A 144179-nucleotide genomic window follows, 5' to 3' on the forward strand; every position below is an offset into this window, starting at 1 on the left:
CAGACTGGATTCGCGTCGACGACCAATAACACCGCGCGCGAAAACCGATTTAACGTCCAATCTACGCGAGCTCTCACTATTGACTAACTCTGATTGGAAGGACCGGTCGAAAGGAACTTGCAAAGTTGCAAACGAAAACAGAACAATCAAGACCGAACCAACTGAGGGAGGACTGACTGAGCTGAGCTGAGCTGAGCTGGCTGAGGGTGAACCCACGGAATCCACACACTTTTTTGTGTGGTCCTCTCAGTTCAACTCACTCATCCAGCCAGCAAAACCAGAGAAACTTTGCAGAAAAAAATAAAAGCGCAAAAAACTCGTGCGGTACAAAGTGTAGTGGAGTGAATGTTATTCGTTCAGAGCGAGAGTAGCGTTGACTGAGGTAAAGAAGAAAAAACCACAAAATTATGCTCCTCGTGGCATGAATTCTGCGACATTTGTGATGAAAAACTTGTCAACAGATTTTCCCGCATCTTGTCAGCTCTCCTAGCTTGCCGAGTTGGTGTTCATTCTCAAAACATAACAGCAGCCAAGCACGTGTTTTTGGGAAGCCTCTCGAATGCAGATCCGAACATAAACAGCAAACAGTGGGTTGGCTTATTTTGTATAGAAGCCTCAGTGAATCACGCAGAAAATCTTTTGAATTTATTTAGGCGCTTCGACTTGGCTGGAAGTAGCTATCAAGGAAAGAATTTATTAATATGAAAAATAAAACATTCTGAGCGGACTCCATTAGAGGCGAAAGAACGCCGCGACAACGACGGCGGTTCAACGTCAATGAACTCGGGGAGCTTGAGACTGTGGTAGGGAAGCGTATAAATCAAAGTTGGAAAACAAATAAATATTAAAGAAAAAATATACAATTTTTAGTTGTGAGACGCTGTATGTTTTTGAAAGTAACACGTGCGTTTACTACAGCAGTTGAGTTACGATTACATTTAATTGAAAATGTAACAATTGGTCATGCCAACTTTTGGTGAAAATTTATAAAAGTCAAATGGAACCAGGACAGCGGGATTTTTTAAAACGTATCTTTACCAAACCGTATTGACTTTTATTTTTAAAAAATCGTAAAAGACCTATCAACATTTAAAAGCCCAAGATAAAATAAATCGGTTTTTCAAACTCAAACAGCTGCAAACTATCATTCCCTGGGCCGAATTTCACCAAATAACCTTTGTCGAATTACTTAGAGTTTGTTAAGTTAGAATTCGTCGACCATTTATCTACTGTAAATTCCAGAAATATAATGAAATGTTGAGTCTAGTTTATTTCTTAAAAAATCTCAACTTTGTCCTTATATGCTCAAAATAATCATGAGCCAATTTTTAACCAATTTTGAATTCGCTCCATCTTCTGAGCTCAAAATTCTCTATTCTCCCTTGGAATTTGAATAGGCTGAAAAAATTAAATAACTGAGTGAGGTTCTATGATAGAATACAATGCATTGCCTTCACCAAGCAGTATCTTTTTTATTCGTTTTGAGTTTTGATAGAAAAAATCATAATCATAATAAAAAATGCCAATTAAGTTAGCTTTTTCCTATTTTCTTTTTTTTTACTTCTAATTAAATATTTTCTAGCAAATAAAAAAAATCTCTAATACTAATATTACGTTTTATTAACGATCCAAACACCTTAATTTCTATTATGATTATTTGTTTTTCCCCGTTAGCACATTTCTCAGCAGGTAATAGTTAGAAGGTTATTTGTGTTCACTTCTAGCTTATCTACCAAAATTTGACAAAAATGTTCCTAAAATGATTTGGTATCACTCCCTCCTTCCAATGGGGAAATAGGAAGCGGGGAGGGGGGGCTCCCATATAATTTTTCGCACAATACGAAAACTAATCAAGCAATCGGAACCAAATTTGACATGGGTGGTTATTTGGGTACGAGAAATGTTCTAAGTGGGGGGAGGGGGTTTCCCATACAATTTAATGCATTATTCAATAAATAGTCATGTAAATAAAAGAAGAGTTAGAATTACGATTCGCAGTAACGTTTTTAATGACTTGAGTTATCATTTTTAATGCAATTTTTTGTTTGCTGGGAGGTGAAAAGGGTTTTTTTTAATAACCATAGAACCATTTCAAGTTCATCAGTGAAAGGGAGAAGAAGCCTTAAACAATCATAAAAAAAATTCTATTCATGTACCCTCTGCAATCAAATTTGAATAATAAGTTCTCAAGTGACGGAAAAATATTGTATGTAAACCTTCTTCCTCCTTCCCCTCTTCCCGTTGGAGAGAGGGAGAGGTTTCGAAACATAAAAAATAACATTTCTCGTACTCAAATATACTTCCATGATAAATTTGGTTTTTTACTGTTTCTCGAGTGATGCATGAAAGGGAGACCCCTTCCCTTTATTATCCCTCCATGAAAGGACAGATGATTCTCAAAACATCGTGCTTCGTAGAAACTTGACTCGTAGCATTATACCTTCCTATGTGAAATTTCACATAGGAAGGTATAATGCTACGAGTCAAGTTTCTACGAAGCACGATGTTTTGAGAATCATCTGTCCTTTCATGGAGGGATAATAAAGGGAAGGGGTCTCCCTTTCATGCATCACTCGAGAAACAGTAAAAAACCAAATTTATCATGGAAGTATATTTGAGTACGAGAAATGTTATTTTTTATGTTTCGAAACCTCTCCCTCTCTCCAACGGGAAGAGGGGAAGGAGGAAGAAGGTTTACATACAATATTTTTCCGTCACTTGAGAACTTATTATTCAAATTTGATTGCAGAGGGTACATGAATAGAATTTTTTTTATGATTGTTTAAGGCTTCTTCTCCCTTTCACTGATGAACTTGAAATGGTTCTATGGTTATTAAAAAAAACCCTTTTCACCTCCCAGCAAACAAAAAATTGCATTAAAAATGATAACTCAAGTCATTAAAAACGTTACTGCGAATCGTAATTCTAACTAACGCAAGTAAAAGGTCGTAAAAATCGTTACTCGAAGTCGGATTAAATGGTATAAATCACGGGTGGCCAACATTTAAAACGGGCGGGCCAAATTTAAGAAATGAGATTGACTAGCGTGCCAAAAAAAATCAAATGGCCAGCTTGCCAGTTGGCCCGTTTGCCTGGATATTAAACATAAAATTTGGGAAAAAAACCGGTCCGGCTTGGTTGCCCGGATTCATTGAAAAATTCTCAGATTTATTTATCTTTTTTTACAAAATTGTACAAAAAAAATCAAATTATATTGTAAAATTTTTTTATCTATGCATCCAAACGTTTTATAAAAATAATTGTGAATAGTTTTGTTGATGCCTTAAATACGATTTCAAATAAAAAAAAATTTCAAGTCTTTTATTGTTATTGATTTGCTTTCAATATTGCCAGGAGTTTTGATCAACAACTTAAAAACCAAATGCCCGGATTCTTCCAGGTTTTAAGATGAAAATAGTCAACTTCAGTATTGATTCATCTAAATCAGTCTATATAGTTACTTGCATATTTTTACAAATTTAGCCCCATTTGAAAAATAGTATAAATATTACAGAATGAGAAATTAATTATACCTCCCAACTAAAGTATGTACGTAAATTTTTTCAAGGCATTTAAAATCTCATCGGTTTGTTCATCCCAGAAATGTCGAATGACGTGACTAGAATAGGTTTACCATACGTACTCTTTTAAGAGTACATGTACTCTTTTTCGATCGAGAATTGGGCGTACTCTTCTTTTTGTGAAATTATACCAAATGTACTCTTTTTTTGTTGAAAGACATTTGATCAGATAAACCAACGAATTTCTTCCATTTTATGAAGTTGTTTTACATCTTATGCATAAACTACGAAAGAAATATAGCTTACAACAAATTACTTTAACATTTTGTTCTAATAATGATGCATTTTTTAATTGTTTTAAACAATGAGCGCTATAAGCGCCTTTGAGTATGCAGCAGTTATCAATATGCACAAAATTTAGTAATAGTACAAGAATATTTAAAAAGAAAATTTATAATTGTCATGTAAGTTACATATCTTCCCAGCCATTAACAGCTCTATTATCTCGGGTTACCGGGGTTCTACTGTACATCCTTTTGCATACCATTCGGGAGCAAAGCTCGATAAATATTAGGATCTTAGGTCAACCTGATGGCTGGGATAACGCGGGAGCTCAGAAAACTGGAGTTCGGCTGAACGGGGTTCTACTGCTCAACGTTTCTCCCGACTTTTGGTTAAATGATTTAAATGTACTCTTTTTGGTGTCGCGGGATATGGTAACCCTAGACTAGAATAGACATTGAGTCAATTTTATGTTCTCCAATTATAAAGAAATGAACGTTCATTTTTCAAAGTTTTGAAGTTCACCGTTTTTTCTTAGAAAAAAAAATTGAAAGACAAAGTTTTTGACGTTTAAAAGAATAATTTTTACAACGAACTCTACATAGGTATATCATAAATAATATTTATTTTTCAAAGTACGGACCACAACCTCAACTCAATCTAACTTTTTTTTCCAAATTTTTCAATATCTCGATTTGACAATTGAATTTGGAAACCCTTCTACTGGATGATTACGAATGTGAGTCTTTTTAATTAACTGCACCAAATGAAGTCAAATTTTGCAAAAAAAAAAGTTGTTCTTCTGAGAGATTTGTCATTGCCAAACCGGTTCTAGTTGAATTTTACTACCAAACTGTAAATGCTGTCTAGTTTTTCGTTATTGATGTTCATAGATACAGAGCAAGATGCCAATTATAATTATTAGTATTTGTTTTAATTTTCATAAATATTCTCTTTTCTGTTAAAGGTCAGCAAGCAATATAAAATTGTAAAACTTTACATAGCAAACTTTCGATATTTGCATAATTTGCAAAACTTATTATTTGATGGATGAACGACGTTGTTGAAATTGAATTCATTTTATAAATGGTTGAAGTTGTTGTAAATGTATAATTTTAATTATGATGTTGATGTGCTTCGGTGATTTTTTACGATTTTTAAACGATTTTTATACGATTTTTATACGAACTTACTATTTTTCAGAGGCGATTCAAACTCCTCAATATTAAAACTAGAGTTCGCTTGAATGCTCTTCATACCAATGATATGTAGTCACCAAAACACAATCTGGAAATATTGAGAATTGTGTGGTGGAATTTACAGATCGTGTGTCAAATACTGTACTATTTTGATAATTTGAAAATTGTAATTGATTTTTTATACACTGACTGTAACCTTTTTTGTAAAATTATATCAGGTCCGTAGAGCCAAAGGAGTAAAAATGATCGATTTTGAGTAAATAGTGCTGAACGATTCTCCATGTTGATTTTTTTAGATTTTAAAAATTATATTCGCATACTTTTGTTCAAAAGAAAATTACAAATGTACGAAAAATGTATGAAAAATGGCCAAACACAACAATTTCTCGAAATTTGTATTTATACACTTTTACCCCTTTGGCTTATATCACTTCAAAGAGATGTTCAGATCTTTATTTTGAATGTAGTTAGGATAGATTCAGATATATTTTTCCAAATGATGTACGCAGACCAAGAAAACCGATCAATTCTTAGAACATCTCTTTTCCAAAATGAGCTTCGCGGGCCACAAAAAGTTGGTCGCGGGCCATGGTTTGGCCACCCATGGTTTAAATCGTATATGAAAAAAGTCCGCCATGTTTGCAGATTTTGAAGACGATTTCGTTCCATTTTTTTCTCGGTCAAGTGAGAGAACAGCTTTGTTGTTGAGAAATATACCTACAAAAATGTTTGCTGGGCTTCCAGTGGGGGATAAGAGAGGGAAAATGAGTTCCGCACAGTTTTTTGCATAGCTCGAGTTCGATAAATGTTTCTATTTTTTAAAGGAGAGATTCCATACAGTATAAAGTCGGAAATGGGGGTGGTTTTATCGCATAGTTTTTCAAACTGTTTAAGCTAAAGAAACCATATTTTACATGAGAGGTTTTTTTTAAGATTCGAGACGAGCTTTAAAATCAAATTTAAATTTGATATAGAGCTCTCATTGTAAAGATATCGATAAAAAAATTATAATGAAATTATTTTCACACAATTTTTTGATTTATAGAAGGTGTAGCAAACCACACCGGGTCAGCAAGTATTTAATAATGTAACATACATATTATTAATTAAGCCAATGTTTTAGTGTTTCCATAAAGTCTGGCACACCTTTTAATGATGTTAAAATTTGCCTGTATCAATACTCCTCCCGCTTCGAAAAGAAACGGTTTTTTTAATTTAAAGGGTTTATTTATTGTATTGAATATCCCTTTTTTCCTAAAGGGTGGCTCCTTCAACCTTGAAATCTTCAAGTTATGTTGAGACTCAAGACAATTTAGAAGCTCAGATACCATTAAAAATAGATCGCTTTTGAATAATGTTGAAATTTTATTGAAAAGAAGTTTAACTTTAACTTTTTTTTTCATGGAAGCACACCGGGTCAGCTAGTTGATTATAAATGTGTGTTTATTCTCTCAATGAAAGAATCCTAATCTGGAATGAGATCGTGGGATAATTAGCTGAAGTGTGTTTTTTTTATTCAAATTTGATTCCTAACACAGTTTGTAATATATCAACTAAGACTTTGATTCGTTGCAACGCCATTTTTGAGGATAGAAATGTTGAATTCTAAATTTCATTAATTAATCAAAACTTCATTCTTAATAGGTAAACCTTTTTAATGCCGCATTCGCAGAGGTTTACAAGAATCTAATGAAAACGAAAGTAGAAGTGATATTTGCAAATTTCGAAAAGCTATTTGTTATACACAGAACGATGAATAGAACATTATTCATTACAAATTTTTGACTTTTGAAACATACATCTGATAAGCAAAATAACTCATGAAAATCACACTTTCTATCGTCGTTCGGTATTAAAAAGGTGAACTAAAAGCATGGTATACCATTTTAATTAAATTTTTGTCTTACTTAATCTGAATTCCAAATTTCTAATTAAATTGAAAAAAAAATTACAATCCAACGCAATGGATAGATATACATAGGTCATTTTGTTTGTCATAATTGGGCTTACAAGAACCCATACATATTAATAAATTGTGGAGCAAATTCTCGTTTTTCGCTTACCGCGAGTATGCAACTCTTAATTAAATTTTTGTCTTATGTTATGATGTGAAATGTTAAATAATAATTATTAATTATATTTAATATAAATATTAAAATTGTGTTGTGCAGAATTGAACACACTACTTTGGGTAGTTCAGAGATACCATTCTTTTAGATTTTGGTGCAGTAGAAGTATAGAATGCCGAATTTAAGGACTTTTCCGGCAAAGATTTTTCGCAAGTTCATAATGTGTTAAAAAGAAATCGGCGTCTTCTTACATCTGACAACAGAACTTTTGTCGTCAGCTTTTGAGGCTGACGGATTCCGAAAGCTAGGACCAAAACTTAATTAGAATGTCAAATCAATAACGATAATTATAGGTATGGGATAGTGGGGAATCATGGGCCACATTTTTCTGTTGTTCCATAACTTTTTCATTGTAAAAGATAAAATGAAAATAAAAAATGGTATGGTTTTCTACATTTTCAAGGTATTATAAGGTTTTTTTTTAATTTTTAATAACGTTTTGGCAAAATTTCTTATATAGGATGGACAAAATATTTTTCATTACTCTTCATTTGGCATAAGAAAACTTTACAGATAGGAAAAACGTATTTTAAGTACTAAATGTGCATAAAAACATAAAAATATAGGTGATTCAAGATGTGTGGCCCACGATTCCCCACAAGCTATGATTTGCAAATTGGTTGCGTTTGTGTGACTTATTCATGTTTCATCAAAAATTCCTTTTCCACGTGAAAGATCATGACAAAACTAAGATCATAAGCGTATAAGCATATTTTTGTTATGTACTTTAGGTTCCCCATCGATGAAATTAGCGTGTGTTTTTTTAATTATGTAAGTAAATTTTTCTAACTTTTTTTAGCTTGATAAATAAAAGGAGTATATGATGCGTATTTAAGTCAACAACATATAGGAATATATGCTCACGCAAAGCGACGACGATGACAGTTGGTTTGAGATTTTTATCTGAACCCACATCTGAGATATTAAAAGTGGCCCACGTTTCCCCATGGCCCACGATACCCCACTCTCCCCTATTGTTCATAAATCAGATTCAGCTCGTAAATAACTTACACAATCAAAATAAAATTATCAAGATGACTATTTTAGTAAGAAATTCAAATTGCAAGAGATCGAAGGCTTATAATTCTGATTGTTAGTTCGATTTTAAAATTTAACCAAAGTCTCTCCGTTTGCACAATCCAGCTAAACATGACAAAAATTAAGTAGAATTGGAGTTCATTTTGCAACTTCTGTCTTTTGAAAAACTTATTTTAAAAAAACATCCATAGGAATTGATTTTTAATGAAAAGTAATAACATTTATCGCCTAATAAATAAATTGCAGGATGTTCCATACGTTTTCGCGTACTGTTCAACATTATGAAAATTGCAGTTTTTTTAGAACCAAATTTCAAACTAAAATCTTTAATTAGAATCGAAGAAGGCTTTCTCAAAATAAAAAAAAACTCACTGTAAGTTCTAAACAAATAAGCAAAATTAAGCAGGCAAGATTACCGGGTTTTACACCGATATTTAATTTTAAAAAATTGGGAAAGGTTTGGTCCTGCCCGGTTTCCCAAATTTTGTTGAAAAAATCCTGATTTTGTCCAGATTTATCCACATTTTATAGAAAATCAAATAATTATAATTATCATTTTAAAATTTTGTCGCCCAAAAATGAAATTTTTCGTGATAGATATCTTAAAATAAACATAACGATGAAAAAGGAATGATTCTAATAATTTCTTCTTTATTTTTGTTCAATAGTTCCTGAATTTTTGTCATATTTTCCCTTATATTGCCTGGATTTTGGTTTAAAAAAATTGGAAATGGAATGCTTGAATTTTGCCAGTTTATGAGTAAAATAGCCCGGATTTGCCGGGTTTGAATTCAGCGAAATTTGATGCAAATTCTAAGATTTCAACCATCGATGAAATTAAGTTTCCTATTTCGTTATTAAAGGATTCTTTATTCAAATCCTAATCATCATTTGGAAGAATTTAAAATGTATTTTCAAAAGTTTTCATTTAACACCAAAAACTATTTATGTCAAAAAACTTTGAAATGAATAATCAAATAGATTTAAAAAATAATATTTTATATTCATGCATTGTCTTAGCAAAAAAGTCATAGAAAAAATAGGTCATGAAACCCCCCCCCCCCCTCCCCCCCTCCCCTTCCCCATGAGTCAGTTCTTCCTACGGCCCTGCTCTGATATTAATTTGAGGCCTCAAATAAAAACAGTTAAATGACTGAAAAACTGTGAATACTTTATATCTAGAATAAAAACGAACTTCAAACTTTGCTACCTCTAACGACCTAACGACACGTGAGGTATGCTTTTTTATTCTGACAAAGAAGCTATATATCAGAAGTAATTTTCATATGCATGATTAAAAATGGGTGCATCCCACCGGACGACCCGTCCAGTTTATGGACGAGTTTTGTCTTTTTTTATTTCAACTTTTACTTTTTGCTCATTTAGTTTGGAGTGTTAACCGCAAGTGTAAGCCGTCTTTTAAATCTTATAGTCCCCCCTCATTCTGTTGAATTAATTAACTCTTCACGTAGTACTTTACATGTCCTTGGCGGCAGAGAATACAGATGAGAATGACGAAAAAAAGATAACAAAATGAATTTTATTTCCAAGCCTTGAAAATTTATTTAAATGTACTCATTTTGTCGAAGAAACATTCCAAAATTTCGTACAAATTCATAGACGAAGGCAGAACCCCTAGAACGACACATAACATGAAAGAGGGGTCTAAAATCATAATAGAAAACTTCCCCGATCTAAAAAACAACCACTTGCCCAGTTTCAAGAAAATCATTAGTTCATTAGTTTCCGAGTCTAGACATTGAGATTAAGATAGAGATTGACAAGTAGACATAAATCCATTTTTTAATTTTATAGAAGAAGAGGAAAATTATAAGAGTTGAAAAGGAAAAGATGCTAACGTACACCATACTTTACCTCGCAACAGTTGGCTATTTTACCATAAGTAAAGCCGGATTATGGGTAACATTACATTAAGCTAAACAGTCAACTTAGGTTGGTTCGTAGCATGCATGTGTTGAACATGTATTTTCCGATCGAGCTTGTTCGAAAAAAAAAACTTGAGTGAAATATATGTCACAATTCAAATCTTTATAATTTAATTCTATCGATTTTCACTCTCTGGAGCCACTTTTACATCGTTGATAAAACTCTTTAGAGTTTTGCAGAGTTGATAAACAACGGCTAAGATTTTAACAAGTATTTGAGCGAAATTTTGATGCTTGGATTTGTCCTGCCAAAAAGCTGGTAGTGTCACTGGTGTCTCTCTGGAGCCACTAAAATGCCACAAAACATTAGTTTTGTTGGATTGAAGAAATGATCACCCCGGTCCGGTTTATTTGAAGTTTGACGGAAAAACCAAACTTCCTGTTGAACTTATACCTTTTTTTGACACTCAATATTTTTTATTTTATTTACATAGTATTCCGTCTTACGACATAACTTGACGAACATAATTCCTAAAATTCACTCGGTTCATAGCAACCGTTCTCCAATTTCTCGGGCACCCCACGTTCGCCACACTCAATATTAGCAGCCTCATCGATTTCTGAGATTTTTAATGATTATAGATCATTGTCGTGATTTTACGATTCATACGAAATTTCAAATCAGACATTCACTCAGGCACATAAAAATAGATTATTGACCGACCTAATTATGTTTGTTTTGCTTAACGTTGCCAGAATATTAAACGTTGCTATTAAAATTTATTATATTTCATTTATTTTCAATGTTGCCAAATACAGCTATTATTTAAATTAATTTTTATAAAATTCTAATTGAGGCCCTTGGAGCCAAAGGGGTATAAGTGCATGAAAGTTGATTTCGAGAAAACACGCTTTAAAGCTGTTGTGTTTTGCCATTTTCCATATATTTTTCGAAAATTTGTATTTTTCTCTCGAACGTAAAAGTATGTAAATAAAATTCAAAAATTTTGAAAAAAATCATCAAATATAGTTTGAAATATGAAGAATCGTTTGGCACCATTAACTCAAAATCGACCGTTTTGTCACTTATACCCCTTTGGCTCTGAGCGCCTCAATTATTTTCTGAAAATTCTTTATCTTATTTCTACAATTGATACCAAATATGCTAAATTGGTTTGAAAATTGGCTTGGAATCAGAAAAATCAAGATATTGTCGAAGATCTTAGAAAAAAATATGCAAATAATTTTTCAACGAACATAAATATGATAATCAATTATCAAACAAGTTGTCAAACATTTTGTTTATTCACAATAAACAGATACTAAGTATTTCATTCATTTATATTGAAACACATGAATTTTAAAGTGTTAGATGTATTCTCAAATTATGACACCACCGCATAACAAATTCTACATTCATACATACAAGTACATTTTTTTTTCATTTATGTTACATATCGGCACCGAGTGCTATCATCTCTTGGACGACAAAATCCATTCTCTCGGTTGTGGGAGCCGGAACACATTTAATGACCATTCGGAAGAAATACCCCAATCTCTTGTGATGGTTCGATGTATAACTGACCATCAAATTGCCCTTCTTCACCATTTTTGCCTTCAAAGCAAGTGTCACCTTGTAAAAGAAAAATAAAATTAAGAAATTTGTTTTGTTTTCCAAAAAAAAGTTCGGTTCTTTTGAACTACCTTATGGATTTCCTTCCACCATTCGTCGGATTCTTGTCCTCCATTTGGATCCAGTTGAAGCCGTTTGGGAATGAACCAGAAACAAATATTTGTGAACTCATACTCCGGTAAGACCAACTTAAAGTAGGGATTTCCACTGATGGCCTTCTTGAAGTATTGGGCGCAATCCAAAGCGGAGTCAACGGATTTTTCAAACCAATCTGTACCACGAGCCTTCAGCATAAACCAAAACTTGAACGAATCGATCTGAATATATTCGATGAAAGAAAAATCTAGTTTTATTTTAGGTCAAGTTTAGAAATCATCTCACTCACTTTTCTACCGCACTGCACCGACAAATCTCCGGTGTCGTAGGCCACATCGTAGTACTTATCAGTCGGGAAAAGATATTCGGCACAGGCAGCGTTACAATCTTTCAACAAACCACGGTGTCGCATGAGAAACATCGAACATTGCAACGGCACTCCAACGATTTTCTGTGGACATAAACTAACCGAATCGGCTCGTTCCAATCCGGCCAACAGGGATCGATATTTCCGGGAATGAAGCGCGGCACCTGCCCAAGCTCCCTGAAAGATAATTTCAATAAATGTAAAAAATTGGTTCGAACAAACTTTAAATTTTGTAGAATGTCCTTACATCAACATGCATCCAAACTTTATACCGCTGACAGACATCAGCCACCCGGTCCAGTTTATCGATAGCACCGAAAACGGTGGTGCCAGCTGTAACCGAAACTATCAAAGGTTTGCAACCCTCGTCGATAGACTCAGCGATGGCTCGGTCCAGTGCGTCAACGTTGATCCGGCAACGATCGTCCGTTGCAATCCTGAGCACATTTTCCTCACCTAGTCCGAGCCAGTTTGCACTTTTCGTGATGCTGTAATGAGCCTGAAAAATAAGTGAGAAAATAAACATATTAATAATTAAGTATCATAAAATTCTACGAGCAACCGAAAAAATATTCCATAAAATTTAATATTTTTTTCAATACATTAGGATTTATAAAAATGGTTTTAAAAAAGTATTTTAAAATACAATGCTTCTGGTAAAAATGCTCTCACGCTGCAGTTTCTGAAAAAAACTTACAAGCACAACAATGAGCCCCAAAAACTTGTTTGCAAATTGCCTTCTATAAACTTAAAAATTTACTTGAATAAAAAAGTAAAAGTAGTCTAACAAAGCTTATCTGCGTCCAACAGCAAAATAAATATAACTTTCTTAAATAAATTGGTAAAAATCTAATAAAGTGTTATTTTCTCAAACAAAACATTCATGAAATTCCAACACAGCCTCTCAACAGAAGGTTCTGAAAAAAAGAACTTTATAATTATGTATGTACATAACACTAGGGAACATCATTGTTGGTGCCTATGTTTTAATAACTAACTGTCGTAGATACAAACATTTCTTTCAAAACTAAATGCAAATTTGCACCCGATAAATAAACGCGCGTTTCGTCACCAAAGTTTGTTAATAGATTCGTAAATCTTTTGCTAACATATTCCTGGAATATGGTTTCCGACGTACAGGTATCCTGAATAGCACATAAATTAGAAAATTAAATGAGCCCAACCTGATTTTTGTTCGTGTATATGAGTTAAACACTCAAATACTTTTCAACTCGAAAGTTGTCTATAATTTTCTTAATTAATACGTCTCTCTCTAATTTTTCATTTCAATTCGATCATAATTTTTTTACTCTCTTTTTTTACACTCCTCGTAGCTAGTATCGCAATTTATATTTATATAATAAATTTGAATTTCTCCATTTCTATCTCATTCGCTTTTCCGTCTTATTTCACACTTCTCTAAAAGATTACTTATACTTATACTTATATCTTTCTCTGATAATTATTTTTAATAACTTTCTTCTATAAGTTGTTTTGAATTGTTTAACGGATAAATCAAGCATAAGTTTACATTTTTTGGACGTTGCAATTGGCGTTGAGGACCAAAACTATGAAAAAAGGGTGCGAAATAAGAATAGCACCACCTGTGATTTTCAACAAAAACAAGAATACTTCTAAAAAATTTCTGTGTAAAAGTGAATAATAATGCTTGTTTGCTTTGTTTGAATAGATAACTGTATTTTAAGAAGTTTTCTAGAATTTCAAAGATTTTCAAAGATTTTAAAAGGGGGTTTTAAGAGATGCTCCTCAAGCGTTTAGGAATTTGATAATTGAGCAATAATACTTTATCAAACTGCTTTATTTCTTCATTATTATTCATTAGTATGATGCAAATTGGCGAAACATAGATTTGAGGCTGAATTTGAGTAAAAAAACAGGCTTCAAATTCAAAAATACTAATATTTTTAAATAGTCAAACGCTATTTCTCTAGTTTCAAGTCATAGATGGCAGCACTATCTTGCAATTAAACCGAATTGATGCCCATTTTCGAATATCTGGGATTAATTCAGGTGTGCTGGATGATTTTGGTAAAGAAATAAATACTTGGTACCGTGTGACCGCCTTGGAAATTCTAAGCTCACAATATCAAAAAATAAGAATTTCATCAAGGACTGATAAAAGTGAATTTTTTGGACCGACAATCAGAATAATTTTGTACTTTTCGATGGAGCTTGATGAACCAGATAACTAGCAGTATTATTGGTATGATTTGAAATTAAATCGGAAGTTGAGATGAGCAGGAATTTTGGCGGTGGTATATTCTTGTACTGGTGATTTTTTTTGCAAATCCGGAAAAGATTTCTGCAGCGTGAACTCCTACAAAACTGTGCTGGAAAACTACCTCGAAATGATGAATATGGGCCTAATTAAACCTGAAAAATCAATGTTGAGACTTAATTTGGTTTTAACGGCAAGGTAGTGCTGCCATCTATGATTTGAAACTGAAAAAAGTGATGTTAACCGAAAAAAATCGAAGTTTATGAATTCCAACTTGTTTTTTCTGATTTAAAATAAACCCAAAATGTTTGATTCATCATTTCACGTCATTCTAATGAAGAGAGTAAGTAGTTTGGTAAATAATTACAGCATAAATTAATCAAATTCCTTAGTTCTAGAAGAGCATCTCTTAAAACACCATTTTAAAACCTTTGAAAATCTTTGGAGTTCTAGAAAACTCCTTAAAATGCAGTTATCTATTTAAATAATTCGTAGAAGCATTACTATTCACATTTACACAGAAAATTTTTAGAAATATTCTTGTTTTTGTTGAAAAACACAAGTGGTTCTATTCTTATTTCGCACCCTTTTTTCTTAGTTTTGGTCCTCAACGCCAATTGCAACGTCCAAAAAAAGTAAACTTATGCTTGATTCATCCGTTAAACAATTCAAAACAACTTATAGAAGAAAATTTGGGTGATATTCAAACATTCATATTTTAACAAGCAAAACACATAGTGGTGCTATTCTTATTTCGCTCACTGTATAAGAGTATACGATTTGGACGATATTCGACTCCATATTCATACAAACTGAAAGAATGCAAAAGAGCACAAGTTTTTTCTCTCAACGCATGCGAACCGTTGCCATTGACAATATTCGCTGCCTCTGCCATTTGCAATTCTTGCAAATACACCATCTGATTTTTAGCAATCTGGTTTCCTGTTGGTCGCAGAGAGAACAACAAAGCTGTTCCCTTGACCCACGCGGTAGAAAGCAAATGAACGAAATCATCTTTCAATTCTGCAAACATGGCGGATTTTTTATCATATACGATTTAAACCATTTAATCCGACTTCAAGTAACGATTTTTACGACCTTTTACTTGCGTTAGTTGGAATTACGATTCGCAGTAACATTTTTAATGACTTGAGTTATCATTTTAATGCGATTTTATGTTTGCTACGTATTGATTACCTATCTTACTTCTTCCTCTGAATTTCTCACTCAAAATTTTGTACTTTCTCCTCACTCTGTTTTTGCTGCTAATAGCTAATTTTCAATCAGCTAAATTTAAATTTTATCTTTTTTTTCTACATTTCATTTTCAATTTTTCGTTTCTTACTCCTTTTCTCATTTCACTGTATCTTGTATATTTCTTATGTCTGACTTACCTATCTTTTCTCTTATCACTTATTGTGATTTTGATAAATTGATTTTTTTCTTTTTTTTTTTAATTGCATATCTATTTTACCAAATTTTCGTTATTCCAATTTCTCACTTTTTACTTACATTTTTTTTATGATACTTCTCTTCTAGATAAATGCTTTTTGTTTAGCTCCTTTTAGTAATTTTTTTTATTTCCAATTCCCATGTTTTGTTTTGAATTCGTTGCTTTCTTTTCTAGTATCCATTTTGTTATGTCTTTCTTCAATTTATTTTTAACAAGTGTTTTCAACCTTTGTTTTTTATTTATTCGTGTACTGGCACACTTTTTTGAAATTTTTCACGCTACACTATCACGCAAATTATAATAAGATAGTCGTAATAAATGTTTTTTCGTTACACGCGAATTTGATTCAACTGTGTTTTCCAAACAAATTAAGTTAATGTTTTTTTATGTGTGTCCTGCCACACGAATTGTTTTTTTTTAATTGTGTCCTGTCACATGAATTTGATATTTTTGATTTTTGTGTCCTGCACACATTTTTTTTTAATTTGTGTCCTGCCATACAAATTGTTTTTTTTTTTTTTATTTGTGACCTGCCATACAAATACAATGCATCGCATATTTAAAATCTATTCGAAGAATCCAATTCTCAAAATCACATTAACATTCACGTGAAAACAAAAAAAAACTATATGTATTTACTGCAGTGCAGTGATGCGAATGTCATCCAAAAGACAGTCGCATAACATTTTCCGATGACATTCGAAAATGTCTCAATGACATTGACGGTCATCCAGAAAAATGTTAAACGGCTGGAGAAAATGTTATTGAGTTTTGCAATGACAGTCGCTCAGAAAAATGTCATCGATTTATTCATTTCGATAACATTTTTGACTTGTGACAGTCGAAGATTCTGTTGGTCCTCTGACTGTCGGAATAACATTTTTGAATTTTCGATTCCGTGCGTGACTGTCATGGAAAAATTTCAAAAAAATGACAGTCATGAAGTTCATTGGCCAACCCCAATCTGGCTGGTTCCGGAATCCGAAAAATCAAAATGATCAGATTTTAACTTGCGAGCGACACATAATAGAAAGCTCTTGAGCTGTACTTTAATTCTTGGAAAAAGAAGGTTTAATGGAATCTGCGTGAAACTTGTTATTTTGCATGGTTAATATATATATGGTTATATATGGTAAACCTGCCTGCAAAGTCTGATGAAACTACAGCATAGCGTTTTTACACTCGTATGCAGTTTCGGAAGACTATAAATGTTTTAATGTATTTTACTAACTGAAACTAGGCCTTCGACTAGCTCAGGACTCCAGCCAATCTCAGGGTCGGCTCGTCGTAGCTAGGAAATACTTACTCACCTGTTCGATGTCGATTACCTCCCACCCAGTTATAACCCGTATTTAAGATGCTATTTCGGTGCACGCAATAAAGTACAAGAAGTTTTTATAGGGCAGCAAAAGGGATATATTGAGAAATATTTAAGAGTCGAACTAACTTTAAATTTAAGGATTTTAAATGGAAAGATTTTATTTAAAAAAAAACACTTTATGACTCACTGCTTGCTGCTTCTGGACCCGTCGGTGCTGCCGGACACCTGCTGGAACTCGCTGCCGTGGTACCACGTGTCTGAAACTTGGAGTTTCGCCGGGGATACCAATACCCGGGCGTGCTGTCAGGGCTTCTTTCTCGGCCTCGGATTCCCTCAGAAGGGCCAGTCAGACGCTCTTGACTTGCGCTGACCCAGGCCTATTTCCGAGAGGGAGATGGTGGGTGAAAACCGCAGTTTTCACGGTTGGTCCTTAGCCGTATGTTGACGGACGGCCGGTGTCTTCAGCCGTATGTTGACGGACGGCTTTTCGACCCTCTTGGGACGCACTAGGCACTTATTTGGCTACGGTGCCTTTATCAAATTGCACTTGATAAATAAACAGCCACCAAGGTCTCAACTGTCACGACTCTTGGATGGCGGATCGTTAGTTGGCGGATAATATAAAGCGCGCACAACGGTCGAAAGACACTTAGCGGACTCGCGTTCCCAAGGGATAAGAGGCCAGCCCATTGGTGCGTCGGCCTTTTATAAACTCCCCCGGTACGACCAATCGGTGACGTCGACGATCCTGATTGGGCCACGTCATCCCCTTGGTGTTTCCGCATGTGGCGCGGATTTCGTATGCCGCGGATGGTGTCTCGGCTAAATTGGTTGGCATAACAGTAGAGTCGCCCTAATCTGCTACACTGAGAAAAATGACTGCTATCCTCCTATTTTCTACTACAAATTGCCCAAATTATTCTATTATATTTAAAAGTATATAATGCAAAACTTTATCACGTGAATATTTACATTTACATACATTTTATCATATTTCAGGGCAAAACTGCCACCGAAATGCATAAAATGCAGGTTGTAACCGAGTAGGAGGTTACAATATCCACCTCTCCGGGAGAAAAAGGGGCATAAATTATTATGAACCCTTTTTCTGTTCATCAGTGATTACACAAGAACTCAAAAATAAATCGTTTGTTTCCAAAGCCATAGATATCTGGAATTGCGAAACGTAGTTTTTCATTTACCCTGATTTTAAAGTTTGAAGCTCATGATGTGGCTACATCTTTGCCCTCTTTTATTTACTTTTCAAATACGCTCATTTTATTTCATTGGTGTAGTTTTTTTGTTTTCTTTTTTTTTTTTTTTTTTGTTGCTCTAGAACAAACAAGAGTTAGGCAAGACTTCAGTAATTCGGGGTCATATATGTTCATCGTCATTTCTGACTCCATATCTATTTAGAGGGTCAAAACTATGTTTGATACCTTTACTGACCATCAGCGGCACTGGGCCTCCAGTCTCCAGCGAACACGTCCGTCAAGTCAACTTCATTTGTCTAGAGCTAAAATACTCAATGTGTGAATAAGAACTAGCGGCAAATTTAAAAGAGGAAAAACAGTTATAACCAGGATATGTGTGATGTGGAAGGCGGATAGTTTACTCCCTAATAATTACTCAAGTTACCCTTAAATCTACAAAGTGATCCTTATCCTATCCTACGACTATTTGTTTTTCTTATCCTATCAGTATTTACAAAAGAAGTTGCAGTATCGAATGAATTCAGCAACAAAATTCTAAATTATTATAAAAAAATACTAAAAAAAATCATAAAGTAAAGTAATATGTACAAATTAAAATAAAATAATAGAAAATAATGAAAAATAAATGGTAGAAAAAATAAATAAATGGAAATAATATTAAAGCTTCAAATTCAATCCGGCTTTAAATAAAATAAAACTAAAAAAAGAAAATGGATTTATTTACAAAGATATGTACAAAAATATTTCAACTCAATTTAATTCTCTAGGCTCAACCTGGCTTGAGGTGAGCTGCTGGCCACACCCCTAAGGACTTTCCCTGAGGGTCCTCAATTTCGTACGAAGAGGATCCGACTTTGGATAGGATTTTCGCGGGAAGATACATTGCTCCGTATTTCGCGTTGTAATTCTGAGCTGCATTTGACTGTCTCATATTCCGATAATAGACCTCTTGTCCTACCTGAAACGCATTTGCGTGTACGCGATGACGAAGGTTATATTGATTTTTTCGAATTTCATGTGCTGCCTTAAGGTTTTTCTGAACGAGTTCGAAGACACGATCGAACATTTCTTTTTGCTCTTGTGAACGACTCTCCTGTGTTTGTTCAGATTCTTCTGATCCTACCTTGTGATCTGATCCCGTAACGAACATTTCGTGACCGTGCGTGACGAAAAAGGGAGTGAATTTGGTAACTGTGTGAACGGAGGTATTAATGATGGTTTCTATCTCTGCTAATTTGGTGTCCCAGAGTTTCTGGTCGTCTTTGACATAAGTCCTAATAGCCGCATTCACCGTGCGGTTAACTCGCTCGACAGGATTTGCCTGCGAGTGGTACTTGGCATTTAACCAGTGTCGTATTTTGAAGCGATCTAATAACGATTTGAATTCTTTCGATAAAAAGCATGAGCCGTTATCTGTGATGATAACCTCGGGAGTGGAATTGCGAAAGAACCATTGATTTCGAATGATCTCACAAAGTGAGCTACTGTCGGTTCTACGCATGGGGCTTAACATAATCCACTTGCTAAAAAGATCCAACACTACCAATATGTATTGGTAACCCTTTTTACTACAGGGGAGGGGTCCTATAAAATCGATTGCTATAATCTGCCACGGATGCGTAGTGATCCTTTGCTCACCCATCAGCGGAACTACCGGTACACATGCTGCCTTAACCTCTTTACACGTGGTGCAGCGACTGACATAGTCTTTGACTTCGATTGCTAATCGTGGCCAGAAGTAACGTTGTTTGATGCGTTCCGTAGTTTTATCTACGCCTAAGTGCATCGCTTCGTCATGATTCTGACGAATAATTTGCTCACGATCATCAGGGGAGGGAACAAGTTTCCACTCGAATCGGTGGTCGAAGGGTAAGTTAGGGGTGGATACGAATTTGAGTAGCTGACCGTTTTCTACGCGAAAGTCTACGTAGTCATCTGGTGACTCCGAAACCTTCTGCAACATTTCCGTGTACCACTGAGAAGTTTTTCGAGTAGACACTACTGCGACGCTTCTCGACAAAGCGTCGGCCACAACGTTCTCCTTTCCCTTTCGATGGCGTATAGTAACGTCGTATTGTTGTAGCGTCAAACACCAACGACTACAACGCGACGCAGTTTTCCACTTAGTGGTCATTATGTGTGAAAGAGCTGACGAGTCAGTTATTAAGGTGAAATGACTTCCCTCGACATAGCATCTAAATGCTTCTATAGCGAGAAGAGCAGCTAACGTCTCTTTCTCGCACGCGTGGTAGTTACGTTGAGGCGTAGTCAACTTATGGGAAAAGTAAGCCACGACGCGTTCTGTACCGTCGTGCTCTTGGGTGAGTATCCCTGCAACAGCGACGTCGCTAGCGTCGGTCTGTATGCAAAATTCTCGAGAGAAGTCAGGGCTGACAAGGATTGGGGCGGAAATGAGTTTCTCTTTGATTGAGCTGAAAGCTTCTTCTGCGCTTTCGTTCCACGCTAGTGTTTTACTTTTTGTTTTTAGCAAATCTGTGAGGGATGAAGTAATACCACTAAAATCGTCAATAAAACGACGATAATAATTACACATGCCAAGAAAACGGCGCAATTTGGTAAGTGTGGTCGGTCGTTCATATTCTACGATCGCTCTAACCTTTTCGGGGTTGGGACGTAGACCATGAGTCGACAATAAATATCCAAGAAAAGGCAATTCTTGCACTCCGAACTTGGATTTTTGAATGTTGATGGCTAAATTTGCTGTTGATAATCTGCGCGCTACTTCCTTGAGTAGCCTCACGTGCTCGTCGAATGTCGCACTTACGATGACTATGTCATCTAAGTAGACGAACACGTGAGGTTCTAACTCGCCGTGTCCTAGAATGGTGTCCATGAGATATGATAAAACCATGGGTGAATTTACTAAACCGTAAATTAGGCGTGTAAATCTGAACATTCCAAGACCCTGAACGCAAAACGCGGTATATCGTCGAGACTCGGGGTGTAGTGGTATTTGGAGGAAAGCTTCTGAGAGGTCGATGGTACTCAGAAATTGAGCTCGCGGCAACTGCCCTAATATTCGACCGGGATGCGGTAACGGATACGCGTCGCGAACTATGCGCTCGTTCAATTTTCGCGCGTCGAGACATAGGCGGACCTTACCGCTCGGCTTGATGACGGGGACAATATTAAGAGACCAATCTGAGTGACATCTCTCAATTATTCCGATTTGAAGTAACCGATTAACTTCGTCGTGCACTTTTTGCTGAACTTTCGGCGATAGGGGGTACGGATATTGACGGATCGCGGGTTTATCCTTCCAAATTTCCTGAATCTCGATTTTATGCTCGAGTACGTGTGTATGCGTAATTTCGTCCGGGACTGCAATTTTGAAATAAGTTTTTACCGATTCTAATTCGTTTAATTCGGTTTCCGATAATGTACACGGTATTTCATTCAACGACGCGAAGTTGGATTCGAGAGCAGCGCATTGATTCACGGTAGGGATAATATTGAACTTTTTCCAAAAGTCCATTCCTAAAATACAATCTAAAAATAAATCTTCTACAACGAGCGTGGCTAAAATTTTCATATTCCCGTCGAACGAATACGGTATATGAATTTTTCCTAAAATAGTTAATGGGGTTCCACCGGCGGTCTTTAATTGAATGGGAGTATTCAAAGGTTGGAGTTTAGGGTGGTTCAATTTCTCGTAGATTTTCCGATTGATCAGGGACAAATTACTCCCTGAATCAAGTAAACCTTTGACCGGAAGGTCATATAGTTTCACGTAACCGTAGGGACGATTATCTTCGGGTTCGGATAACGAGATTTCTGAAACGTTTTCATTTTTATACATTTGATCGCGAGTGGGTTCCCAAAATTCGAATGGGGTGGTAAATATTTCGGATGAATTTACGCGCGTGTCGACGATCTGCGGTTTTAAATCGTCTGCAACCCGTTTTTTCGGCAGAAGGGACAGTTTTGTGTGTCGAATCCTTTAAATCCGCAAACGCGACAAATTAAACCGCGACTCGACCGAAATTCTTCTAGAGAATGATTTTTGCTTCGACAATAAAGACATTCATCAGAATCTGGGGGTTTGTGTGCGGAAATAAGGTCGGCGAAGGATCGTGGTTTCTTAGAGGTACCTTCGCGCGGGTTTTCCGAACCAGGGACGGTCTTGGGTTGTTTAAGATTACCGGAAATTTCTGTTCTTGGCTTAAAAGGATTAGTTCGATTTGGGTTGTTATTTACAGGTCTATTCACAAAATTGTTGTCCTTTTGTTGCCGTGAATTCTGATTGCTGTTAACAGGGATATTAAATTTGGGGTTCGATATGGATGAAGTTTCCGAAATCGCATTGGTGAATTTCTCGGAACCAAACATTTTATTGTAAAGAGAGAAATTTGAAGCATCCATTTTTCTACCTGCTTCAACTAAATCTTCAATTGTATCGATAACTTGCCATAAAATTTGCTTTTTATAATCCCCTCGCATATTATGTTTAATTACGTTTAATTTTTCTGGTTCACTCATTTGAAAAGTCATAGACCTAAAAAGTTTTTCCATATCAAAGAAATAATCTTGAAACGTTTCGTTTCGCTGTTGACGTCTTAGATACACCCTAGAACGGACAAGAGAATCCAGTTCGGGGTGGACAAATGCTCTTCGCAATTCATTCACTAAATGTGACCAATCTCTGAGCTGACCTTTTGAGCTTAATGACATGAACCAATTTAATGCTGGGCCTGTAAAGAGGTGAAAAGCAGAGTCGAATAATTCCTGCTCGGAGATCCTCTCCGCAAGCGAAAGTTGTTGAACTAGCACCAAGAACTCATTCAAGTTACTACCCTGATCGTTCCCTGAGTACTTGTTGATCTTCCATTTAGATACTGGGAGAGATTTGTGGCTATAAACTGGCCTCTGTGCCTGCGATTGCTCCTGAAAATTATTCGGGTTCAGAACAGCGGATGGGAAAACTGATGGATACCCGGTGGGATAAACGGTCGAGGTTGGCGGGGCAAAAGATGGGATTTGCTGGTAGACTGAGTGAGCAGGTGCAAACGGATCATTAGGGTGTAAAATGTTCTGAACAGAACTGCTGGGATAGATTTGACCATACTGTAGACTATGTGCTGGTAGAGCACCTGGATTACTAAAATGAGGTATTGGATATGTCGGGTTCGAATACGTTGATGAGGGCCATGCTCCAGTTGAATTGCGAGTACACGCACTACAACTTGCTGGATAGTTATCTGGGAGAGTGGTTTGTCGTGTGGGCAAATACGCACTAGATGTGGGGATAGACAAAATAGAACTAACAGTGGTCACCACTCGGGGAACTGATACTGAGTTCGTAACCGAGGTAGGTGGATGAAAACTTTCGCTTGAGATACCAAAACACGGCATGCTTGCTGGTGTTGATTGCACGCTGGGCCACGTTAAACCATAAATGTATGAAAAATAACCATAATGGCAGTTTTGTGGGTTAAGTCATTTTATGAGTTTTCTACGAAAACTCATAAAATGAGATTTCAAGGAGAACTTGCATTATGGTTATTTTTCAACCGCGTTCTAAAATATGGATAATGCTTGAAAATTAACCGTTTTTCATGAAATCTAGCTTCTTTTTTAAATAGATATTGTTTTTCGTAGAAATAAAAACTGGATTGTGAGAGCATGCTGCAATAAATGTTACCCGTTATGAAAAAGTGAAACACAAATTAAATTTATTAGATCAATTCAGCTTATTAAGTATTTCACTTAGAATAATCGTTTCTTTACTGAAATCCATCAGCAAATGGAAGAGCATCTACAAACAATGAACTGTTTACTCTTTGTCATCACATCTGGACTGGGCATAGATCTGATTCATATCCGGCTCACTGAGGAACCTCAAATGTTTCTTGAACTCTTATCACGGTCCGATGGCAAACAGTTAATTTTGATTCTATGATCGTTGGATGTTTTCCGGATCTATGCTAACTGCAAGTTCGTTTCACAGAACGAGGGCCTTTGTTGAAATTCGCATCCCTCCTAAAATTAGAAGAAAAAAAAACTTTTGTTGGATCCGGAATAATCTCTCTATTGTTCGCCGATCGTAGCTCGCGTAATCAAATTCGTGCGAACTATCCCAACTGAACCATTAGACAAAACAACCATTAATTTTGATCGTTTTTAGAGAAGGGCTTTTTCGTGACTACAGGGAACAGGAAGACCATTCCTATAACTCTTCTGAACGAGCCCAACGAGATCAATTTTCTAGTTTAATAACTTACCTTGTACACTTCGGAAACATCTTGAAATTGTTATCCCACATTCGGATCCTCAATGTGAGTATCCGGGTGTTACTTTTCAGGTAGCTGTACCCTTTTGCTTTCTTTTTCAACTTTCCATTCCGCGGAAGAAGATCCGACATCATATTTTCTTCCATGACGAGCGCTTGGAACCGGATCGTTTGACCTAAACGTTCAATTGCAGAAAATAGAGCGTTATTAATTTTAACCTTTACCACATTGATACTCACGTTTGTTCCGTTGGAGCCGGTAACTTATATTTTCCTTTATTTTTTGATTGGAACCAGTATACAGAAGGAAAAACTGGGACAACTAGCTCAAAAAAAACTGACGCGCTGCAAATCTATCGAAGAAAACAAAAACAAAGTTATTTTTTTCAGTCATTTAATTGCTGAAATTTAACCATTTTTTCTAATTTCCTGAAGAACTTTCTAAATGGTTGAAATATAACGATTGGCCATGGTTGAAAAACAACAATTTTTGAAGTTCTTACAGAATAACCAGAAAACGGCTGAAAAAAACTCGAAAATGGTTATAAAAAAACGAGCGTGTGGGGTATGGGAACTCTGGGAACCAATTTCTGAGGATTATTCTCGACAGAACTCTTAAATTGCCTGAGAGCGTAAAGTTCATGTTCAAGAGTTAACATGGTTTCGCGAAGTTCCTGTTTGGGATTTTCGAAATAAGCACTAGTGTCGCAACCTAATCTAGACAAACACTGGGTAATATCATTCTCGATCTCATCGTCTTCTTCTACTTTAGCTTGTTCTTGTTCGGTGTTTATTTTTGATGTGATATTATCAAGTGAAGTTGTAGGGGTAGCGAAAAGTAAATTTAACGTAGTTTGGCCAGGCTGAAGTTTTTCATCGTTATTCCTATAAAAATAAGTATTCAGTAAATCAATTACATTCGTGAAAAGTTTCTTTGACTCTATTTGGATTCGTTCTTCAGGTACATCAAGTAATCGCGATAATCTGACGGCAAGATGAAGCAAAGTTGTCTGGCTTCGAACTAGTTGTGCCGGTTGTGAATTTTTCTCTAAGCTGTTTTTCAAAAAGGTAAGTTTATCTAAGCATATTTGATAATCAATCGCTGGATCATAATTATATTTGATCGAACTAAGTGCATTTTGTAATTTTTCTCTTTTTAGGGTTTCTCGTAAGATCGATTTCTTCCGAGAGGTTTGGGCGCCTTCTTCGATCTGAATTTCCCTGACGTCAAGCTCGTAGTCGAGCTCTTCTTCGTTGAGAAAGTCAACACGAAGATCGAAAAATCGTTGGTGGAGTGTGTCCATCCTGGTTATAGCCTGTGTGCTATTATTATTGCTCATTTCGTGAGCGTGCCGTGAGTGGATTATGAATGATTATGATTATACGCAATATATGAATGAAGGATACCACTATGAAAATAAATGAGCGTTTTATTTTATTATATTTTGAAAGAAAATCAATCACTTCAATCGATAGCCTCAAAATAAATGAAATTTACTTCGAATTAAGAAAGCGAATCGAGATGAAAATCACATTCGTTTCTATTCTCGCTAATTCACAGAACAAACTATTAGCAGTGAAAGTTAGCGAAATTTTCTCAAATTCAAGAGTAATCACTGTAACGGAAGGAGATCAGTGAGTCTCCCCTAGCTACGAAGAAAATGTGAAACTAGTTCGCATTTTCTTTTTACGAGTGGGCGCCAATTGAAACTAGGCCTTCGACTAGCTCAGGACTCCAGCCAATCTCAGGGTCGGCTCGTCGTAGCTAGGAAATACTTACTCACCTGTTCGATGTCGATTACCTCCCACCCAGTTATAACCCGTATTTAAGATGCTATTTCGGTGCACGCAATAAAGTACAAGAAGTTTTTATAGGGCAGCAAAAGGGATATATTGAGAAATATTTAAGAGTCGAACTAACTTTAAATTTAAGGATTTTAAATGGAAAGATTTTATTTAAAAAAAAACACTTTATGACTCACTGCTTGCTGCTTCTGGACCCGTCGGTGCTGCCGGACACCTGCTGGAACTCGCTGCCGTGGTACCACGTGTCTGAAACTTGGAGTTTCGCCGGGGATACCAATACCCGGGCGTGCTGTCAGGGCTTCTTTCTCGGCCTCGGATTCCCTCAGAAGGGCCAGTCAGACGCTCTTGACTTGCGCTGACCCAGGCCTATTTCCGAGAGGGAGATGGTGGGTGAAAACCGCAGTTTTCACGGTTGGTCCTTAGCCGTATGTTGACGGACGGCCGGTGTCTTCAGCCGTATGTTGACGGACGGCTTTTCGACCCTCTTGGGACGCACTAGGCACTTATTTGGCTACGGTGCCTTTATCAAATTGCACTTGATAAATAAACAGCCACCAAGGTCTCAACTGTCACGACTCTTGGATGGCGGATCGTTAGTTGGCGGATAATATAAAGCGCGCACAACGGTCGAAAGACACTTAGCGGACTCGCGTTCCCAAGGGATAAGAGGCCAGCCCATTGGTGCGTCGGCCTTTTATAAACTCCCCCGGTACGACCAATCGGTGACGTCGACGATCCTGATTGGGCCACGTCATCCCCTTGGTGTTTCCGCATGTGGCGCGGATTTCGTATGCCGCGGATGGTGTCTCGGCTAAATTGGTTGGCATAACAGTAGAGTCGCCCTAATCTGCTACACTGAGAAAAATGACTGCTATCCTCCTATTTTCTACTACAAATTGCCCAAATTATTCTATTATATTTAAAAGTATATAATGCAAAACTTTATCACGTGAATATTTACATTTACATACATTTTATCATATTTCAGGGCAAAACTGCCACCGAAATGCATAAAATGCAGGTTGTAACCGAGTAGGAGGTTACATAACTTCCCACAAATTTTAACTACAATCAATCAAAATTGGGGCAGAATATCTGCCAGAACACGTGTTTTTCACTCAAATTTAGAATGCTATTAACCTTTGAGAAAAACCGAACATCAAAGCGAAATGTCATTCTTTTAATTTGCTGGCTCCCAAATAACAACCAGAATGCATATTTATATTAAACTAGCTGACCCGGTGTGCTTTGCTAAAAATAATAAAATTTATTGAAATTTGTGGTTCTTAGTTATTCAACTTTTCATTCTTTGCACAAAATTTTAAATTCAATTTAAAAATTATTTTAATGTTTCGTCAAAATAAAATTGCTGCTTTTTTATTTTAAAAACTTTATAATTTCTTTTGTGTTCGAATACCTTCTCATGCCAAATTTGGTTTCGTTTGCTTTATTAGTTGTCAAGTTATGCAATAAAATTTGGATCGGAGTCCCTCTTCCAACCTACCTTCTACCTGGAAAGTGGAGACCAAGATCAAACATTCCGTGTATTTAAATACACTCTCATGCTAGATTCTGTTCCATTTTCTCGATTGTCTGATTGTTCCCAAGTCATATTTGGTTCTATTTTTTAGATAAGTTCTTGATTAATACAAAACAATCGTCTTTCCTAACTGTATCCCCAATTGAAGGAGAAAGAAGTCTCAAAAAAGCAAATAACCATTTTACGTATCCATATGCTTTCCCATGCCAAAGTTGTTTCCATTTGCTCGATTAGTTCTCGAGTTATGCGAAAAAATATAAAAGACCCCCCTCCTTCTCTCTCTCCTTCCAATCACCCCACTGGAAGGAGGCAGTAGTACCAAATATTCATAGAAACATTCCTTGTGATCAAATTCTCTCCAGAGCCGAATTTCGTTCCATTTGCTGAGTAAGTTCCCGTGTGATGAAACAAATTATATGGGAGCACCCTCCACTCTTGAGATTTTTCGACTGTAAGAACGAAGGGTTCTCAAACTACCATAGATCCATTTCTCATAATCACATACCTTCCCATGCCAATTTTGGTTCCATTTGCTTGATTAGTTTTCCAGTGATACTGAAAATTGTAAAGGAACTCCCTCTCACTTTCTATTTCCTCACTGGAAAGAGGGAGGGGTACCAAATATTCATAGGACTATTTATCGTACCCAAACACCCTTCCAAGCCAAATTTGGCACCCATGCCATGTTTGGTTTGATTTGCTTGATCAGTTCTCGAGTTATGAAGACTTATTACTTTTAAAAGAAAGACCCCCTCCCATCTTCCAGGAATAGGGAGGGGTCCCAAACTATTATAGAAACCTTCCCCTGCCTCCAATACCCTTATATGCCAAGTTTCACGCAAATCGGTTCAGTAGTTTTCGAGTCTATAGGGAACAGACAGACAGACAGACAGACAGACAGACAGACAGAAATCCATTTTTATATATATAGATAGATAGATTTCATATTTTTTCAAGTTTAAAAGGTGCACCAATATTTGATTCGAAAAATTCCAGAAATTCAACTTAGTTGCCTACCTGAAGGCGTTTTAGCTATAGACTATAAAAAAGTGTATTTTGAAAAGCGAAAAGTTTTGCAATAGTAAATATTTTTTTTTCCAAAATATAGTCATTTTATAAAAACACAATGAACATGTAATTAAACAGATGATGTTTCTATTTTAACTTTCCATATAATCATTGTTCCATTCCTTACCACCCTTTCGGTATGGTGCGTTCTGCCCACTAGTTTAGGCCTGGCGGAGGAAGACTGAAATTCGCTGTATCGTTTTCTGTATCGTTTTTTTACTGTTCGGCAAAAACCAACAATTGTTGAAAAGATTTGTAATCGTAAACTTTAAACTATATAAAAAATTTGTTCGATCAATGGGAACTACCCTAAATCTAAATCTGTTATTTAAGCTATTTTTAGAACAATCATTTATCAAACAATTTTTTATTTATCAGCTTCAAAAACTTCTACGAAATTTGAGCAACTCAATACGCCTGATCTGCAGAATTCGCCTGAGCAAAACAAAACCTAATTAAATCATTGATTCATGCAAAACAAGTGCTTTTCAGCATCCAAACAGTTTTATTGAAATTCACTAAATATGAAAGTAAGATTTTGAAGCTTCGCACTGGTCGGTAGATTGATGAGAGAAATTTGACATTTGAAAGATTTTTTTCTTTTTTTATTTAGTCTTCCTGCCCCAGGTTTAGGCATTCTACCCCGCGGTTTGTTTTCTGGCTGTTTTAGTTTTTTACAAAAATATAATCAAAATCTTGTTTGAACATATTGTTTTGTTTTTATAATAAGACGTAAATAAGATCACTGAATCATAGTATAATTTTCCTATTATTTCTAATCATGTCGAGAGCTTTCTATTCATGTGTCGCAAGTTAAAATCTGATCATTTTCATTTTTCGGATTTCGGAACCGGCCAGATTGATATCATCCTGAATTTACTTTTACTTTTGTAAAATTATTTGCTGAAAGTGAAGTTAATTTAATTTTTATTGAATAAATAAGTAAAGGAAAGTTATAATCGAAACTAATCAAAATCTAAGAACATCGGGAGTGATTTCAGTTCTAAAAGTCCGAGGTCGTCATTAAGGTTTGGAGAAAAATTGACCTTAATGGGTTAAATTCTTCTGAAAAAATTATCAAGATTTAAAATAAAATCATAATTCAATCATAAAATCAGTCTCATAATTTAGGTTTGGATAATACAGTTTAATTCAAAAATAAGAATTCAGGAAGGGACATTGAATAAGAATAGATTAAGAGAAAATAGTTGAAAATCCAAATTAAATATTTAAAAAATTGTCATTGTAATTCCGTTTTCAGAATCAAATTTATCAAATCAAAATAATGTTTTGGTCATCCGAACAAAAATTCCTGAACCCAATCATATTTAAATTCAAACATTCATAAGAAGACTTCTAAACTCTAAAGTACACAAAATTTTATCTATTTTTTTATGTAATATTTGAATTAGCTTAAATAACGATAATTTTATCTGGAATTCAGGTTTGGGAAATATTATTTTCTACTAGTAGGATCATCAAACAATACAATTTTATACGAAAAAAATCAAAATATTTACAATTCAGAATTCAAAATTTTGACTTGAGATGGATTCACAATAAAGAGTTCCAAACAAAGTTTGGAATGTAGGGTTCAGAATTGGCAGTTCAAATTACCTCTTCTAATTTAGAATATCATAGTTTCAAATAAGGATATGAATTTTAAATTTCAATAATGTAAGGGGTCCATTTATAAGAATATCAACACAACACGCAAGTCGACATCAACTCTTGAGCACCCCTCGACAAGTCGACATACAATACCCGTCTCACTCTTCGACTCCCTCTTCCTCCTCCATTCGGTCAACGCATCAGTCAAGAGGAACGTCGAATCGCAGGCGGAGGTCCGTGCGAGCAGAAAGCATCGGTAATTATTCAGACAGTTGGAAAACCTCAGGATGGAGATTTCCTTTAGATTGCAAAACCCGTATTTTACAAATAACACTTCAAAATTCATAATATAACAGTTTAGGATATCAATACTTACATCTTGAGAAGTGAAAATTTTAAATTTTTGCACGTTGTACATTCCGTTTTTCTTAAGTTCGGGCATCAATTTGTGGCGAGCCATTGCGATCGCGTACCTAAAATTCCAAATAATTCTTATAAGTTAAAAAAATCCTATTGTTCTAAAAAGTTTAAAATCTGTTTGGTATCATAACTGATTATATGAAAATAAAAACATTAAAAATTACTCACATATTAGCGACGGATCCACCAGGAGTAGAAACTCCTTCACCATCCGGAAAGCCGCACAATCCCAAAAGGTACTGCAAAACCGCAGTGTCGATCAGGGAGAAAACCGGCGCCGCTTCAAATGTAAACCTAAAAAATCGTTACAAAACTGTCAATGTAGATAATCGGAGTCAACACCTGTTATTTTGTTTTTACTCACTGCATCGCGTTCAAAGCGTCAGTGATCCATGAAGCAGCAAGGCCACAAAGATCTGGCCCGGCAAACATCTCGTGATGGTAGTTGGGATGGTTGGACTTTATCGAGTACTGAATGACCTTACGCAGAGTTGCTTCTCGGTTTTCGGCACTTGTCGGTTGAACATTTTCGAGGTTCAAGTCGAAGAGGTCCTGAAATTGATTAGAATTCAGAGGTTGATCCTGATTTAATATCTGTGATGATCTTATGAACAGCTCACTTTAAGTTCCGTAGGTGGTACAAAAGGAAATATTTTGTCTTCCTTGTGGGGCTTGAAAACTCGTTCCGATTCCAACAAATGGAAAATTTTTGACAGCAGTTCCAGATCTTGGTCTTCAGCTTTCGCGGGCTGCATCTTTAAACTTGATCAATCGAGCGATGAGGTTGAACTGAAATTTGTCGAGGATCATACCGATCCGAAATGTTTGGAATACCGGTTTAGTTTACCGAAAAAATGCACACCCGAAAGTGTTAAGTACACGAACAAGATTGTCTCGTTCAATTATCGCGGGTGAATACATAGGATCAGTAGAATTTGAAAGGAGGGATGTTTACAGTTATCGAATGATGTTGCTTCTCTGCTGCTGCATTATAAGAACTGCAATTTCTTAACTCAAAACAATGCCGAAGTTTTCTGTGAGCACTCAGTCAGAGAGTATCTCAGCAGTGGTTACTTAACTTCCTAAACGAACTTAAGGGATAAGAAATCCAGACAATGTTTATAACGATGTTTTTCAACAACGACATTTTTGATTGTAGGTGAACTCTTATATTGAGATCTTAACGGTACTACAAAACTGTTCAAAAACTATCTATAGAACACTTCTCGAAGTTTTCTCCTTTATTCCCCTGAAGAAAATCTTCTGCAGTACTTCAAGTACTGTTAAATAAGGTTAACATTACAAACAATTACAAAAATAACAAAAACTTCAGATATAAATATTAAAAATATCCAAAAATTTCAAATATAACAAAAATTACAAAAAAGAACTCCAAAAAATGCAAGAACTGCTAAAATTTCAAAATTTACAAAATTTACAAAAACTACAAAAAAATTACAAAAATTGCAAAAATTACAAAAATTACAAAAATTACAAAAATTACAAAAATTACAAAAATTACAAAAATTACAAAAATTACAAAAATTACAAAAATTACAAAAATTACAAAAATTACAAAAATTACAAAAATTACAAAAATTACAAAAATTACAAAAATTACAAAAATTACAAAAATTACAAAAATTACAAAAATTACAAAAATTACAAAAATTACAAAAATTACAAAAATTACAAAAATTACAAAAATTACAAAAATTACAAAAATTACAAAAATTACAAAAATTACAAAAATTACAAAAAATACAAAAATTACAAAAATTACAAAAATTACAAAAATTACAAAAATTACAAAAATTACAAAAGTCACAAAAATTACAAAAATTACAAAAATTACAAAAATTACAAAAATTACAAAAATTACAAAAAATACAAAAATTACAAAAATTACAAAAATTACAAAAATAACAAAAATTACAAGAATTACAAAAATTACAACAATTACAAAAATTACAAATTATTACAAAAATTACAAAAATTACAAAAATTACAAAAATTACAAAAATTACAAAAATTACAAAAATTACAAAAATTACAAAAATTACAAAAATTACAAAAATTACAAAAATTACAAAAATTACAAAAATTACAAAAATTACAAAAATTACAAAAATTACAAAAATTACAAAAATTACAAAAATTACAAAAATTACAAAAATTACAAAAATTACAAAAATTACAAAAATTACAAAAATTACAAAAATTACAAAAATTACAAAAATTACAAAAATTACAAAAATTACAAAAATTACAAAAATTACAAAAATTACAAAAATTACAAAAATTACAAAAATTACAAAAATTACAAAAATTACAAAAATTACAAAAATTACAAAAATTACAAAAATTACAAAAATTACAAAAATTACAAAAATTACAAAAATTACAAAAATTACAAAAATTACAAAAATTACAAAAATTACAAAAATTACAAAAATACAAAATTTCAAAAATTACAAAAATTACAAAAATTACAAAAATTACAAAAATTACAAAAATTACAAAAATTACAAAAATTTCAAAAATTACAAAAATTACAAAAATTTCAAAAATTACAAAAATTACAAAAATTACAAAAGTTACAAAAATTACAAAAATTACAAAAATTACAAAAATTACAAAAATTACAAAAATTACAAAAATTACAAAAATTACAAAAATTACAAAAATTACAAAAATTACAAAAATTACAAAAATTACAAAAATTACAAAAATTACAAAAATTACAAAAATTACAAAAATTACAAAAATTACAAAAATTACAAAAATTACAAAAATTACAAAAATTACAAAAATTACAAAAATTACAAAAATTACAAAAATTACAAAAATTACAAAAATTACAAAAATTACAAAAATTACAAAAATTACAAAAATTACAAAAATTACAAAAATTACAAAAATTACAAAATTACAAAAATTACAAAAATTACAAAAATTACAAAAATTACAAAAATTACAAAAATTACAAAAATTACAAAAATTACAAAAATTACAAAAATTACAAAAATTACAAAAATTACAAAAATTACAAAAATTACAAAAATTACAAAAATTACAAAAATTACAAAAATTACAAAAATTACAAAAATTACAAAAATTACAAAAATTACAAAAATTACAAAAATTACAAAAATTACAAAAATTACAAAAATTACAAAAATTACAAAAATTACAAAAATTACAAAAATTACAAAAATTACAAAAATTACAAAAATTACAAAAATTACAAAAATTACAAAAATTACAAAAATTACAAAAATTACAAAAAATACAAAAAATACAAAAATTACAAAAATTACAAAAATTACAAAAATTACAAAAATTACAAAAATTACAAAAATTACAAAAATTACAAAAATTACAAAAATTACAAAAATTACAAAAATTACAAAAATTACAAAAATTACAAAAATTACAAAAATTACAAAAATTACAAAAATTACAAAAATTACAAAAATTACAAAAATTACAAAAATTACAAAAATTACAAAAATTACAAAAATTACAAAAATTACAAAAATTACAAAAATTACAAAAATTACAAAAATTACAAAAATTACAAAAATTACAAAAATTACAAAAATTACAAAAATTACAAAAATTACAAAAATTACAAAAATTACAAAAATTACAAAAATTACAAAAATTACAAAAATTACAAAAATTACAAAAATTACAAAAATTACAAAAATTACAAAAATTACAAAAATTACAAAAATTACAAAAATTACAAAAATTACAAAAATTACAAAAATTACAAAAATTACAAAAATTACAAAAATTACAAAAATTACAAAAATTACAAAAATTACAAAAATTACAAAAATTACAAAAATTACAAAAATTACAAAAATTACAAAAATTACAAAAATTACAAAAATTACAAAAATTACAAAAATTACAAAAATTACAAAAATTACAAAAATTACAAAAATTACAAAAATTACAAAAATTACAAAAATTACAAAAATTACAAAAATTACAAAAATTACAAAAATTACAAAAATTACAAAAATTACAAAAATTACAAAAATTACAAAAATTACAAAAATTACAAAAATTACAAAAATTACAAAAATTACAAAAATTACAAAAATTACAAAAATTACAAAAATTACAAAAATTACAAAAATTACAAAAATTACAAAAATTACAAAAATTACAAAAATTACAAAAATTACAAAAATTTCAAAAATTACAAAAATTACAAAAATTACAAAAATTACAAAAATTACAAAAATTACAAAAATTACAAAAATTACAAAAATTACAAAAATTACAAAAATTACAAAAATTACAAAAATTACAAAAATTACAAAAATTACAAAAATTACAAAAATTACAAAAATTACAAAAATTACAAAAATTACAAAAATTACAAAAATTTAAAAAAATTACAAAAATTACAAAAATTACAAAAATTACAAAAATTACAAAAACTACAAAAATTACAAAAATTACAAAAATTACAAAAATTACAAAAATTACAAAAATTAAAAAAATTACAAAAATAACAAAAATTACAAAAACTACAAAAATTACAAAAATTACAAAAACTACCGAAATTGCAAAAATTATAGAAGTGATAAAAATGACATAATCGCAAAAATGACAAAAAAAAATAACTCAAATGACAATCATAAGTAAAATGTCGAAAATAAAATTATAATTTCAAAAAAAAAATATAAAAATTTCAAAATAAAATCAACGGCTTGTTTGAAAATTGAGAATTTTTTAAAAATCTTTTATATACGACGCTCAAAACTGAAGCCAATATAAGTGCATTTAAGTATGATCTTTTTACCTTCCAGTACATATTATGCTCAACTGCATAAAATAGATCTCTTACTTTTTGGAGATTTTTTCCAAAAAAAAATTGTTCGTTCATGAAATTGTAAGAAAATTGGCTCAACAGAAAATTAGCGTTAACAAACATGTTGGAAAATTGGCTCAAATCTTGACAAAAAAAACCCTACCTCGTCTTTTAAACAGGTTGTTATTAGGAAGGTTATCTAAACAAGTTCATCCATAAATTTATTTTTGAAAACTTGTATAATAAACAAAATCTTCACATCATTACCAATTTCTATGCAGTACGAAATATTCTTCAAGGCACCAATTAAAGCTTCAATTTTATTTTGAGTTTCTTGTTCTCCAACTTCACATTTGATAAACTACACAAGGCCAACAAATTTTGCATTTTTCTGAGGTGCAAAGAATTTGAGAGCTAATTTTGATCAATTTTGTTGCCCTGAAACTTTAGAAAATAGTTTGCTTTTTTCTGACAAAACTTTAAAACATTACAAAAAAAATTAACCTAAAACTTTTTATTTACTTTCTCCAATATCTCAAGTATTTTTAACATCTGCGAAAAAAGGGGTTTCTATTTGTTTATTTACATCTCCCAATTCTAAGAATTTTTAAAGTAGTATTACCTAGCTAAATTGAATTTAAGATATTTTAAAAGCTAAAATCAAATCGTTTTTCAGACGTCAACAAATTTGTTATTTGAAATAAAATAATTCTTTTTTTCACTTTCTTCAGTAATGTCGTTTGAAAGTTCGAACAATGAATAGGTATTAACAACGAAATTTCATTCAAATAATCTTGAAACGTTCTAGCAAAACAGCATAAGTTTACCGATATTATTAAATTGAATACCTATACATTTTTTGTAAACTTTCAAATAAAGTTATAGAATTTTAAAGTCAAACTTAAGACATTTTCCAAAAGTTTGCTTTCATTTTTCAACTTTTAATTTTTGTGTTCTGCAAACATATTTTGGAAGCTTATAAATCTAGATTTGTAATAAGAATAACCTAGTTTCTACCTTTTTTCCTTTCCAGTTCAGAACCCAATATATCAATTGACGGCGACAAAATACTCAGAGCTTGAAAATTGAAAACTACACAGCAATTTTTTTTTTGCTGGTTTTTGTCCCGCTGACGTTCCAGTAATACGAATTGCTGGAAAAATCAGCAAACATTAATGCTTGATTCCAGCTTTTCAATTTGCTGGAAATCAGCAATCCAGATAGCTGGAAACCAGCTATTTCTTTCAAAACATTCGGATGTGTTTGGTATCAAATTATATTTCATTTCTAGATTGAATATTGAATAGGAGAGAGTGGGGATACTTGATCCCCTTTTCTTATTTTCACAATATCTTTTTGCAAAAATTTAGCAAATCGGCGTCTTTTACATTATCTGACAGCTTGTAACTTCAAGTTTCTATGCTCCAAAAATTAGAACGATACTTGAACCCGTTGATGAACTAGAAGCATTTTCGTGGGAGTAAAAAAATTGCAATTTTTCTGAAGTTAGGGGAGACTTGATCGCCTATTGAAGGAGACTTGATCTTTTTTTCAGGAAGTCCTAATCCTTGTATAAAAATCAAACAAAACCCCAGGATAGAATGTTAATTGACTATTTTGGTCATGTTTGTTCTCATTTCACAATTTATAGCTGACAGAAGAAGGAAATTCTATAACTTTGTCTCAACGCTTATAACATTGCATACTTAAAGGCGCTATTTTTTATAATTAAGATAAAATTTATTATTTGAGCCCTTTTCTTCAGACAATTGTTTGATAAATATTAGTTTTTGGATAAATATTAGTAATCTCGTAATCAACAATCATAACGATCAATTCAGAAGAAGAATATGCCGTTTTTAATTCTAGGGATCAATTTTACCCATAATCAACATTTTAGAAAACCTTTTCTGAAAAAAAGTTGAGAGTTTTCAAATGCTTTGAAAATATGGCATTATGAAGTTCATATAACGCTCGAACGATTGATACATTGGAACAAATATTTTTTTCATAATTTTTACAGGTAAAGAACATTTTAAAGTGACGAAAAAAGATCTTTTAGTTACATTTTGTAAAATTTGTCAAACAAAGTTCAATTTCTCAAACAATTATTTTGTTAAAAAAGTTTAAACTACAAGCATTGTTATTTTGCTCATTTTGTCACATTTTTCTAGAACATTTGATCTTTGTAAGACATTCCAGTTTCGAAATATAGCTAAGGAATCAAGTATCCCCAGGGATCAAGTATCCTCATTCTCCCCTACTGGTTGTGCCCATGATAAGCAATAAATAACAATTATTTTCTTCTATTTTTCAATTATGTATTTATTTCCAGAACTATATGTTTTTTTTTCAATGTACCAACACCGGCTCTAAGGTGGCAGCTTTGTGCCAAGGTGTTAATCATCCGCCTGAAATAGAGTTTTGATAAGAATCTTTCATGAAATATGTATATACCTATTCAATAAAAACTCACCCTTGACTTGACATCTGGTTGCTAGAATATAGAGAAAATAAGAATAATTGTATTAATCTAATCAAAGTTCGTGAAATAAAGTCTCACCTTGATTCAGCTTACGAAATGAAACAGACTCCAATTTGACAACTTGATTGCTGATTTTCCAGAAAACAAGATCAATTGCTGGAAAATCCAGCAAGTTGAAAACCAGTTGCTGATTTTTCAGCAAAAATGACAAGAAAACAACTGAGTGCTGAAAAATCCAGCAATTAGAAAACCGATTGCTGGTTTCCGGCAAAAACTTGGATTGCTGAACGTTTCCAGCATTTTTTTTTGCTAAAAATCGAAGCGAAAATTTACTGTGCACACAAAACTTTCGAGGCCGGAAATTAGCAAAATTTTGCTCAAATTTGACCAGCTAAAATCTTAGCAATCAATTTAGCAATTTTTTCGAACTAAAACTTTAGCAAACGAGAGACAAATTTAGCCGCCGCAATTTTTGCTCACTTTTCTAGCAAAAACCGGAGGAAAAGATCGCCCCGGACCTGAAATTTCAATATTTATTGTTTTTCTTTGCAATTTCTTAGGGAATGTTAGATTATTGAAAAGAATACAAAAATAAGTTTACTTTCAATTGATTTTTCTCTTTATTTCGACACTTCATGGAACTTATTTAGTTCCGATCCTGGGAACGCGAAATGCCAAGCGATCGACACCGGGGTTGTTCCGGACGCACCGCATTGAAATTCCAGCTTTGTCCCTTTCGATTTTCGGACTGTTGCAATTAAAACCCGGAACCCCACCGGCAGCAGCAACCTAATAGTAAAAAACATAAATTAAAATTACGGAAAACATTTTACACTTCTTGATCGACTCTTACCTGTTTGCATCCACTATCGATTTGGCTACCAATTTGTCGTGAACTTAGCCACCAAAAGAACCGCCAGCATCGAATTTCCGGAACGGCACTGAATCCCGTCAGTTTTTTTTTTGTCTCTACCGGCAGCGGCTGCTATCTAGAAATAAGGCGGCTAGAAAACTTTCGTTTTACTAAAATCGAGCAAGATAAACTTTCTGATTACTAAAATCAAGTAAATTGTGCTTTTTGCTAACTCAAAAGTAAAAAAACATTTTTGCTAACGGAAAGTAACAGCGAATTTTTGCTAAGTAGAGCCTCGAAAGTTTTGTGTGTGTATCAGGCCCGTGCGAAGGGCCCGTCCATGGGGGGGGGTTTTCAAAATTCAAATTGAGCTAGAAACAATAACAACACCAAAGATGCGCATTAAATTCGGTAAGTCAACAAAAAAAATCAAAATTATGTAATTCCATGTTTTGTTGTAGGTAAATATTTAAAAAATAAAGCATTTCAAAAACATTGAAATTTTGCTTCAAATTTGCTACTTGTAATCATTTTTGAAATTTTTCATAGATTTACTAAAAAATCATGATCGATTCAAAAATGATAATTGAAAATAACAAAAAATACGTGAAACGTTTGTAAATTTTTAAATGCATATAAAATAGCTTGTCAACCAAAATACTGAGTCCTGACAAGGACAAAACGTCGAAATTGTGTTTTACTTAATAAAGATTAATGAATAATTTGTTTTCAGAAAATAAAAATTCAGAATCACAAAACAAAGAGAAACTAATAATTAAATATCTCCAAAAATTTATATTCTTCTGTCACAATTTATTTGACAATTTAAAAAAACTGTACAGTAAAATTCGGTGAAGTTATTTTAAAATAGAAACAAAATATAAAAATCAAAAAGATAAGCTTTTAAGAAGAAATTTTTTTCAATACAAACTTCTTACGAATTCGAAAATTAATTCATAGAATTCAATCGATAGCTAAAGAAAACAACACTTTAGACTTTAGGCCTTTGATAATTTGGTAGATTTCGAATTTTCTGGAAATTTACTGAATTTCCTGAATCACATAGATTTTGTTAATCGCCTCTAGTTTTGATAATATAGAGTTTATAAGTTTAAAAATGAATCAGTGTTGATTGAAATCAATCATTGATAACTGATTAACTAACAAATCTACATGAAAGAACAAAAAATGACTCTGGATTTGTTTACTTCATTTGACTAAGAAGGAAAAATATTTTGATCATGATGATGATGAATGATTTCAAAATAATAAATTTAACACTTTTTTTAAATTGGAGAAATACCATAACAATGCAAAGGTTTCATATAATTAAACCTTTTTGTTGAAGCCTTATTTTATTTTTACTTTAAAAATATTAAAATTTAATTTTTGTTGAAACTTTTTCAAAAATTTGTTAAAATTCCCTTATTAAACAGAAAATTTTTTTCACTCAAGCCAAAATAACTTGTAGTTTTAGAAAAAGTTGATGGTTAAATTTAAACCTTTATTGGTTTTTTTTTTGTAAAACTTTAAAGTTTTGTCTTAAAAAATTCCGATTATTCTTACATTATTTTTACGCATAAAAAAGTTATATAAAAAAAGCTGATAGAAGAAAAAACTGCATATTTCGATTTAATTTATTTAATGAAAATTAGCAATAAAGTTCTTTGCACTTCGGAAAGATGTGAATTTTGTGGCCTTGGGTAATTAAAAAAAACCCTTTGCAGTTGAGTATTAGAAGAACAAAAAACACAAAATAAAATTGAAGCTAAAGTTTGTTTCTTGAAGAATATTTATAATTCGCAGGAAAAGACCTTTTTTTATAATCAAAGTGATTAATAATAAAATTGAAGTGAAAGTTTTTTTTTGGAAAATTCTGATGATTATCGTAAGTATTAAACGCCTGTCACATTTATACCAATTTGTTGATATGTAAAATAAGTATTCGATGAATGAATTTTGTTACCTTCAATTCCTGAATTTCGTTGGTTACACTTCTTAATTAAAACCCATTCTAAATACAACCCAATTTTTGTGTCAAGATTTGAGCTTCAATACAGATGATATATTGAATTACAAACTGAAATTATACAATTAAAAATTAGTATCAATTTGGAAACGTCTTAAAATGAAATGTTTGAGGCCTCGAGTGATAGAGAATTAAATGAAAATTTTCTAACATGTATGGTAAAGTCCTTTCTTGAACTGAAAAATTTTACTTTGAAAAAATCTCCATGGGGGGGGAGGGGGTTAAACCCCTAAACCAACCCCTAGCCCCCCCCGTTCGCACGGCCTTGCTGTGTATGATTGCATTTGAACATTTATAAACATTTCACTTACTTTCATTGTTTTAATTCATCTTTGTGGAATCTATTTTAACTTGATGAAAAACAAAAACAAAATTTTGTAGCCTTTTATTTTTATAACTGGAAATATATGAATATAAAAAAGAATTTTATCTCTGACTCTGACTTTGACCACTGGCGTTCTTGAAATAATTTTTTTTTCTATCTAATTCAATTCAATCATCTATTTGTTTTTTATAAATTCTCTTAAGTTCAAAATGGTTTTTTTGACTTAAAGCTAATTTATATTTCAAATCGTGATTGAAAATTATTTCAAAACTAAGATAATACAGAGACATTTTGCATTCAACCCTATAATTGATAATAATGAAAAGAAATGTAAATTGATATGATCAATAATGAATGATAATAATATCATTTCGCTTTACAATTGTAAACCATGGTTAATTTCGGATCTGATCTGATTTAATTATTTTTTAAACCTGGTGTTATGTTTTATGTATTCTATTTCTTTGCACTGATTCTTTGGTCCAAACTTCAAATTCTGAAATTTTAATTCGCATTCGTTTTCTGGAGTGTCGAAAATATTGACTCAAAATATCTGGTTCAGAATAAGAATCATCATTTTGAATTATTTATTTATAACTTACCGAGAATAACATTGATTTGAAACTTTGATTATAATTAATTTTGGATATCAGTCAAGTTTATTGTATTTTCGAGTTTGTGTGATGGTCATGAAATAAATTAAGAACGGCGTGAAAAAATTTCATTTTCACCTGGGTCACTTTTGCGTCGAACCGCAGTGGCACTGATGAGGATTGAAATTCGGAATAAAAAAAATTAAAGGTTTCTTCACTCGTTGAATTAACAGTGTCTGCATACAAAATAACAATAACAATAACAATAACAATAACAATAACAATACAAAATAACAATAATTGTTAAATTATTTAACGGGTATACAATTACGAAGTGCAATATCAAACAGCTAATTTGTCACGGTGTGCTCGGGAAAGCTGTACAAATGTTCTGAGCACGTGCTCCATTGATAGCAACGCATACACTCTAACCAAATTTATTATCATCCTACCTCATAGTGGAAGTTTGCATCCTGGTTCATTCCACATGCTTTCTTTCTAGGTTCATCCGCGAGCTTTTTGATGTTCATCCTCAATAAAGGCACTTTCAACAGAGATGGTTAAGTTTATTTCAAAACAAATAAAACAGTGTATAAATGATGTCGTTTTTATTAAACCTAGTCTACAAGGCTGCTTGAATTGCGATTTTTATTTTGAGACGAACTTTGTGGTTTTATGTTTATTGGTAGGAGTATGTGTGTATGTCAGTTTTAAACTATACTTCAGGATATGTTGTCTGTTGTTGTTGGAAACAAATCTCAGTCTCAGTGTTTCCCGAATAAAATGGTAGACATTGAGATGAGATCGTATCGAGATTAACTGTCTCCTTCAGTGTCCTTTAGAATCGAAATTGGTTGTTTGAACATGATGCAATTTTAATTCAATTCAGGTGAAATGAAAATGAAAAGAACGTGTCCGTTCTCTGGTAAATGGCCTTCGTATGGATGTTGTTGTTGACGCGAATTCATGAAATTCATGACTACACTGAAGTTTTCGATCATATGGAAAACACGAAATTGAACATACGTTATTACAAGCACGTGTGGATGGGGTTCTTTAAGTGTTAATAAAAATTATTGAAAAGATTTGTTTAAGTTAATTATAATAGTAGCTCTTCGATACAGCAACACAGGAAGCAAAGAATAAGACTCAATTCTTAGCAATGAAGTACGAAGAGTTTGAGTAAAATACGAGGCAATTCGTACGAGTTTTTTGTATTTGGTAGGTTATTTTTTTCAGATATTTTGTTAAATAGGATTTCTTGGTTCCCCAATGCTGATTTATAAGCTTCAATTTTGAAATTTTAGTAAAAACTTTTTAAATGGCTTGAATCTTCAATGTTTTGGTCAAAAAGCTTAAAATAACGTCCAAGGCAAAAACCTATAAGTGGTTATAACTTTTCCTACATAAGTTGAACTTTATTTTCGCGCAACAAAAAAGAACGTTCAATAATAATAACTTTATAAAATAAATTATTAAATGAATATGTGTTGGAATTGTAAATAATTGATTGAGTAATTTTCGTATTTAATTTTTTTAAAGTACGATGAAATGCGGAGGGAACAGTGCTTTTATAACATTATTTTATAATATTTAACGTGTATAAAACGTTCAGTGTAGTGCAAAAGTTAATCTGGGAACGCGGGAACGAAATGAATATAATCTGAGAATTTAATAGAGCACGTGTTCGCCGATTACGTCAAACCATCAGCCATCAATAGTGAACAAAGTTTCATGCGAATGACTTGACTTGCAAATAGTTATTATTATTAAGACTGTGCTTCACAGGATCATTTCTGTAGGCAAGTTTTCATCACAAGTTTTTTCCTAACGGAAAAGATTTCCCACCCACGATGATGACCAGCAGTGTCTAGTCTGGAGCGTGAAACTGTGGCGGAATCGGACAGATCGAATCGAACTGGCCATCCGTCGTCTGAAGATCGGCTCTCTTGCAAAGACTTAGACGCATTCTGAGTGGTGATTTTTGTTTAATAAAATTAAATTAAGTTTTCTATCTCATTAACTCTAATAATGAGTAGAAAAACGAATAAGATACGTGTGATTAATAGTTACCCGGATATTGTAATTATCATATGAAAAATATGGATAAATGGATATGATCATTTTTATTTATAATGAGGTGCCAAATAATAACAAACTCATTTTTTACATAATATTTTATCCGGAGTGAGGCTTTCATCCTACACCCAAATTAATTTCGAAATTATTTTTAAGAGATTTTTCACATAAACTAACATTTGGTTACATCTGCGTAATGTCGATTCTTCGTGAATCTTGTAGTAAGTTAGTAACCACACTGTTTCAAGTGCGCCCTCGTAGTAAATACTTTACTTCAACATAATTGCTTCTCATGAAATACGTAAAATCTAAGTGGATGATTTAAATCAGTTTCGAGTATTTTGTTCCCTGAAATTCCTATAAAGAAAGGTCCTGCTGCTGACTTTGTTCGTTCTGGAAAAAGCAGGTGGGAAAGTTTTGTTTTGTTTTCGCTAGTATTACACCGAAAACCGCTACTTCTGTCAGTTAACTCAAGATTATTTATAAGGTGAGTTAACACAATTTTCGGGACTCGTGGCCGAATAGATTTTCCGTTGATTTGGACATAGTGAAATTAAAATTTCTAACCAACTAAATTATTTTATTTTTTCAGACCCCGAAACATCCGTTTGCAGAAGGTTGGCATTGTTTGGCATCCAAGTGCCTTCCAGAAATTACAAGATCCAGTGAAGAAAACTTGTTAACTATTCCGAATATTCATTTTATTTATTCAACTTTTTATTTTATTTCTACAGGATCAGGGAAGCAAATCCAACTGATCTGATACTGATAACTGATTTATCCCTAGTGTTACACTTAGCGATAAATATGAGAAAGCGATTGCTTCTCATCTGTTTCCATTGACGATAAAGATAACTCGCTACACGTTATTTTGTCTCCGACGGTCCACCAACAAATGAAAAAATTTCGAAATGCTCACACTGAAGCAAACCGGCTGAATCGATTATAACATCAGCAGAAAAGGCTAACTGAAATAGTTAAATAGATATGTGGTAAATTTTGAAATTCTCGGGCGTAACGTCTAAAGAAGGCGCTCGTCGCGATGATCAATCAATGTTTGAAGGTTCTGGTAACTAGTAATAGTTAAAACAAATTAGTGATGATTAACGGCACGAGTACCGCGAGAAATGAGTTTCGCTCCGATTAAGACTTGCGACCCCTCTAGTGAAAGGGTTTGACTTGTAGGTGACGAAAAAAAGTGTCGCGAGATCGCTAGTACAAGCTACTAGTGTTAGTACCGCGAGAAATTAGTTTAGCTCCGATTTCAACTTGCGACCGCTCTAGTGAAAGGGTTTGACTTGTAGATGACGAAAAAAAGTGTCGCGAGATCGCTAGTACAAGCTACTAGTGTTAGTACCGCGAGAAATCAGTTTAGCTCCGATTTCAACTTTCGACCAGTCCAGTGAAAGGGTTTGACTTGTAGATGACGAAAAAAACTGTCGCGAGATCGCTAATACAAGCTACTAGTGTTAGTACCGCGAGAAATCAGTTTAGCTCCGATTTCAACTTTCGACCAGTCCAGTGAAAGGGTTTGACTTGTAGATGACGAAAAAAAGTGTCGCGAGATCGCTAGTACAAGCTACTAGTGTTAGTACCGCGAGAAATTAGTTTAGCTCCGATTTCAACTTTCGACCGGTCAAGTGAAAGGGTTTGACTTGTTGATGACAAAAAAGTGTCGCGAGATCGCTAGTACAAGCTACTAGTGTTAGTACCGCGAGAAATTAGTTTAGCTCCGATTTCAACTTGCGACCCCTCTAGTGAAAGGGTTTGACTTGTTGATGACGAAAAATAGTGTCGCGAGATCGCTAGTACAAGCTACTAGTGTTAGTACCGCGAGAAATCAGTTTAACTCCGATTTCAATTTTCGACCGGTCAAGTGGAAGAGTTTGACTTGTAAATGGCGAGAAATAGTTATGCGAGTTCGCTAGTACAAGCTACTAGTGTTAGTACCGCGAGAAGTTTCTCGTTGTAATCGGAGTTAGTTTAAACTAATTAGTTTAGCTCCGATTTCAACTTTCAACCGGTCAAGTGAAAGGCTTTGACTTCTAGGTGACGAAAATTTCAAACGTGAGTTCGATTGAACAAGATACTAGTGTCATTACTTATATGAATAATCTTCTAGTACTAAGTTGTACAAGCTTGTATCAAGAAACTGCTTAAATAAATTCTCATCAATTTTTTCCTTTTAATAATCGGGTCGCAAGTTGAAATCGAGCTAACCTATTTTCTGTCGATTTTAACTCTAGTAGCTTGTACTAGCGGATTCACGACACTAGATGTCGTCCCTACAAGTCAAATCCTTTCACGAGAGGGGTTGAAAGTTGAGATCGGAGCTAAACTAATTTCTCGCGGTACTAACACTAGTAGCTTGTACTAGCGATCTCGCGACACTTTTTTTCGTCATCTTCAAGTCAAACCCTTTCACTTGACCGGTCGAAAGTTGAAATCGGAGCTAAACTGATTTCTCGCGGTACTAACACTAGTAGCTTGTACTAGCGATCTCGCGACACTATTTTTCGTCACCTACAAGTCAAACCCTTTTACTAGAGGGGTCGCAAGTTGAAATCGGAGCTAAACTAATTTCTCGCGGTACTAACACTAGTAGCTTGTACTAGCGATCTCGCGACACTTTTTTTCGTCATCTACAAGTCAAACCCTTTCACTTGACTGGTCGAAAGTTGAAATCGGAGCTAAACTGATTTCTCGCGGTACTAACACTAGTAGCTTGTACTAGCGATCTCGCGACACTATTTTTCGTCACCTACAAGTCAAACCCTTTCACCAGAGGGGTCGCAAGTTGAAATCGGGGCTAATCTAATTTCTCGCGGTACTAGCACTAGAAACTTGTTCTAGCGATCTGCTAACACTAATTTTGTCACCTCCAAGTCAAACCCTTTTACTAGACGGGTCGCAAATTACAATCGGAGGTTTAATAAACGAAACCATCTATTGAATTGAACAAATAAATCTGAATGCAAAAAATGACCAATCTTTTCTTGTTACTACTTGCGAGGAAGGGAGAACTTATCCTTAACGTTACACTTACCGATAAGTTTGAATCGGAATGCAAAACTAATCGAGAGCAAATTTGTTAATGATGAGTATGAGTACAGTACACTGGTGGATGAAAATCTCCTTCACGGGTGTTTTCATCGGCAAGTTCTATCGAAAGATAACGATTTTTTTATTCCCTGTACAGGATAACACAATCAAACCTGGCACGGAATGGGGATTGTTGCTGCTTTTTTTGTGATTAAGTGTTGGTATAAAATTCGGTTTGTGTTGTGCAAAATGAAATTTTGGATAGTCTTCTTTATAGAAACTTTATGTTGTTTCACGAATTCTTTCATTATCATCACATCATGTCGTACTCACTTAAACTTCGCGTAAATTTTATTTGATGTTTATTATGCACCGATGCACGCGTTTACATGTTTCTACAGTAGCATCTACGTGAAAATCACTTGGATGAAAACTATGTAGTTTTTTCACGTAACCTCTACGTGCAGATTATTCAGGATGTACACTATACAGCTCTCAAGCAATGTTAGCACGTCGAAATCTGTACTTTTGAACAAAAAAATCTTTTTCATCTGTATTTTTCTCACAAAAATTGTACAACGAGTTATGAAAACTCAGTGAAATTTACACATTTTTTTCAGTTTTACAACTCCATTGTTTGTAATACATACAATTTCGAATATTTTTACCATTTATAGTCTCTGAAACCAATCTTTCTAATAAACCTTAAATATTTAATTAAGTCAGTATCATTTACATGGTTTATTAAAATGCCAAATATTTGTACAAATCTGTACCAAATTTTAAAAATATGTCATCTGTTAGAAGTCAGAAGCTATGATGTTGCACATATGAATTTTTTTTTTAATTTCTTAAGATAGTGGTCACAACAAATGTAAAAAAGTGGTGTAAAAAAACCTTACTTTTTTATAAATCAACCGTCAAAGCTGTTCCAATAACAATAGGAAATTTTAGAAATGTCTGAAAATCATATTTAAGTCTCGTTAAAGGCTTTGCAACACTATACATTTAAAAAATAAAATGATTGAGATACAAGAGAGTTTTAGCGAAAAAAGTGTTAGGGGTCATTTGACCCCCAGCGATATAAATACGTATAAGTTTTTCGAAATCTACAACCTTCAAAAACACTGTTATAATGAAAAAATATGTGCATTTTGAAAATAAAAATAGTCATGGAGACAAATTTGCGGATAAACAATTAGGGGCCATTCAGATACCACGTGGACAGAAAAATGAGATTTTTGACCCCCTCCTCCCCCTCCGTGGACAAGCGTGGACATTTGGCAAACCCCTACCCCCCTCCCCGGTTGTCCACGTGGACAGATTTGAATTTTTTTTTTTCTAAATTACAAATAATTTGAAAGTTAGAAAACACCACTTTTTGCCTCTTTGTTATTGAAATGGATGATTTAAAAAAAAAACGAATAAGAATTTCCTGATATAAATATATGATTTCTAAATTATCATATTTATCACTTGCTTTCTAGCAGCAACTAATTGTTAAAACTTAAACTGGAAAGCTTTGCAATTTTAAGGCTTTGATTTAAACATCTTAATATTTATTCACATTTAGAAAATATTTTGAAAGTAAGTATGTCCACGTGGACATGACCCAAACCCCTACCCCCCTCTCCGTGGACAAGCGTGGACATTTCCATACCCCCCTCCCCCCCCCCCCTAAGTTGTCCACGTGGTATGTGAACGGCCCCTTATAATAATAGGAGTTTTAGTAATTTGAAGATAAAAAAATGTCATTTGACCTTCTCCGGTACGTTCAGTTTTAATCTTTTCTCCTGTGCTCGGGACAGATTTCTTTCTGTATTTTCAACAGCTGAAATTACAGGAAAAATCTCGAGGCACAAAAAGTGCCCAGGAAAACAACTGTCTTATTGACCTGTAGCTTCGAATCCTTGTTTGCCTACAATTTACAGGACTACATATTTGAGGTGTCCTGTGAGTTCAAAATAGCTTACTACCGAGATTTTTAGTAATTTTATGTATGCTTTTCCCCGCTTATTTATGTTTATTATTCAAATTAATCCTATAAGGCACAATTAGAATAAACAAACACAATTGTTGGACAAAATGATTGTAATTTATTATTAAATGTTTATCAACACCTTTTTTACTATTTTAAATATTATTGCACACATATTCAGCAGCGATCTGGAGGATGCAGTCACCATCCCTTGAAACACAAAACCGCAAAAGGATTACCATTTGGGGATAAAGATGAACAATTTTCCAGCTACTTTTAGGATTTCTTTCGATATTATCTGTTGTGTTTGACAAATGTTTAATAATGTTTAGTAAAAAACCGTATATTTACTTAAGAGAAAGTCCATTAGATCTATTTACACAGCTGATAGAGTAAATATTGGTAATAATTATGAAACTAAGCTAAAATATCTTAAACTTATCGTAATTATAAAACAACAAATTAAGCTTCAGCAGTAATAATATTTGTACCTTCAAGGCAATTGCGTAGCTTTCAGACTTAATCGAGAAAACAGTACCGCAAAAAATGCTAACGACTGGCATCGATGCCAATCTCAATATTTACATAGAGAAAAGAATGTTTCTGCTGAACCGAAAAATTGGCCGCGATATGTCTTATGTACTAAAGCAACAATTATCCTCGCTTTGGTAAGTGATAGGAGGAATTCATTCCATACACTATTCAATAAATATCACTAGGCTCAGCCGTGTCACTGTACAAATACATTTTTTTATCCCTACCACTTGCGACCACGATGATTATTGTTCCGATTTCCTTGTAGCCATGGCGGCCTGTAGTTACTATTGTTATTTCCACCTCCACCACGCGGACCTCCTCGATCGTTGTCACGGTTATTGTTCCAATTGCCTCGGCCGCCTCCGCCGAAACCACCACCACGGTTGTTGTTGTTGAAATTGCCATGAGGCGGTGGTCCACGATTATTGCCACCGTTGTACCATGCTGGTGGTGGTGGAGGACCATTGCGGAAGTTATCGTCATCGCAATCGTTCATGTGGCGCTGAGGTGGTGGCCCTCGGTTAAAGTTATTTTGGAACATGTTGGGGTGTGGGGGCATATTCGGTGGCATATTGGGTGGCATCATGTTGGGGGGCATGTTCATAGGTCGCATCATGTTCATACCACCGGGTCCACCGGGCGGTCCATTGTTACCCATCATGGGTGGTAGTCCTGGTGGCATGCGACCTGGCGGGAACATGTCCGGTACATTGTTGCCACCTTGATTCTGTCCAGGCATATTATTCCAGTTACTGTTGTTACCGAATTGAGGGAAATCTTGCCCACCGGGTCCAGGGAAGAATGGTGAATTGAACCCAGCAGATTCATGCGGTGGTGTACTTTTTGGTTCCGGCCAAGGCATAGTTGTAAAATCGTTTACGGAATCTGGATTTCCAGTGACATCGTCCATGGGAATGTGGGTTGGTTCAGCAATAGAATAGACTTCGACATCGGGTTCAGCCGGTGAATCTGGAATCATATGCCTATTGAAATATAACGCTTGTAGCACCGTCCTTTCACGGGCCCCTTGTATCCGCTTTTCTTGACTGTTTACGCCCTCGGGATGAGCAGGAACATTATCTACCATAACCAAAGGCATCCAAGGTATTCGTTCAACCATCAGATCTTCAGAGTCGACTTTACGAGCAAGTAGATACTTTTGCCTCTCATCAACACGTTCCATGTGGCGCAAATCAGTAAACGTTTTAGTCACATTGCAGCGTTCAGTAACGTCTAGTTCGAAATAACGAATTTCTTCTAGTTCCTCGGCAACTTTCCATTTCAACTGTTTCTTTGGCCCTTTACGGCGATGAATAACCAAAACTCCGGGAGGACCGTCTGGACCACAACCAGGACCAGGAGGCTTTTTGACGGGAATCAACGGTAGGTCATCGTTCTCTTGAGCGATCTTTTTAGACAGTTCATCGTCAATCGTGTCGAGTAAGTTTTTACCCTTCTCGTCCATTGACACGTCGTCATCATCGATCAGCTCAGATTTTAGCCGTTTAGGTTTCTTGATGATTTCATCCTCCTCATCCTCATCCGGTTCTGCTGGGGTGTCTGGAACCGCGTCCTTAGCTTCCATCTTGACGTCATCGCTTGCCGATTGTTGTTCTGGCTTTTGTTCTGTGTCCAATTCCTTTTTACCTTCTTCGGTTACGGATTCATCCTGGTCTGCGAGTGTGTCCCGATAGAACGACATTGGCGCCACAACCACCTTAGCAGCCGGCGATGATGGTTCATCTGCAGATGCAACGGCATTGGTGGTAGGTGAAGATGGTGGCGGTTGTTCAGTGGTAGCTGCTCCTGTGAACGGTTTTTCGCCAGTTGGACTAGCAGGGGGTGTAGGCACTGATGACGCTTTCTCGGGAGATGACGGTGCCTTCTCCGCCGTCGGAAGGGCGATGGTTTTCTCCGTCGTCGGGGTGGTAGGTTTGGCAGCATCCGCTGAACCACTGATCCTCCTTTTCCGTTTCTTAGTGTCCTTTTTGAGCGTCGCTGACAGGGCATCCATAAACATGTCGGACTCGACGAGAGATGCTGTGGATAGAAAGGTAAAAAAAAAAAAGATTAATGAACAGTTGAAACAATTAATTTTCACTGAGAAATTTAAGATTGTTTAGAAGCAGTAAGTTGGCATTGAAGTTGTGCATACGACGTGAGCAGCATTGGCTGTGGTCTGAAAAAAAAATTGCATTAAAGAAAAACTTGAGAACGTCTGCATAGTCCACGTGTTCAAAAAACGTTACAGGAAGCTAACGACATTGAGTGATATATTAATAAAGCTAGGAGCTGTGTTCTACTAATTAATTTTTTAAACTCGAGCGGATGATTTATAGTAAAACTGGTCATATTTTCATATTTTCGAACAGATTAAAACAATTAAGCTAACAACCACCCACAGACTGAAGGTCATATGACATCAAAAGGTGTGGCATATGCTTTGACAAGCAATAATCTCAAAACGTAATTTAGATAAATTTGGCTCAATTCCTTCAAGGTTCCCTAATCAATTTCAGTTCGCGCCTCTATTATTGTTTGCGTTGTTTTCGAATTTAAAAAATTCAATAAACGGGATTGCTGGCTAGCCGAAACAGTTATGTTAAAGTAAATTTTCATTTTCCAGGGACGTTAATCATACTAGGGACTGTTATCTTTCCTCAGAATCAAACACGGAAGCATGGTTTCTGGACTATCTTTATTGATACGATCGTTTTGCATTACAGTATTGCGGTAAACTCTGATAACCAAAGTTTCGAAAAGACAGAACTCTTATATTATTCTATCTTCAACATAATAATTCAACATAATAGGTGCTAAAATGATAAATCATGAAATAAAAAGGGAATTTGAATGAAGAGTTTCTTTCAAAGTAAGGATTGTCATACGATTTAATACAAAAGTTGGTTAACAAATCACATCCGCGGATGTGGTTACATTGACATTTACAGCGAGATGACCCCAAGACGAATTTCAATTAGACCGGTAGAAATATTAAATTCTTACTTAGTCAACACCCCCCTCCTTTCCGATTATTCCGAAAAGCCCGAAGAGGAAAAAGATTTAAGTTATAATAATTTAAACATTTTCTAGAGCAAAAACAAACATAGCAAGATGGGATTTTGTCAACTTTCGCATTCATGATGTTGATGTTTTTCGATGTTTTGAACCAAAATAACTCGATTTTTCGATTCCGTTCAGAAAGATTTGCAATTTTGTTGCATTGAAGGTTCTGTCGAATTTGTTCCAATTCCAGCTGGCAAAAGAAGGATTTGAAAATTTTTCCGGCCATACAGATAAGCCTACATTAAAATGCAGAGCAGATGAAAGTAACAGTAGATTGAAACCTAAAACAGTTCGTCACGAATAGTTCTTGAACCTAGCTTCCTAGCATTTTTTCAACATTATTGTTGATGAAATCGTAAATTTTCTACCATTGTATTGTATTAAAAAAAATGGAGCAATAATTTTAAATGTAGCTCCTTTCTTGGTTTAGATAAGCCAAAAATCTAATGAAATGTGTGTCTTTTGTAATGATACGTGATGTTCAAAAAAAAATTGTAAAAAAAATCGTTGAGTTTTACTGACGCGCTAGGTTCGTTCATTCGATTGAAAAAACTTAAAACTTTTTACGAACCTTTTGTTCTAACTAGATAGCAGATATTTAAAAAGTTAAGTGGAAGTTAATTAATCTGTCAAAAAAAAAATTACATAGAAACAAATTTATCTAACTCAATTACTCGTCAATTCGCCACCTGCCCACCTGCGCCCAGTTGAATGTCTTTCTACTTTAAAAATCATGTTTTTCTTATCATCGCTCATGCGCAATATCGCCATATTATCAAAAGCTTTGTTTGATCTATTTTAAGCTATAAATAACTTCATTTTATGATAATTCAACCGAAAACCTCGGTGAATACAATACTTTGAATGATTTTTTTTAATCCAAGTTATGATTTTTTTTTTGTAAAACTGTCAAGTTGTAACACCAGCTCCGAATAGAAAGCGTGTTTTGAAATGGAAATTCATTAATGCTTCTAGAATGTAAGGTGAAGTTGTTTTGGCGAAAAATTTCAAATAAACATGAATCAATGAATGGATCGACGTATTTGTACACGCACGGCCTTGATTGTACGATCTCGTGTTTCTGATCACAGAATTTTTATTTTTGTTTCGATTATAGTCGTTTTACCATCTTTATGGAATTCGCAACTTTATATCAACGTTGCAGTTGACGGAAAGTTATTAAAAAACATATCCGATACAACTGTGTTCGATGTTTACTCTCGAGCTCGAACTCGCTAACATCGGCTCAGGAGGCAACTGACTTGTCAGCTGAACCATATCACAAGCCCATAATCACAGAAGTTTCCACAGAAGTCGGCTCTCTTCAGTAATATAGCTTTCCTCTGGGTTTAGAATATTTTTCATCGTCTTCTTCCAACGACATTCCATGCTTTCAGTGCTGATTCCGTTATTGCAAAGTAACGGCAAATGCTTTCAGATTTCGGCTCAACTGATCTTTGATAGCTTAGCTGATTTGTTACTCTCCAGCTAGGGGATCCAAATATTTATGACCCGGCTGTGATATGATCTCCCCGCCCCGAGAAAGCTTAATTATCGCTTAGGTTGTTTAGTCGAAGGGCCTTTCAGATACCACTTGGATAGAAAAGTGAGATTTGGCAAACCCCTACTCCCTCCCCTAATTGCCACGTGGACAGATATATTACAGTTACAAAACACTTCTGTTTGACTTTTTGAAATTGAATTTGCGTTTCCCGATGAAATATATTTTTCAATTATTGAAATCTACAAATTGTCAATTTCATCATTTGCTTGTAAGTGGTTACAAATTGTATTAACCCTCATTCGTCCCTGAAATCTTTACCCGTTACAGTCTCTGGAGCAAGGTTGCCGAAATCACAGAAAAATCTGCAATTTTACAGAATTCTGAGCAAATTTTTATCTCAGAATCTGTATCACAGAACACAGAATTTTGAAATGTTCGCAGATTTCACAGAATTTTTTAATATAGAATGGATTTTTTTTGGTCAGTATAAATATAAGATTTCTTGCTTTGAATTAGAAAAGTATGATAAGATTGGTAATGATAACTGATTTTTCTCAACTAAAATGTAAGAAATACCCAATTTATCATGAGTTTTCAATGAAATTAAAGGAAATAGCATCACAGAAAAATATCACAGAATTTTTGGGTAAAAACACAGAAAGTCTGAATTTTTATTCTCAAAACACAGATTTTTTTCGGCAACTTTGCTCTGGAGTGTCAATTTGACACTCCAACCGATTTTTTATAAAATTTATAGGTAGTTTCAAAAACCTCGTAATGTAACTTAAATATGTTTCTCAGACATTATTCACCTACATCACTTCAGTTTTCCGTTATTCAAGGTCTAAGAAAAAAAAACGGAAAAAACATGCTTCGGAGAAGACTTTATAAGATCAGCTACAGAATGTTAAAAAAAATTCACTTAGTGTCCAAGAAAGCTGAAGTATAAGAAGCTTTACGTTGCAGATAAGGATTTTTTTTAATTTTTTAAGATCATGTCCACAAAAAAAGTAAAAAAGTGGTGTAAAAACCGTACTTTCCAATCAATGAACTGTCAAAATTGTTTTAATGAAAATAAAAATGTGGGAATGTTAAATGTGGATTGGAAAGTTGACGTGATTTGGCACATTTTTGCATTTTTAGTTTGTTTAAATACAAAACTAAAATACGAAACTTTTGACGAATTTTCAAAGGTAGCTATTTTTCAAACTTTTTGCCAATTTGCAATTTTTCAGATTTTCTTGCACTTAAAATCAACTTTGCACTGGATTTTGAGAGTATTAACGCAAGATTTCCGCAATAAATTTATGTTCGCCCGAAAGCCAATTTCATACCAAATCTATTCGCGCAATTTTACATAAGCGCTGCGATACTTTACAAAAATATGAAAAATAAAAATGTGAAATACTTTCTAAATATTCATAAGTTAGCGAAAACCACTGATAGCAGCTGCTTTGTCGTTTTGAAATTGGGTGGGACTGGGCGGCAAAAACGACCAAATCATAAGGTGGTTCGTACCCGTTGAGTATTTTGACGTCGAACATTGCCTATACACTTATTGTGCAAAACAGGCTGAACTTATCTAACTTTTCTTAATTTCGCTACCGACGGATATGCAAAAACAGACAAAAATGCAAGCGTCCTCGTAAACCTTCTGGATTTACTTTTAGTTTTATATTTATCATATTTTTGTAAAGTATCGCAGCGCTTATGTAATTACACCACTAGAATCCGTATGAAATTGTCTTTCTGGTGAATATAAATTTATTGCGAAAATCTTGCGTGATTATACTCAAAATCCAGTGGAAAGTTTAATTTAAGCGCAAGAAATAACGTCAACTTTTCAATCCTCTCATCAACATTTATCTGATGTGATTTTAAAAAAAATTACAATTCATTGATTGAAAAGTACGGTTTTAACATCATATTTTTACATTTTTGTGATCATGAATTTAATAAATCCAAAAAAATATATCCTTATGTGCAACGTGCAGCTTCTAACTTCAGCTTTTTTGGACACAAATTGAATTTTTTTAAGCATTCCGTAGCTGATTTACAGTCTTTTTCGGAAGCATGTTTTTTCGGATTTTTTTTCTAAGACTTCGAATAACGGAAAACTGAGTGTTGTATATGAATGTGTCTGAGAAACATATTTGAGTTACATTACGAGGTTTCCAAAACTATAAATTATGTAAAACTCGGTTGAAAAACAAGCGGTTTTAAGCGAGGAGTGTCAAATTGACACTCAAGGTCTGATTGAGGAGTTTTTTTCCTGGGCTTTCAGGGTGCGTCCATAAAAAAGTAATGACGCTAAGTTAAAGATTCCAAGAATTCATTAATGGTCCCCGAAAATTTTTTTGTTTGGATGCACCCGAATAAAGTTACAAGCCACCAAACTTCCAATAGTGTCATCATATTGACACTCAAGAGCGGATTAGAGTTAATAAACACTACAAATTTAACTCAAATAAGAGATCTCGTTTCAATGTTGTTTCTGCAAAAGATCTTTTCTGAAAATTTCTAAAATTAGGCCAGAACAATTTTGAAATTGTTTTTTTTGCCACTCGGAGTTGGAACATCACGAGGGGGGAGTATAAAAAAAATAATACTAAAAATTATTAATCGGAATATATTTCACAAAAAATTGTATGCCACAAAATTGCATACCATCTATAATATTGCACAAAATCGATCGAGCAAGTTTTATCGAAAATTAAAAAAAAAATCAAAAATTCAAAAGGCGATATAACTCCCATCTTCCTCACTTTGTTTTCTGCTTTAGTTATTCGGATGTTCAATTAATCTATCGAAGTTTCCATGAAAAACTTCACTTATTTCCCCCTTTGGGTTTTTCGGAAGCATTTGCTTTTTGTCCCGGCCTCATTGTATTGAGAAAATTTGAATTACTTGATAAACATGTGAAAAAAAGAAATCAATCCAACAAAGCATTCCTCAAGTAAAGCATTATCAGAATCAAAGTTTTTTTTTCAATTTATATTTAAAAAAAAGGATCAAGAAACGAAAGGTTAAGAGATTTTGCATAAACATGATAAATTGGTATTTTTTTTATGAATTTGAGGTTCCACCTACACTGAACGGCGCAAATTATTCGCTTTGCATCCAAACGTTTGAAAAATAATGAACGAATTTTTTCCTCCAAAGGTCACATTCCTTCTTACACCGGAGTATTTAAAGATCATATTTGACTGAATTTGGCAAAAAGAAACTGATCCGGAATTGAAAAACTTCAAAAGAAAAAAAATACTGCTGTGCATGTACATTTCGTGAACTTAGCCGCCGACCGTGGCCTAGAGGATAGCGTTCAAGTCTTCTAAACCAGAGGTCATGAGATCGAGTCTCGGTCACGGCTTATATAGTACTCTTTCTGTGGGCTGGTGGTGTAAGCATCAGTAAGATGCTAGCCAATTATATCTTTGAAAGATGTACGCTTTAGTCTTAAGTAGAATTCAGATCTCTTCAAAGAAACATGAAGTTTCACTGAGATCCTATATGTGTGTGTTCGTTTATTTGGTATAAAACGTGCATGATTTTCGGATAACCTTAAGTGAAATTTTTGTTTGCAAAGCTATCACGAAACTCATTTTAAGGTTTTCAATGTATGTTTGGAGGTTGATCCTAAGGCGGGTCTGTTACTTTAAAAAGTGGCAACTGAAATTAGATCTCATTTACTCAAAATACTTTATAGATAGTCAGATAATTATTAATGCCAAATTAATCAATTTTGACTTTAGAATGCCAAGAGTTTTTATTCCATTTCTTAATTGGTACAAATTTCAGGTTTTTCTTTGATTGAAATAGAACTTTAACTGTTCGAAACATATACCATCCATATCACACCTCACGGAAACTTAAAACGTGCTTTATCGACAGTCGCTTTCATGCACTAATACCCCTCTGGCTCTGGTTTCAGTTGTATTTTGCCAGTTCATCACATCAACGCCAAGTGAACATTCGCTGCTTCTAACCTACTTGAATGGAATTATGGGTAGTATATCATAGAAGAAACACGGCTTGATCTAGCTCGACTTCTAAGCTCTCTTTAGTTTCCAAATTTGGGGCCGTTCAGATACCACGTGGACTGACAGAAAAATGAGATTTTGGACCCCCTCAAGCAAGGATTGCAGTGGAAAGAGAATTCTTTGTATTTGGGATGGTAATGATTCCACAACGGCTTAACAAATCGCAACAATTTGCAACAATTAGCACATTTTCACTCTCTCTGAGCACAGGTTTCTCTCATTTTAACTTAAACCTTCTTATTTTCTCTAACAAATTGTAACAAATTACCACAAATTCAATCATTGGCTGCAAAATTTGTTTGATCATTGACGATGATTCTCCGTTTATCTCAGTCCCCTTCCTCAAGCGTGGACGTTTGACAAACCCCTACCCCTCTCCACGGATGTTCACGTGGACAGATTTGAAATTGATTTTCGTTATTGAAATGGCTGATTTTTGTTTTTGTTTTTTGGGATTTTAAACCCATTGGTTTATTCATCCCCTTGAAATGGCTGATTTTGAAAAAAAAAAAAACGAATAAGCATTTCCTGATATGAAATAATTTTAAAAATTTCTAAATTATCATCAGAACGGGTATCAGAATGGGGGTAGGCTTATAAGTGGCACTTTATCCAAACATACTGGAAAATTGCGCCTAATTGTAATTAATCTGGAAAGCTTTGCAATTTGCATCCTTACATTTATTCACCTTAAGAAAATATTCTGGAAGTAAGTATGTCCACGTGGACATGACCCAAATCCCTACCCCCCTCTCCGTGGACATTTTCATACAACCCCCATCCAACCTTAGTTGTTCACGTGGTATGTAAACGGCCCATTTAAACCTCGTTTTTTTTATATATTCCAGTGATTTCGCTGGAACAAGCCCGTTATAGCCTATCAAACTTTTAGACGATGCTAAGCTTTTCTATAAAACCTTCACTCTCGTCGACTTGGGTCCCATATTCGGGTGACTGGTGTATTTCCTGGGAGGCCCCGTCACATCAGAAACGTGTGACGCTCTCTTACTCAAGTAAGCCGCTCAGTTTAGCCACACGTTGGAAACAGAGATGCCAATGTGCCTGATTTTCCAGGATTTGCCTGATTTTTCGAGGCTCAGCCTGACAACCTCAAAAGCCATTGAATTTCCCTGATTTTTGAAAATATACCCGATTTTTGCGAATGTGATGAAACATGGGTAGTAAGAAACTGAATTAGGTACCATTGCTGAAGTGAAAAAGTGGCTGAAGCAAAGCAATCGAGATTCCCTTTAATTCTTATTTAAAAAGAGAATTAAAGAGAATCTTCCGATAACTTTGATTCAGTAGAATTATTCAACCAAGTAGGCTCACAACACATATTAGAGCAAAAATGTGGAGCAATGACCAAAAAAAAAGGTCATCACATTCGCCAGAACGACTTTTATAGATTCCCTTCGGGCCCGAGGAAAACCACCTAACGTTCCAGTGAGAGACGTGCTAGCTGTGCTAGATTTGGACTACATGTTCGAAATCTACTTCTATCTAAAAGCTATCGATCTCCGTCTATAACCCTATTTTATTTTCATATTTCCCTTTCTATCTTCTTTTTTCTTCAAAAAAAAAAGTGCTAGACTAAGAAAATGTTTGTGAAAAACAAAAGCGAGTGTGGCTCCTTAAAACTTAAACGTATGAGCCGTTTCAAATAAAGAATTATATAAAAAAAGGTCATCACATTGAGCGAAATTTCCGTTACTTTAACGTGGCCTGTTTTAGCCTGATTTGAATTTCACCAGTTTCCTGATTTTTGAAAAAAAATATTGGCAACAAATGTTGGTTGCAAATGTTGAGGTTCTCCCTCCCAACTTTTTCGCTCCGAGAAGTTGTTTGGCCCCGGCTAGTAAAACTACAGAAATGAGCGTGGTGACGAACGTGTTAAATTGATGGAAATGAAGCTGGTGTTCTCAAAACAACGCAGCACTGAATTATATTTTTTTCTAGGTCATGTGCATGTCCCATTTTCAGTGTCTGAGAAAAAAGTAAAACTGAACTTAGCTCTCTTCAGACGGAAGCATTTTCATTTCCGCTATATCGATGTTATTGAAGTTGTCTCCCTTAACCAATGTTATGACCTCTGGTAATCGACATGCTTTCTAAGGCATCAAAAATGAACCTCCTAGTGCCGAGTGACATGCAATTAGAGTTTCTATGCCCCTCGCGTGACTTTTTTTATTTTGTCGAACCTTTTTGCCAGCGGCCTTGGCTTAGAGATTATAGCGTAAGTCTTCTAAGCCAAAGGTCATAAGATCGAATCTCGGTCATGGCTTACAAAGTACTTCTTCTGGAGGTTGGCGGTTTAAGCATTTAAAGCATGCTAGCTGCCACTTCTGGAAGTTTGTACGCTTGAGCACATAGATATGAATGGATCTTTCAAGGGAACATAACGTTGTACTTAAGATCTCTTGTGTGAACTAAGGTAACCTAAGGTTGCACTTAGAATCTAACACATGTGTGTGCTCATTAAATGCTCAATCAGTGTTCACCTTATTAATAGTGGCAGTGTTCGTGGAAGCATATAGTAAAATAAACGCGCTACACAAGATCTTACAACTGGTCTCAGTGGTCTTAAAAAAGCCTTTTTTTAAATCCTTCCCTTAATTTATCGGGATGAATAAGCCATTTTTGCTTAAAATCCCTTGAGAAAAAAGAAAAAAAACATCCCTTGAAACTGGAGAAAAGGTCAGAGATTTCAGTTTACATGCTGGCTGAGTTTAAAAAAATCTGCTGGCTAAGAAACATATCGAACGATTTATTAGAGGATTTTCAAATCAGATAGGTTTTATTTATCCCGAGAATCCCATTATCATTTGACTTGATTTCCTGATGTCGCAATTGGCGTTTTCGGAAAGAAAGTGCCCCAATCGGACTTATTCTGCGAGTCACGTGACGTGACTTGCTATATTTTACATCGTTATGCTGACTCTAATACTAATCCAGGGTATAAGTATTAGCTCAGATGAGCTACGATCGGTTTGCGGTGCTCATCCGAGTAACAGTAACTTTACACTCCATTTGTACAAATGCGATGAAATTCTGTCGTTGCGAATACGATTTGTAACGTGTATGACACTGCTTGAATGAGCCCGGTCGGTTTGAGTAAAATCGGTCGGGTTCAAATTTTTTTTGTGCAAACAACCCTCTGTGGCATGGTGTATTGTGCTACTAAATTTCAGACCATTTCAGCCCCAGCCGGGGTGGGTTTTAGTTGCTATTTTCGCCTGCAATCATTTGTGTTTGCGCAAAATATGTTTGTATCGTGTGTGATTGAGCATAGAATATAACAGTTGTCGTAGAATCATCAAATTTGCACACGCAATTTGTTTAATGTATGGCGGCTTTAAAACGTATTATTTTTGAGTCAGGACGATGAAGTGAGATTTCGCGTCTCACGTCACTCGACTCGCAGGATAAGCCCCTGTGTTGGAGGTAAATTGTTGGTGCTCGAAACGTTTGAAAGCCTTCTTTTCAGCTCAATCATGAGACTTAGAAGAATCTAATATCACCTAAGTATCCAATAGGGTGGAATGGTATAAGAATCTTGAAAAGGCAGTTTAAGATTTCAAAAAGCCTGATCTTTAAAAAAAGGTAACTTGAGGACCCATTCAGATCTTCTTCTTCTTCTTCTAACGCCAACATGGCCAAAACTTATATGCATCCTGGAAAATAAAAAACTTGCGTTCCTCATTTTTCTTTTCAACATAGTATCTGATACAAAGAACATGCATTGCAGATACAACTACGGCCAGGCCAACCATGTGATGACAACGCAAAAGATAAATGAACAGGGGAGAGATGAAGCGTGGAGTTCTCTGCCAAACGCTTCTTATGATTATGTTCGGTTAGGTTTTAAAGTGATAATAATTTTTTTAAGGACCTTTTTTGACATTCAGTTCCATGATAAGTAACTTGAGGACCCATCCAGATCTATAACAAAGTTAACTCAATTTGATTTGAACTCTCTGGCTGATTGCCTGATTTTTGGTAAATGATTTAAAAAAGATCCTGAATACTTTATATTTAACCGATCAAAACAAGTTATGAATGATGGCAAAGTTCCATGCAATTTAAATTAATTAAATTATCGTGTATAAAATGCAGCAAAATACGATGAAGCCGTCGATGGGTGTTTTTTGAATTTACAGAGTATTAAACTTTAATAATTGACCTAATGGCTTGAATTTCGCAGTGCCATTCAAAAACGTCATTATCAATCTTGAGTCAATCAAGTGATCGAACTATCCCAAACGAGATATCTAAAGCAAACCACGCGTTACAAGCATGTTTATAGTCATTTGAAAAGCCAAGCACATAATGGGGCCGTTAATTAATATTGCATGCCTACCGTTTTTGTGGCTCCAGAGAGTAGCTTATATATCATGAACACACGAATGAAGCTGATAAACAAGCACTCAACGTATTGATCAAAATAAAATATGCGTTATAGGGAAGAAAGAGGCATGATCATGGTGATGATAAATCATGGCTACATACGTCGTCCTGATGAAAATAAAATTAGAAAAAAAACAAATTGGTAAACTAATAGAGGTCGGACTCGATTTTCCGAGAATCTCAATTTTTTTAACACGGATGATTGAGTGAAGAATTTTCATGTTAAAAACCTATATTTTTTCAGCTTATGGTTGTAACATTCATCACTACATATTGATGAAAAATTTAAAAAATGTAAAAAAATTCCAAATATTCTTTGCATAACAAGTTCATCATTTTAAGCTCATTAGCCTTCATTTTAAATCTTCTAAAAAACTCAAAACGTTTAGGTTAAGATTGCCAGATTGCCCGGTATTATCCTGGTTTGCTCGGATATTTAAAACAAAATTTGACACACGTCCGGTTCGGCCTGGATTTTGCTCGGATTTGTTCATTTTATTTTCCAAAACAAACTAACAAAAATGTGTTCAAAAATTTGCCTATAATTCGATTTAGAAACTGCTGATGAGAACAATTTTTTCAAGTTTTTTTTCTTGATTTGTGTTAAGTAATTCCTGGGTTTTTACCAAATTTGCCCGGATTTTAGGTCGACATTTTCGAATGAAATGCCCGGATTTTACTAGGTTTTTAGATAAAAAAAAAAGCCTGGATTTGTCCGACCTGGGTACGTTCTGAAAAAATTCTGGCAATCTTAGTTTAGGTTAGTGTTAATGAAATCGTTCTCATTTTCTCTTCTAACCCTAATATTTTTTTTTTTGTCATAACTGGTATCACGGTCTACGGTCTTGAAAAAATGTGACGAATTATGTCTAGTTTATAAAAAAAAACAAATTTGCGAAAAGAATCAATGCATGTGTCTAAAACTTAGAGCCAAAAAAGGTTAAATGAGCTTTGCTAGAACAAATGGTGTAAAATTCGTACAAAAAATTCCTTACACAAATCGTCCAGCGACCGCTGCAAGTTAATCATATGAGCGGAAATTTGACAGTTGTTTAAGAGTTATCATCCGATTTAACTTTTTCTGATTGATAACTTTAAACAGACTTGATGGACATAATGAACAAGGTAAGCGAGAATCCTTACGTTTATTCTCTCATTTTATCTTAGAAATGCATACAAACTTTCTTCTTATCAGCACCGTATTAGTACTCGCGATTCCAGGAAAATCTTTCAACGTTTTGTAGTTAGGAGAAAATGTATGCCTGGTTTCCAAAAGCTTCTTCACTACTCTAACCTTTACTATGGAGGACATGGTGTCGCTACTGTTTACCTAATAATTTCAATTCTTCAGTAAGCTGTGTTGAACACTGTGTTCTGAACATGATAAGCCCGTGAAATCATAGAGATATCCAATGGTCTCACAGGTTCTAGTATTAGGCATTTTCGGGTGAATAACATTACCAAATGAAACAAATTTGACTTACAAAGTTTCATTCAAATTTATCCTCGATCTCTAGCAGAAATATTTGTTGATGATCCACGGTTCAAAAATGAAAGAATAGTGCTCATCCTTCAACCATTGTAGAGATAAGCTCAAACCCAGTTTGTTGACAAGTCACAAACAGAAACAGCGAATGCAACCATTGACAAGTAGAAAAAAAACTTCTCATTGAGAGCACGAATCGCTTGTCCATGAATTGCTGCCAGCTGGCTCTCGCTCAGCCAATATGCGAGTACGAGTTCGAACAGCTGTTAGCCTTAAATAAATTACTCACCATGAAATCACGTGCTAGCGCAAATGGTATTTACTGTATGTCTACTCAGCCCATTTTTAACAAACCCGTATTATGACGTTTATGAGTCATTCTGCTCAACTACTAACGAAAAAAAATGAGCATGAGTTTAAATTTTAGAACTGAACGCCTACATTTAACATTTGAACGCTCAGTTAAAACTGGAAGCTCGATTCAACCTGACTACTTTCTCGTTTTCTTCGTAGTGACGTAGCAAAACGCTAACGTATTTTTTTTTATAGGCGTCAATATTAAAGTAGCTTTTCGACTTGTTCTTTGATTAGAGTAAAACCGCCGTAGTTCCATATTCGTTTTGTATTGTGCTGGTCCAATACTGACTTATTTTCACGATATCAGGACAATTGAATTGGACAGTAAATTTCCAAAATTTTGTTTTACATATCAGATGAAGTCCGGTTAAAACCAGGCAACCGGGAATGTTTACTTTAGGGATAATTTCTAGATCATGATGTTTATTTGGCATCTTTTCTACAACTCGTCATCAATGACCCAGCATTTAACCAGTGCTTGATTTGATGTTATCGATTCAAAAACTACGCCTTCAATCGAATCTACACATGCACTTGGACCGGCCCTAGGTATTGGTCAACAATCTTCAAACGCCTTGAAGAAGCGACCATTGTAAATCTTGGAAAATAATTGTCACAGTACTGTAAATTCGTCCAAAGTAAAACATAGCGTTACGATGGTTTGGAAAAACGTACTGCATATAAAAAATACGTATGTAAACATCTCTTTCCCACCATATTTTATTGGGGTTGGATGATACGTTCTACAGCGCATGGGCAACCGTGATTATGATTGAGCCTGTCTATATCCATCAGATCTGTGCTCTGTTATGGCCTGATTGAAATTTAATCGTATTTAAAAGGTTGCTGAATTCTTGTTGAACACAATGAAATTCTAATTTGTCATATTTAATGTGTCAAGAGTAGATTCAAAAAAGAGATACACTCTATTGAAACAAATTGTTATCACTTTAATGCCTTTCTTATTAGTTGTCATATTACTTTCAAACGTTCAGGGGCCATAGAATACGACTTTCGGATACCTTATTGAATTTCCATCCTCAATTATTAGGACTTGTGATATAGCTCAGTTGGCAAGTCAGCTGTCTCCTGAGCCGAGGTCCGCAAGTTCTAGCTCAAGAATAAATATCGAACACTGTTGTACCGGATAACTTTTTCAATAATAGTCCGCCAACTGCAGCGTTGATAAAAAGTCGCGAATGCCATATAAATGGTAAAACGACTATAATCGAAACAAAAACAAATCCTCGATTATAAAACCTTCTCTCTGTATTACATTGAGATAAAATGTTAAAATAATTCGACAGCAAAGAATGAAGATGTAATAAATTTAATTTTCATCAAATAAGAAATTTCAGAAAATAAATAAAAATTAAAAAAACTAAAGGAGGAATGAAAATAATGCAGTTCAGGGTGAAGATATATTTTATACTATAAATATTCAGCCGTTATAACGCTTAAAATGATTCCAGTTAAAATGAGGGATATATTTCCAACTTAAAGCTATTGTCATCGAGTGAACCCTTTTCAATGTGTGCTTGAACCTTCGGATACAGCAGATCTTTTTCTAATCGATGCGTCGTCTTCACCACAGCTTCGAGGAAGTTTAACGGTAGATTCAATATTCACTGACGAGGGTTTGTCATTTAAATGCAGCGAAACAATGAAGTAAAACAAACGCCTCCGTCACGAAAGCCGAACCAGCAACAGGAGGATACAGCGGGGCACCTGCGCGTTTTTTTTACAATTATTAACCTGCCATGCTATTTGGATATGGTGGGTATTCGTCAAGGATTAGTACGATAAATGTTATCGTCAGAAACTTTGTCAGTACTATTGATAAAAAAAATAACTACGTCGAGTTATCGTAAAATAGGTTTAAGTCATTTAAATCTAGAATATCACAACCTCTTATCGTCACTAATGAATGAATTATCAATTGATGTGACAGAAAAAAAGTAGCACCGTCACACACAAAATAATTACACACGAAATAGGTACACCGTTTGACCTTATAATTAAACAAACTTATATACGTAATGCGCTTTTTGCATTCGAAAAAATTAGGTTCATAGTTCTTTAAATCGATTCTTTTCCAAAAACTAGGTCGTCCCCTAAATATTATTCTAAGTACTTGTTGAAGGTAGAATAGTCTCCATTTCAACCATATTAGGGATGAATCATCCTACAGGATGAAAATCCCAGAAAAAAAAAAATTTCAACCATATATTCGACTTATTCTGGAACTCCTTACTAGTTTTAAAAGGTTTATTACTTCAGTAGGTGTTTAGTTGCAATGACGGTCTTGGATTTCTGGTACATTCAAATTTACCAGTTAGTTAATTGATTTAGTATCATAATACTTTCTAATCTATCTATGTAACTATACCCTGACATAATACCTGCTAACAGGTCATTCGTGAGCTTAACACGGCTATTGAAAAACCAAGATTAGGCTTCAAATTTGTAGCCATCGTTTGAATAGGATTTCTCATATTGTTCAATCTTGTCCGGTCGTTATTTGTGTCTTTTCAGTTCTGTGAAACGGAAGATACAAACCAACATATCCTTCAATACGCATCGGGCTATAAAGACGACTTGCGCTAGGATACCCCGTTTACCCCGCGGCTTATCGAAACAGAGGAAGATCAAATCAAGAAATTGAGAGCGTATCCACGGTTACCCTCGTATGCTCGTTCGGCCTCCGACGAGCAGGACACTGGAAGTGTTTAGGGTTTGATTTCTCGTTTCTTTTTATTCTTCTTGAAAAGGTGGCACGGGTGGTTACAATATTGGTTTATTACTGAGATGGCCCGCAACATCCTCGCATCCTGTGGCATTTAGTGGTAACAGAACAATTAGTTCGACTTTTCTTACAAATTTCCCATTTGTGTAGGTCCTTATCCATTTGTCTGTCTCACCAAAGTTACAATCGGTACAGGTGCAAGGATGGGCTTTTATATGAGCTGAAAATAAGGCTTTATTCGGCTACAATATTACCGATTCAAAAGAGTTTTTCCAAACTCAGTAGTGGTAAATCAGTCTTACAAACTATTAAACGAAGTCTTCCTGTCGGTATGGTTAAATTACCTTCCTCCCCGTTTTGAAGAGCAGCAAACCGATGATGACACTAGATGACATATCGTGTTGAAGCAGGAAGATCGCTCAATAGTTTTCGCCACATTTAATTATTTGATAGAGTTAAGGTTAAAGTTGTCTTACTTTTCGTTGCCAACCGGTTAACAGGATACAACTCGGCGGTTTCCCACGTTGTCCTCTCAGGTCAGTGATGATAAATGGTACAATTAACTTTGTGAAACTGCTAAATGCAGTATATGATCGTTTAACATAAAAATACTCTATTCAATGGTACTTTTCATCATAGATTACTAATAACTGCTTAAATTTACTAACGATTCTTGGAAGTTACTCTGCGATTAAAAGCTTCCCATCGAATATCACAGTTGTAATATCACAATTTAGTCACAGATCAATAAAATATTCAATTCACAATTAGGCCGCAGCCGCTGCCACAGTAAATGCACAACTCCAATGCCAATTTCTGCCTGAAATGAGACTCCATAATCTTGGATGAGTAGCGGTGTGCCACGTTTCCATATACTTACGCTGTCTTTTCGCCGGAATGAGCTTAATCGCACCGGGTCGCTCAGCTGGATCTTCCCTAGGTCTTTTCTCTGGAGGACCTTCCTTCACGGATCCGGGGGTAGGAGAAGAACGCTTCGATGAAACGGTTCCCGTTGCCGTTGACCCAATGCTTGTACTGCTACCAGCAACGGATGGCGTAGGCTTCTTCAATCCCTTACGGGATGGTGGTGGAGGAGCTTCTTCACCGAGACCATGCGAACGGAACTGCGAATTGTAGGTTTTCACCGTTTTCGGGCGGTGCTCAGGATCACGAACTTCGATCGAAATTGAAGCCTTCTTGTTGACAACAGGGGATGCTTTGCTACTGGTGTTCGCCTTGTCCTCTTCTCCTTCTCGGGGCTTCTTGGGAATCTTACCCAGTTTGCTGCTTGAAGAGGGCGATGATAGTTTGTCTTTCTCCTTATCTTTGTCTTTGCTAGAGTGGCTTGATTTATCTTTATCCCGATGTTCCCGATGTTTTTCACTGGAGCTGGATCCACTTTTAGAACTACTACTGCTAGAAGATGACTTAGAAGAAGAAGAAGAGCTCTTGTGTTTGCTGCTGCTGCTGCTACTGGTGCTACTGTTGTGGCGATCCTTGTCTTTGTCCTTATCCCGCGAACTGGAACTCTTGCTGCTGGAGCTAGATGATGACTTGTGCTTGCTACTACTACTACTGCTACTACTGCTGTTATGTTTAGATGATGATGACGATGAAGATGAGGACGATTTTGATGACGATTTATGGCTACTACTGCTACTGCTAGATTTCCTGTCCTTGTCTTTGTCCCTATGGCGTTCTTTTTCTTTGGACAAACTTTTGTCTTTGTCTTTATTGCGATCTTTATCGTCACTCTTTCGGCGTTCTTTGTCATTACTCTTCTCAGACTCCGGCTTCTCAGTGATATCACCAATAGAATCACCGTCACCCGCTGTAGTTGCCTTCTTAGATGCATCAACTTTATCTGAATCTGAATTTTCTCCACCTTCCTTAGACTCATCATTTGTTTTCTCTTCAGCCACCTCAGTTCCAGGAGATTCTTCCTCTTCAGTAGCTGATGAGGTTCTCTTCTTCGGCGATTCAATCTTGGCCAAAACTTGCTTACCGTTTTTCACGGTTATTTTAAATAACAACGGTGACTTTTTTGCGTTGCTTTCAGCCACAGCGGAATTGAATGCTTTCTTGGTTTCCTCGATGTTTTCCTCAGAAGATTGTTGAAGCGGTTCTTGATCCTGGTTATTGGTGTCTTCATCCATGGCAGATTCCGAGTTGACGTTAATAGCATCGGGGACAACCTCTTCTTCAACGACGGTTTCCTCCTCTTCCTCGACGGTAGTGGATTCCTGGCTTTCATCTTCCTGTTCTTCGTCTGGAACACACTGCTCTTCAACCGTCTGTTCAGTTGATGCGGGGGCACCGTCAGTGTCCGTACTTGACGATTGAGACAGAATCGAAGTGTTACTACTAGTTCCGGCAACAGAGTTTGCACGGATATCGTTGCGAGCAATTTTCAGCCACTGTTCAACCAGCTTGGTTGCCAACAGACGAACTCCTGAAACGTAAGCGAAAACAATTCCATTTTTAGTATGTTTATGAAGATTGCTATCTAATTAATTTATATGGTATAAAATAACCTTTATACAAGTCTTCTCATATAATTTAGCCAATATTGATAAGAACATTTCTAGCAACTGAATTGTAACATGTCAACTTTCGATAGAGCTAGTTGTATGATTAAATGCATAGATAGTTCAACATTAATAATTCAACTCACCTTCGTGACTGCTTTCCTTGGACAGGGTTTTCACCAATTTCGGGGCGGTGTTGCTCTTCAATCGCTCAACATCGACCGGGCAGCACAGAAGCAGTTCCAGCAGTTCCTGGATCAGCGGCCAGTTTTTGCTGGTGATGCCGTCCGAAAGCCACATGTGAACCAGGGACCACCCACCGGCCGACATAAACTGACCGAGCAGTTCCGTTTCCGTGCACTTAAGTATTTGAATGTAGATGCATTTGGACACGAGTTTTTTGCTGAATTTCGCCATCAGGCTGCAATAAAAAAACAGAATGCTCGTTAGCGGGTATAAGTAGCTATGGGAAAATATTTAAAAAGAGATCTTGAACCACCGGCAATTTTTGTTAATTCGATCTCGTGTATGCAATTTTGAGTTTACATATTTTACACAGTTTTTTCGGTTAAAATGTACAATCGATAGTTCTGTTTTATTTTGTATAATCACTGTGTTTGAAATTTTGAATAACGATGATTCAAATAAAAAGTCGCTTATAGATTTTTCTTTAAAAAAAAGTGTAATGTCTACAAACTTCTGTAAAATTAAAAGCCTAGACTCGAATGCCACTAAGTGATAATATGAAACTTTAAAAAAAGATAGGTAGTTCAAAAGAATAAATAAAATGTATTCTGTAATATTTATTCCTATCAGAAATTGTGACCACGTTACTTTACAAAGGATTCTTTGTTTTTTAAAAAATTAAATTAGAAAAAAAACGTCAAAGGGGCCAGCAGTTTAATAGTGTTTTCGTTTATTGGCAGTGGCAACCTAGTTACCCACGAGTTTTGCCCTAACTGTTGTTATTATGTTCGTTTATTGATTCAGAAGTCCACTAGTTTTGCCCGAGATTTGAACCTCAAGCAGGCGGTTGCACACCGTAAAAGTTGTCAGTGTTGGGGGTAAACATAAGAGTGAGTATAGCAACCATATATTTGCATCGTCCCGGGTAACGATTCTGTTTGTTTATTCAGAAAAAGTTTTGCCCCGCGCTAGTGGAGAAAAACGAAAACGGCATAAAAAAATCAACTTAAGCCGATTTGGCTTTTAAGAATTTACGATAGTCTGTGTAAAATAAAATTAATTCTCCGGAATATGATGAATTTGTTCGCTCTTCAATGTAATAAAATCTTCAGTACTCACTTTGCAAGCCGTTTAACTTCATTGGAGCTTCGAATGCCACCGTTCGGGGCTAACAGAACGCTGAGGCATACCAGTAGTTTGAGCGGGTCTATCCGGGGCTGTAGAAAAAAAGAAACAAAAAGAAACATGTCAGTAAGTATATACGTTTTATGTAACTTTGAACTTGTATTTAGTAAAAGAAGCATGTTTGTTGTAAAAGTGAAATTAACTCTAAACTTTGTCGTGAAGTTTTATCATATCGGAACTAAAATCAAAACAGTTTACAAATGTTCCAAAGCTGAAATCGTATCTTTTTTTATCTTTTAACTATTCCGCAACGTGACAGAACTAAAATATTTCGCGTTGTTGACGGAATAAAATTTCCATTTTCTTTATCATCGGAGATTAAACGAAAATAGTTTTTTAACTGAAACTCTTAAAATATTAAGTTTTTAATCTATTCAACAAAATAGGTAAACTTTTCCTATATTCTTATCAAATTTGCAATGGCATTTAAATAAAATTATTTTACTCCAATAATCACGTTATGAACATCAGCACAACTGACAAGTTGTAAATAAGAAGAACTAAGAAAGAATTTTTGGAAATGAAAATGATGAATAACGCGAATACGTACAAATCCTTGAAATCCTTGTAAAATCTACTGATTTTTAAGGCACATTAATGTAATATTTTGATTTAGTATTGAAATGATGTAGATATTCTATAATTCTGTAATTAAAGTTTTACTTATTCAAGCAATTTAATGTTCGGAACAGAGCATATTTGAATGCTGTTATTCGACACAGAATCCAGGCCAGCCAATCGATTGCATAAATTGAGGCGTATACAATACATAATCACGCCTGAATATATGCAATCTTAGCAGGGCTGCATACTATTTTTAACGATCAAGAGGTGTTCTGAAAAATCCTGGTTTTTCTTTTTCTGGTCTACTGATTTTTGACAAAAAAAACTCCAGACCTTGCTGACGGAGATTCTTATTTTTAACTAGCAGCGTATGATTTTCGAAAGTGTATTTTTCACGTGGTGGCAGAGGTGCCAGGTGTCCTGATTTATCAGAATTTGTCCTGATTTTCGAGAGACCGTCCTGATTTTTTAAAAACTCTCGAATTGTCCTGATTATTGAAAATTTGTCTTTCAATTATCTTGAATTTTAATCGATTTTGATATTAAACTATGAGAACTTCAAAAAAATCTGAAAAGCTGCTCACGTCTGTTGCATAAATTAAGGCGTTTACAACACATGTATTTCGCCTTTGTTTAAGCAATTCGAGCAGAGCTGTATATTATTTCCATAAGACCAAACCCACCAGGCGTTGCTATTTCGGTCGGTATTTTAGATTGTTTGATTGGTTGCATTTTTATCTACTCACTGATTTTCGCACCCATTGTTACCATCCAGGTTGGTATTTGTTTTTTTTTTTTGGCGTTTAAATAGCTCGGGGAGCTGACGCTGGAAATGAAAAATAGAGATAGTTTTTGGAGAAGAAAATTTTAAAGTTTAGAGTAGGCAGCGTAGAATAGTAAGCGATCAGGAGACGTTGGTTAGACCATCTGCACTTCATTATATCCATTCCGGCTGGATATGGACAGAATTCAGTTCCAGATAATAAACCAACCCCTCCTGATACCAGTTGGAGGAAGGACAAGGGTGGGTTCGAGACTGGCCTCTACTTACTCCCCAAGCATCTCACCTGTCGGCAACTTATGGGATTCGAACCCAAAAGTTTTTCTTGCCGATACCGGGAATCGAACCCAGTACGCCTGGGTTACCAGACTCGCGCCAGCCTATCCACTAGACCACATCAGCGCTTAACCATCTAGGTTGGTATTTGTGTTTGTTTATTTTCTGATAGTGACGACCGGCTGCGTTGCTACCGGGTTGCTACATGAACGCATCCTGTAACAACCTACTGCTCGAATGCTATTTCTCGAATCAAGTTAGCGACTGTTGGTGCGATGATGGGTTGATAGATATGTTGCTGAATGTGCTCGATTCGTGGTTTAGCAACCATTGGGTGGGCTTGGTCTAAATTCAGAGGTGTCCTAATTTTTTACTTCGCGGCTGGGTTGCCAGGTGCCCAGATTTGTCTGTAAAACCAAGACTTTTGGCCCTTCGTCCAGATATTGGTCAGACACAGATTTTGCCCAGATTTTTGCTGAGAGTGCCCAGATTTTACAGACTTTCAAAATTGACAGATAAAATCAATATTAATGTATCAGATTTGATATGTAAGTGGCAGACTAGACTAAAATCTGACTTGTATTCTTTGATATGACCAATCAATCGTTTTTTAAATAAGATCGGCATGGTAGGTGGTAGGAAAAAGTGTTTGTTATGTAGTTATCAACACGAAAATAACCCGTACACCATAGCATAAACACACCTCAAACCCCCCCCCCCCCCCCCCCCCCCGCTCACACACGATTCGCCAAATTTAATTTCTTGTTTAGTACCAAATTTGTGATTTTCCTTATGCACAGACACACACAGACTTTTTTTCAAAATTGCCCAGATTTTTCATCCTCAACACCTGGCATCCCTGCTTCGCGGTGTCTTGATCAGAGGTGCCAGGTCGTTTTGTCAAAAATCAGGACACCGCGAAGAAAAAATCAGGATTTTTCAGGACACCACCAAATTGATGAAAACAAAATGCAGTTCTGCTTAGATTGTATAACTAAAGGCAAAATATAGGTGCTGAAGACGCCTCGTACTATGCAACTGAAGCGAGAATAACCTTGGCTGGCCTACAGTTAATATCGAAAAACCTCATTTAAATGTCATTTGAATCAAAGAATCTCATAGGTTCAACTGGTTAAACTATTTTATTTACGATTTGTTGGATGTTCTCATCATTTAACAATAAATTTAGATATGATTTGGATATTTTTAAAAAATCAGGACAAATCAGGACATTTTAAGGACCATTTTTCAAAAATCAGGACAATTCAAGCGTTTCTGAAAAATCAAGACGGTCTCTCGAAAATCAGGACAAATCCTGATAAATCAGGACACCTGACACCCCTGGTCTTGATTCAGGTGAAACCACCTGGCATTCTTGCCTGATGGCAAGCCAGTTCAGGGGTACCAGGTGGTTTTGTAAAAAATCAGGACACCGCGAAGAAAAAATTCAGAAGTTTTCAGGACACCTCTGAATTTATGAAAATAATGTGCATAAACAAAGGCGAGATACATGTGCTTTAAACGCCTTAATTTATGCAACAGGCGTGAGCAGCTTCTTCGCTGGCCTGCATTTCATATAGCAAAAACAGCATTCAAATATCATCTGAACAGACGGTTACCATCGGTTAGACGAGTTACTATTTTTTCAGATTTGCTTGAAGTTCTCATAGTTTAGGTACAAATTCGAGTAGAATTGAGATGTATTTTTTAGAAAATCAGGACATTTTAAGGACAAATTTCCAAAAATCAGGACAATTCGAGAGTTTTTGAAAAATCAGGACGGTCTCTCGAAAATTAGGACAAATCCTAATAAATCAGGATACTTGGCACATCTAACCCAGTTGTGCACTAACTGCTGGCATCTTCATATATATGGCTTTGACAGCACTTGGTGCACACATGGTGGCGCACTTTTTTTTATTTATTTGATCATAAGGATTTTAACACCAGGATGTCATTCATCCCTCAAAGTGGTGGCGCACAAACTGTGATTTTTGCTTTTAATTCGAACTTCGTTGTGTGTTGTTCTTCTTCTTGGAAACATGAGAGTCTCATACAGAGGTGCCAGGTGTCCTGAATTATCAGGATTTGTCCTGATTTTTGAAAATTTGTCCCTAAAATGTCCTGATTTCCAAAAAACCTCTTAAATATGATCGAATTTGTAGTTAAAGTATGAAAAAATCGAATAAACAGCCAAACCCATTTAACAGATGGTAATCCTCGGTTCAGATGATATTTAAATGGTGTTTTTTATATGACCTACCGGCCAGCCAACAAGCTGCGTACTGTTGTTGCATAAATCAAGGTATTTACAGCACTGTATTGCGCCTTTATTTATGCAATCCAAGCAGAAATTCTTATTATTTTCATGAACCAAGAGATGTCCTGAAAAATCCTGATTTTTAACTTCGCGTTGTTCTGATTTTTAACGAAACCACCTGGCACCCCTGGTCTCATATCGTTTTCGTTTCAACCTGTGAAATTTGTTTACATTTGGAAGCAAGACCTGTCAAAATTCACGATAGATTTCTTTTTGAAAAATCATTTAACAAATCTAATCTTTACAGTTCAAATTAAAGTCTCGCCCACACTCGGCAACTTGAAGTGCGATTTCGGTTGATAAGACTTGTTATGTTTACATTTTGGTTGCTGAAAGTCTCTCATACATGTCGGGAGACTTGAGACGTGCATCTCTTCGTCTAGTTCAAAGTGTAAACATGAACATTATACCGTATTCGTTTTCACCACCCGAAAGTGTTGCACCATCCACGCTGAAAACGAGCATAAAGCGAGTTTTGCACCCACCTTTGTTGGTGTGCGTGAAATCGGCAGTGTCAACAGAAAACATCAAGCTGTCAAAAATCCATTACAGCTGGTATTTGTTTTCGTTTGACTTCGAAAATTGAAATGAAATTTACTTTAGTTGATCATTGTCTTTTAAATAATATTAAAATTTTAGCATGAATTTATATATTATGTTGAATTGTGCAGATTTCAGATTTATTTTGCTTGGGAGATTCGCCTCTGGCTCTGATGATAACTGCAATACCGGCTGATTCTGGGCGGTCTATGCTTGCTGCTGCTGCAAGACTGCAGTTACCCCAGCTTGAAGGTTCCGGTATTTTGAACGTTTATTCCTCGCAAATCTCATCTTCGTTCGAGTACCTATTTCCGTTTTCAGATTACAAAAAAAATTCTTGGAAGTCAAAATGGCGAACTCGGATCGCGGAAGTCGGGGGAGAAAGTTTTGCTAACAGACCGAAACGAACGAAATTCAAGCTCCCAATGCGGGTGTAGTCTCGAACTACCGTTTTTGAAGGGCAACGGGTGGGAATCCGGGACTTGGCGCAACCGAGCATCGTCGCCCTAAGGCACAGCTCGAAGCTGGCTTGAAGCAGAGTAGCTTCGATGCAGCTGAACGCTTCTTGCCGTGGAGACCAACTTATAGGACCCTCCCGAACAAGAAAACTTTTCGGTTTGGGCGATTCCATCAAATCTTTGAGTTGGCCTTTTTGCACTCGGATTTGTTCCTCTTTTTCGGCATCGCCTGGAACCGATTGCAGCAAGCCTTCTGGGCACATTTCTTCTTGGGAGCGTTGTTTGCTTTGGAACGTGCCATCCAGGTGAAATTCTCCGCCCATGTTGGAAACGGCACTGGTATTGAATCCGGAACAAGTTTTCGTTCTTCGGAATAATAAAGAGAAAAAACAACAGCTCGAACGCAATTTTGCGGTATAGAAATAAAGCTGATATTTGTTTACATCGGGAAGCACGTGCTTTCAAAATTCATGATAGTATTGGTGAGAGCGCAAGCAACACCGAATATTTTCAGAGTGTTTCACCGTCCACTTTATGGTGCACCACTCTTCGTGAAAACGAGCATGAAAACAGCAAAAAGTGCACTACCGGTAGTGTCCCGGTGCACCACCACTTGAAAACGAATTCTCTATTAGACTGAGTCGATTTAGGATCATTATTGAATTTCTCAAACCCTGGGGTCTTAAAAGCCTAATTTTGGTTTAAAACTTATCCATGATTTTTTGCAGAATTTTTAATTAAAGTTTACATGAATAAATTTGGACTTTTATGTTTGTATGGGAAAATTGAATATTTTGTCCTGAAAAATCATCATCAGTTTTGTTTCTTATGTGGAGCCGAGCCTGCTAATAGTTCTTGTGCCAATTTATAAAATCTTGAAAGGACATTTTTCGCTGAACAACTTTGTCGAAAATCGTAACTTTGTATCTAATTAGTCAAAAAAGTTATTACCTATTTAATAGAGGTATCTCTTTTGGCATTGATAAACAATAAATTCAATTGATATCACTGCTGGGGCCTAGCGAAGTATTGAATGTTAATGTTCAATTGATGTTAATTGAATTTATTGTTATTCAATGTCGAAAGACATACTTCTGTTAAACAGCTAATAACTTTTTTGCCTAATTACATACAAAGTTACGGTCTTCGACAAAGTTGTTCAGCGGGAAATTTCCTTTAGAGAATTTTAAATTAGCACAAAAACCCTTAGCAGGCTCGGTTTCACAGAAGAAACAAAAATGATGTCGATTTTTCAGTACAAAATATTCAATTTTACCATACAAACATAAAAGTCCAAATTTACTCATGTAAACATTACTTAAAAATTTTGCAAAAAAACATGGATGAGTTTTGAACCAAAACCAAGCTTTTAAGACCCCAGGATTTGATAAATTAAAAAATGATCCAAAATCGACTCAGTCTAATGAACATGTCTCAGCAACCGTAATGCACAAAGACAGCCAAAAGTGCACCAGTGCAAAACTAAACGAATACGGTATAAACAGCACTATGCACTCGGAGGTTCAAATGCAAAAGTTCTGCATTTTATTTTTACTGAATACACATTGATGAGTTTTTCTTTCCAAATTGAGTATTCATTAATTGGTTCTCTCAAGCAATTTCGTTAACAAAAATGATACACGTTTAGCCATCAGTACACATAAGCTGTGGAAAAAGCTCTGAAATAATTAAAATAATAAAAAATGAGTTTTTTTCAAGTCATGTAAGTTTCATTTTCCCATATTTTTTATCTCTTTTTTGAAAAATGCAATCGATTATAAATATTAAATAATAACATTGCTAAGAAGCACCATATTAAGCTCAGACATTTTTTTTTAATAAAGATCAGAGGTATTATTATTTGTTGCATTGAAAAATGGAATCATGCAATGTTTTGCCCTCCCAGTTATTCATACCAAAAATTGAAAATAGCTAAATAAAAGCCTTATGTTTTATTGACTGGAATAGACTACCTTGATAAACAAATGAATGTTTGTAATTGATTTGGTGATGATTTTACTAATGAAACTATAGTAATCTGATCCTTTTTGAAATAATGAGCTTGCAACCCTGCTGTAGGGCTGCCTTTAAGACTGCTTGGTTTTGCTCGATTGGAATGACACTGACTGAAAATCAAAAATTCCAATCGTGACATTTCGTCTCTTTGTTTACCATAGGCTCGTTATATTTTACCAATTCAAGGTTCAACCACTGATCACAGTTCAACCATTGACCATACTGACTGGACACTCGATTTCGTTTTCTGGATAATTTTTCCAACAGTACGCAATATCGATTCCAGAGTGCGCATCGATCGATTTGAAGAAATGCTATCCCAGTTAGGAAATGCCACCCAACTTTAAAAAGGAAACAGGCAATTTCTACGATAAAATCGGGCAAAACAGATACATTTTTCCTACAGGGCATTTTTTGTCACATTTTTCAGGTTCGCCACCTGCCGTCAGTATTGCGAACCTACAAAATCTGACAAAATAAATTAGACAAAGAATGGTTGAATTTTTGTTCTCAGTGTCATGTCAGTGTGATCAGTGGTTCACAGCAAAAAATTTCTAAAAGTACACGGAATCTAAAACACGAGTGATCTATTTTTTCTTGAGTGTAATTACAAAAAGATGTAATTTTAAACTTCTTTCGATGTAATATTAGTCTATTTTCCAAAATAGAATAGAAATAAACTTTTTTGATTTAATTTTACACTGCATCATGCAAAAATCAACCGGTCAATGAAATTTGTATCACAAACAGTGTAAAATTATATCTGTTTGATTTAAAATTGAATGCAAATATTTAAACTGTGCCTTTTTATATTTCAAGTTAGTTTGCGCGTCGGGCACAAAGTAAACAAGTCGGAAAATTATTCGGAAACGAATCATTCAAAGGCGTAGCTACAGGAGCACTTTAAAAGTCTTTAAAGTAGTAAGTTTATGAGACGTGAAATGAAGAATATGGTTGCAACTGATTATGTTTTTCTCTCCATTACAGCAAGGTCAGACTTTTCGCAGCGGCTGATATCCGGCCAGTGCTTATCCGGAGAAACTTTTGTCAGAACAATTCAAGTGTGCAGGACTCTGACCGAATAATTATGATTTCCGGAACCATTCGAGGATGCTGATCATGCTGATTCGAAAAACATTCCCGTGCTGGGAATCATCAGATGCAACAACAATTTCAGCCTGACGCTTTCCGAATGGTTTTTTATGTTCAGTTTTGAAAATAAATGTAAATTAAAAATGATACAAGCTGCGTATTTATTCAAGACAAAAGCAAAAACCTTAATATTTAGAAAAAATATCAATATTAACGATAATTAATTTTAAAATTTACATCCTTGTGTATTTTTACACGACGGCTTTTGTGATCCAATCTCGTGCATTGATTTCGATCTAAATTTACACGCCTCAAAAATTACATCCTCGAAAAAAATACACCGTGATAGAATTTTACATCAAAATCGATGTTCCGTTTTCGTGCATCGTTTTCGATCTAAATTTACACGATTTTTTCTTGCTGTGTTCAACCCAATTTTGGATGAAATTTTTCAAAGTTTGAATATCATTTATTAAGAGTGTACGATACACACAAAAATCAAAACAACTTTCACTTACCATTTTGTTTGCTGTCAAAAGTTCCGGAGCACTACAACAGCAATCTGCTGATGAGCTTTAGCGATATTCACGCACACTTTTACACTTCCAAAAGCTCAACTTAACACGCCAGCCAGTAAGCTTTGGCTTTCACTGTCAGTTTTTCGTTTCGCTGAGGTGTCAAAACTAAGCTTTTCACATAACTTCCGCCATACCAAAGAATCGCTGACTTTTTCACGATGTCTTCAACTTTTTTTTTCTAGATACGCAGATTCGTCACGGTTCTTCGCTGGCAATTTTCTAAACAAAAACAAATTCTAAATAAATATTCAAGAAAATCACAAATTGATGCACTACACTAATTTATATAACAAATTGCGACGCTTCATTTGCTCGAAACCACACATCCACCGTTCGTTTTTCATTTAATTTGGCCCGGGGAGCGAAGCTACGGTTTTCTGATTTGATTTATTCTTCCACTGTTTTTTTTTCAATTTCCCTCAGCTGATTGCAATTAGTTTTTACATGCGGCGTGATATACAAACTATGCTATTGCCTACGGTGGTAATGATCTAATTTCATTTCGATTCGTAAATTTTTCTGCCTATCTTATCGAATATCCTCACTATACTATACTATTCGCTTCAAATCAACGATCTCACTTAACGCTAACAATAAACTAAAATTTTAAGTGCCAAGCTGAAAGGACTTCTGGATAAAAAAAACGCTCTACCAAATCTTTGCAAGAATCCGGAAGAGTTGGCAAAGCTGTCGAGTGTGGGATTACAGCGAAAAATGGAAGTTTCATCTGTCAGACTGAAATCCGCCACCAGGGTTCGACTTGGAAAAGGCTTTTCTCCCAACAAGTGATGCTAGTTTTATTTTTTTTAGTTTCTCAATCTAGTGCTACGCTTTGGGGCCCAACCTGTTTTCAAGGTCATTTCCTGTCCAGCTCAATCGTATCAGGTTACCTAAATTAAATTTTAATTTCTACTAACCTTAAAATCTAATTTAATATAAATTAACTCACTCGAAAATCCGTTTAATGTACTTTTTCAGTTCGGTATGCCTTTCACCAAAATAATGCTATTCGTACGATAAATATCGTTTCAAATGGATGCGGAACTGCTTACTTTAGGGCCTGCCGACATTCGATAACACGAAACCATGAGGCAATTTCGCTCTTCTCTTGCGTTTCCTCAATCCGTCGATGTAACTACACGCGAAGAGCTCTTCTCATAATCCCAAGCGAATTCAAGATGGCGGCTGCCTGGGCTCGCTGTGCCTGATATAAGTGCTCAATCGATTTTTCCTGAGCGTTTAAAATAATCTGCAGAAAATCACACGGGATAAATACGCGTACTAGGTGTTATTTACTAAAATGTCTACGTTTCGGCAAGAAAATAGACGTCACTTCCAGGTGTAAAAATCGAACAATTCTAATCGAATGGAAAATCTAAGATGGACGCTCTGCTACGCAATTACAATTTGAATTGCTGCTGGCAGAGAAAAATCTATGTACTGGCAGGGACGAAATAGAGAGCCGTAAGAAAACACGACATAACTCACCAAGCGCTAAATTCTTTCTGAATGATCGTCGAGGAGGCGACAGCAAATTCGGCTACCTCCGCGCGAACGGCATGTTCGAAAAAGCTTTTATTTGACATTTGAGAGTGTACACACACAGTTGTGTTTCCTGAAGTTTACCTAAATTTAAACCAGTGTTGATCAGATCTAGCAAAAGGTGCCAGCTGTACTGATTTTACGGGATTTGTACTGTTTCTTTTGGCGAGCGTATCATACTTTATTTTTTTATTGCTTGAATTGTACTCATTTTTGAAAAATGTTGTGTTAAATATATTGAATTGTATTGATTTTTCAAAATCATCATACTTATCTTATGGTTTTGTAGTTAAATCTAGAGTTCATTCAAAAATGCATCAAAACAGTTTATAATTTCCTGTTAAACAGAGAAATTGCTCTTAATAGTCTCCACCCCAATTTCACTAATATAAGCTATCATTCTTATGAAAAAAAAACATGTGCAAAATTTCAAGCATACTTTATTCTTTTTAGCAGGCTTAAGCCCAAACGATAATTATTGCTGATCCACTCTTTTTTTCTATTTCTGCGCAGGGATGCCAGGTGTTGAGGATAAAAAATCTGGGCATTTTTGAAAAAAAGTCTGGGCATGTCTGTGCAAAAGGAAGATCACAAATTTGGTACTAATAAAACAAGAAATTTGACGATGCGTTGAGCGGGGGGGGGGGGGGGGATGGTTGTGTTCGTTTGGATTATTTTCGAGTGGAGAACTATATAACAAACAGTGTTTCCTACCTCGTACCATGCCCATCTTATTTAAAAAAAAAAAAGTTTTATGAATGATTTGTCAAATACCAATGAAAACAAGCGAGATTTCAGTCTTATCAGGCACTTACTTACTCAAATCCGCTACATGAATATTCATTTCATCACTCAATTTTGAAAGTCTGTAAAATCTGGGCACTCTCAGCAAAAATCTGGGCAAAATCTGTGTCTGACCAATATCTGGACAAAGGGTAAAAAGTCTTGGTTTTACAGACAAATCTGGGCACCTGGCAACCCAGTTTCTGTGATAGCTGATTTGGGCTCCCGTAGGGTACCACTGTAAAAAAAAATTACAGTATTCAAGAAAAAAATGAGCATTGTTCTACATAAGGATTATTTACGATCGACTGAAATTAAATCGGATGAACAAGCGGAAAACATTGAAAGATGATTTAATAAAAAGTTGTCAAACAAACATGTATACCAAATATTATTATCGGATTATCTATTGTTTACAAAACAAAAAATTGTGTTTGCCTTGAACTTGGTCAATCAGCGGTCAAAATCACGGAAAAATGAATAATAAAAAAACCTGTTTGCGATGGGGTCAACCAGCGGACAAATTCACGAAAAAAAAAATGAAAACCTGTAGTTGTTTAAATAAGTTTAGAGTTCGACGACACGGTAGCGATCATTCATTGAATGTTGGATTTCGTGCTATGTTTTGCAGTCGGAGTTATCCGTATAAAGTTTAACTGAAAAGCGCGGTTAGCGTGTAGAAAACCGTCAGATTTTATACTGATTTGACAGATCGCACAAATTTCGCAGTTATGAGTGCGCAGTCCAATTTTTTGCGATGCGAATGGTATTATTTCCTATAATAGACTATTCACCGTACACAACTCCTTTTTTTAACTTCTCATATACGATTTGTTACATTTTAACGACAACATAATTGAATTCGACCAGCATATAAAGTATCAAAGACTCATTTATGGCATCAAAAATCTTCGTCATGCCAAATTAGTTAATTCTCAGGCTATGGAAAAATGTGTTTTCAATAATGTAGATTGTTTTTTGTTTTGTCTGGGATTTTAACGCTCGTAATTAATTCAATCTCAATGAATACTAAGAATAATAATATTTCATTCCGATGACTTCATGTTTTGTCCTCTCTTGCAAAATAATGATTTGAAGATTGATTCAAGAATTTACTTCTTAACTTTTCAATGAAATTAGTGAGTAAGAGTGAATTTTTTAACTGTGTTTACTGCTCCGGCTAGCCTACCGCACGGAAGGCTACCGTCGCGCGATTAGAAATTTTCCCAGTAACCGCAATATCTTCAGTACAGTGCAAAACAGATTTGTAATTTTTTTTTATGTCTTACCACTTGGCTATGTGTCAAAAGTTAAGCCAAAATTGTATAGTTTTAATATTTACTTCACGGGAACACAAACGATTTCTGGCGAAAACAACAAAAGCAACAAAAAAAAATACCATCTCCACCCGCAGCTGGGGCTGAGTAAATGATTTTGTACAAGCAGCACCATACACCATGCCACAGAGGGAAGTTTGTACAAAATATTTCGATCCCGACCGATTTTATTCAAACCGTTAATAACGAACGCTCCCGAAAACCAAAATTACCGACTACCGAGTATAACACGAATCGGAGCGTGCTCTCTCATGAACAAGTGTTGCCAATCTTGTTAATTTATCGTTCATTCAGAGATATTTATTCTTACTTTGTTCCCTATACCCCCTTCAAAGATTTTTATAAACTTTCGTGGATTTCTCGGTGGAAACTTTACTTTTTCTTTAAACTTTACTTTTGTTCACAGATATTAAAATAATTGTTGTAAAGTATCGTCCATTGTTTTTTTTTCTTTGGAATTTGCTGATACACAGGTGAAAATACTGATGGAACAGCCTTGCGAGTATATTTCGCCAAGATATTAATGTACCCGCCAGGCTGTCCATTTGGTGATTCTTTTGTAAGTTGATTTTTTTTGATTTCCTCTATCTGCGCTACATTATTGACTTTACTGGCTCCGTATATATACGAACAGAGAAGTTCATCATGAAAGCAACAAAAAATTGGTATTTTGATTAAATTTCATCATTCAAATGCGAACTCACAAATCCATTAGAATATCGGAACACAGTCATTGAACAGAGCTAATCAAAAGGTTGAAGAAACTTTTTCGAACTCCCATCCGCGAAATGTTTTGTTTATTTTCACGGTCGCAGAAAAAAACACAGTAAAAAAAGTTCTACAGCAGGCCGATCCAGAAGATTCAGACAGAATTTTGGCATTGGTTTTAAAGCGCCGTGTTGTGTCGAAGCGATTGAGGTTGGTTTTTTTTTTGCAGGGGAGAAAAATATTAATTTGAATCGATAAGTTCCTAGCAGTGCGATTCTGGTAATTGGCGTACAGTGGTTTGCCTTTAGAACCGGAAGTGGAAGCAGCGCCAAAGAGAAACAAAACGAATCTTCCATTAGAAAGAAAATGACTTCTAGTGCCCCTGAGCAAGTGATTGATTTGGTGGGCGAAGAAAATCAGGACGACGATGTTATCGTCATAGAGGACAGCCCCAAGAACAGTTTTTCCGAGGACAGCGCCTCGATGGAAGTGATCAATCCGGAGGACGGTTCTTCGCCCGAAGTCCAGGAGATGGACCAAAAACCATTCCCTGGGGACGATATAATTCCGGTCGATATGGACATCGAGGCCACCAATCCCATCAGCAACCAAACGTAAGTCATGTTTATTTTCAAGTTTAAGAAACTAGAAACTTCTTTGGCAAGTTTCAAGTCGTTAGAATCATCCTTGAGAAGTGGATCAATGGAAAGTCTATTTCTAAATTTCCATTACTTAATTATGCCTATGCTTATAAGGCATGTATGTTTGAACATAACCACTCATATTGGAGCAGGAAGTAAAATGCTGGTCGAAATTCCTCAATACAATACAATATTGGGGAACAGCGTAAATTCCAATCCCAACTGGGCTATCAGATTGCTTCCGATCGCTTCGTCTATTCTGCCTTCATAGGCGCACCTTTAATCGTTTTATTTATAGTTCATGCTCGTTCACGTGCTAACAACATCTCAATCGTTGACGTGATATCAGCCAGCCCGAACAGTTGTATCAATAGTTTTATTGATTGCAGATTCGCTTGCAAGTTAGCGGATGGGTAGCTCCAGAAATAAGCATTGTTTAGAGATCGTTTTATGTTTATGGCAAAAAAAATGCGGCCCTCGGAACAGAATGTGCGTTTGCTGCCGATAGTTGAATCGGGAATGTCACGATTTTAATTATGCTAAAATTTGATAGGAGTTAATAATGTTTTCTCTTGATAACAAAGCATAACTCAAATGTAAGGAATGTTATAGTTAAACATTACTAAACAAGGTTTTTAAAGTTATAATGCAAATAACATTCAGAATGAAGTTTACAGCAACAGTTAAACAACATGCTAAAATACGGTATTTACCTTGTCCCTTACCTTAAAAGATGTTGCTCTGCCTCATCTGAAAATAAAATTCCGGAAGACATAAGGATGATGGAACAATGAGAAATTGTCGACTTATGTTGAACATTTAGAGCAATTTTCGCTTTAGGGAACTTCGAAAATTACAAAGAGATGATCTGGTTTTCAGTCGATGAAGTTGTTACGTAATAACGATCGAATTTATGCGAGGCTCAACATATTTATTTGAATTTTTACCTCCTGAAGGTATTTTTCCAAGTTATGCCGAACGGCTTTATGCCAAATGACATTATGCTAAACGGCATGCAATTGTCAGATGTATGACAAATTAAAATCTAGCTATAGGCAAATGTACTCAAACAAATGTGACCAGGTTTTCTCTGTCAAAGGACAACAACAAATTTCTCAATTTTACGTTAGAGTTTAAGTTGAGTTTCTGCAATAACAACAAGGATTGTTTCGACGAAATGAGTGAAACGATTATTTTTTACAATTCACTTTATTTTTAGTTTTCAATTCAAAGTTCATGAATTTCCTGCTTCCAATGCTATCATTTATCTTCAAATGATAGATTACATTTTCCCTTTCTGATTATACCAATGTCAATGGCTACATTTGAATATGTGTAATTTTGTTAAAGAGTAGAGTAGGTTATAATAAAAAAAACTGATTTCAATTGAAACAACAAAACGGGTCACAACGAGGGCATAAATGGCATTGGTATTATTGAACGTTCGTTGTGTGCACTATTCATTGACAAAATCGTCTAAATGTGAATAGGAACATGTAACAACAGCTGGGATCGGTCGTCGAACACAGCCGAACACATCTCACATTGATAAAGGATAGATTCCGACTCGTGCTCCGGTTGCGGCGATGACGATGCCAAGGGGTCCTGGCCGACTGGGACAGGATCCAAACTGACAGGTTCCATTTTTGGTGCCGCATTACTGCTATTAGCATCAGATGAGAAATCGTTCAGCAACATAGCCGAAATCTTTTCCGGGCTATCTTTTTCTTGTTTGATAATAATCGGTGCAGAAGTTGGTTCCACTGTGTAAGCCTCCCGTAGGAAATTGATCTCCCGTTCCAGTTGCCCACGAGTGAGACGTTGATTTCGTAATGCGCTAGTTAGCGATAGTTGAGCGTCTTCTTTTTTGATCGTCTTAAGTTGTTGTTTTCTGGGTTGCTTATGAGTTTTTCTAATGCTTTCTCCATCAAGGGGTGCTGCTGTAAACCTATCGATTTCGGTGCCGTCCGGATCAAGGTGGTGACTAACTTTTGGGGTGGCCATAATGACAGCCGGAGGCACCGTCTGGTGAGAACTTTTAATTGGAGAGCGTAAAATTTCCTCCAAGTCATTTACAATGTCCTTATTATATTTGTCCATGTATTTATCTTTACGTGAAATTTCCATCAGTAAGTTTTGGTTGACTAAATCTTCGTAGCCGGGAACCTGCTGTTGATTCCGTCGATTAACACTGCTCGAAAGGGCATCCAAGGCTTCTTGATCGCTGGATTCCGAATGGTCGTCTACGAAATCCTCTTCTTGCCCGTCGGCGAGCAGAGGAAAACTTTCAGACGAAATCTTGTCCGAAGGAATTTCCCGATAGGTTGCAATAGCTTTGGATTGCTTGAATTGCAGTGGTACATAACTAGTTGAAGGCTCCGAAAGACGTTTCGTGTCTTTGGTTATAACCGTTTTTGTTTTGCGTTTACCATCCGTGGTAGCGATTTTGGTTTTCTGAGTATGAATCATTCTAGGACGCGAGCCAGACGATTGATAACTTTGTTCAGTTTTGATCGCGTTTCCTGAATGACCTTGTAGAGATTCAGTTTTGATGGTTTTATATTTTTTCTCGCCGCTCGTACTTGGGCTATTTATCAGAACGACATTGCTCAACAGATTGATTCCATTATCGTCGATTGTAGCTGTTTTGGACCGTTCCGAAGACGTGGATGCTAACAGATCGTACGAGTTTATATAATGCGGTGACGCGATCAATTTTTTGTTCGAACTACCTGAACTATATTCTAGAAGAATTTCGGCAGGGTTCTTTAACAAATCTTCATCCTGTTCCACTTTCAGAGCAGCCGCCGAAAATCCAGTCGATTTTTTCTTATTCCCTCGTTTGCCGTTTTCCATTTTGTCTATTTCTTCCGGGCTCAGTTTTCGCCGCCTCTTGTATTTTCTTGGATAGGTGGGTGGTTGCCGCTTCATTGCCGTGTTGTTGTCGCTGTGCTGTATCAAATGCTGAATAAGCTCCGAAGATGTTTCGAACATTTGTGAACACACGGTACAAAAGTATGGCTGCATAGCCGAACCCTTTCTGGGATCGGGAGCAGAATGGTGCGACCGGATGTGCTCTCGTAACACCACTCGCTGATTGAAAGCCCGCGGACACACGGAACATCCGTAAGGTTTCTCCCCGGTGTGAACTCGTTCGTGCTTGCGCAGGGTACCCCCATCAGCAAATGCTTTCCAGCAGAATCTAGCGGACGGAAGAAAATCAGAATAAAAAAAATGCTGTTAACAGTACAAAATGTACTCACCTGCATCCGTAGGGCCGTTCCCCGGAATGGATTCTGAGGTGAATCTGTTGGGACGAGCGGGATCCGAAAGTTTTTCCGCACTCGTGGCAAGGGAACTGCCGCGTTTTGGTGTGCGAATGTCGATGGTTCATCAAGCTGCGCCCATCTGGAAACTCTTCGGCGCACACCTCGCAGCGAACCGATTTGTTCCGATGGGAAACCATATGCCGCTTGAGGCGGGCTTTGTTGGTGAAACCTTTGCCACATTTGGAGCAACAGTGCGATCCATAGCTACTGCCACGATCTCTTGAGTGATCCCAGGTGTGTTTGAGCAGAGCAGTGTGCGTTTTACATAGTTTACCACAAATTACACATGAATTTTCTGTCAATTCGTCGCTGTGATCCTTTTGAATATGTTGCTTTATGGATTTCTCTTCACCAAATGATTCATCACACAGTTGACACTGGAACGCGTCACCCCTAGCATGTATCTCAGCATGTGCTAGCAGATCTAGAGGCTCTGCAAACTGTTCACCACATACGTTACAAGACAACGGTTTCGATGGTGTTAACGATTTGTCTGGATCTTGTTCATCGTCCTCATTTTCATCTTCTTCATCTTCCTCACAAACTTCTTCGTTTTCATCGTTCAACTGTTGCTGATGCTGTTGGCGTTGCCTCACAATTTGACTAATAGGTTCATCCCCAATACCATGAACCTGTTTGATGTGACGTTTGAGTAGATCCTGTCGGGCGCAAAGCAACCCGCAACTGTCGCAATAGAAAGCTGGCTCACTTTCTTCTCTATGTTGATCAGTGTTCATTTCTGCGAAACTACCCTCGTCGTTTTCGTGCGACGGTGGAGCAGCTGCAAGCAAATTGGCAGCATGTCTTTGACGAATGTGATCCTGCAACAGAGACCTATCCCAGAAACGTTCACCACATGTTTCGCATTCAAACGAACAATCACCGCCATGGATTCGGTAGTGCGAAGCGAGAGCCTTTTCGCGGGCAAACGAAATGCCACACTTTTGGCATACAAATGGCTTTCGTTCGTCTGTAACTGGAAATCGTGGCGGCAAATTGACAAACGGTTCCACCGAAGGGTTAAATTTGCTTTCCGCTGGTTTCTGGATGGCTGTTTGCCGAGATCGATTAGTCGTATTCGAGGAAGACTTTTTAGTGTACCTTGTATTAGTGTTGACAACTTTTGCAACTTTAGGTTTTTTAATAGGTTTTTGCATCGAAGGTTTATGAGCTACCGGAATGAACAAATCCGGTTCCTCTTCTTCGTCGGATAGGGGGTGCGAATTGTTTGATGTCGTTATATGGCTAGGCAATTCGTAATCATCTGGATAGAGAAAAAATTACAATAAAAAAATTGATTTACCTATCTCAAATTGAGAATAAAACTTACACTCGTCTTCAGGTCCGCTTCGTAACAAATCGTCCTGATCATCAGCATAGGCATGTAGCTTCAAGTGGTTCAATAGATCACACCTTCGTAAATATCGAGCACCGCACAGATTACAGGTATGTTGCCGATCATTTGAATGTGCTATCAAATGGTTCATCAAATTTGCTTTCTTTCGAAATCTTCTGCTGCAAAAGTCACATGGATAAGGCCGCGAAGTGGTATACTCATCCTGGTCTGTGGGCAAAGGAACTAGAAGCTCATCTTCGCCACCCCCAATCACAGTAGTTGCTCCTAGCTGATCGACAGTAACTTGTACACACTCTTGGCCATCCGTTTGTACCCAATCGTCGGTTATAATTTCTTCGGTCACCTCACACTCCATGAAATCTTGGTTTTGGTCTTGAGGTTGTAGCAGTTCTCCCTGAAGCACCGGTTGTTGATGATGGTCGATGATATCCCCTGTTGTTTGAACATGAACTACTTCTCCCTGGATGAGTGACCCATCTTCGGCGGCCATATAAATTAGATTTTCCGGTGGAATCGTATCGATTGGACCTATTTGATTTTCGTTCACTAGATACTCTTGACCATCGTGTGTTTGGAGTATTATATGATCTGCTGATGCGTTTGGTGGCGGGGAGGAAGCCATTCCTGCAGCAGTTGGGTTTTCCAAATCGCTAGTCAAAGGTTGCACAATTTGTGTTGCACCTTGATTCGAAATGTTGATAATTTTCATTTTCGTGTTTGGCTGTGATGGGTCCCATATTGTGTACGTAGTTTGATTCATTGTTGCTGTATCTGTAATATAACTAAAGTCAAATTTAAACGAAAATAAAGAAAAAGAAAGTTAGTGATGGCACTTTTCGCCAGTAATGGTACACTGAAAGAAAAATCATGGTATTCCAAAATGAATAAAAATGTTTAATTTTACCATACGTTAATATTGTCGAGATAAATAAAGTTTTAGTTATTTTGACGACTTTTTGGTTGATTTTACCATGCGGGGCAGAAAAAAATATGGTAAACCTTAATGAAAAAAGAGGTTTAACTTTACCATGCGCAAAATTTGTTGATAAATATGAAGTTTCGGTTATTTTGACGATCTTTTGGTTAATGTTACCATGCGGGTCAAAAGAAAATATGGTAAACCTACATAAAAAGAGGCTTAATTTTACCATGCGGAACGTTTTGTGCATTCGAATATAAAATTTTGGTTATCGTCACAATACTGTGGTACATTTTACCATGGTTGCCGTTAGCCAAAGTACTTTCAATTAGTTGTGTCATCTTGCACTTTGTTGACTCCTTGCCATTGAAATGGCTTTGGATTTTAATTTTTTGTTGAAACATTGGAAACAATATTGATTTAGTGCTATGTGCCGCGATCTTAAAGGTAAAGTGTTTTGGTGTGAGATATGTCACAAAAGATACATTGTTTTATTTATCCGCAGAAGGCCATTACAATCTGGAGTGCAAGCAGAGTCATCAACGGCCGAAAATTTCAACAGTTTATAAAATGTTCAAGAGTAAGTAAATTTTATTAGTATTTCTGCACAATATTTTTTTTTTTTTACATTTTTAGATGATGATTCGAGAAGACCAAAATAAAATCTTAGGAAAACCGCGGAACACCGGAAACAAAATGTAGAAGGAACCTTCATCACGTTTGGTTTTGGCATATAGTTCCTGATACAGTGTTAATGACAAAAATGATGACAAAAATATTTTATGTGAAAAAAATAACAGTGTGATGAATAAATAAACCAGCATTTTAAAAATTTAAATTATTTCATTGAATGCATGGATAAATTACCATAGTTTTGTCTTAAATACCATGGCATAGTAAAATTGACCGTCATTCCACCATAACGCACCATAACACGTTCACATAGTAATTTTAACTAATCTGTTGTTCAAGATAACCAAAAACGTACTCGAAAAAAAACCATCTGTTTTTATTTTTAAATTTACCCTCGGATATGGTAACGGTTACCATGATTTTTTTTTCGGTGTAGAGTTCTATTCCGATAACTTGTATGCTTTGATAGCCAAAAATCTATATCATTTGGAACACCCAGAAAAACCAGGATTTGGGATTTATGCTTGATTTTTTTTTAATTTTGATCTAAACTGAGGTTAGCTATTTCAAAACAAAGCCTATCAGCTAAGTTGTTAGTAAACAAATTCAACCACCCAAGAGTGGGTGGTTTTATGCGAATTCAGCATACCTTATTCGAATGTGCAAATCACGATCACGGTCCCATTTACCGTACCCAAGGATTATAATCTGTCGACCAAGTAACAAAAATCGGCTTTATCGTCGGAGGGCTGCAAATAAAAATTTATTTTGGTTTTCAGATCGATTCTACGGAAGCTTCTTTTTCTTTACCTTTAACAAATTTTGCTCAACAGCCGAAGGATTGATGATTTTTTTTTCTCTCGCGCACACACATCCACATTACATCACCACGTTTTTTCGGGGCGGAATTCGAGGGCCTTAATCGGGGTCCTTTTGCACAGCTCCAGTCGGAACTTTATTGCTAATCACTCACAACTGGGGTTAACTTTTCTTGGCAACAAATTCTAGGTTGGGAACTTATTGTATTTAACGTGAACATAACCATGAAAAATTTTCTGCTGCGCAAGTGACAATCCTACCAAGATAACCTTCGAATGAGACGAAGCAACATAATCATCATCATCATCAGCCGTCGTCAGTTTTGCGAGAGAGAGCGATTGGAATGCACGCACACACTCTCAGGCAAAGGTGAATATGGGGATAGGGTGACCGTCATTACGTAAATTTTTTCTTTCATTTAATAATTCTGTAAAAAGGGTCGCTTTTTCGTTTGAAGAAAAAAAAAAACAACAACAGTGGATTTAGAGTCCATCAGAATCAAATAATTTTATTTCTTAGTTTTTCATTAGAGAGAAACTAGGTATGTGAGCGCGGCCCATTAGAGCTACATATTGAAATTGCATTTTAAGCCATATATGGAATAGTGTTAGAATATTTTACTCCACGGATAAGCAAACTGCGGACCACTGCACTATGGGAGATCAGGCGGACAAAAATAGGATTAGCTGATTGTAATCAATGCTCGCGTGAGCTTTCATTATGTCGTATGAACAAAATGTAAACAAATTAACAGTTTTATGACGAAAAAAAAATTCAAAAACTGACATAAACTTCTTTCCATTTAGAATATTTGTAGCCTGGACAACATATTCTATATGTGAAATACAAATTTTAAAGTTGTTTTGATAACGTTTGCAACAGTTTTCTGTGAATTCTTAAGATGTTTCATACGACGTAATGAAAGCTCACGCGAGAATGTTTTAACTTATACTGCTTTTCTACTGAAGAAAAAAGTTTGCAACTGAGCCAGTGCAAAATAAACAAATACGGCAAAGAGAAGTAAAAAATTTTGGAACTGAAGAGTATTTCTAGAGTTTGTCTTGATTAGGTCGTATGAGCCACATGACTTGTTTCGAGAAAATCGCTGTTGAAGTTTTGTTACACATTTTTAATTCCAATATTTTGAACATTGTTCAGAATTATCTGAAAATTTTGTTTTCGATACTAAAACAGATGATAATTATGCTCGTGTATTGAATAGAGGCATACATTTAGTTGTTCAAGCAAACATGCACATACAACCTTTTGCATTGCACAATTGCAAATTAAAAAATGTCATCTCTAAACCTGTTTTCACTAGTCCTAAACTACACTATTTCAAGCTAACTTGTTTAGGGTGCCAAAGTGCTACAGCTGTGAAGGCTGCTTGCATCAGGAATATGCATTACTATCCGACTGGCCAACTAGTTTCTACCTGTGACTCCGATAACTGCGGTCCTATCTACTGCCACTGTAATGAGAAATTATAAAGTTGAAAAATTATCCAGCCATATAAATTACGCTTCTAGAACTCACCTAGCACCAGCAACAAAGAAACTTGTTTAACTAAGATAGAATAAACCACTTTAATAAACCATTTTCGTTTAAATTTATTAACTTTGTAACACTTGGGGACGCGATTTCAGCGAAAATGCAAAACGACGCAAAAACCTACTAGCCGAACAGTGTTATTTTGCGTCCTTTGGTTGCACGGCAATTCAGTGTAGCGCAAAACGTCGTTAAAACCAAAATGCACTCGAAAATTAGAGTCATTATACGTCTCAATTTCAAATCAAGTTATTCAAGTTATTTATTGATCAAATGAAACCGAATTTTTACTAAGCATAGAAAGCAAGTTTATAAATCGTTTGCAGCTAATAATTCAATTTTGTTTATATTGGTTCATACGACCAAATCAAAACAAACTCTAGATTTGATATTGATAAAATGAAGACAAAAAATGTCAAAAAAGTGCTTCGGCATTTTTTCTTGAAATAATATATTTAGCAATCTAAATGAAAAGAAGTCATTCGTGTTCTAAATCGTTGTAAACTTATAAACTTAGCTTTCACAAATATGATTTGATTGATTTAGATTTGAAAAAAAAGATAACGCATGAAAAACAGAAGAAAATCAAAAAAAATCGAAGTTTAAAAACTTTGTAGCGCAATATGTTTTTGTTTACATATTTCCCATAACAGTGGTTTATAGTGTTATAGAAAAATGTATTTTTGCGACGATTACGGCCCCCCTCTTACTAACCCAAAGTTTGGAAAAATACTCCCGGCACATGAAAACTTTATAAGTAAAATGCCTTAATAAAACCTTTTGTAAATAAAAAAAATGTATTTTTTCAAACTTAAAAATGTTTCTCACCACTGCATTGCCAGTTTTGCCACATTTTTTTCAGTGTGCCCTAAAATTGTCAAATATATTCACCATTCTCTCTCCGTTTTCTTCGACTGAGAGAGAGGAAAAGTGAGCGCTTTTCTTTTATTTGCTGATCATCTCGCTCGCAGTCTCGCAGTCTTTCAATATCATAGCGCTCGCTAGCTAGTTGCTAGGTTTAGTGCAACCACATAGTACGCCATATTCCTCGGATTTCGACGGAAAATCCATATTTTCGGTCGAGTTTCGAGGGTTCCTTGTTTCCATTTTTGATTTCTGAAGATAGTTTCCGGTTCGCGTTAGGTGCAGTAGCTGTTTCCGGTTTGAAAAGCTCGAAGCCAGACATCTTACAATGGAAATCGAAAACGTGAGGTAACTCGCTAAGTAGGGTGGTGTAAAAAGGCCACAGCCTATTTTTTTTTACTTCTGTTTTGGGGTCACTCGTGAAAGCTTGAAAAACCAGAAGTCGCATTCACACATCGAATAAATTCTTTTATTTTAAAAGAAGCAAAAAATAAATATTTCTTCTGAACTTGTTTTTTTCAGCCTCGCTGAGGAGAAAAAGAATGCAGGAAACGATCTGTACAAGATCAAACGGTACGATGCGGCCCTGGCCTTGTACACCGATGCCATTAATCTGTGTCCGGATACCCCGGCGTATTACGGAAACCGAGCGGCCACCTACATGATGCTGGGCGACTACAAAGCAGCCTTGAGGGATGCCAAACAGGCGGTTCAGATAGATGCCAAATTCGAGAAGGGGTACATGCGAATCGCCAAGTGCAGCTTACTGATGGGTAAGTACAAATTCAGGATAATATTCCGTACCAGCTATTGAACCGATTTATGAGATATACGCTCAGAAACTGATAACTTGAACTGAATATTTTGATGGTTTTTTTTTGCTTATTTTGTATCTACTTATGGTACCCTGCAAGCTAATGGGCTTAGCAAAAGCAAAATGTAATTGCGAAACATGACAATATGCACAGCTGTAATACGTGTTCAAAGCGATGTATGGTAGCAGCACCACATCTGTATTGGGGACAAATAAGAGGAATATTTACATAGGTCTAGAAATTGTTCTTTATTGTCGATATCAAGCTGACACCGAACGCGAAAAAAAAAATTGAAAATCGTGTAACTATAACCGACTCACTCATGGAACTTTCACCCTAATGAAGAAGGTTGGCAGGCAAGTGTGGCAAAAAAAGCAAAACTGCAGTCTCTTTGAAAACTTTGCAATTTCTCACAAACTCAATAAAAGAATATCATCAATGTAAAATAAGCATATTATAGAAAAACACATTTTTTGAACCATTGATAAGATATGTAAACATATCTTTTCGAAGCTTAAATTGCGTCGCTAAAATAACTATTCAACAGTTTGAATCTAATGGGTATAAACGAAGGTTTTCTACCATCGTCTAGCTGTGTAAGCTTTCTGGAGCTAAAAATAACTCAGTGGAGGCCGGTCTTGGTTTGCGGTCAAAAAATTTATGCTCGTGAAACAGGGAACAATCAAGAAGCGATGACTGTCGTCGTAGCGAATTGAATAAATTTAATTCTTGAGTGTGTTATATGTTTGATTGTGCCTAAAGCTGTTACCTGCCTTAAATCGGTATAATTAAAAAAAAACCTAAATGAAATCTCAGAATCTAGAAAATCTATATTTTTTTTGTCAATGTATGGTACCTATTGATCATTTGTTTTTGTTGGGGTTTGCAATTCTACAGCTCACTTGTCCCGATTAATGGTACATCCTTAGCTTTCATCTGGCCTGAATATCATTTATATTTTATTTATTTTGAAAGGGTTATAATCAACATTGTAATTCTTCTTGAAAAGAAAAAAATCAAATTGCGAACTTCATTCATTATTGTGTTGCTTATGTGCATTTAATTTACTTTATAATTGCTTCATTGTAAGCTGAATATCGGTTGCTAAGTTTTGAATTTCTGGCTTTATTTTATAACTTACGAATAAGTATTCTTTCCTGCTGACTAAAAAAGAAATCTGACATTAATCTCGTAACAGTTAGATCGTTAAGATGTCGCGTCGATTATCTCAAGGGTTACCTAATTTCGTGTTAAACAGTTCAACTGGCCAACATTTATACATGTTTCACGGTTCAAGGAACCCATAATTAAAAATTAAATATTGTTGTGAAGTCAGTTCAGTAAGAAAATACGAAGTGACGTGGTTTGGTATGAAAAATTGTTTTTCTTATCCGGACTAAGCGCGGTCTTCAGCTACACAAAGCTGTTTAGGCGCTTTCTCAAGGTTAATTTTCCGAATAATTTTTGAGTAAACTCAAGATTTATTCCTTCTAAACGTATGTATACTGATGCATATTAGAGCAGTAATTAAAGACCGGACATAGTATCCTGTTTGTTGATGTCTCTTGAAGCCAACCCGCCATTTTTCCAATTCACATGTGGAGTTGAAAGTTGGGTCTGTCCTATGACCCAGCCATAGATGGAAATGTGAAACGTACATTTAGCGAACTTTCAAACATTGAAAACATCTTGTCTCAATTAAAACATGATTTTATTTTTAGGTGATTTGATTGGAACTGATCAGGCAATCAAGAAATTCCTAGAACTAGACCCTTCCAGCCAGATGCTTAAGCAGGAAATCATTAGTCTGAATCAGCTGCGTGAACTGAACGAAAAAACAATCACCTGTTACGACAAACAGGATTACCGTACGTGTGTGTTTCACTGCGACAACGCCATCAAGATAGCACCCGCATGCGTTAACTACAAACTGCTGAAGGCCGAATGTCTCGCCTATCTGGGACGGTACGAAGAATCCGGAGAAATTGCCATTAGTATTATGCAATCCAATTCAACAAACGCAGATGCCATTTACGTTCGTGGGTTGACGTTATATTACAGCGATAATTTGGAAAAGGGCTTGCTGCACTTCGAAAGAGCCCTTCAACTGGACCCAGATCACAAGAAAGCTAAAGCGATGCGCATCAAGGCTAAACAACTGAAGGAGCGAAAGGAAAAGGGCAACGAGATGTTTAAGACCGGAAAATACAAGGAAGCACTGACTATCTATTCAGAAGCACTAGAACTAGACCCAATGAACAAAGATATTAACAGCAAACTCTACTACAATCGTGCATTGGTAAATGCTAAATTAGGAAATCTGCGAGATGCAATCTCAGATTGCACGAGTGCGATAAACCTAAATGAGAAATACATGAAACCATTACTTCAGAGAGCTAAATGCTACTACAGCTTAGAAAACTTCGAAGAATGTGTTAAAGATTACGAGAAGGCTCTGACTATGGAAAAAACTATGGAAATAAAAAATTTACTCAAAGACGCCAAGCTGCAGTTGAAAAAGTCGAAACGGAAGGATTACTACAAGATTTTGGGCATCTCGAAACAAGCTTCAGAAGACGAAATCAAGAAAGCTTACCGCAAACGAGCTTTGGTACATCACCCAGATCGTCATGCTAACTCTTCAGACGAAGAAAAGAAAGAACAGGAGCGCAAATTCAAAGAACTCGGAGAGGCCTACGCGATTTTGTCTGATCCGATGAAAAAGTCACGCTATGATAACGGTTACGATATTGAGGATCTCGATCATTCAGGTTTGTCATAACAATACAATTTCAGTTTCGAGCATGTTTGTTAATTAAATTTTTATTTCAGCTGACATCGATCCGCAGCAAATGTTCCGACAGTTCTTCCAGTTCCCTGGACAGGGATCGTCATTCGGCGGATTCGGAGGCGGTGGCAGCAACTTTACATTCCAGTTCGGCTAAACGCCCGGAGTCCATTGCATGGAGTAACATCATCATTTTTTAGTACAGCAGAAACCATAGTCGATTGTATAAAGATTTATTTTTAGTAACTACGAGTTCTGATGATTATGACGAGACGAGGTGCGAGCTGGCAAATTTTGTAGCGCAACCCTGTTTTCAGATTGGTGCAGGGGAACATGTTTGTTTGAAGCGAGTGGAAGGTAGAGGCACGTTTGTATTTTTTTATTTAATCAAACTGTTTTCTAACCACCAGCTGATGAAATGTAGTGTTGTTCAATAAATTAACTTTAAAATCAACTCAAATGGAAAGAAACTGTATGAGATAACATATAAAACGTTGAACGTAGATATGTCCTCTAACTTACATTTGGCATTGCTGCTCCTAAAAAGTTTTTCATAAATAAAGAAACATAAAATATAAAGTAAAAATGAATGTAGAAAAATCATATTTTATTCAAAAAATGAAACTTAAACAAATGTGCATCTCTTGTCATTACTTAAATGAAACATCTCAAAAATAAAGTATGATAATAACTGCAACATAGAAATAGACTCTGGTGTAATTAAAAAAAATTATATCACAAATCTACTTGGGGTTGTAGTAAATGCTATCTGTGGGATTCTTAGAAATTGTGTTTGAAAAAAATTAAACACCAGTTGTACTGCAAAGTTTATTGCACTTTTATTGTTTACTCGTTCAAATATGAATTATAAATTACTTACGGTGATTTCTGTACTTTCTATCATTTTTGGTAGCATAGTGTCTGCCTGTTTTCGATTTATTGTGGATGAATGTTTTGAAGAAAACGTTTTGGTGCTTTATCGTGTCCGTTCAATGTTGTTGCAACTAGACCTGCGTCGGAAATCTAAAATTTTCTATTGATCTATTTCTTAAAGGATTCAATGACGTTGATAGCGGATTTTAGTGTGATTTTCGTTATAGGTATTTTATATTTTTAAGTGTATTGAATTCCATCCAATGGTTTTTTCCCATGAAATTATGAGGAATAACAAATATAACGCTTAGAAAATATATATTTTGAGAGAAATGCTAACATTTTTATTTTTTTTTCTTACTGGGTATTATTTAAAATTTCAAATACGGTGATCTAAGTGTTGATCAGTATAACTTGGTTCTTTAAATATTGATGTTTGTATATATATATAAGAAATCCATGATTTCGTTCATGTTTATGTATTTGGTTTATGAATCGCAGATACAATAACGACGCTTGAAGCAGTTGTCCTAATACTGTAATAGCAAAGTGTGTGCCTTGCTTCTCTAAAATAGAGAATTATCTACTACACTTGTCATTTAAAGTTTTTCACAATACTGTTTTGTTCCGTTTTTATCCATTCGCTAGAAGTTGATTCTCTAATAAGAATTTTTTGCTCTTGATGTCTTATAACTTTTTCTTTTGAGAGATTTATCTAATACCTACACCAAGGGTTTTCTATTCTAATCCTATCGACATGAGAGTGATCACTACTGATTGCGTTCAGCAAATTTTATGCACGAGTTTAATTTTTTCTATAAAAATTGTTTCCATTTTCTAAAGCTCTCCATTAGGGTCAATGTGGTTTGGCAGCTATAACCATTCGTAACTGCAAGAACAGTGGAAATCCGGAGCATATGTTGACCATTTCCGGTTGAATTGGAAAATTCATTAAACTGTATACAATCGTTTACCTCAAAGATATACTTGCCTTGAGCGCTGAAAACAAAATCTCAGAGTTGAAGTTTTTACCGACAGTGTGTTCAGTGAAACTTACCTTCCGATGATTGCACTGATTATATCGACTATGGGATTTTTTCACAGCCTCGATTATTGCTTCGCGAACCACTTGAGCACTCATATGATCTTTCCAGGCGGCTGAGCAAAACGAAAATGTTTAAAAAATTAATTTTTTTTTTGGATATCCGTAAAATTCTATAAACTTCAGAAGTAAAACGTGGGGTACCCCTTTTATTTTAAAGTTTCTCTTACCCGGCATGCATTCGGTAAAAATGGTGAGACTCTTAAGCGGCCTTTTGTTATACTTGGGCGAGATTCCGTCGTAGTTGTAGTGTATCATTAGGGCATCCGTGAACAGACGCTGATATGTATCGCTCAGTGAGGTATCATGCGGTTTCAGCGATTTCAACAGCAGTATCTAGTAGAAAATTCGATTCAATGTAAATTGTCGTTCGTTAGTGGTAAACGAATGCTTACAAAGTTATCTCGGGTCACCGGGCAGGTACGGATACGTTGCTCTAAACGATCCAGTTCAGCGGTCGTCTCCAGAGGAAAATTTACTCCGTCAACAGTTTCAGCGATAGTTTCATCTTTGGCGCCATTTCTGGACAAGAGGGGCTCACTCAATGAACTCGCTGAAAATTGGTCATTATTTTGGATCGATCAATATTCCTACAAATGCTGCACGTTCGATTGCTCAAACACTTACCTTCAGTTTCAAACAAGACCGCAGCTTCATTTGAGACTGTACCATTTGTTTCAGTTCTTTGGGTAATCTTTTCGTTACTTTTCGAAGCAATTCGTTCCACACTGTACGTCTCTGATACGCTACAGGTGGCACCATCCGCCTTTTCGTTAATTATCACGGTTACATTTGCACCTTCGCTGCTACTGCTTGTGGCAAGAACATCTTTCTCAGTCGGCGTTTTGTCTTCCTTAACTTCATCATGGGTAACCTGAATATCAGGGGGCTCAGAATGCTTCCCATCGGAGTCGCTCGCCTCCTTCCTAGTATCTGTTTCTTCTTTGCCTTCAGCATTATCACCGTCACCATTGGAAACGATGGCCCTTGCACCTGCCAGCAGTTTTGATTTATACAACTTGTTGAACCTATAAATCTCGTTACTACGTAGGCATTTGGCTCTGAACAGCAAAAACTCGTCCAACTTGAACGCGCAATCCTCGCAGATGGGCGACGGGAAGTCAAAGTCCTTGGACAGCTGAAAGTGTGGAGCATGATTTATAGCACCTAGTAAGGTAGAGTTTCAGTAAAATCTCATTTGCATATAATTTTCCTGTGGTCTTCGTTCCCCATCCCCATTTCCGTTTCCCTTCCTCAATTTTGTTAAACGTTTTTACTCCCCAAAAAAAATCAACCTTCCAAATCGAGAGCTACACCTGAAGTACAACACGAACCCGTGTACAAGCGAACTTTACATTAATATGCATGTATGCGCGGCCGCGAACTTACCATAATTGCTGTGCACTCGAAGATTTTCTCCACCAATGTATCGGTCACGTCTTTGCTTTCGCACTGGAAAATTGATTGGACAATTTCAGCCTTTTCCGATAGGCACAGTCTGCATTTGCTTTCCAAATTTGCAATAAGATGTTTTCTGCAAGTACGGACGCATACAGAAAAGGGAGTTTCCCTCAATGTTCGCCAAACCAAAGCAAAACAGCAACAGTACAACAGAAAATCACAGCTTCTCATTCATAATTCAACGGAGCTTACCTGAACACATTTCGTATCTTGGCCATTGGTCATCAAAAATGTATGTTACTTATCGATAGGATTATAACGACGATATTCTGATAGAGATCGAAAGAAGTTTCGAAATAAAACGTTCAACAAAGTTCTGAACACTTAGAGACTAGATAATTTTCACAGCGATCAGTTCACGGGCATGCAGTAATTCTTTGGGAGAATGGGATTTTATCATTGCACTATCTAAGAATGACAACAAGCAAATGGTTAGCCAGAGTATTGGTAGGGTCTTGATATCCTTGCAAGCTGTTTGGGAGTGCATTCAGGCACTTGTTCGCGTGCGTCCTGCGCATGTCCTTCGAGGGGCTTTCTTACAATTTGGTCAAAAATGTTGTTGGCATATGCTATCGAAAGGTAAGGTGGTTTATTTCTACATTTCAATTCATCACTATTGTCCACTTAAGATTTATCTCGTTTGTGCTCATGGCCCTTAAAAAGACGTATTTGGTCCTTCGAACCGGATCCCGAATTTTGCATGAGAAAAGCTATTCGCGTTGCTGACTGTTGAGATTCGTCTCATCGAAGTAATCGATGAGATGAATAACAACACACGCATGTTGGTGTTATTATCAATAAACAAATATTGTAACTATGGTTCCCTATGAATCTCTAGGGAACTGATTAGTATAAATAGAAGTTAAGGTTTCAAATAAAGTCATTCCAGTTTTAACCTTCAAACAGTTAGTTTGTTCTCTCCTTTCCACTCCGAAAGTGCTCCCTGCTGATGGCTCTCAACAGGTTATGGGCCCAGCACTAGTGGAAAGGAGGAGAGAAGTGGAATCGGCAGCGGCAGGAGGGCGACCTGGGACCGTTTGTTAGTGAGTCGAGCCTGGAAACTGATTGGAAGTGCATCGAGCCTGGGACCGTTCGGAGGCGTCGAGCCGGGAATCCATTCGGAGGTTATAATGAATGGAATCCGATGGAAGGTGGTCGTGCCGGAAATCCGTTCGGAGGTGATCGAGCTGGGAATCCTTTCGGTGGCGTCGAGCTAGGAAAACCATTCGGTGGCTTCGAGCCGGGAATCCATGCGGTGGCATCGAGCCGGGAATCCATGCGGAGGTGTCGAACCGGGAATCCGTTCGGAGGTGTCGAGCAAGGGATCCAATTGGAAGGTTGTTTAACCTGGTATCCAATTGGAAGGCAGTCGAACCGGGAATCCGTGCGGAGGTGTCGAACCTGGAATCCGTTGGTGGTGGTCGAGCCGGGAATCCGTTGGAGGTGGTCGAGCCGGGAATCCGAAGAGGGTCGTCAGGCCGCTGGGAACGCGAAAAGCCTTGAGAATGGGCTACGGACTGCAAGGAGCGCCAAGCCGACGGGAGGTTGTCGTCGAGCGAACCGAAGGCAGGTTGTCGTCGAGTGAGCCAGGAAATGGTCGTCGGGCGAAACCAGTGGAAGGTCGTAGAGCGAAACCTAGTCGTGCTGAAGGCGATAAGGTTCGGTGTGTGTCGAGGAGGAGTAGCCACTTCAGGAGGAGCCACCGGAGAGATTGCAGTTGGATAACTGAGAACAGCGTGTGTTGAGGAGGAGTGTTGAGATTCGTCTCATCGAAGTAATCGATGAGATGAATAACAACACACGCATGTTGGTGTTATTATCAATAAACAAATATTGTAACTATGGTTCCCTATGAATCTCTAGGGAACTGATTAGTATAAATAGAAGTTAAGGTTTCAAATAAAGTCATTCCAGTTTTAACCTTCAAACAGTTAGTTTGTTCTCTCCTTTCCACTCCGAAAGTGCTCCCTGCTGATGGCTCTCAACACTGACAATAAGAAAAGAGCTTATCGCGTGGCTCCAACGAAGCGATAACCGTTGTGGTAAAGACAAGGGTCGTGTTCCGGTCGCGGCGTTCGAAAATTGTTACCGTGAAACCATATACCGCACTTGTTCAGGTGGACAACGTGCGTGGTTTCACCATAGTGATCGTTGTAAGAACTTGAAGAGCGTATCGCATGGCTTAAACAATGTGATGTTCGCGATATACCTCTACGACTCAAGTATACGTGTGTGTTGCTTGTCCATAGATTTATACGTCGCATGTCTCTCGCGAGTTCAGGTGTCAGGTAGGAAGGTGGTAGGATTCCATGCGCGGTTCCACAGTAGAAATTCAGAATGAGAAATAGATGAAGCTATTCCAGCTACTCATTCACCTGTGTATTCGGGTGTCGATACGACGTCTGCCGGTTGGAGAATCCAGAGGTGAAAAGGGCATACGTTGAACAGCTAGAATCCCGAGCCTCGGAGCTGCCGACAGACGGAACAGTCGAAGAACAGTGGTGTGGAATCAAGAATGCCTTTATCACGACGAGCCATGGTACTCTCGGTAAAGTTTGTGGAAGACGAAGTGAATGGATGTCGGATGAAACCTGGAGGATGATCGATGATCGGAGAAAGGCGAAAGTCGGAATTGAGCAGGCATGTACCGGGTCAGCCAAAGCAGCCGCCCGCTTACGATATGCGGAGCTGGAAAAGGCAGTTAAACGAGCTTGTAGACGAGACAAGAGAGCCTGGACAAACTCCCTAGCCGAAGAGGGAGAAAGAGCCGCCGCCATTGGAGATATCCGATTATTATATGATATTTATCGCCGCCTTAGTGGTGCTAGGACTAATGCAAGAATGCCGCTGAAAGACCGAGCAGGTCAGCTGCTGACAGATCGAACAGATCAGCTCAAGCGTTGGACTGAGCATTTTGAACAACTTTTCCGAGTTACAAATAGCAATGGCCAACAGAACCCGCAGCTCGAGGCGCCCACAGTAAGTCGCATTAATGGCGTCAACTCGGAAGCGCCCACGCTGGCTGAAATAGAAGCGGCAATCAAGGACATGAAATCCAACAAAGCGCCTGGAATCGATTGCATTCCTGCTGAAATGCTCAAAGCCGACCCTGCCTTGTCAGCACAAATGTTGCACCGTCTTTTCGCTGACATTTGGGATACTGCAACATTCCCGGCCGACTGGATGCAGGGTATCCTCGTAAAGGTCCCAAAGAAAGGAGACCTAACAGAGTGCGGTAACTGGCGTGGCATAACTTTGATCTGTACAACCCTTAAAGTACTCTGCAAAGTGATCCTGAACAGGATCCAGGAGAAAATCGACGCTACACTCCGACGGCAACAAGCTGGATTCCGATCCGGACGATCATGTGTGGACCACATCACAACGCTACGAATAATACTGGAACAAATCAACGAACTCCAGGACTCTCTTCTGCTGGTGTTCGTTGATTTCGAAAAAGCATTTGACCGACTGAACCACGAAAACATCTGGGCTGCTCTAAGACGACGAGGGGTCCCAGAGAAACTAGTCCATCTCATCGAAGCGCAGTACGAGGCATTTTCGTGCAAGGTCTTGCACGACGGTGTCTTGTCCGAACCAATCCCGGTAACTGCTGGAGTGAGACAAGGATGTATTTTGTCACCGCTGCTTTTTCTCATCGTAATGGATGAGATCTTGACTGGATCGATTGACTGTAGACCAAACCGAGGATTGCCGTAGAATCCTTCAACCATTGAGCAACTGAACGACCTTGACCTGGCAGACGATATTGTTTTGCTCGCCCAAACACAACAAGACATGCAGAGCAAACTCGACGACCTCACCGAAAGCTCCAAGGCAGCAGGTCTCAAAATCAATGTCGGAAAGACCAAGTCGATGGAAATCAATACAGAAAATCGTTCCAATTTCGTGGTAGCTGGACAACAGGTTGAGACAGTGGAGTGCTTCCAGTATCTTGGTAGCCAGATTACGCCTGATGGTGGTACCAAGAAGGACATCGAAACCCGGATCAGAAAAGCCCGATTTGCGTTTGCGAGTCTCCGAAACATCTGGCGGTCATGCCAGATCTCTCTACGAACTAAGATCCGAATCTTCAACTCAAACGTCAAATCCGTATTGCTGTACGGGTGTGAAACTTGGTGCACATATGCGGTGACGACGCGAAAACTGCAAGTTTTTGTGAATCGCTGCCTGCGGAACATCATCCGCGCTTGGTGGCCTGGCAACTGGATCTCAAACGTTGAACTTCATCGCCGGTGTCATCAAAAGGCGCTAGAAATCGAGATTCGGGAACGTAAGTGGAGATGGATTGGGCACACGCTGCGAAGAGATGAAAACGAGATTTGCAGAGAGGCGCTTGACTGGAATCCAGATGGGCATCGAAGAAGAGGCAGGCCCAAAAGCTCGTGGCGGCGAAGTCTAGCCGCTGAAATCCGCACAGTTGACGTGAACCTTGGCTGGCAGCAAGTGAAGACGCTGGCTCCGGATCGCCAGCAGTGGAGATCTTTTATCTCAGCCCTATGCGCCGGTCAATCGGCGCTGGACCCTTAGGTAGGTAGGTATTCATCCTGAGAGCAGAACGGGTAAAGCTCTCCGACCTGACCACTCGTGGCAGAAACCGCTGATGTGCGCCCTCCAGGACGAGTCGCACATTAAAGTTCAAAGGTAAGATTTTCATAAATTTCTATTATAAGCTAATACGGACCAGATTTTTTTTTACTATGACAATGGTCCATTTACCAGGTTTTTGCTTCAGTTACCTCACACAGTGCCTGTGTTGTATGAATATTTGGTCTGTTGCGTCCGGAACTCGCTTTTTTCTGAGGGTAGGGGAGACAAGGGATTTTGATAAGGATTACTTTCGTACTTCCTATATTATTAATTTTTCAGCAAAAAAGAAATCTCCTTTACAGAAATGTTAGAAAAACCAACTAAGTTCTCAAGTGACGAAAATATTATAATTTTTGAGTACAAGAAAATAAACTTTTATGATCGTTATATAATATTGAGCTTTCTTGTACGCAACGCAACATGATGTATTATTTAATTTTCACACCATCTTTATTGTAATTTTCTTGAAAAACTAGATTCGCCTGCACATTTTTCGATCGGTCAATAATTCACACAATTTGTTTTTTCATACGTTCTTGAATTATTTGTTTACACATATTTATTGGCAAGTATGGAATGTGACGATGTTTGCTAGGCGAAATTTCAGTGATCCACATTTGACTGTTAAATATCCCAAATTTGGTCCGTTTCTAGGCCCTGGTTAAACGTCTGAAAGTCAACACAATATTTTAATTTTTGGACACAAACCATGTCCATTCGAAAGCTATTCTTTGACATGTAGCCATAAAGAATCTGTATGGAATTGCTGAATATTTTTCAACATTTTGATATTTAAAATAAATAAAAATTTACTCATTCAGTTTAAATTTATTGTAACAAAAATCTGCGATAAGCGAAAAAGAATCATTGATATGGTTGAGAAGTGGTAGAGATTGGGGTTGAGCCTGTTGTTCTGCCACATGTCTTCAACACATCCCTCAGGCTCTCTACTTTAACTTTGACCATAGCATTATCACAGCCTTGTTTCAATCCAGAATACTCTCGAGATACATACTTCGCTGTCCACGAGGTAAACAGCTCAGATAATACTTGATGCTACCTTTCCTCCTTGTAAATGGGAACCTTCCGTTTGATCTAGAAATGATATTAGGTATTATTAGAGCAAAGTTTCACATTAAAATATTTAAAAAAAATACCTTAAATTCCGAAGAAGTTCTATGATTTTTCAAATGTTTTGTTTACAATACGGAATGGCATTACTCCTGTGATTAGTTAGCAGGGTTTTCAGATAGTTTTAAAAAAAAATCTGTATCAGCCTCATAAAAAAATCTGTATTTATCTGTATTTGGACTTAAATCACCAAAAACTTCTATTATTGTTTTCTATGGTAGCTTATTGCTCAATATGCAATTTAGAAATAAGTTTTAATGGTTTTAACGTATTCATTATTCAAAAATTGACAATTTATTTCATCGATTGAAAGAGCAGTGATTTTTCAAACTTTTTTTTTACTCACCGGCCCCTTTTGCAATTTGTTTGAGTTCAACGCCCCACTTAGAGAATTTTTGGAAAATTTTTAAAATTTGATGATCAGGAACGATGAACATCCATCTCCAGAACAAATATTTAAACTTATAGAAAATCAGTTTGCTGTGAAAACAAAACTTATATCTTAAATTTTGTTTAGCAAATTTTTTTGTTTGTCATTATTGTATTAATAAAACAGTAATTAATGTCAAGCCGGTGAAACAACGTATTTCTTAATATCATAAATTGTAATCTTATATTTATGAAACCTAAAATCTGAATTTGAATGCTGTTCAAAGATAAACAGCATTCGTCGATCTTAGACTTTAAAATTGGTGATAATAACGGAACTTTGGCAATGATAATGATAAACTAAGCATTCCAGATTGCTCGGTTTTATCAGGACTTGTCTGGATTTTCAGAGAAAAAAAATTAAAAAAGGGCAGATTTTTCCACAATATCACCATCATCCAAACCGAAAACTCTAATTGAGGTTAACATGATAAATTTTATTTTCGACAAATAATGACATTTGTTTAGCTTGCAAAATTATTTTCAATCGTGAAATGAGATTTTTAAGCCGCTCAAGTGCCTGAATAAACAATAATTTTTCATATTTTTATATTTCGCCTTTTTCTCGAAATTTTATGAAAAATACCTGGTTTTTGAGCGCATGAACGAGATTTTAGAGTTGAAAATTATAAAAACCAATGTTCGAGATTTTTCCAAGTTTTTGGATAAAAATTGCAGTTACGTTTAGAGAAAAATCTGGAAAGCTTATTTCATGATTTTTTTTTTATTTTTCCTCATAAATTATTTTAAACAGTCGGAAACAATGTGTACATTGAGAAACAGTATTTAAAATACGATTTTTCACTTTTTTATTAATACAAAAACAGTTGCAAATTTGTAACTTTATTAAACGAAAATTCCAACTTGAGCTCACCGCCCCCGTGGAAGTTCTCAACGTCCCCCAGGGGGCGGTAGGGACCACTTTGAAAACCACTGATCTAGAGTGATAAAATGTTAGTTGTAAGGTTTTTTTTTGTTAGATATGAAAATATTACAAAAGGCAAATTTACTCATACCACGTGAAAAAATTCATTTTTGTTGGCCGCAACCTAACAACCTTAGTACCAAATTTTAAAAGTTTGTCGAATTTGGGAAGCATTTTGTTGAGCATCCTTCCATTTTAATACATAAAACTTTAAAACTATTTTTGTAATTGTAAAATTGGAAAGCGAAATGCGTGAGATTATTTGGGTCAATGATTATAAGATATCATACTAATTAACCAAATAATAATGAATGTTATTCTGAATTCGAATCTCATTTCTGTTTACTGAGTTTTCTCAACCTTATTTCTCAAATCTCAAAATTCAAAAATGTATATTTTAGTACGAAAATTGAATTCAAGTTATGAATGAAAGTTAATTACACAATTATTATAGAGATATTTGAATCTGATTCAATAACATATTATTTTTATTCTAGTATAAAAGTCAAAGCTTGACCTGGATATAAATATGTTATCGGTAATAAAAACGAAACTTGAATTTCAAATTCACATTACACAAGGATTTTGGGTTCCTGTCAAACAGATTTTAAACAGAAATTTTTCTGTTATCTTTTATTCAAACAATCATTCATATATCTTGCTTAGATATTTTAGTTTCAGAATCACAACGCTTTAAAAAAATTAAATAATATCTATTTCTGGCATCATTCAAAAAAGTCTTTGAGAATTTTATATTGAAGATTTTCACTTATTCCCCAACCTTGCCGAAGTCTACAAAACGTTTTGATTCATGCCTCAAGAAATATGAAATATTGTATTTTGTTCATTAAATTTTGTTCATCATTCATTTTAAATAACTCAAATACAATAAAAACTTATAAAAATTTTATAATATTCTGCAATATAAAACTCGACAAATTAAGATAAAAATTTGAAATGTAATATTAACTTCAGTGATTGTCGATTTCTGTTGATAAAATTTGATTAATGAAGTCATTTCAAATCAGTGCATGGACCGTAAAGACAAATCCTTGTTGCAATCGTAATGAAACATCGAAATTGAATTTCGATAATTTTTTTCCTGTATTTATGAACTAAAACTCGTTTCAATAAGTGGGCTGGCTTAAAAAAACTGCATATCGTATAAGAAATGAATTTGTTTTAAAATTCAAAAGTGTTCTCCTACTTTATTCATTTAAAGAGTTTTGAATTAAAAAAATAACGATGCAAACCTAATTGAATCTGAAATTAGAATTTTCATATGATTCTCGATCTATTTTTTTTAAACTCTCTTAAAGTGATAATCTTAAATACAACTCTACTTTATAGATATCTGACTTAAGGAGAAGAGATTTTATACTGATTTTATTATCAACATTTGTGTACTTTGTTTGGGGGGCTATCATTCATCGTTAAAACAATTAAGTTATGATGTTGATAAAAAAGACTATTGAAGCTTCTACTAACCTAGAATCAATAATATGTACATGGTTATTCGTCACAAAAGCTTACTTGTAGAAGTTAAAGCACAGACTAATAGTTATAGTTCTTACGAAAATCTGAATCTGAAAAATAATCACCCACGCAGGTACTACTTATTTTGTTTTCGAAATATCGATACCTAAACTGTTTTAAAAAAATCAACAATCGCAGTAATCTAAAAAAAAATCTAGAAATCCAATCAAACGTTGAACTGTTAACATCATAACATCAGGTGCAGGAAACTGCGGGGAACTGAACAATTTTGAAGTGCTTAAAAATGCCTTGTAAGAGAGAAAAATTTATTCCGATACGCCCAGCATCATTCAATTGGAGTAAAGCCTACTTGCTGCAACCGCTAGACAACATCATATCTCATCCGGATGCGCTCAAGAAACGTCCCTTCCGACCATCATACGAAGCGGTATTTTTGAACAGTTTTCCAATATTATTCTAGAACCTTTCAAAATCATTAACTTTTTTTTTCAACTTCGTGTTCCAGCAAGGATGTCCAAACGTTCAGTGCCTGTTGCAGTACGATTACTACCGCATATGGAAATGTGAACACTCTCAATACCAGACTCGCAAGGCTTTGCTGAGAAACCCTCCGAAGAAGAAGTTTTCCCCGTACCGTAAAATTAAAGTTTCGGCCAAATGCGTTAAACCTGCACCTGTCAGTCAAATGGTGTCCGTTTTGGCTGCGCGCAAAAAATACAAATGCATCGGCGCAAGGGTCGATCACTGTGGAACTGATCTCAATGCCCAGCGTCGTCTAGCAATATTGCCACCGAAGCGTTGTTGCTATCAATCGGCTCGCTGTTGTTAAAAATTTTACGTTTGAAATCAATCTGAAATGCCGAATAAACCATTTAAGAAAGACGGCTATTTAGAAGCTTTGGTTTTACGTTGGCTGTTTATAGCGACACAATAAATATTCATATAATTCTTTTGCTCGATATATCTGAATTCTGAGTTGTAATTTATGAATGTTGGAATGATGTTTTTTATTCATCATTTGAATCATTATTTAGATTTAACCGTTCAGAAATTTTAAATGGACTTAATGTATTTTAAACTCCAAAAATTCATTTGAAAATACCTACATTCAGGTGCCAGCGAAAATGGTAATGTTGAATTAGGAAAACTGAGTGTTCAACAAGTTCGATTACATTTTTTCTAACTAATTGTTGGGTAAAAGCCGTAGCGCATACATCAAATATTTTTGCGTACCAACGGACAAACTATTCGTGGTGTTGAAGAGTCCATTTTCTTTAGTATAGTTCTTTTTTTTATCAGCCTTTTTAAATCACACGGTCTTGTTAGGAAGGAAAAACGTTTTTTTGAACCAAAATGAATGATTGCCAGTTCATCGAATATGACTCCTTTGGCTTAATTCTTAAGCCTCGTCCACACTCGGCAACATAAACTGCGATTTCGGTTGCTCAGATTTGTTTATGTTTACCTTTTGGTTGGTGAAAGTCTCCCATACTTGTCGGAAGACTTAAGACGTGCATCTCTACATCTAGTTCAAAATGTAAACCTAAACAAGTCTCAATAACCGAAATCGCAGCTCAAATTGCTGAATGTGGACTAGGCTTTATGACCATTGGCTACCGGATTTTCGAAGAAAAAATGGGAAATGCCCGGTCTAGCCGTATATTGGGGAAATAAGCCCGAATTTTGTCCGGATTTCTCACAATTTTAAAAAAACCCAACCTAAATCTAATTTAGGTCATAGAATAATTTTTGGGACAAAAAACTCCAAGTATCTAAAATGAAATTACTTCGCATAAATTTTTGGAATATGAACAGAATGTTCGTGATAGACTCAAAACATTACCGTTACCAAACCATTTTTGATGAGTTTTGATAACACCAATAGAAAGTCATATACTTAACTGATAAAAAATCACCTTTATTTATTTTTGGTTGTTTTTTAGAAGATGTTAGGAATTTATCCAGTCAGTTTGAGAATTGAATGTTATCAATTTTGTGATTCCAAGTAAATTGCATCACTATTATGAGAACGGATTGGAGGATCAGGAAACATTGAAAAATGCACACTACCTTTTATGCTCAGTGGTTAAATGGAACTTTTCCAAAGTTTAGCTATATAGGACTTTAACTTTATATTAGATCTAACTCTCAGTTTCAAAAGACAGAAAAAAGATCGTAATCAAAAATATCATCAAACTTGAAAAAATATAAAAATTTAACATTTAAATAAAAAGCATGCCACCTAAAATTTCGAAGCATTTAAGTACATATAGAGAAAAATCTCAACCAATACACAAAAATACAAAATAAAGTTTCGTACCAGATATATATCAGATAAAAAAAACAATCTATCAAGCACAAGTGAGTTTTAGAATATAAACACTTGAACTCGATCAACAAAAATAAAATCAAGATCAAACAAAATCAGATTTTAAATTTATGTTCAAATATAACTGAAAATCCAGATTCACAAAGCCAAATTCAGAATATTGATATAAATTAACAATAAAATTCAGAATTAAATTTAACTGTTTGGATTACAGTTTCTTATCTTACGATCATTAACTAAAATTTTAAATAATTTGTGTTTTTTATTGAATTTTTTATTCCAAAAACTCAAAATAGATTTGCCTTCATTCAAGGTTTCAAATGCTAAGAGAAAAGTAATCCAAAAATATGACAGTTTAAATCCTTTTTTTTTTTTTTTCATTTTCTAATTTATAGTGCAATTTGCCAATCCCAAACTGAAAATTGAAAAAAGATAATGATGACACAAATTTTAAAGACATTTTCAAACATTATATTGATTAGAAAAGTGTTGCTGTAAAATGAGATGAATAGTGACTTTTCCTGAATTGTTAAATATTTGTCAAACTCAGCTCTGTCAATTCACAATAAGATTCAATTAGTGTATTTAGTACAAAGTCCGAAAAAAACGACATTTGAAATAATGAAAAAAAAAAATTAAAAATAAAGTTTATTTTCATTATTCTTTAAATGTTCTGGTTTTGTCCAATTCATTTTTTTTAATTTTTCTATTCTGACAATCATGCTTAAAAAAACTTCCATGTACATATTTAAATACAGAGGTAAACACAAATCGAAAAAAAAACTCATTTTTCACTTTCAGATTTTCGCTTTTTTACAAGTTTTCCAAAAATTCTTTCAGATCCGGCCGTGTACATACGTATCATTGAAAGTATTGTATTCCTAAGATTAAAATTAAAGGTTAAAGATCATCTAGCTAAAATTAGAAATTCATCTCATTCGATATAAAAAAGCGATTTCGAATAGCTTGGCATCTGTTTTGACATGTTTTGTACCAGATTTAACTGGAACTAAATCGTTTTTGTGATAAACGTCCTAGAAGCGACAAATCGTCTGATGTCCTTTCAGGTAATGGTGGCAATTGGTTGGATATAATCGACTTAAAAAAATGAGGGGCATTAAGATGGCAGAAAAAGAAGAAAAATGAAACTATCCTTTTTGTATTTCTATGGAAAATTAAACAGAATATTCGATCGAATATTCGTTTAGCCGAATAGGTCAATATCGGTATTCGGCCGATGTTCGCCGATGTTTCGATGTATTTTTTTTTACATATTTCTATACAAACAAATCAATTTTTCTCTATAAATCTATAAAAATTCTAGAAAATTTCACAGTTGCTAAAAAGTACATAGGGTAAGTGTTCCTAATTTGGCATGTGTCCCTAATGTTAACATACCGTTCGATTTTGAATGTTTTTGACGATATTTTTCACTTATCACAATTGTAAAAAAAATTATAATGTTACGGATCATGCGAACTTTCATTTTACAAACAAATTAGTTTTCTAACTCACAGGATTATTCGTAAAATCCGGATTGTTTCAAAGTATGTTCAAATTGAATGGAGTTGTTAGCAAATTTCTTAAAAAACACCTATTCAAAAATGGAAGATAAAAGCTGAATTTGTCAACCGATTTATTTGAAATTTTTTGTCGGATTGTTTTATATCATGATTTTAGTAATAAGTATGTTAGAAACATGATTTTTTCGTGTAAAAACTGAAAAAAGCTTATGTCCACAATTAGGAACACTATTTTCAATGTGTTCCTAATTATGACATAGTCAAAGTTTTCCAAACTATATCAAAGTCATAGAATGTATTTTGATTAAATTTGATTGATTGAATTGTGTTTTAACTTAATTTTCAACGATCTGTTAAAATAAACTGTTTTGAGTTAATAAAACACGATATATTTTTTACTTCAGTGTATCTCATAGCTAAAAATGTTGAAAAAATATTTTTGCCAGGTTGTAAAGAACGCACCCTACGCGACAGAAAAGGAAACCATCAAGTTACAGAGAGTTTCTCAACAAGAACAGAATCGAGAGGAAAAATTGGAAAAAAAATCTAAATAAAATACGTTGTATACTGTCACATGGGGATCATGCAACACTTTTCAACTTCAATGACTTCTTAAACCCTAATGTCCACAGATAATCATACCGCCTGTACATCAAAAGTTTTAAGGTTAAAGGGACATCTAATTAACGTAGTCAGAAAAATAGTTGGTTTCCCCAATTATTTTGAAATGTACAAAACATACGATTTTCACCGTACTAAGAAAAAGGGGTATGTTGCAAAAACCTTTGTTTTTAATGAAAATCAAATGAAAAAGTGTGAAAAGTTATAGTTTTTGATTTATTTGTGATTTCTTTGCGCATAAAGCACGATCTGCAGTTATTTTTGATTCTGTTAGAGTTAAAATTGATACTTATTATTTCGGTCAAAGATTTTTAAAAAAGAAAGCATAAGGGTGCTGTATACAGTAAGGGATAAAAACTACTATAAAAAAAAAATTAAAACCATATTCCAGCATATGGAAACAAGATTTATACTTTGAATCATTGATTTGCATGTCGATGCATTTTAGCGCAGACTGGTAACTGAATTTCGAAAATACTTATTTAAAAAATTAAATGATTGTCCGAGAAATATTTATACACCAACAGTGTTGATATAGGATAATAAAATCAAAATAAAGTTTGTAGGTGATATCATTAAGCCAATCCGTCAAACTGTGTAAAGTATTTTACGGCATCAAAAAATGTAAAAAAATTGATTTTTCAAATTTTCTATGAGAATGAAAAATTTCAAAAAAAAACTATCTCACGATGTGAGAAACTATTGCATCATCATTTTGTTATCATAAAATGTGATTTTAATATACTTAAATAAAAGTTAAATAGGTGTTGTGGCATACAAATGTTGCATCTAACAATGTTGTTGCATGATGTTCTGTTTGACTGTATCTTATTTGTATCCAATACAATGAATTTTCTTCTTTTTGAAATATAATATATGTATCCATTGGAAAAGGTAAAGTTTGAATTTTAATAAGCTCAAAATCTACTACTTTCTTCAAAACTAGTGTGAAGGAATATTGTGTAGGATTTAAATAATCCTATTTATCTATTCATATTCAAAAAACGTTGTAAAATTTTTTAAAAAGGTGAGTTTTGAGATTTTTCTCATTAAAGTATTGAAAAAACTGACCCATATGAAAAATGAGGAACAAATAGGGTAATATTGGGTACGCGGATACATTTTTCCTCATATGTTAGCATTAGGAACACTCATATGTAAACATTAGGAACAGTTATTGCCAAATTAGGAACATCGACACACTTTATAAAACATGATATTTCTCGTAAATTTAAGCTTTGAATGATTATTTCAAACCAAAACAGAGTTCAGAAAAGAATTTGGAACTTAGTTACCAAAAAATTGTAAATCTAAGAATTTAAGATTCGGCCTGCTAATATCAAAGCTAAAAACCTCTGACATAATATAGCGAAATTAGGCGCATTTACCCTACCTTCTATATTATAGTTTCAAGATTAATTTAACCGGACTTATTTTGCAAAATTGTTGAAATTGTAGAGCAAAACAACGAATAGATGAAATTTTCGTTAGATTCGTTTCAAAAAATCATGAAAACCTGTCAATTTGATGCGAAAAGACTACGTGTTAAAAGATCCCGAAATATTTGTCATGATTTCTAACCGGTTAACGAGTTTTGGGATACAATTGTTAGTAATGTGAGGCGCTATACATTGTTTTTTTTTGCACCATGATTTTTATATTTAGAAACGAGTATAATAAATGGGCAAATCATCATTTACAACCGGGGAAAAACCGGGAAAAACTTTGGAATTTCAGAACGAAAAATCGCTAGCAACCCTGAACCGATTTTCAAAACTCAAATTTTATTTTTTTGTCACTAATTTGATCATCAATTTCATAGAACATACTTGGTCTTTCAAAATTCCCAGTTCTTCAGTATATTGGAAAGATGATAATGATGTTTGAAATGTGCGCTTCGGGTCATAATGAAAGCCCCTCGTTTTATTGAAAAGAGTTCATTCTATGTGTACTGTCAGATTTCTGACAATCACCTTGTCCTGTTCAATGGGTTTCCCAAATTTTACGAATTGAATCAATAATTTAAGGCACCTTTCGTTTTTTTGAATAACCGGGTAACAGTATTTATGTAAAGTGGCAATCGTAAAACCAAAAAATATTCACTGATCATTCTGGAAAAGCTACTGGAGCTCGGTTGTTATTACCAAAAAATCGCAATATTTATCGAAAAAACTGCACAAAGGTTACAAGTTCGGCGTTTTTGTTACCGAACACTCGGTAATTTTTTACCGAATTTACTGAAATTTTAACCGAATGTTCGGTAATAACTGAATGTTTTCCCGAAAAATTGGTAATTTTTACCAAACAAACTGGAAAAATGACCGAACTCGTAGTTTCCCGGTTAGTGTGTTGGAAAATAAGATTGATCTCGGATCGACACGATTTTCCCGTATTTGTTGATATCGTGCCGCTACTAAGCCTACCCCTTTTCTGATATTTTTTTCTGAATGTGCGCTCAACACTTTCAAATTCCTGAACTGTACGTTGAACAGGCTGCCTGTAAATTGTATATTTGTATATTTTGGCTGGCCTGGCAGTCTGTCGCAGTAGTCCGACTCCGAGTGATCCCCCATTTCACTTTGCCTGAATCGAGAGTTCATTTCATTCTGTCATTGACCAGTGCCGAGCACGGTCTGTGTGTCGTGCGTTTCTTTGCCCTATGGTGTTACTTTTGTGTGTATGCAGGAACATACACTCTGTTTTTTTGTTGTATATATACGCATACGCCTGGAGGAAAGCTATCCCGGAACATTCGGTGCGCTTGGTGTCGTATAATTTACAATATAATTAATTCAATTACTATTAATCTGAAAATCAATAACCTTACAACACAACTCCGATGTAACGGGACCCTTAAATCGATAATATAGTGGAGAGCCCTTCGGTGGCTTTGAATAAGGTAAGTCGAAGTCATTGTAATGAATCCAGTCATGGGACCGAATCGTCGTCTCGGATCCATCATTCATTGTAATTATAATCGTTTGGATGATTAATTACTTTTCATGTTTCACGAACGAAGATGAAAGAAAAATAAAACGAAAGACGGATTCCAAGCATTGAATTCGGTTTGGGGACGGTGCTGATGATTTTTCTCTTTTTCTTCTTGCGTTTCTTGCCATTCCAGTTCGCGTCGAATATCATAATAATAAATTATAATTAATTGTATTTTTGATACAAAATGGAGTCGTGCTGTAGATTGTGTTTTAAGCAGAGTTCCGAGATGGAACGAATATTTCCGGATTGTGAGGATGAAGACGACGTTGACGTTGAGTCTCAGGTTGCAATAAAGATATTCAAGTGTACCTCAATGCAGGTAAGATTTGAATGAACAGAGTTACGGATGTATAAATTTTGACCTAAATTCTTTTTTTTCTAGCTTCCCGTTGATGATGATGATTTGTTTTCTCGCGTTTGTAAACCATGTTTGGCTAAATTGGACGAATTCTTCCAGTTTAGAGTGACCTGTCGAAAGAATAATGTTCTCTACCGTAAGAAGAGTAAAAAAGCAATAAGGGACTCGAAGGCAGGAGTTGCAAAATCTGAAATTAACAAACCGATCGATCCTGATGATGATTTGTCGTTGGACAAGTTGGATGAAACGTTGCTAAGAGCGTTGGAAGGCAAGGACGGTTCGATGGACACGTCCTCTTTTGATCAAGCCTTTGCCAGTGAAATAAAACCAGAAGAGCTGCTTACAATAAACCTGGATTGTGACGATGAGCAGCGTATGAATACGCAGGAACCAGTGAGCTCGAGCTCTTCTCGCTGTAACAATTGTGGCGGAGAATTTGGTTCATCATTTGAACTCAACCAACACATGTTGTACTGTCAACAACGTTCCAGAGAAAATCTGTATAACTTGCAAATTGCGAATATATCAGCTGGTGCAGATCTGCAGTGTTACATGTGCAACAAAAGTTTTTCCAACATGCAAGATCTCAGATACCACGAATCACTTCATTCAAATTCGTCTATGAAATGTACGTTCTGTACGCAAACATTCACGTGCTCTCGTACTCTCAGGTTCCACATGGATGAGCATAAAATCAAATGTACCCTTCCGAATGGCCGCTTCAAGTGTGACATGTGCGAAGGCACGTTCAAATTGTACGGAAATATGATTATCCATCGTCGTAGTCACACCGGCGAACGGCCTTATCCTTGCACCATTTGCGGTCGTGCGTTTTCAACATCGAGCAATATGAAAACCCACATGAATGTGGTTCATGCTCAGGATCGCCCATACAAGTGTCAGCAGTGTCACAAAAGCTTCAATAGCGAAACACGTCTTCGATCGCACATGGAAAGCCATGCGTTCCCAATGAGCTCCACAAGTGGGGGCCCGTCTTCCCTCGATAAACTAGGAATCAGTGAACTTTCCAGCACCTGTAAGATTTGCAACAAAACGTTCAGCCATCCGTCGTATTTAACCATTCACTATCGGGTTCACACCGGCGAAAGACCGTATCAGTGCAAATTCTGCACGAGCGCTTTCGCCACCAGTGGGAATCTGAAGGTACATATGAGGATCCACGCGGCCCAAAAGATTCGACCCTTCCAGTGCAACATGTGTCCCAAATCTTTCCTTCACGCAAGCAATCTTTCCGTGCATAAGAAAACCCATCATTACTAGTGTATAGCCAGTGGAACTCACAGCAACTCGAACATAGATAAGAGATTATTTTGAAAAGTTTTATTGCATATTATTTAACTCATTTTAAACTAGCTTAACTAACTATCGGTATGCTTTCTTGACAGGTTGAAGAATCATATTATATTATATACATACTAAATATTGGATTTGCACTGTATCTAAACAGTTGTTTTATTTATCTACCTCGAACGTATGTCATCTCTTAAGTTTCACTTTTAATTGAGGTCCTAGGATCATATGGGTGCAAGTTGATGAATTTTGAACATATAGCAATAGATGAATCTGAACTAGTACGAAACTCAGATTTTGTTTCTATTATAATAAATTAAACATACATACAGTTGCGTTCAAAAAAGAATGAAATCGCGTGAAGCTGCGCACCCACTTCCAAATTTGACAAGCTGCCATTTCTTTCTCGATTGATGTTTTTTCATGAAAATTTTACACAATCTAGTTCAACTATTCAACTAACACTATACGAAATTTGAAGTCTTTTCAATGACGAGAAACAAAGATAGAGCTATTTCCGTAAAAAAGGGAAATTTGGAATTGCTTCACTAAACTTGCTGTATCTTTGACAAATTTTATAGAAAAATCTTGAAAATTGGTCCAAAGATGTAAAAATGTTTGATCTAATACCAGACCAAGATTCGTCAAAATCGATGAACGTGATAAAATATGGTGCCGGGTAGAAAATCATTATCGCCCAACTTACGATTTTATTCATTTTTGGACGGATGTTTCTATGGAAAACATCGTAATCCATGTATTCTTGGTTTTTCCTTTAACAAAATCAAAATTCATCACAAAGACTGCTGTAAATTGATAAAACACGAATACATTGTTTCGGAATAGAAAATGTTTCAACAGAGTTCAAAATAAGAAGAACAGAGTTTCAGAAATGACCTGCTTATTATTCCGATAAACAAATTTGATACACAATTAAAGCGAGTATTTTATTCGCTCTTGTGTTTCAATACCAGCTCTGTTGAGACCGGAAAAAATATAAAATTTTTATTTTGTCACCATTGTCATTTTTAAACAGGCATCATAAAACGTTGTTTCCCGTATAATGATGCCTCAACGAAGCCTAGTTTTGCTGTGCCTGAGAAATCGACACTAAATAGCGCACTATGCGGGTAATGATTGAATACTTTATTTTTTTTCGTCTTTGGTCCAATTTATAATGGAATGCTTTCGAAAACATGATTTTTCATGTAAGGAAAATGGAGACGAAATCATAAGGATCTCACTTTTCTACTCTATGAAAATAAATAAATAATGATGCCTTGTTTAGCTATCGTAGAAAAAATCGACACCTTATAGTGGTATCGTTTAGCTATCAATATTGTACTTAAGTGTTGGTTTGTATTCATCTTTCAATATATTGAAACCAATTGCTTTTATTTTGGAGTTGGTAGCTTATTTTCGATGCAGTTTGATTTAGGCATCAAATCTGCTCGGAACCGTATGAAAAAGAGAGATAAATTCTTAAAAATTTAAATGGAACACACATCGAATCATTAAAAATATCAAAAACTGTCAAACCAGCTTCGAGCATCAAGCATGGAATTTGAATATTAGACGAAATTTCGACGCTTACAGAGATTTTGATAGTACTTACTCTCATACAAAACGAGCAATTTTCACGGTTTCAATACTTTTTCCTCATACGGTTGATCCTTTTGTCCTCTTAACAGGGTGGCCAGCGAATCGGGAAAACCGGGAATTGAAAATGGGACCAGGAAACCCGGGAAAAAACTGAAATTTAGAATCAAAACCGGGAATTTTGGATCGTTTTCCCATACATGAACTTATTAAGTTATTAATTTCATTCATTTCATTATGACTTATTTATTTCCCAGAAGCGGCGTGGGTGTTCTTTTTAGCTTAGCGCATACCAGTGCTCTGAAGTTTTCTACTTCCATGTCCAGAATATTTTAAGTTTAAGTCTCGAGCATAACCTATTTCTTAGTTCATGGTTATTGTGCAGTGAATTTGAAATGCAGGATCTAAATTTTCTATACCTACCTTACTAAACTTTTTTTACGAATCTTAGGAACAAGTAAACCTACATATCCGAATGGAGAAATAAGTGGAAAGAATTATTTTTTTTCATAATCTTGCGACTTCAAGAAAGTGATGTGAATTTGTAGTTAGCTTCATATGCTTTACATCTATCTGCTCTTTTTTTTTCAGAAAAATCATGTTATGTTGAATCAAAACTTGAAAAATAAGTAGAAATTCATCGAAAATATGTAAAATATACGGGTAATAATTTTGAAGAGTCAAACCAAAAAATAGAATGAATTTGTGAACAAATAAAGATGAATTGATAATAAAAGTTAGTGAGAGTGATACAAGTAGTGCCTTCACACTATTCAGCTCACCTGTAGATCAACTTATTGAGGAAAAATTTAAAACATGATTGCAAGTGAATTTTCATGGATTCATGGATCAGTAATCCAATGCCAAATTCATCGTTCATGAATATTATTTCAAATTTTAAGTTCCTCTCACACTTTACGTTCAATTTTTAAAGAATATTTTCTTTATGGTAAAAAAAGTCCGATAAACATTATTATTCGTGTATTTTCAAACCGGGAAAAATGAAAAATCTTAATCTGGAAAACCAAAAAAACAACCGGGAATTTGAAAATGAAAACTCATTGGTCTTAAATTCTGATAACAAGAATTGAAATGGATTGAACACCAACATAATTTTGCGTTGTTTTAAAAAGACTTAAATAAAATCATTTTGTGTTTCTGGTAAAAATTCATTCTATAAAACCAATAAGCACAATGATGGTAAAAATTCTTTTTGGTTACTAACTTTTATCATAGACTGTATCAAGGTGTGTGTATATAAAGTTGTAACCGTATGTCAAATTCCCTATTCAGCTAATTTAGTTTTGCAACTGCGGAACTCATGGAGTTTAATCACCAACAAACCACTGAACAGAGCACTGAGCAATTATTTTTATGTTTGGAAACAAACTCATTGATCGCCCCGCGCACTCTCCGCCTACTTACTGTGAAAGTCAGAGGACCTTGTGTTTCTAAAAACCTTGTATAAAATTTTGACCACGGAAAATAAAAAAAGGTAAAATTTACCTTTTTGCGAGGTGATTGGATTCCTGTAATAGTTATAAAACGATTAGAGACAGTGTAAAAAAACGTTTAGAAAATGATATCTGAAACCATAAAACACATTGCACTTATCTTGAATTCCAAAACGACGGTCTGTTGAATATGGCGTTAAGTTATGTTACTGTTTAAAACTATTAAAACCTCTATATGGAGACACTTTTCTAGGAACAGTTAGGGTATGGTTTATAAAACGCTTATGAAGAACGTTTTCAGCGCATTGAACTGTTTCTTGAATGAACATGTGTAGGCATATTTTAAACGATTTATCAAACCGTTAAACAAACTGTTACAGATATCGGAATGATTGTTGTATGAGCAGAGGTGCAAAGAGATCCCATCATGAAACATGCAGTGCCGATTCTAACAGCCCGACGTCAGCTCCGAAAAAATCATCTTGCAAAGTTGCAGACTGATTCTATTTCCCTTACGTGCAGAGCGTCGAACGTGTCTGCAAGTAAAAGTCGCGATGACTGCACGTTACGAAAATTTCAAACTTGCAAGCCCGAAGATAAAATCCCTTGAGCCGAACAGAAAGAATCATTTCCGAAGATAGCTACAGTCTGCAAGTTGCTTGCATGCAGCGCGATGATGCGATGTACGTTTGCAAATTTGCAAGTTGCAACTTACAAGTTACAGGACGGTGGACTCGTTCTTGTGCGGTTGGATTCGTTCCACTAACCTAGGACCGACCGAACCGAGTTCATGGAGAAAGAAAGTGATAGGCCGAAGAGCCACAGCCACCGACCATCAATTCAGTTGCCGTTCAGCCATCGAAGCGTGCGTGTGTAGCGTATGTACATGGCTGTCTGTAAAACACTCGGCGCGCCGCCGTACTACAGAAGTAAGGACATGTTGGAGTTGTTGTTGTTGTTGGTGCCTTCGTGCTCGTTTCGTTTCCTTCTAAGACGGATTCGAAAGGAAGTGGTGCCCAAATTTTATTTGAGTTTTCAATGATCATTCTAGGGTGTTTAAGATAAATCATCAAAGCAAATAAAAACTAGTTTGTTTTGATTATAACTTTGTCATCTTACAAGTTATTTATGAATACAAAAGTGTTAATAAAAGCTTATCTTAAAAATGTTGGAAAATCATCTTTATTGTTTTATAACACAGCTGCGGCCCGAAAAATTCAATCCATTCTCCATGGATAGGATCACTTGATAAAATAGAATCACATATTAAAGATTCAGTATTGAGAGCAGGGTTGCCAACATTCACAAATTCAAGGAGCTTGAAAAGAAAAATCAAAGAAAATCAGGTTAACATAAAATGATCGAGCTGAGTGCCTTTTTTGGTCACCGTTGTAAAATGAAATGGAGTTGATACACATTACCGTTCATAGTTCTATTAAATAAGCTAAGTGCTCACTGTCACTTCAACCTTTAAACGCGATGTTATTTGATTTCATGCCATTAATTCATATTTCGTATCAAAGCGTTTTTTTAATGTGATTCAGCGTTTTTCAAATATGTGATTCAGCAGTTGTTTGAAAATCTACTTTTTTGGACTTGTTTTATTTAAATTTTGATATTTGAGATACTTATCAAAGCCTTTTGCAAAAATTCTTCATAGTAGTTCTCGCGAAGTTAAACTTAAAAGTGGCAGATTTCAAAAGTTCGTTACGAAAGATACGCAAACAGTTTAAAAAACTTGAATAAAAAATTCCGATTTGTATGAAAATGTTCATTCATGTTAATCCTTTAGTCAATTTATTTTGATAAAAAGTACATAAGTTGCTGACTTTGAAACATAAATCAATAATTTATTCAGTTTCCATACTTCTTATTTTGAAGATTATGCAATTGACTGATTGATGGGCGAAAGCGTGATATGTTTAACCGTGAAACGTCCAGCTTTTTATAAGCAGTTTCGTAATATCTGAGATAAATAGCAACCGTTGAGTAAGATTTTTAAAATTTAAGTTTCTACGAAGACTGCAAGTAATTTTGGCTTTGAAGTAAAAGAAATTTTTTCTTCCTTCTGTTGAGACGAAATTCTGATGAAATTTTATACCAAAATGAATTATAGATATTTTTCAAAGTATAACTTAAAACGCTTTACAGTCTTCAGCAAAGAAGTAAAAAATAATATATAGACAGTTATTGATTTATCATAGCACTGATTTTTAAAAGCCTTATCAGTAATACTGGATGCGATAGACAAAATCTGACCAAAAATTCGAGTTCAGGACGCGAAATTAATTAAAACCAAGTTATAAAACTTTGACAGAAGATTCGAATCAAACAGTGTGTGAAGTTTTTGAGTTCAAGGTTGGAATGACGACGAGCAAGCACTGAATTTCTATTGAGTTTTGTACCGATCTGTAAAAACTTTCTGTAAAAACTGTAGATAACTTGGTAAAGATGACGTGATTCTTATACATGTCTAAGCAAATGAAACTGAATTCTAAAATTGAAATTCACACAATTTAATCTGTGATCCTACTAATCAAGTGATCCTGCCTTTGGAGAATCGATTGAATTTTTCGGAACGAAACTTTAAAGAATTTTAAGGCAGCTCTGTTATAAAACAATATAGATGATTTTCCAACAGTGTTTGGATCAGTTTTAATTAACAACTTTGTGTTTATAAATAACTTGTAAAATGACAAAGTTATAATCAAAACAAATTTGCTTGTATTTGCTTTGATGATTTATATCAATCACCCTGGTATGATAATTGAAAATTCAAATAAAATTTGGGCACCACTTCCTTTCGAATCCGTCTTAGAAGAAAACGAAACGAACACGAAGGCACCAACAACAACAACTTCAACATATCCTTGCTCTTGTCGTACGGCATGCCGCTTCGCTGGCTGAACGGCAACTGAATGGATAGTCGACGGCACCTCGGCCTATCATTTTCTTACACCATGCCATGGATTCGGTTCGGTTTTAGGTTGGGTTGGGATGGATCAAATCGAACCGCACAAGAACGGGTCTACGGTTCTGCCTGTAACTTGCAAGTTTGCAAACGTACATCGCATCATCGCGCTGCATGCAAGCAACTTGCAGACTGTAGCTATCTTCGGAAATGATTCTTTCTGTTCGGCTCAAGGGATTTTATCTTCGGGCTTGCAAGTTTGCAACTGTTCCTAACTTCGGAGAATCGTTTGTAATTTTCGGAACGTGCAGTCAAAGGATTTTACCGCGCGGTTGGCTTTTACTTGCAGACACGTTCGACGTTCTGCACATAAGGGAGAAAGAATCAGTCTGCAACTTTGCAAGACGATTCTTTCGTGGCTGACGTCGGTCTGTTAGAATCGGCTAAAAGTCGTGCGCTGCATGCTACATGTAGGGATCTCTTTGCACCTCTGTGTATGAGCCGTTTTTACTAAGGTTACTGTTTTTTTTATGGTGCCTCATATAACGTTACCATTTGAAAAAACTATTAGATGGTATCGTCAAACTGTTAGGAGACGATAACCTCAAAGCCTTTTCTACCCTCACCCACACTTAGATGAAAATATTTTGGGGATTTTCGGATTTTCATAATTTTATAAATTCAATCTTTCATCTCATCTTCATTGATATTTTATTAGGTACTTACACAATCGAAAATCGAAACTATTCAGCCAAATTTTGCTATCGTAGCTCCAGCTCTGCGGAATGCCCGGAAGCCAGCCTGGTGAACGATTTATCCGGCGGACCAGAACCTTGGAAATAACCTTCATTCCGGGGGCGCCGTTCATACGCAACATAATGTTGCTGCTGCACGAAAACTGCTCTTATTTGTGGGAGGTAAACTTCAAGCGCTAGAATAGAAATAAAATTATTAGTAGGTGACGTTAATTTGTTGTTAAATTAGGCAATAATAAGAACAAAACACAAAATTCTACCTACCTGAAAAGCGCACGAATTTTAATGTTCCTATGTCGAGCAGCAACTCCAATTCCCGGTGTTGTAGCATGCTGCCGTGTCTGAATAAGCCCCGCCGGGAACGAACCGGCAGTAGGCGTCACAACACCGGAAGTTCCGTAACAGAATCCGGTAATTTAACTGAAGATAAGTAGAAGCAAGAAAAATACGCGGCGAGCAGAAAATTTTCGGCGCCAGAAATAAACAAAGAATAAAAACGACCAGGGATGCCAGGTGCACTGAACTTAAACAATTTGGAAAATGTTAAACATTTAAGTCAATTAAATTAAATGTTTTTTCGTTATAAATTACAATGAATTTAATATTTATTCTTTCATTAGCAAAAACTTTTACGCAAAATCGATGATTTTATGTCACCTGATTGCATGTTTTCTAGCCTACATTAAAAATTAACCATAGTTCTCGCAAGCATCTTAAAAAAAACAAGCCAGTAAGCATCTTGCTGGCGAAAACAGTAATCAAAACAACAAACACCATCGAAACTTCAAGCTCTACTAAATAAAATGTGGATTTTGTAGAGGATGGCATTTACTGCAATTGATGTTTTATGGAATATATTAGTAACGCATAAGGCTTCTTAAAAAGCATATAACAAATTTTAATTAGGTCTATGGATTCGCAAAGAATTTTTCATATTATTCATCACTTAAGGCGATATTGTTAAAAGCATTGAAACATTAAATTATGTGAATCAAGTGCTGAACCTCTTTTAGTGTGATGTAATATGTAGCATCCAAGTTCAATATTGTCATTGAAACTATAGTTATACTCATAAGCCGTATCAGAGTATATAAAAAAGCAATTAAAACTATTTTCATAAATGTGTACTAATTTTTGTGCCATCTGGCTGGCATCTCTGACAGGTGGTTTGTTCAGTTTTGACGTGAATATGACAGGAGGGATGACGGTTTGTGTAACGGTTAGAGTTCGGTATGACGATTAAAGAAAAATTGAAGGAAATCGTTCAACCATTCTATAACCTTCCCAGATATCGTCACGTTTTCACATGAACGTTCATATTTTGTTCTTATCGTTGGCGAATTAAAGTTTAGAAGAACAGCTACATTTACAGATACAATCACTATTTCTGAAGCCGTAAATGTATCGTATGGACTGTTTGAGATATGGTTTTTTAGCATGCGGGCAGCTTTCTCGGTAAATTTTACCTTTTTTTCATTCACCTAGCAAAAAGGTGAATTTTACCTTTTTTGCATTCACCTAGCAAAATAGTAAATAATACCGTTAAATGTTAACTGGTTTGGTTGGTTTCTTCAATAAAAATAAAACAAAATTCGTTCAAGAATTGGTATTTATTTAAGATAGTAGGGACTAAATTCTTTGTCCTGCATCAATTAACTGTATTGAAGAAGTAGTACCCAATAGAGGGGGCACTACATTTTTCGATACAGTTAATTATGGATGGTTCGACCGCCATGTGAGTGCACATGTGTCGCACGGACAAAAATTTATCATGTGGTTGCTCTGTTAAGTCTTCTATTGTGCGATATCGTTCGATCGATGGCTAGGTAGATTTCTTATTTTCGTTTTGTGCGCAAGTTCCAACTGGATTGAGTTGTCGCTGTTAGGAACCCAATTTTCAGTTCCAAAGTTTTTGCGTATAACCGTTAGCTCTCTAAAACAAAACAATGGTTTTTGCGAAGTAGGTTCGTGTTTTGCAGTTTTCACGATTTGTACCTAGGAAGTTTACTTGTGAAATAAAAGTGATTTTCTCGGTCTATTTGTTCCTGGGCCCTACTGAGAGTAAGTAACAATTTTAAGTCTTGTGACCTTTATCCGAAAACAGTCTTATTTTAAAGTGGCGACGAGGATAAAAGTGTTTAAAACTGTGATAACATAGTGTTGTTTTTTCGTAGGAAACATTGTTTGTTTTTGACCAGTCAGGAGTATATTTTCGCTGGAGCTGTTTATTTTGGCTTGTTGTAAGCAGTATTTATGATTTTGTGAAAATTTTTGGTGAGTTTGCTCAAAATTTTGTATATTCAAATTTGTTGGAAGATTTAGTTGGAAACTTTCTTTATAATTTCATAGTAGCCGGTGTTGGTGACGCTACTTGAGGATTTTTTTTTGCTGGAGCAGAGTTTTTGCTAGGTGTAGTTGCAGGCGTCGTTAAGCGCCATCGCGGGCGTCGTGATTCGCCATTGTGGACGCCGTGTTTAGCGGTTTCTTTGTTGTTTTTGGTTGGCGAGGAATTTGTTTGATTCAGTGGTGGGCAACAGTTTAATTTTGCCATCAATTGTTTAGCAGGGTGAGTTCAATTGTTTTTTTTTCTTTTATCGAATTTCGAGGATCTCAGTGTTTTACTGATTGTTTTTTTTTATATTTATTTATATTTGATAGCTTTGATAGTCATGTCGATGTTTGGCACTATTGACCCATTTGTTCCGGGAACGTCGTTTTCCAACTACGTGGAAAGATTGGAATATTTCTTTTCTTCCAATAATATTGGAGAGGAAAAAAAGAAGGACATTTTCTTAGGGTTTTGTGGAATGGTAGTGTTTGATGAAATCAAACTTCTGTTTCCGGCGGTCGATCTCAAAACTTTGTCTTATGAGGAAATTACAAAGAAACTTAAGGAGAGATACGACAAGAAAGATTCGGAACTTCAGGCTTATGTTCGATTTAGGAACCGGAAGCAGGGTCCGTCAGAATCGAATGAAAATTTTATATTAGCAGTTAGACTGTTGGCTGAGGCTTGCGAGTTTGATGGTTATCGCGATCGAGCCATAAGGAATCAACTTGTTATTGGAATCCAGGATAAGGAATTAAAAAAGCGTTTATTCAATGAAGAAAATCTAACTTTGAAAACGGCAGAGCGGATGATTAAAAATTCAGAGAGGATTTTTGATCATGAAAAATTCATTGATGTTGAGAGCATTAATTCTGTTAAATACAGACTGGGAGATCGGTTCAGTAGATTTGATGCTAGAACATTTGATAGACGTATGCCTCAAAGAGACAGATCGCGCAGTAGGGAAAACATGAGATGGAATAGGTCAAGATCCCGTGGTAATGCAAATGGTAGAGGAAGATACGCGAATTTTAAGTGCAATTATTGTGGAGAGCTAGGCCATGTTTGGAAATCATGCTTTGAGCGCAAGAAGGATCAGAGAAACAAAGTAAATTTTGTCGACGTAAAGCCTAAGGAGGGACAGAAGGATGTGCACGATTATTTTAAGCGGTTGAGAGTGGATTACAGCAGCAGTGAAGAGTTAGATAGCCTTAGGGGCGCATGTGGTCTCGGCCCACAGGGGGCAGATCAGAGTAGCGAGAACTGAACCTAGGCGCAATGTGGCGTTTCAGTTTAGGCGTGCAACCGAGGAGTCGAGAGAGGGGAATTCGAGGGCGCCTGGAATCAATGGATCCAAGAGGCGTCGTGAGGAATCGGAAGAAGAAGAGGAGTTCCGAGGGTTTCCTTCATCTCCAAGTCAACCCCCTCCCGCCAGAAATGAGATGCATCCTGGACGAATGTTGAATTTTGAAGAACCTTTGGAATCGTCGGTGATAAGAAAATCCTTGAGAAGAAGAAAGTTGCTGAAACACAGTGATTATATATATTTCTAATTTTAAATTCAATCAATTCTTTTAGATGGAAGTTTTTCTTGCATTAGTTGCTTTTAATTGTAAATCCAGTAGTTATTAATATTCGTAATCTTAAAAGGGTGAGAATTGTTAGGAACCCAATTTTCAGTTCCAAAGTTTTTGCGTATAACCGTTAGCTCTCTAAAACAAAACAATGGTTTTTGCGAAGTAGGTTCGTGTTTTGCAGTTTTCACGATTTGTACCTAGGAAGTTTACTTGTGAAATAAAAGTGATTTTCTCGGTCTATTTGTTCCTGGGCCCTACTGAGAGTAAGTAACAATTTTAAGTCTTGTGACCTTTATCCGAAAACATTCTTATTTTAAAGTCGCCTACGGTCAACGGTCAGAAATCTTGGCATAACTATTTTCGATTATGTGAACGATGTTTGGTAATTGATTTTTTATAGCCGAATTATTATTTTTTATTTTTAAGAGGAGAAATCACCGTGAATTTGTTTATTGAAATTAATTTGCGGCTTTATCGGGGAGGATTAAAGAGTTGAAATGAAAGACGGATAGAAGATCAGAAGAAAATTCTAAGGTGGTGAAAAGAGCGAATAGCATTTGAAATAGAAGCTTGACCACATACTAAATTCTGCGGGACAAAGAATTTAGTATGTGGTCAAGCTTCTATTTCAAATGCTCTTCGCTCTTTTCACCACCTTAGAATTTTCTTCTGATCTTCTATCCGTCTTTCATTTCAACTCTTTAATCCTCACCGATAAAGCCGCAAATTAATTTCAATAGTAGGGACTTTTACCTTTATAATTAATGTTGGAATGCAGAAAATTATTGTTGCTTCCTCACGGTCACCTTCTTCGAGTTCTTCCGAGGAACCTTGGCCGCTGAATCCTCTTGCATTGCGTTGACATTCATATCCTTCTCTTTCGATTGATCCGGTTAGGTCCCGCTTTTCCGGAATGATCTGTGGGATGTTCCGGAATGTCGAGCAATCTGTAACAAAAGCAAAGTGTTATGACGAGAACCTGCACTATTAAAGAAATCTAAGAAGACATTTACCGTTCTGTTCCGATTTTCACATATTGGGCACAAAGCAAAACTTGTTCCTGAATGACAAAACAGCTTAACCTCAATGAACGGGTTCAGTAAATTGTTACCTTTTTTCAAGATGAACTGTACCGTTTTGTTCAGCTCAATTCAGGTGAACTTCACCTCACTACGAGGTAATATTTACCTTTTTTTAATTCACCTTTTTTCTCGGTGGTTTTTTTTCTTTTTTTTTCCAGTTCGATTCAGGTAAACTTTACCTCGCTGTGGATGAGTTTCACCTCGAAGAGGTAAAAGTTAACTTTTTGGCTTTCACGAGCGTTCACCTTTTTATCTCGGTAAATTTTACCTTTTTATTATTTTCCGTGACTGAATAAAACAGAGGGATCTATGCCAAATTTCAGCTTATAATAATAATAATAATGATCTAATACATTTGTGTATGGATACAATGTTCTACGTATTTGACTTTCAAAAACTAGACGTTGTGAAATACAAGTCATTTAAATATAGCAAGCTAGTACGTACTTAGTCTAAAAGTTACAAACTGCGCAGCAGAGATATCTCTAAGATACGGCACATTAGACTGAGTCGATTTGGGGTCATTTTTTAATTTCTCAAATCCTGGGGTCTAAAAAGCTTCGTGTTGGTACAAAACTCATCAATGTTTTTTTGAAGAATTTTTAAGTAACGTTTACATGAGTAAATTTCAACTTTTGGGTTTGTATGGTAAAGTTGAATAGTTTGTACTGAAAAATCAACATCATTTTTGTTTCTTCTGTTGAACCGAGCCGGCTGTTTAATGGTTTTTAAGACAATTTATAAATTCGCTAAAGGACATTTTTTGCTGAACAACTTTGTCGGAGACCGTAACTTCGTATCTTATTAGACAAAAAAGTTATTAGGTGTTCAACAGGGGTATGTCTTTTGGCATTTATAAACAATAATAAAAAAAAACAAATGGATTTAAGGTTACCAGCTCTTGTTTTCGAGATAACTTCTAAAAATAGGTTTAAATTCACTTTAGACATTTGTGCACTTTTTTGGTAAAACTGTAGAAAAATAAAATGGATTTAAAAATGAAGGTTTTAATTCAATGATCAATTTTCCCGAAGACCGCGAGTAATTTTAACTTCTGAGAGAAAAGTTAAAAATAATTTAAATCGTTTTGCAATTCAATTCGACTGTCAACAAACTGTTGAAGGAATTGAAATATTCAATATCAAATACTCAAAACCTTCCTTTAATGATGTTAGTATTTAATAGGTGTATCCTAATTTCTAAAAAAATATAGAATTCAATATTTGATATTCAATATTAAGTAATTTAATTTAAAAAAAATTCAAACGTCATGTCCCCAAAATAAAACCTGAAAAAATCGAGTTAGGAACACCAAAATCTTGCAAAATCAGTTATTTAAACACAGGCATCAAAAATGTTGTTCCCTTGTTTTATTGAACTCATAGGTGACCTTTTTAAAAAATTTAATAAAAATATATTACGTTCATATTTATCATTCCCCAACATTTGACATATTGGATTAAATATTTTTCTTATATTTTTTCATACCATTCAAAATGACGATAAAAGATATTTGAGTCACATTTTGCGAAATTTTTGAACCAATTGCTCAAAAAATATGTACATATTAATTTTTTTTAAAGAAACAAGATTGTAGTTTTGCTCAATGAGCGATGGGAGCGCTACCGAATTTGGGTGATGGTTTTCCATTAGTGAAAGTGGGATGCAGCTAAAAAAACTTATGACAGATCTTATGGGGTTTTCTTAAGGAGAGGAAGAATAATTTTTCGATTCCATTGCCCATTGGGCACAATCATTACATACACAGTAAACGAAAATTACCGAGTTCGGTAATTTTTTTACCGAAATCCTAACATGTGGAGTTCGTTAAACCGTTCGGTAATTTTTCTCATGACAGAGAAGTGACAGCTGTCAAATATTACAGACCTTTTTCGGTAAAACTTTACCGAACCTCGGCTGATCATATCTAAGATCATCTGTCAAATTATGACAGTTGTCAACGTGACAGTTCACTATATTACCGAACAACCGGTATTGTTGAACCAAAATGCCTGTAATTATTACCGAAAGGTTGGTAATGTTTAAAAGGAAAACTATAAAAGCTCGGTAGTATATACCGAACAACTGGTAGAATTTACTGTAATACCTTTATAAATTACCGAAAACCTGAAATTATTACCGAAATACCTGTAATTATTACCCAATTATCTAGAACTATTACCGAAATACCGTAATTTTTTTACCGAAAAGCTGTAAAAGTTTGGTATTATTTACCGAACGACCGGTATAAGTTACCGAAATACCTGTAACTATTACCGAAATGCCGGTAAATATTCTCTAAATGTCGGTAAATTTCGGTAAAAGTTACAGAAAAATCGGTAACTTTTACCGAAAAACCCGTAATTTTTACCGAAATTTCAGTAATTTTTACCGAAATACCGGTAATATTTAACGAAAACTGTAAAATTTTCGGTAATTTTTACCGATACCCGTAAAATGTTCGGCACTTTCAGCTTATGATGCACACAGTAAACGAAAATTACCGAGTTCGGTACTTTTTTCACCGAAATCATAACATGTGTAAATCGTTAAACTGTTCGATAATTTTTTCGGTGAAAAATCAACGAACACCGGTAAATAAAGAGTCGATTTACCGATGTTCGTTTATTTTTTACCGAAAAAATTACCGAACAGTTTAACGATTTACACATGTTAGGATTTCGGTAAAAAAATTACCGAACTCGGTAATTTTCGTTTACTGTGCACAGCACATTACACGAGATGATTCGAGTCTCCATAATACATTCCAATCGAAAAATTTCTATTCTGAAGAACACATATATGGACCCTCTCCATCAAATCGATGTTTTCGCCTAAAACAAAAGTGTCATCTCGAAATTTTCGACTCGTGTCATACTTCATGCCGACCGACAAGAAATGACACCTGTCGAAAATTTCGTTTCAGAAGTCATCTCCGCTTCATGCGAAAACATTATTTTACAAAGCCTCTAAGGTTCATATGTGTTCCTCAGAGAAATTTTTTCGCTTGAAATATCTTATGGAGACTCGAATCATCTCATATTATGCGATGCATCCTAAGCTGAAATTACTGAACGTTTTCCACGGTTCGGTAAAAATTACCGAATTATATATCATTATAATTATATTTATGACAAACATTATGTTCAGAACCAGTGCCATTACCAGAAATTTGCAACTTTCCTTTCATGACTACACCTGAAAGTAAACAAAAATTTAAATGAGGAAAAAAAAATTAACGCGCACACACTTTAATTACCGCAGGTGCTTGAGCAGCTCCCGTGGATAATCCTCGACATGATGCCGAAAGAAGACGATTGTTGCTGTTCGGTAGCAGCAGCTGGTGATCACGATATTTTCGCCAAATTTCAACCCCACACTATTAATTTTTTGGTGTAAATTTATGTCAAATTGGATGCACAAAACTGAAGCATCACTTTTGACATAAAATTACACTACAAAAGACAGAAACGCTTGAAGCCATAAATACTCAGACATCAATAATAAGTCATATGCAACATAAAATTATTTCATCGATGATTTAAATTTCTGTCATATTAAACGCACAAAAGTGAAGCATCCTTTTTGATATAAATTTATATCGTTGCAGAAATTATATTGCGTTGTGAAATATTTTCGTAACATAAGCCTTAAGAGAATTAATAGCAACAGCTGTTGTTCTTCCAAAAATGAATGTTCCCGAAAGTTCACGTGATTCAAATATTTTACAACGCAATATAATTTCCGTAGCTTTTTGAAACCATTTATATAAAAGCATTGAATCAAGTCAACAAACGTCCGTATGCAAAATATATACCTTATCTAATATGTATCCCAGCAAAGAATAATATTATTTACAAAAATTGAAATTTTCTGGAAAGCAATAGTGTAGCTATATGTCATCTTGAAAACTTTGATACATAAAGCCACTTCGCATTATAAACATTTTTATTCAACATTTCAAATTTATGTTTTTGGTGTGCTACATTTTCGTTTAAGAGTGTATGAGTGCGTGTGTGTGTGTGTTTGCGCGTGTGTTTGTGCGTGTGTTTGTTCGTGTGTGTGTGTGTGTGTGTGTGTGTGTGTGTGTGTGTGTGTGTGTGTGTGTGTGTGTGTGTGTGTGTGTGTGTGTGTGTGTGTGTGTGTGTTATTTAAATGAGGGTGTTTTTATTTATGTTTATCCTGTTATTTGAAATTTTTTGTCACCTATTATTTATCTTCATTCAAATTTTATATCATTGTTTTAAACAATGGTTATCACATTTGATTCCGAAGCGCGCAGCTATCAGGATACGATGGAGGGGGCTGTAATAGGGAGCAAGCGCCGAATAGACTTCTCATAAATTGATGCAATTGTTTGCCTTTAAAAAGAATATAACCAAACGTTCCTTTTCAAACCTGCAACAAAAGACGAAAATTGAAAACATAAAATGATGATTGAAACTTTACTGACGCTGCTTCCGTTTCTTACTTCTAGCAATAATTGGAAAGGATCTACCCAGTAACGCCTTTTGGTAGAGCCACGGAAATGAGCAAAGTTGATAAAGGCTTCTTCTGCTCCGACATGCAAGTACACTTTTTAGCCCGGAATCCCCGATGAAAGGCCAGAATCAGGGTGTAATTTGGCCGTTATTACCAACACCACAGTCAAGATTTCGTTCACCGGGTTCACGGAAGTTTTCCTATGGTCTTGTCCTTTTTCGAGAGCCCATAATCCTAAATTAAAGAAAAAAAAAAAAAAAATGACTGAATGTTTGAGTCAAGACCCATCTCTGGGTCGCAGTTTAAAAATTATGATTAACTGTGAAACTGTTTTTGAACTTACCATTACTTATCATGGACGTGACGTGACGTGTGGCGTCCAATGTAGCAGCTAGCCGATGTTTGTTCCGGACAACCTCAGAAAACAAGCAGCGAAATTTCGGAGAAAAGTTTGAATTTTCGTCTGCCTGTTGTTGTTAGTTTTAACAATTCTAAATCTGATTGTTGTTTTCGTCAGCTTATCTCCAAATGTTTATTCCGATTGGGCATCCTTCGACTTTGTCCGATTCTCGTAGGATAATGATTTTTTTTTTCCAAAAAGATCATAACGGATAAATTAGAACAGGTTTAGAAATTCTAAAATTGAAGACATGAAAAAGTAACAGCATCCCCTCTTTTTTAGGTGGGTATTTGCCGTTTGTGAAATGAAGTACAGGCGGACACTTACTTGCAGAAATGATGACTGCAAATTTATCGGCCTTATTGCATTTTGCCACAGATTGTGATAGCTTTGGTTTCCATTTCTTCAGACCCTCAATTCCGTCAACGTGCTCCCAGATTTTTTTCTCTCCGGTCATCCTTTTTTGTGGTTCCGAAAATAGAATTTTTGGATTCATATAAAATGCAAATGTGCCAATTTTTGTCACTAACCTTTATCGTACTTTAACCAATTGCTTCTTGCTCGACGACGAATCTTTGTAAGGACATTATGGGTCGCACAAACCTTGACGAAAATGCACTCCATGGTAAGTTTATTGCGACGGGTTTATCCACTTCCAAAGTGTGCTGGAACCAACCTAGTTTTGCATTTCTATCGACGCTAGCACAATACTAGAAATAGAAAAAAAATCGATTCACTGTTCAATTCTCTTAAAAAAATCTGTTTTCGAAAAACTCACCGAATTCAGAACGTTTTATCATAATCAAAACAACAAGACCAATCCCAACATATAAAAATGAACTATGACGCGCTTTCAGATGCGCAATGAATTGCACTTGAAAAAAGTATGGGTTAAAATTCTAAATAATAAATAATTAATGCACTTTATTCCGTTATTGTTGTTGTTTTTTGTAATTTTGCGCAGAATTTTATTGCACGAAATCGCTTAAACATCTTAAATATGGTTTTGGTTTGAAACGATGAAAGTTTATGGAGTAACACTTCCGCTTTATGTGCGCGATTTCTGTAAAGTTGGTTTCACCACACGAAGTCACTACAATATGCTGAACATAAAACTTAATTGAATCAGGTATTAGCACAGTTCTTTTCTCGAGTATTCTTATCGGAGCGCTCAAGGTCAGAAGGAGGTCAAGTGCCCAGAATATACACACAAAACTTTCGAGGCCGGAAATTAGCAAAATTTTGCTCAAATTTGACCAGCTAAAATCTTAGCAATCAATTTAGCAATTTTTTCGAACTAAAACTTTAGCAAACGAGAGACAAATTTAGCCGCCGCAATTTTTGCTCACTTTTCTAGCAAAAACCGGAGGAAAAGATCGCCCCGGACCTGAAATTTCAATATTTATTGTTTTTCTTTGCAATTTCTTAGGGAATGTTAGATTATTGAAAAGAATACAAAAATAAGTTTACTTTCAATTGATTTTTCTCTTTATTTCGACACTTCATGGAACTTATTTAGTTCCGATCCTGGGAACGCGAAATGCCAAGCGATCGACACCGGGGTTGTTCCGGACGCACCGCATTGAAATTCCAGCTTTGTCCCTTTCGATTTTCGGACTGTTGCAATTAAAACCCGGAACCCCACCGGCAGCAGCAACCTAATAGTACTTACTTACTTAATGATCCCGCGCCGATCCTCCGGTGCATAGGGCCGTGGTAAAAGACCTCCACTGTTGACGATCCGGAGCCAGCGTCTTCACCTGGTCCCAGTCAAGATTTTCGTCGACAGTTCGGATTTCAGCGGCTAGGCTTCGCCGCCACGAGTTTCTGGGCCTGCCTCTTCTTCGATGACCTTCTGGATTCCAATCTAGCGCCTCTCTGCAAATCTCGTTTTCATCTTTTCGCAGCGTGTGCCCAATCCATCTCCACTTACGTTCTCGAATCTCGATTTCTAGCGCCCTTTGATGACACCGGCGATGTAGTTCCTCATTCGAGATCCAGTTGCCAGGCCACCAAGCGCGGATGATATTCCGCAGGCAGCGGTTTACAAATACTTGCAGTTTTCGCGTCGTCACCGCATATGTGCACCAAGTTTCGCACCCGTACAGCAATACGGATTTGACGTTTGAGTTGAAGATTCGGATTTTTGTTCGTAGAGAGATCTGGCGTGACCGCCAGATGTTTCGGAGACTCGCAAACGCAAATCGGGCCTTTCTGATCCGGGTTTCGATGTCTTTCCTGGTACCACCATCAGGCGTTATCTGGCTACCAAGATACTGGAAGCACTCCACTTTCTCAACTTGTTGCCCAGCTACCATGAAACTGGAGGGATTTCCTGTGTTGATCTCCATCGACTTGGTCTTTCCGACATTGACTTTGAGACCTGCTGCCTTGGAACTTTCGGTGAGGTCGTCGATTTTGCTCTGCATATCCGGTTGCGTTTGGGCGAGCAAAACAATATCGTCAGCCAGGTCAAGGTCGTTCAGATGCTCCATTGTTGAAGGATTCCACGGCAATCCTCGGTTCGGTGCACAGTCGATCGATCCAGTCAGAATCTCATCCATTACGATTAGAAAAAGTAGCGGTGATAAAATACATCCTTGTCTCACTCCAGCAGTTACCGGGATTGGTTCGGACAAGACACCATCGTGCAAGACCTTGCATGAAAATGCCTCGTATTGTGCTTCGATGAGATGGACTAGTTTCTCTGGGACCCCTCGTCGCCTTAGAGCCGCCCAGATGTTTTCATGGTTGAGTCGGTCGAATGCTTTTTCGAAATCAACGAACACCAGCAGAAGAGAGTCCTGGAATTCGTTGATTTGTTCCAGTATGATTCGTAGCGTTGTGATGTGGTCCACACATGATCGTCCGGATCGGAATCCAGCTTGTTGCCGTCGGAGTGTAGCGTCGATTTTCTCCTGGATCCTGTTCAGGATCACTTTGCAGAGTACTTTAAGGGTTGTACAGATCAACGTTATGCCTCGCCAGTTACCGCACTCTGTCAGGTCTCCTTTCTTCGGGACCTTTACGAGGATACCCTGCATCCAGTCGGCCGGGAATGTTGCAGTATCCCAGATGTCAGCGAAAAGACGGTGCAACATTTGTGCTGACAGGGCAGGGTCGGCTTTCAGCATTTCAGCAGGGATACAATCGATCCCAGGTGCTTTGTTGGATTTCATGTTTTTGATTGCCGCTTCTATTTCAGCCAGCGAGGGCGCTTCCGAGTTGACGCCATTTATGCGACTTACTGTAGGCGCCTCGAGCTGCGGGTTCTGTTGGCCATCGCTATTCGTGACTCGAAAGAGTTGTTCGAAGTGCTCAGTCCATCGTTTGAGCTGATCTGTTCGATCGGTCAATAACTGACCTGCTCGGTCTTTCAGCGGCATTCTTGCATTAGTCCTTGCACCACTGAGGCGGCGAGAAATGTCATAAAGTAATCGGATATCTCCATTGGCGGCGGCTCTTTCCCCCTCTTCGGCTAGGGAGTTTGTCCAGGCTCTCTTGTCTCGTCTACAAGCTCGTTTAACTGCCTTTTCCAGCTCCGCATATCGTAAGCGGGCGGCTGATTTGGCTGACCCGGTACATGCCTGCTCAATTCCGACTTTCGCCTTTCTCCGATCATCGACCATCCTCCAAGTTTCATCCGACATCCATTCACTTCTTCTTCCACAAACTTTACCGAGAGTACCATGGCTCGTCGTGATAAAGGCATTCTTGATTCCACACCACTGTTCTTCGACTGTTCCGTCTGTCGGCAGCTCCGAGGCTCGGGATTCTAGCTGTTCAACGTATGCCCTTTTCACCTCTGGATTCTCCAACCGGCGGACGTCGTATCGACACCCGACTTTCTCCTCGCGCCGTTGGACACGCGCAACTCTCAGTCGTATCTCGCCAAGGACGAGGTGATGGTCAGATGCAATGTCTGCGCTTCGCTTGTTGCGGACATCAAGAAGGCTCCTTCTCCATTTTCGGCTGATGCAGATGTGGTCAATTTGATTTTCTGTTCGGCCATCTCGGGATACCCAAGTGACCTTATGTGCTGGTCGATGGGGGAAGAGCGATCCACCGATCACCATGTTGTTGTTGCCACAAAATTCTACAAACAGCTCTCCGTTTTCGCTCATCTGTCCTAAGCCATGGCGCCCCATGATGCGCTCAAGGTCTTGATTGTCGGAGCCAATCTTTGCGTTGAAGTCGCCCAAATGGATTTGAATGTCACCCTTCGGAATTCTCTCTACCACGCTGTTCAGTTGACTGTAAAACTGCTCTTTCTCCTGCAAATCGGCAACGTCAGTTGGCGCATAACACTGGACCATTGTAAGGTTTCTAACCCGTGTTCTAAATCTGGCTACGATTATTCTTTCGTTTATCGGTTCCCATCTAATGAGGGCCGCGTAGGCCTGCGGGCTTAACAGGAAACCAACTCCTCGTTCCCGAGTAGCATGTTCTCCTCGTATGCCAGAGTAAAGCAGGACTTGCCCGGATTGAGTCTTGTGTTCTCCAGTATTAGGCCAACGGACTTCGCTCAGTCCCAGAATTTCAAGCTTGAGGCGGCTAGCTTCTCTAGCAAGTTGAGCCAGCTTGCCTTGTTGGGCAAGGGTTAAAACATTCCAAGTTCCAATTCGTGTCCGTGTTTTCATGCTAAAAGTCGTCGCCAAAGTTCCAGATCGGTCATTTCTTTCGGATTCCGTAACAAGTTTATGAATCGGGAGCAGTAGGTTGTTAGCCTAAAGTCCCTATCCCGCGATGGGGCTGCCATCTTGGACTTAGCTGGCGGGAGCCGCATTTCATAAGTTCAGCCGCTTGCTGCAAGACAGACGCTGTTTGAGCCGCCCCTGACCTGGAGAACAGACGCTCGGTTGTTGTTGCACGCCGCCCCTGACCTGGGGAACAGACGCGTGCGGCCACCTTCTCAGTCTGCATGCGACCAAAGCATCCACCGGGGTTGGGTACCCGATCTCCGCTTAGGTTACTCGCACCCCAGCCGGCACCGCGGGGAGGTAGAGATAGGAGTTGTGAATAAGAGGTGATATGACCACTATGGGGTCTCGTGTTGCACATTATCCACCGTTTACCAGCCAAAAAACCTAATAGTAAAAAACATAAATTAAAATTACGGAAAACATTTTACACTTCTTGATCGACTCTTACCTGTTTGCATCCACTATCGATTTGGCTACCAATTTGTCGTGAACTTAGCCACCAAAAGAACCGCCAGCATCGATTTTCCGGAACGGCACTGAATCCCGTCAGTTTTTTTTTGTCTCTACCGGCAGCGGCTGCTATCTAGAAATAAGGCGGCTAGAAAACTTTCGTTTTACTAAAATCGAGCAAGATAAACTTTCTGATTACTAAAATCAAGTAAATTGTGCTTTTTGCTAACTCAAAAGTAAAAAAACATTTTTGCTAACGGAAAGTAACAGCGAATTTTTGCTAAGTGGAGCCTCGAAAGTTTTGTGTGTAGTTTCAAGAAAACGCTCTTCGATGTTGTCAAGGTGCTCGATTTTTCGTATTCAATCGAAAATGTTGAAAATTTGAGTTTGACACCAGATATAGACTGAAACGCTTTAAAATTAACTGAGCCTGCGTTTCTACTTAAACATAAAAAAAATTCTAACCAATTCTATATAGCACATGGTACTGAAAAGTAGGTATACCATAACATTGTGATATTTCACTGCGGTTTACCTTTTCATATGATCGGTTGGTGCACACTGCAAAAGAGCTCCAACTACATTCCGGAAACTGCTAAACCTGGAAAACGGGTTAAGCCGGTTCATTTCGTCAACCATTTTTGGTGGATAGCTCATTGGAGTACACCGCACCAGCTGATTCCGGAAAATTTCTAGCTCGCTGGATAACTGAGGCACTTGTTATCCGGTAGTGGTGGTGGGGTTTAGGTTTTCCTTAAAAAAAAACATACTTAAATTACAATTTCAATCATAAAAAGATGTTTATTCTCAGTCATACCTTGCAGGGCTTCATGTGCTGCGGGATCTTGTATTTAAAAACGCTCATTGTCCGATGTCCGTAGGAGAAAGATTCTTCCGTCGCGGCGCAGTGATCCGCCCGGATTCTCGAAATCCATCATCATTAAAATCGAGACAACACACAACACTTTCATCTTCAACCGAACCTAATTCAGCTTCGCAAAACTGGTCAACTTACAACCGCGATACCGAAATTTTACTGCTTGATTGAAAGCATCCCGCTCGCGCATACAGAATTGGAAATGTTTTTGCTTCTTTTTCTACAGCGCAAGCGGGATGCCACCAATGCCACTCATACATCGCGGTTATTAGAGTGAGACAGTTGCGCTGAGAAACGGACGATCGAAATTTGACGTTTGTATTGACATCGAAACTGATTTACAGTTTTCGGTTGTTTTTTACCGAAAATTTACGGCAAAGCGATTTGTTTACATAAAAATACAAGAACTTCGGTACAACATGAATCGAATTACCGAACTCGGTAAAAATAAGACGTCAGATTGATCTTTTACCGAAAATTTTCGAATTACAGAACAGTTTCTGTAAACTAAATTACCGAACTCGGTAATTTTGGTTTACTGTGTACATCTTTGCAAGATATTTCAGTTAGGAGATATACACAGTAAACGAAAATTACCGAGTTCGGTAATTTTTTTACCGAAATCCTAACATGTGTAAATCGTTAAACTGTTCGGTAATTTTTTCGGTAAAAAATAATCGAACATCGGTAAATCGACTCTTCATTTACCGATGTTCGTTCGAAAAAATTACCGAACAGTTTAACGATTTACACATGTTAGGATTTCGGTGAAAAAATTACCGAACTCGGTAATTTTCGTTTACTGTGTACACAGTAAACGAAAATTACCGAGTTCGGTAATTTTTTTACCGAAATCCTAACATGTGTAAATCGGTAAACTGTTCGGTAATTTTTTCGGTAAAAAATAAACGAACATCGGTAAATAAAGAATCGATTTACCGATGTTCGTTTATTTTTTACCGAAAAAATTACCGAACAGTTTACCGATTTACACATGTTAGGATTTCGGTAAAAAAATTACCGAACTCGGTAATTTTCGTTTACTGTGTAGTTGAGGAATCGAGTCACCCAAGGGATCAAGTCTTCTTACTTTAATCTAAGGTTGTCATAATTTTTTCAGCACGTATGGACAAATCTTGCCTATTTTATTTAAAAACCTGGCCAAATCCGGGCATTTGTTTCAAAATTGACTATCAACCCATCAAAGTGATATTCGGGCAAATTTGGTCAAACTCCAGGAATTACTCAACACAAATCAAGAAATACTTTAAATTTTTTTTTTAAATCACAACTTATCAGCAATTTTTAAATCGTATTTTAGGCTTTAAGTCGCTATGCCATAAAGATGGTAAAACGACTATAATCGATACAAAAAAAAGTATTTTAGGCTTTCATAAAACCTTTCATGATTATTTTTATAAACTTGTTAAAAAAATTTCGTTAGGACGAAAAAAAAGAATGCAACACAGTTTGTTTTTTTTTGTTTGTTTTGGCAAATAAAGTGAAAAAATCCTTCCAAAATCCGGGCTTTGTAAATAAAATTTGAGCAACCGGGCCGGAACGAACATTTGTTGTTTTTTTTTTTACCGAAATTTTGTTTTTGGCAAAAAAGTAAGTACCGTAAAACGGGGTAACTTTGATCACCGGGGTAATTTTGACCAACAATACATTTATACACATTATCATCAATAACTCAGTCTATATTTTGAATTTTTGAAAACGGTTTTCTACGTTTGAAAGCCCACAAATTGAGTATCAAATAGTCAAAATTTGGTTTGTTTTTGAAGTTTTTTTTCTATAAGTAAAAATACAATTTCAAAATCCTAAAATATTTATGTTTTCTAAGGCTCAGAAAAAAAACAGCTCTCCTGATGATACCAAAAAGCATTTAGATTCAAACGGGTTGTTGAAAGTGAATGAACAACTTTTATTCTTTTTAAATTTGTAATTATAGTGCTATTTGAATAGTTATTTAGTGATAATTTTTTGTAAATCTAAAATATAAGGACATTTTCCAAAAATATTGGAAAAATGGGTAGGAACCCTACCAAATGGTAAACTTTGAAGAAAATATGAAAATGGAAATAGTCAAGGAAGGAATGTGTGAAGGTAAAATTTCATTTGTATTTTGTAGCTCAAACTATTTAGCAAATAATTTAATTTTTGCCCCAAAATAGTTCATTTTTCGATTATAAATGTCTTTAAAAGAAAACGTTAAAAAGCAAGATACAATTTATAAACTAGCATTTGTAAATATTATGTTGTTTTGTATCTATATATATAAAAAGCAATTATCTGTATGTTTGTTTGTTTGTTTGTTTGTTTGTTTGTTTGTTTGTTTGTTTGTTTGTCCT

General features: G+C 35.8%; 8 protein-coding genes, 2 long non-coding RNA genes and 1 other non-coding gene across 15 annotated transcripts in view; 4 read left to right on the forward strand and 7 right to left on the reverse strand.

Annotated features, from left to right (window-relative positions):
- LOC129749824 (uncharacterized) overlaps positions 1–75 on the reverse strand; it is a 110141-nt gene extending 110066 nt beyond the window's left edge. The window contains exon 1 of the mRNA XM_055744914.1: positions 1–75. This exon is cut by the window's left edge and continues 1210 nt beyond it. The gene's annotated coding sequence lies outside the window, so the exon portion shown is untranslated.
- Positions 76–11441: 11366 nt separating this feature from the next.
- On the reverse strand, positions 11442–31869 carry LOC129749829 (acidic amino acid decarboxylase GADL1-like). Its single transcript, XM_055744921.1, has 8 exons — positions 31694–31869; positions 31438–31625; positions 31242–31367; positions 31030–31126; positions 12399–12650; positions 12074–12328; positions 11760–12005; positions 11442–11688 (listed from the first exon to the last, which is right to left on the reverse strand). Exons 1-8 carry the CDS (start codon positions 31826–31828, stop codon positions 11506–11508), a joined length of 1482 nt encoding a protein of 493 aa, XP_055600896.1. The 5' UTR covers positions 31829–31869; the 3' UTR covers positions 11442–11505.
- LOC129749839 (uncharacterized) lies at positions 24043–25028 on the reverse strand. Its single transcript, XR_008738182.1, has 3 exons — positions 24869–25028; positions 24621–24804; positions 24043–24378 (listed from the first exon to the last, which is right to left on the reverse strand). It is a non-coding gene; the product is annotated as an uncharacterized LOC129749839 (long non-coding RNA).
- Positions 31870–43963: 12094 nt separating the features above from the next.
- Positions 43964–44171, forward strand: LOC129750225 (small nucleolar RNA U3). Its single transcript, XR_008738356.1, has one exon. It is a non-coding gene; the product is annotated as a small nucleolar RNA U3 (small nucleolar RNA).
- Positions 44172–49610: 5439 nt separating this feature from the next.
- On the reverse strand, positions 49611–81440 carry LOC129749826 (serine-rich adhesin for platelets). Of its 2 annotated transcripts, XM_055744918.1 has the most exons (7): positions 81267–81440; positions 80908–81207; positions 79899–80177; positions 71268–71365; positions 70109–70383; positions 68315–69886; positions 49611–51868 (listed from the first exon to the last, which is right to left on the reverse strand). In XM_055744918.1, exons 3-7 carry the CDS (start codon positions 79899–79901, stop codon positions 50049–50051), a joined length of 3768 nt encoding a protein of 1255 aa, XP_055600893.1. In that variant the 5' UTR covers positions 79902–80177; positions 80908–81207; positions 81267–81440; the 3' UTR covers positions 49611–50048. The 2 variants fall into 2 exon arrangements, with proteins under 2 accessions (XP_055600893.1, XP_055600892.1); XM_055744917.1 differs by having other exon boundaries at positions 81011–81440.
- Positions 81441–84489: 3049 nt separating this feature from the next.
- On the forward strand, positions 84490–98746 carry LOC129749827 (dnaJ homolog subfamily C member 7). Of its 2 annotated transcripts, none has more exons than XM_055744919.1 (4): positions 84490–84942; positions 94961–95211; positions 96975–98024; positions 98086–98746. In XM_055744919.1, the coding sequence occupies exons 1-4, from the start codon at positions 84695–84697 to the stop codon at positions 98196–98198; spliced, it is 1662 nt and encodes a 553-aa protein (XP_055600894.1). In that variant the 5' UTR covers positions 84490–84694; the 3' UTR covers positions 98199–98746. The 2 variants fall into 2 exon arrangements, with proteins under 2 accessions (XP_055600894.1, XP_055600895.1); XM_055744920.1 differs by lacking the exon at positions 84490–84942 and adding an exon at positions 94550–94786.
- On the reverse strand, positions 86182–92290 carry LOC129749825 (uncharacterized). Of its 2 annotated transcripts, none has more exons than XM_055744916.1 (5): positions 92018–92290; positions 91857–91956; positions 89629–90426; positions 88233–89562; positions 86182–88171 (listed from the first exon to the last, which is right to left on the reverse strand). In XM_055744916.1, the coding sequence occupies exons 3-5, from the start codon at positions 90413–90415 to the stop codon at positions 86446–86448; spliced, it is 3843 nt and encodes a 1280-aa protein (XP_055600891.1). In that variant the 5' UTR covers positions 90416–90426; positions 91857–91956; positions 92018–92290; the 3' UTR covers positions 86182–86445. The 2 variants fall into 2 exon arrangements, with proteins under 2 accessions (XP_055600891.1, XP_055600890.1); XM_055744915.1 differs by having other exon boundaries at positions 89629–90437.
- On the reverse strand, positions 98382–101917 carry LOC129749832 (uncharacterized). Its single transcript, XM_055744926.1, has 7 exons — positions 101670–101917; positions 101406–101550; positions 100644–101154; positions 100412–100569; positions 100187–100352; positions 99972–100072; positions 98382–99913 (listed from the first exon to the last, which is right to left on the reverse strand). Exons 1-7 carry the CDS (start codon positions 101693–101695, stop codon positions 99890–99892), a joined length of 1131 nt encoding a protein of 376 aa, XP_055600901.1. The 5' UTR covers positions 101696–101917; the 3' UTR covers positions 98382–99889.
- Positions 101918–110282: 8365 nt separating this feature from the next.
- On the forward strand, positions 110283–111001 carry LOC129749834 (uncharacterized). The gene is made up of 2 exons (XM_055744928.1): positions 110283–110497; positions 110576–111001. Exons 1-2 carry the CDS (start codon positions 110354–110356, stop codon positions 110897–110899), a joined length of 468 nt encoding a protein of 155 aa, XP_055600903.1. The 5' UTR covers positions 110283–110353; the 3' UTR covers positions 110900–111001.
- A 6131-nt stretch (positions 111002–117132) lies between these two features.
- LOC129749830 (zinc finger protein ZFP2-like) lies at positions 117133–119343 on the forward strand. Its single transcript, XM_055744922.1, has 3 exons — positions 117133–117442; positions 117668–117856; positions 117920–119343. The coding sequence occupies exons 2-3, from the start codon at positions 117722–117724 to the stop codon at positions 119174–119176; spliced, it is 1392 nt and encodes a 463-aa protein (XP_055600897.1). The 5' UTR covers positions 117133–117442; positions 117668–117721; the 3' UTR covers positions 119177–119343.
- A 15602-nt stretch (positions 119344–134945) lies between these two features.
- Positions 134946–136500, reverse strand: LOC129749838 (uncharacterized). Of its 2 annotated transcripts, XR_008738181.1 has the most exons (5): positions 136326–136500; positions 136123–136253; positions 135739–136031; positions 135385–135629; positions 134946–135311 (listed from the first exon to the last, which is right to left on the reverse strand). It is a non-coding gene; the product is annotated as an uncharacterized LOC129749838 (long non-coding RNA). The 2 variants fall into 2 exon arrangements; XR_008738180.1 differs by having other exon boundaries at positions 135739–136253.
- Between the last annotated feature and the right edge of the window lie 7679 nt (positions 136501–144179).

Source organism: Uranotaenia lowii, chromosome 2, assembly GCF_029784155.1.
Source record: "Uranotaenia lowii strain MFRU-FL chromosome 2, ASM2978415v1, whole genome shotgun sequence".
NCBI classification, from domain to species: Eukaryota; Metazoa; Arthropoda; class Insecta; order Diptera; family Culicidae; genus Uranotaenia; species Uranotaenia lowii.

Excerpts from the sequence above, each read along its gene's own strand:
- LOC129749829 (XM_055744921.1), bottom strand. The coding sequence starts at position 31,828 with ATGCAGCCCGCGAAAGCTGAAGACCAAGATCTGGAACTGCTGTCAAAA. Across the intron at positions 31,626-31,693 it reads TACCACCTACGGAACTTAAA|GACCTCTTCGACTTGAACCT; the intron begins GTGAGCTGTTCA and ends AATCAATTTCAG. Across the intron at positions 12,329-12,398 it reads AAGTTTGGATGCATGTTGAT|GGAGCTTGGGCAGGTGCCGC; the intron begins GTAAGGACATTC and ends ATTATCTTTCAG.
- LOC129749826 (XM_055744918.1), bottom strand. Across the intron at positions 69,887-70,108 it reads CAAGGAAAGCAGTCACGAAG|GAGTTCGTCTGTTGGCAACC; the intron begins GTGAGTTGAATT and ends CTTACGTTTCAG. Across the intron at positions 51,869-68,314 it reads CATTCCGGCGAAAAGACAGC|CATCTCTCGTCGAGTCCGAC; the intron begins GTAAGTATATGG and ends TTCTATCCACAG.
- LOC129749827 (XM_055744919.1), top strand. The coding sequence starts at position 84,695 with ATGACTTCTAGTGCCCCTGAGCAAGTGATTGATTTGGTGGGCGAAGAA. Across the intron at positions 84,943-94,960 it reads AATCCCATCAGCAACCAAAC|CCTCGCTGAGGAGAAAAAGA; the intron begins GTAAGTCATGTT and ends TGTTTTTTTCAG. Across the intron at positions 95,212-96,974 it reads CAAGTGCAGCTTACTGATGG|GTGATTTGATTGGAACTGAT; the intron begins GTAAGTACAAAT and ends TTTTATTTTTAG.
- LOC129749825 (XM_055744916.1), bottom strand. The coding sequence starts at position 90,415 with ATGAATCAAACTACGTACACAATATGGGACCCATCACAGCCAAACACG. Across the intron at positions 89,563-89,628 it reads AAGCGGACCTGAAGACGAGT|ATGATTACGAATTGCCTAGC; the intron begins GTAAGTTTTATT and ends TTCTCTATCCAG. Across the intron at positions 88,172-88,232 it reads GAACGGCCCTACGGATGCAG|ATTCTGCTGGAAAGCATTTG; the intron begins GTGAGTACATTT and ends TCCGTCCGCTAG.
- LOC129749832 (XM_055744926.1), bottom strand. The coding sequence starts at position 101,695 with ATGGCCAAGATACGAAATGTGTTCAG. Across the intron at positions 101,551-101,669 it reads AAGATACGAAATGTGTTCAG|AAAACATCTTATTGCAAATT; the intron begins GTAAGCTCCGTT and ends CCGTACTTGCAG. Across the intron at positions 99,914-99,971 it reads ATCAGTGCAATCATCGGAAG|CGCTCAAGGCAAGTATATCT; the intron begins GTAAGTTTCACT and ends TTTTGTTTTCAG.
- LOC129749834 (XM_055744928.1), top strand. The coding sequence starts at position 110,354 with ATGCCTTGTAAGAGAGAAAAATTTATTCCGATACGCCCAGCATCATTC. Across the intron at positions 110,498-110,575 it reads TCCGACCATCATACGAAGCG|CAAGGATGTCCAAACGTTCA; the intron begins GTATTTTTGAAC and ends TTCGTGTTCCAG.
- LOC129749830 (XM_055744922.1), top strand. The coding sequence starts at position 117,722 with ATGGAGTCGTGCTGTAGATTGTGTTTTAAGCAGAGTTCCGAGATGGAA. Across the intron at positions 117,857-117,919 it reads TCAAGTGTACCTCAATGCAG|CTTCCCGTTGATGATGATGA; the intron begins GTAAGATTTGAA and ends TTTTTTTTCTAG.